This window comes from Perissodus microlepis, chromosome 4 (genome assembly GCF_051167445.1).
Source record: "Perissodus microlepis isolate ML-2025 ecotype Zambia chromosome 4, ASM5116744v1, whole genome shotgun sequence".
Classification (NCBI taxonomy): domain Eukaryota; kingdom Metazoa; phylum Chordata; class Actinopteri; order Cichliformes; family Cichlidae; genus Perissodus; species Perissodus microlepis.
The window spans coordinates 753,946-878,817 of NC_140464.1; the positions used below are offsets into that span (position 1 = coordinate 753,946).

The 124,872-nt window shown below is 44.5% G+C and overlaps 7 protein-coding genes, 1 long non-coding RNA gene and 1 pseudogene across 10 annotated transcripts in view; 7 read left to right on the top strand and 2 right to left on the bottom strand.

The window, feature by feature from the left end:
• Nucleotides 1-259, top strand: part of rapgefl1 (Rap guanine nucleotide exchange factor (GEF)-like 1) — a 33,540-nt gene extending 33,281 nt beyond the window's left edge. Inside the window, exon 16 of the mRNA XM_084924930.1 lies at nt 1-259. This exon is cut by the window's left edge and continues 7,050 nt beyond it. The gene's annotated coding sequence lies outside the window, so the exon portion shown is untranslated.
• Nucleotides 260-4,047: 3,788 nt separating this feature from the next.
• Nucleotides 4,048-9,554, top strand: LOC146387899 (nucleoside diphosphate kinase B-like). Its single transcript, XM_084924931.1, has 5 exons — nt 4,048-4,164; nt 6,158-6,288; nt 7,359-7,460; nt 8,634-8,746; nt 9,332-9,554. The coding sequence occupies exons 2-5, from the start codon at nt 6,172-6,174 to the stop codon at nt 9,447-9,449; spliced, it is 450 nt and encodes a 149-aa protein (XP_084781057.1). The 5' UTR covers nt 4,048-4,164; nt 6,158-6,171; the 3' UTR covers nt 9,450-9,554.
• Nucleotides 9,555-12,878: 3,324 nt separating this feature from the next.
• LOC146387900 (MBT domain-containing protein 1-like) lies at nt 12,879-25,653 on the bottom strand. 3 transcript variants are annotated; one of them, XM_084924934.1, is made up of 18 exons: nt 25,515-25,653; nt 24,280-24,520; nt 24,063-24,196; nt 23,871-23,982; nt 23,288-23,367; nt 22,698-22,815; nt 22,344-22,478; nt 22,104-22,192; nt 21,937-22,029; nt 21,448-21,583; nt 21,282-21,337; nt 20,557-20,661; nt 20,330-20,477; nt 19,741-19,823; nt 18,739-18,976; nt 18,594-18,665; nt 17,967-18,155; nt 12,879-17,324 (listed from the first exon to the last, which is right to left on the bottom strand). In XM_084924934.1, exons 1-18 carry the CDS (start codon nt 25,533-25,535, stop codon nt 17,218-17,220), a joined length of 2,157 nt encoding a protein of 718 aa, XP_084781060.1. In that variant the 5' UTR covers nt 25,536-25,653; the 3' UTR covers nt 12,879-17,217. The 3 variants fall into 3 exon arrangements, with proteins under 3 accessions (XP_084781060.1, XP_084781059.1, XP_084781061.1); XM_084924933.1 differs by having other exon boundaries at nt 21,937-22,035; XM_084924935.1 differs by lacking the exon at nt 17,967-18,155 and having other exon boundaries at nt 21,937-22,035.
• A 3,967-nt stretch (nt 25,654-29,620) lies between these two features.
• On the top strand, nt 29,621-40,769 carry LOC146387901 (uncharacterized). The gene is made up of 9 exons (XM_084924936.1): nt 29,621-29,929; nt 30,311-30,439; nt 31,628-31,710; nt 32,158-32,317; nt 32,462-32,533; nt 32,632-32,763; nt 33,096-33,319; nt 33,418-37,301; nt 37,908-40,769. The coding sequence occupies exons 1-8, from the start codon at nt 29,777-29,779 to the stop codon at nt 37,265-37,267; spliced, it is 4,803 nt and encodes a 1,600-aa protein (XP_084781062.1). The 5' UTR covers nt 29,621-29,776; the 3' UTR covers nt 37,268-37,301; nt 37,908-40,769.
• Nucleotides 40,770-59,623: 18,854 nt separating this feature from the next.
• On the top strand, nt 59,624-63,237 carry LOC146387902 (keratin, type I cytoskeletal 13-like). The gene is made up of 7 exons (XM_084924942.1): nt 59,624-60,128; nt 60,574-60,656; nt 61,727-61,883; nt 61,974-62,135; nt 62,419-62,544; nt 62,627-62,850; nt 62,985-63,237. Exons 1-7 carry the CDS (start codon nt 59,694-59,696, stop codon nt 63,151-63,153), a joined length of 1,356 nt encoding a protein of 451 aa, XP_084781068.1. The 5' UTR covers nt 59,624-59,693; the 3' UTR covers nt 63,154-63,237.
• Nucleotides 63,238-68,889: 5,652 nt separating this feature from the next.
• LOC146387903 (uncharacterized) lies at nt 68,890-70,266 on the bottom strand (annotated as a pseudogene).
• A 13,242-nt stretch (nt 70,267-83,508) lies between these two features.
• Nucleotides 83,509-86,998, top strand: LOC146387904 (keratin, type I cytoskeletal 50 kDa-like). Its single transcript, XM_084924945.1, has 8 exons — nt 83,509-83,616; nt 83,800-84,197; nt 84,726-84,808; nt 85,160-85,316; nt 85,531-85,692; nt 86,169-86,294; nt 86,377-86,597; nt 86,826-86,998. Exons 2-8 carry the CDS (start codon nt 83,820-83,822, stop codon nt 86,923-86,925), a joined length of 1,227 nt encoding a protein of 408 aa, XP_084781071.1. The 5' UTR covers nt 83,509-83,616; nt 83,800-83,819; the 3' UTR covers nt 86,926-86,998.
• A 7,170-nt stretch (nt 86,999-94,168) lies between these two features.
• On the top strand, nt 94,169-95,632 carry LOC146387905 (uncharacterized). Its single transcript, XR_014800006.1, has 3 exons — nt 94,169-95,146; nt 95,410-95,471; nt 95,547-95,632. It is a non-coding gene; the product is annotated as an uncharacterized LOC146387905 (long non-coding RNA).
• A 16,552-nt stretch (nt 95,633-112,184) lies between these two features.
• LOC146387906 (keratin, type I cytoskeletal 13-like) lies at nt 112,185-120,769 on the top strand. Its single transcript, XM_084924944.1, has 8 exons — nt 112,185-112,651; nt 113,813-113,895; nt 114,544-114,700; nt 114,814-114,975; nt 115,055-115,180; nt 120,170-120,244; nt 120,329-120,477; nt 120,562-120,769. The coding sequence occupies exons 1-8, from the start codon at nt 112,238-112,240 to the stop codon at nt 120,680-120,682; spliced, it is 1,287 nt and encodes a 428-aa protein (XP_084781070.1). The 5' UTR covers nt 112,185-112,237; the 3' UTR covers nt 120,683-120,769.
• Nucleotides 120,770-124,872: the final 4,103 nt, after the last annotated feature.

Below are 124,872 nucleotides of genomic sequence, written 5' to 3' on the forward strand. Positions count from 1 at the left end.
AAAACACTCAGATTATTTGTATTACTGCACTTTATCTTGAGATGTTTAATTGTTACACATCAAATGTTAAAGCAGAGAGAAGACGAGCGTAGAGAGGCTGTGGATAATTCCACTGATTGGAGAGCTATTGATTAGGCAGCTCTGAGGGGAGGGTTGAAAGTAAAGCCAACCAGCGAGAGGCCCCGCCTCCCGCAGACCTGCGCTCCCTCTGCTGTCACACTACAGACACTGAAATAAAACCTCTGGACAACAACACAAAGCCTCGTCACTTCCTATTGGTGTTCTTTTATTACTCATCAGTCGTCAGAGACTCATCACATGAACACACCAGCTGTCTTCGGTGGGGTCTCTGTGAGCCTCAACTCAGCTGATTAATAGTAACTAATGTAATGATTGCAGCTAATATAAAGTTATAGAGACAGACGTGTTATCATGTGAGGAACAGTATTCTGTTTGTTTTTGTAACAGGACACTGTTGATCCACAGGGTGGACTATGATGTCGGCCCACCGTGTGCTGCTGTACGTCTCCTGGAAGGATTTCCTCAGGTTCAGGAGTGTTTATGGGGAGTGTTGATCATTCTTCCAGAAGCACATGTGAGAGGTCACACTGATGTTGGAGGAGAAGGCCTGGCTCACAGTCTCCGCTCTGATCGGTCCCAAAGGTGTTGGATCAGGCTGAGGTCGGGACTCTGTGCGGGCCGGTCCGGTCCTCCCACACCAAACCGGCTCGTCCGTGTCCTTATGGACTTTTCTTTGTGCACTGGTGTGCAGTCATGTGGGAACAGGAAGGAGCCATCCCCACACCGGTCCCACATACTGGGAACATGAAGGTGTCCGCAGTGTCTCGGTCTGCTGAAGCACGAAGACTCCTGAAGAACACCCCACACCATAACCCCCCTCTACCAAACTTTACACAGCGCAGTCAGACAAGTACCGTTGTCCCGGCAACCGCCAAACCCAGACTCGTTCGTCCATCGCCAGATGGAGAAGCGTGATTGGTCAGTCCGGCGAACACGCTGACACTGCTCTAGAGTCCAGCGGCGTGTTCTACACCACTGCATCAACACTTGATGATGTAAGGCTTGGATGCAGCTGCTTACCATGGAAACTCAAAACTTGTTGAGCTCATCTGAAGGCCATGTGACGTTTGGAGGTCTGTATCTGTTGGCTCTGCAGAGCCTACGACAGCAGCACGCTGGAACAAGCTGAGCTCCTGAGAAGCAGTCTGCATGCTAGATGCTCGAGTTTATACACCTGTGACCATGCAGGTAAATGATACACCTGAATGCAATGATTTGGATGGGAGAGTGAATTTTTAGACAATATGGTGTCTGTCCAGATGTTCAGAGTAAAAGCTGTGCAAAATAATTATTACAAATTCTGCCATAATCAGTGCCCTCACAGTTAACCTTCACTGAAACAGCGCAGATCACTCCTTAATGTTTACTGTCTGCCTTCCAGTGAAAAAATAAAAAATGGTACAAAGTCATCAGCTTCTTCCTGCAGCATCCTGTACATTGCTGCCATCTTGTGGCTGCAGTTTGTTACTGTCTCTGAGCTGCTGGGAAACCTGAGCCTTGTAGATGATCCTGGTCTGGATGGAAACCAGCATGATAGGCCAGCTCCATCCTGTCACCCACACACGGTCGGAGGAGCTTGGAAAGAAGTGATTGGACGTCTTCAGTATGGTTTCGCCTCTGATGAGAGGTCTGCTCAAAACTTCAAAAAGTTCAGTCACTTTCTTTCCGAGCTGCTTAGACTAGCATGACCACAGCCGACACAGCACCTTTGTTTTTATATGTCGAATCCCTTCATGGTATTGATAGTGACCCATGCTGCACAAGGCTTTTAATTCAGATGATTCTTTTATTTTATAAATATTAAATTGAGGTGTAAGTTTCTGTTTCTGGCCTCACAGCGCAGCCAGCACCAGCACAGGATTTCAGAGAATATGACTTATTACTGTAGAATAACCTTAAATGTCTGCAGTAGTAATACTACAATAATTATTATTGAAATACATATTTCTACTTATTTCTTACTTACTGAAGTATATTCAGTGTTTTTTTGCTGCTTCTTTGTTTTTGTTTTTTAAGTTGCACCACATGCATATGAATACTGTGTCCTGGTTTTCTGATTAGCAATGATCACCTGACATTGAGCAAGGCAGCTTTACTGTAACAGCTGGTTGAACAGCCACACTGATCATTTTACTGCAGCTGAAAGAATCTGGAGCGTCTTTAACTCTCAGGTCAGTCTGCCCTCTGGGGAAGAGTTGAACCTGAAGTTAAGACAGACAGCAGTCCTGAATTAAAGGAGTCCTGTGGGGATAGTGGGACTCTGTGGGTCAGTGAAAGGAAAGAAGAGGTCTCACAGCTGTGGCTCTGCAGGTCCAAGTGCATCACAGTATAAGAGCATTAGCAGGTGGAGTGTGTGCGTGATCAGGGGGTGTGTGTTTTCATTTCAGCTGATAGGATCCTTTTGTCCCCTCCTCAGGACTGTTGACCCGACGGCGTGCCCCTTGGGAGGAGGGTGATTTCCATCCCTGATTAGGATAAGGTTTATATTTAGGGTCAAATTGGGGGAAGGGTGAAGGTTGGAGCTTCAGACTCGTACAGAAGCGAGTGCGATTTCAGTTGTTATATAACAATCGACCTCCCTTATGTAAGAATCGCACCTCTTCAACTTACAGAGCAGCAATGGAAAACAGCGTGGAGGAAAGGATAAAAGGAAACAGTATTATTACGAGTTCACAGATTTCTAATAATCAGCATCCGGGGCTGCAGTTCCTTTAATGACCAGCAGAGGCTCCAGCAGTGAATGAACAGCACGGTTTATTCAATAAGACTTGAAATCTATTATTGTACGATCTACTGCAATATGAAGCGCCTTGAGGCAACTGTTGTTCTGATTTGGAGCTGTATAAATAAAATTGAAAAATTGAAATTGAAATCAGACAAGACAGAGACAGAAAAGTGTTCAAGGAGCTCAGAGATCAGAACTACGATCGAGGTTCAACACAGGCAGAAACAACAAACCCTAGATAACAGATATCACAGCGGGGATTTCAGCAAAGATGACGGTTAATGACGTGCATCGGTGGCGTTCAAGCACCTGGGAAGTGGGGAAAAAAGAGCTCAGTGCATCATGGGAATGCCCCAGCAGCACTGCAGTGTAACTCAGGGAGGATTCAGCCCTAACTGTGGGCTTCAGCAAAAAGGAAAGGCTGATCTTAGCAGCAGATGTCTGTCTGCTGAATCCAGGCTGGGAGCTGGTTCCAGTCTGTCATGTGCTCGTTACATAAAACAAGTATAAATGAATTTAAAATGCTGCAGCTGCTTTAACCCTGACACACACCAAGAAGAGAGAGCACATTACTTTGATTCTCAGCTCCTTCCACTCACGTCCTGCTAAATATAGAGAAAAATGCAATGCCCCACTTTTTGTCTCCAAGTCTCTCGATGGTATGGGCCCAAAATATATCAGGGGTATGAGTGCTGAGCTGGGTAGGTGTCTCAGATCCGCAGGGTCGGGTCAGCTTGTGGTGCGCAGAGTTCAAGCCAAACATGGTGAAATGGCTTTTAGCCATTAAACCGCTGCTGCTTGAATCAGCTCCACAGTCAGCACCGCTAACCTGAACATAACATATTTCTATACTAGCTCGTCACTTTATCTTTCTCTCTGCTTTTGTAACTGAGCCTCTGCTTGATGATGATCTACAATCACTGTTTGATGATTGTAGAGATAAAACTGTTAAATGTGCATGAAGACATTTTGTAGTTACACACAATAAGATATTTTAACCCCCCAAAAAGTGAATAAAGGAGGTCTTTTAAAGTGGAGAGTTTTTATTAAAGTTTGCAGTTTTTAGAAGAATGTTTGCTGTTTGAGGACATTTTGGTCCCCACAAAGACAGGCAAACAAAAACACGTACACACATAAATATCTGTCAACAACTGACACAGATTTGGACCAACTGTACACACACACACACACACACACACACACACACACACACACATATATATATATATATTTCTGGAGCCCCTCCCCCGCAGAGAAGCCTTTAAATAGAGCCGCTCTGTGGCGTTGTGGCCTTGGTGATCGCATCCCCGCTGCCAGCAGATCGTCTCCACAAGTTCTTCTCCCATCCCAGAACCAAGGTAGCTATCAAACACAGACGCACACGTATGCAGCAGATTTTTATTTGATGAGCAACTTTCTCCTAATATTAAAAAGATGTTTTACAAAACATTTTCAAACTCATACATTTGATGAAATATCTTAAGTTTTGGTATAAAATCACTCAAAATATAAAATTTAAGCTTCCAGTTAAAATCTGATCTGCACAGAAACTTTACAGCTGATAAAAAATAATCCACTTTTATATGATATCTGCGCCTTCACAGACTAAATATGATAAAATTATTTAGTGACATCGTGTGTGGGATTCTCGTTTTGCAGGTTTATCGTTTCTAGGATTAAAATGAAAGGTTGGATTTTTCTCAGCAGTTAAGCTGCGTTAAATTTAAAAACATGAAGTTACTTCAACTTTACTTTTACTTTCTCCTTCTTTTTGAAATGACTTCAGTCTTGCAAAACTTTGCAACTTTGCAGCCCGCTGCACTCGTGGTGTCACAGCTCTGCTAATGTGATATGAAGGTGCATTTAAAAACCAAAAGTAATGGAATCAAATCAATGCTACTATAACTCATTTTTTTTAACTGGAACTTTCCAAACATGCCCACCGGGGACAGAACTTACAGAGTGTCTTTGACTTTAAACATAATGCTCTCCTCAGCCTCATATTATTCCCACAGGCAGAGAGACACCACATCAGACAGCTTTATGGTCAACTGTTAGAAACTAGTGAATTTCTAACAGTAAAGTTTGAACTTGTCTTAAAAATGTTCAGTTTAATGAACTCAGTTTAGGGAAAACATGTCAAAGGAATAATGAATGTTTTAAAAATGTTTATTATGTCGCAAGTCTGCAGCAGAAATCTGCAGTTTAAATCTGGTAAAAAATGAAGCGTTAAATTGGTGATGTAGGAGCAGCAAATGTTTTTTCTCTGACCGTCTCTCCAGCTGTTTCCTTGTGCACGAATGAGCTGCGAAATCCGTGTTTCACAAACCAAAAACACGTTTTTTTCATCAGAATTCTTGTTTTTAGTTTGACGGGCCTGTTGGAGGTTTTTGTAAATTTTCAGCAAATAAAATAATTTCTGCATATCGAGGCTGAACTTTTAAAACCTCAGAGCACATTACAATCATGACATCTTTAAAGCTGAAATTTTAGCCTCAGAGGTGTCAGATATCAGGGTCTCACTTAGTTCACTGAAATCTCAGATTATCAGAATCATCTTTACGTGGCCAAGTTTGTGCAGACAAGGACTATTTTTAAATATGCATATATTCACAATGAGAACATTTTCTGGAGGTATAGAAATGCTGAGAGCAGCTGTTCCCTAACAGCAGGCCGTCACACCTGCTCTCAGCTGCTGTCGGCGTCACGCCAGCAGATTCCGGCGGGCAGTAAAATTAGCAGCGGGACCTCCGGCACGCCGACGCTTTGTCCAGAGTTATGAGCAGGCTCAGATTCGAGCGGCGGTTGCTACGCTGGGAGAAGAAGAAAATGTGGTCCAGGAAGCTCAGAGGCAGCTCTGGTTTCACATCAGGGGGAAATTTAATGTCAGCAGCTCTCACTGAGCTGTGACTGAAGGAGACGATGTGATGAGATGTGTCAGGATAAAGCAGACACACCTGAGAGGGAGGAAGAGGAGGAGGAGACACTCACAGAGACAAAGATGAGACAAATGTGGTTTTCGGGGTAGATGGGTCGTTTTCCTCCTTCTGGCCGTGCAGTAACTGGTTTCAGCTCAGCGGTGTCTCCTTCACACATCTCCAGCTTCTTTTTCATCCAAAAACACTTAAGCCTTCGGCCCTGCAGGCTCCTCCTCCTCTGCAGAAATCTAAACATGTTTAGGAAACTATCGATCAAATTTTACATTTGATTGAAAAAAAACCCAAATTATATTATAAAATATTTCTGTATGGTTTAGTTTGAGGACACACTGTGTGCTGTCAAACAAACACTCATCAAAGAACTCATCACGTTTCCTGTGGGCTGACTGATCACTTCCTGTTTCCTGTGCAGCCTCCTAAGCAGACATGGAGCGTACCTTCATTGCCGTGAAGCCCGATGGCGTCCAGAGAGGACTGTGTGGCGAGATCATCAAGCGCTTTGAGCATAGAGGCTTCAGGCTGGTCGCCGCCAAATTCGTGCAGGTAAAAACGACGCCAGGCGCCACAACTCACATACAAACAACTGATCAGCACATACTGACCACCAGCAGGGGGCGTTTCTTCTCTGCTACAGTTCATTTGTTCATAAAAGTGCAGCTGTCAGCTTTAAACTGAGGCTTTGAACCAGCTTCATCAGAACAGAGTTACAAAGCAGCTTTGCATGAATTCCATTCATAATAATCCTTCTTTACCTCACACCAAGCATGTCTGAAAGCTCCTCCCCCTTTAAGGCAGCTTTCTTGATTAGCAAAACTGGATTTGAGCAGCAGGTGGGTGGGGCTTCTATGCTCCCTCTATGACGTCATACAGATCCCAGATTAGAAAAAACAGCATAAAGTGAGTGTTTAGAGCAGCCTGTTTGTGCAAAGCGAGCTCATTATTCGAGACTTCAGTATGTTTAGTATGAAAGTCCACACAGGAACAGGAAATACATGACAGGAAATAAGACGAGGGTCACTACCTTGAGTTTTTTTTCCTGTATCCTACATGTAAATTCTGTAATTTCAGAATTTTGCTCATATGAAGCCACGCTCACGGCTCTCTGATGATCTTCAGAGTCCAAGTGTTCGAGCCGGTACGGTATAAATATTAGAGACGATGTAAAAGGCTGGAGCGAGCCAAGCAACATGGTGTGACAGGAGGTGTGACAGGAGGTGTTCGATTAGAGGCGATGACAGGGGCTGAGTGCTTGGCGTTGTTGAAGTGAAGCCAGTCGTCTCGGTGGATTCATGATGAACATGCAATAAAACACCTGATACCCCCCTCCCCCTCCAGCCCCCTCCTCTTGGCAGTCCAAGTGTGGATAAAACATGGATGTAACCTCAGGTTTAAAAAAACTGAGGCTTGTTTCACCGCTTGTGCTCATAAAGAGCTCGGATTGGATAGAAGCCTCATGCTCAGCTGATGAGTTTATGGTCTCAGTGTTGCTGCTTTCAGGCCTGACTGAATAAAACACAAAGTTCATGTTTAATACTGGTCCCGTCGTTGGGGCGTGGCCACCCAGTGACTGACTCGCCGATGAATGTGTAACTTCCTGTATTTGGTGTCTTCAGGCCTCTGAGGACCACATGAAGAAGCACTACCTGGACCTGAAGGACATGCCTTTCTACGCTGGACTCTGCAAATACATGTCCTCTGGACCCGTCCTCGCCATGGTAACACACATACAAACACACTCAGCTCGCCTCTAGCGCCGCCATCACACACATATCTTTCTCGCTTTATCTCTTTCCATTGCCTCACTCGTCTCTCCATCTATTCACACCCTCTCATGTTCAAGGCATCGTGCTCCGACCTCCACCGGACAAACGAGGCGCACACAGGAGACTTTAATCATTCAAGCTTTATTTAGCCTGACCTCGCACACGTTTGCAACCAAAAGGGGATAAAAACAAAACTGCAAACAGTTTGAGTTTGATAGGAAATATGAGGCACCTAAAACTGCAGTTCCTCTGACATCCACTAGAGGCTGCAGCAGCGAGTCAGTCCCATGTTAAACGTTTACAGCAGAAATAAAGATGTTTACATCCTGATACACAAACAGCTGTTGTTTTTTATAACTCACCTGTTTAAATTGTATTAAGGCTTAAATTTTGCATTATTAGGGGCGTGGCCTTTTTGACTGACAGGTGGATGATGGCGACTTAGGTTTTAGGCTGTAGCTGCTAGCTGTCTGCTAGCTTCACCTCAACTGAACCTCTTGACCTTGTTTGTGCAGCTGGAGCCTTTTAATGATGTGATCTGACCATTAATATGGCTGCTGTGAGGTTAATGGATCTACATTCTACTTTGGGTGCAATCGCCAAGAAGGCGCTATCAGCAGGGGCGCCACTAAGGGGGCGCCACCCCCCTCAAACAGATCATTATAGATTTCAAAATCTTATTTGGTTTTCATATGTATCTATTTTCAATAAAATCTACTGTAATAACCATTCTCTCTTTATTGACATATTTTAATAACCTATGTTTAAAATACAACTTTGTCAGTGGTCTTGAGACTTTTTGTCAAAAACTGGAAGACAGTGTTTACATTTTACTTCTATTCTGGGCGAGTTCAAGAGCGCCCCCTATAGAGCAGCAAGTCCACCGAGGAGGCAGTTCCTGACAATTTAGAATATTTAATTTGACGTGATGGTGACAGAAAACTGAAACTGGTGACATCACAGTGGTCTCGTCCGTCTTTTAGATACAGTCTATGGATTACACTGGTTTCACATTTGTTCTTCCTGTATCACTAAAGTAGAAAAAGAACTAAAAATGTTCACCTTTCAACATAAACATCAAAATTCAGTTCAGCAGTTTGTGAAGTGTGTGTTTGTGCATTCCAGGTGTGGGAGGGTCAGAACATTGTGAAGCTGGCCAGGATGATGCTGGGTGAGACCAACCCCGCTGACTCCAAGCCCGGCAGCATCCGTGGTGATCTGTGCATCAACATCGGCAGGTGAGCAAGCGACCACGACATGACTGCCTCTGTTTTATAACACAACATCACGCAGAGCAGACGGACCCACACAACTCACAACACTGTTGTTTTTGAGCCAGTAATAACTCAGTGTAGTAAAGATTAGGATCTCAGTGGGATAATAGTGTCTCCTCCCAGTCCTCCATCCCGGCTCCCCCCGGCCGTAGCATCATCAGTATCACTGTACCATATTTCACTTAGCCTTACTGGACACACACACCATGATCGGAAGTCAAACCCCCGACCTGAAGTTCCAAAAGCAAGTAGTGTTACCACTGCATTGTCCAGCTGCTGTGTGTGCGTGCGTGTGCGTGTGTGCGCGCGTGTGCGTGCGTGTGTGTGTGTGTGTGTTAAGACATTAAACTAAACTAAAACACAAAATGTTAATGAAATCTCTTAAATTCATAATATTTTAAAGTCTTAACAAAATGTGAAAAATATTAACGCATTTTTGAAATGAGACATTTTCTATTAGCTTTCTGAAAGAACCCCACCCCCTCCCCCCACAAACCCTGAAATCATTGATCAGTTATTGATCCGCACCGATCACCTCCATCTCCACAGGAACATCATCCACGGCAGCGACACCCTGGAGAACGCCAAGATGGAGGTCGACCTGTGGTTCAAGGCCGAGGAGTTTGTCACCTACACCCCATGCGCCCAGTCCTGGCTGTACGAGTAAACCGGCCCCACCCACCATCATCCGTCAGCCCCGCCCTCCCTGCAGTCGATCGTCGATCAATCCACAACATGTAGCACTTATCAATAAAGTGTCATGTTAACAACAGTCTGGATGTTTCTGTGTTTCTCTGGGTGAATGCGGTTACTACTGTTATCACCAGCAGCAGCAACCAAATCCCTCCGCCTCTGAAAATAGTGCCCATCAAATCCACTGTCTCACCGTGTTCATGTGATAAAAGGCAAGATGCTGCATCAGGTCAGCTTAGGTGCTGATTATTGTTCTTAAGATCGACTAAACAGATGTTTTTGTGGTTTCGAGCAGCGATGGCGGCTGATGGGCATCGTTACTGCTGCCAGATCCTCATGAGTGTAAGACGCCAACCTTCAGCAACTCATATGACGAGTAACTATTTGATGCCACTGTCAGCAGCAGCGTGCAGGTATATCTTTCATTTAGTTTATTGATATTTAAAGTTGTGATCTTGAGTCAGGTTGGTACAGGTGCTGTTGGGTTAGTTCTTAGTGGCACCTGTGACAGGAAAGGAGCGGCTCGTGGCCGTAAATACATCCCTCCATCTGTGCTCTTACCTTATTAATTTCACTTCCTGACTCTCTTCTTGAGACGGCGGTCCCTGCAGCACCAACAGTACTGAAGTTCACGCTGCAGCAGCTCGACAGCGAACATATCGTTAATTTGACACGTTTTGCTGCATTTATTTTTAGTTTCTTTCTTTTTCTGTCTGGCTTTTTGCCACTTCTTTACATTAACTGCTCTACAAGCTGAGGAGGCCAGCTTGTAGTTATGCCAGGTGGCATTAAGATATTTGATTGGGCAACAGTGTCAGTAATGAAAATGAACGAATGGGCTGCTGCCAGTGCTTGTAGGGCTGGTGTGCAGCAGCCTTTCAATTGACCCATCGGGGAAATGCCCGGCACACCGGATTGGCAGTCCAGCCCTGCACTCGTCTGTTCATAAGTGGCCAGCTGGCATTGAGTTAGCTGTGCATCTATCAGATACCCTGTCTGTAGCTATGAACCTCAAACTCATTCTGGTGTTTCTCTGGCTTTTATTTAAAGTTCTTCATCATTTTTCAAATGATGGATCTGACTTAGATCCATTAACGCAGGCCTAAAACCAGCTGGGGATTCCCCAACCGACTGGAGAGTGGTTACTGCAGGTTGCTTGGTTTTGTTGGGTTGCAAAGAGGTATGCAGTGGTGCACCAAAAACCTCTGTGACTGTGAAAGCAAAAGGACATAGTATTTCTGTTGGGGACTATTTTCAGCAGCAGTTTGATACTGGTTTGAGTTATTACAAGGGAAAATTAAAAAACAAAAACGGTGGTCTGTGCTGATATGCTGTATAAGTAAAGTGGACTCTGATTAGCTTGAGTCGTCAACACCAAACAGCTGGTAGCCAAAACACCAAGTATGACCTCTACTCGACTTCAGAGGGCGGAGGCATAAATCCACGCGTTCATGGCTGAGCATGAGTAATGCGATGCTGATGATGAATGAGAGAACTCAAACAGACCCATCAGCTGAATCCTACCCTCCTCAGCAGCTGACCCGACATCAGATAAACTGTCGGACCTCCAAACTGCTGAGCACAGTCCAACGGGCCAGACCCAGGAGGGAAACCCATCAGGCTGAAACTCAGATCCAGAGTGTCGGCTGATGAGCTGACACTTGTTCCTTTTTACAGAACTGAGACGCAAAGACAGAAACAGACCTGTAACGCTTCCAGCTCAGTTAATTATGTGGATTTGCTGATGTTGACATCTTCCTCTCCAACTATGCACTCCAGTCCAGAGCTTTTACAGATTTAAGGTGTAAACTGCCAATCAAAGGGTCAACAGTTCACCAAGATCCAATATCAAAGTCCCGATTTGGGCCAAAAAATCTTCAACACACGTGTGAAGGATCCACGACAGACCCGACCACCCGTTCATGCTTTTCTGCAGCCGTGACCGTTATTACGGTTGCTGTAATAACGGTCACGGCTGCAGCTTTTCAGCTCACAGCTCACTCTCAACAACGACAACAATCAGTCAGGACCGAGTTCAGATCATAAGCTGACGAGGCGTGATTGCAGATGCCGCTCAGGTGCGTCCGCCTCCCCTGCAGCAGGACCGCAGACCACGCTCCGCACAACACAACTCGGGTTATTCAGCCTAATGGTAATGGGCTTATGACGTGAAAGTGACTCACAAAATTTGTGCCAAATTTCCCCCCCAAAACCTCACAACCTTTAACCATTACAGTCCAGAGTTGATCCAAACCTAAATTTTAATATTATGAGTTCAAAGACCTCAGAGTTGGAGGTCTCGACTGTCGTTGTGATCACTGTACACTCGGCTGCAAGGTGGGGAATTCTGGAGATCACTGCTGTTCTGAGGTTCCTGCTTCACGTCCATGAATGTCACAAACCGGACTGAAGAGAAAAGGCAAACTCGGTGATGTCCAACAACCATGAAGACATGCTTGACTTTGTGCCATGAACTGGCCTGAAACAATGGTAGTCTGCAGCTGCATGCTGAACTTTCGTAGTGAAAAGTTTCCACCTGCCAGTCCATGTCCATTCTCACCTGCAGTCCGGAGATCTGGGTATTGGCATGAGTAAAATTGCAAATACAAGTGGATGAAATTAGCCTCCTTTGAAGGTTGGCCGAGGTCGGAGAAGAAGGAAGACAGCCGAGTTGGTTCTGGCATCAGGTGAAGATGGTTCCTGTCTGCCTCTCTTTGGAGGTTTCTCAACCCATCTAGAAGGACAAGCAGGAGAAGACCCAGTACCTATTGGAGAGAATACATCTCATGTGGTTTGGGGAGAGCCTCAGGATCCTCCAGGAGAAACTGGAAAATGCTGCTGGGTAAAAGATCTGGATTATCATCGTAACCTGCTGCCACCTCACCGTAACCAGGTACGTGAAGGATAATGGAGGGACAGCTAGATGGATGTTTGTTCTAATGTCATACAAACCTCTGACGCTAGCAGAGCTCAAATTTTGTACCTTTCACAATTCAGTCTTGGAATTTTGTGTCTGATCCAAATTTGGACGTTATTTTGAACAGTGCATGTTAACAAACGTCTGTCCCAGTCTGGTTTTGACCCATAATCTGTCTCGAACTGGACGTTAGCACTTTGATATTTTTGGATCCGTGTTTACCGAAACCTTTCAAACATCAAACTCATGACTTCAGTGAATCTGATCTTAGAATCCAATTAAATTCCTACGTTATATGATCGCAGTCCCAGCACTTCAAGTTCATTTAGTAACCTGACTGATATTTAATAATTTGAGATTTTATTTTTCACAAAAAGTATTTTACCAACACACACACACGCGCGCACACACACGCACGCGCGCACGCACACACGCGCACACACACACACGCGCACACACACACACACACGTTATAAACACTGAATATTTTAGTTTTTCCATAACATTTTATTGCATAAAAATGTAAAGTCAGTCATTTCTTTTACACCTACATGTCATCATTTCTTCACAATCATGCTGTCAAAAATTGCACAATGTTTTAGAAAAAAGCTTCATGAAATATAACATCAGGTTGTAACTACACTTCTGTTCTCAAAGACAGTTAAAGTACATATATATATATATATATATATATTTAGATATTTATATCCATCTAGATATACTTTTAAACATTTGTATGTTTTAATAAGAGCTCAGTAAAAGTCATGTTCACGGCACGAACATGTGGACAACATGGACAGAAGTTTGGGACAAACCTTCTTTTTTAGTTCACATTTAAATAAATCTGTAACAAGAAAAACGAGGCTGATCTCTATAATTTCACATTAGTTTGTACTTCAGGGAAACAAACGTAGATAAGTGCAGGCACTAAACCTGAGCACTGCTGTGGTTGCTGATTACGAGCCTGTAATCTCAGGAAAATGGGACTAAGAATATTCTTGGGAATTACATTTTCAGTTTTTTCTTTTTTTCAGAAATGCTAATAATCCCAACCCTGGATCAGATGATATGCTGTCTAATTACGCCGGCCTGTTAGCACACGGAGTCAGAATGCCAAACACGCCCTGGTCCCACCTTCGTAAACACGTCATCTCAAAGCATAAACTCGTTAACTACAAACAACTTTGATTAAATTCAGTTTTGGACTATGAACTGATATTTTGGTTCAGATTGCACAGTTTTAACTGCAGAACTTTAAATCTTAAATAAATGATGCCCCCCCGAGTTGTAATCTAATCCTCTCTTTTAGAAATCTGCTCAAATTTATATATACTTGGAACACAAATTCATAAAATGCAATCTCACAGCACAAGGACGATTATTTTCCAGGGTTGTGCGCAGATCAAGTCCTGCTGCCTGTCTTACATGTGAAAAACAAATATTGGTCTCCCAATTTGTGTGACTTAAAATTCAAGTCAAAATTGTGCAGCCACAGACATCCACGTGTTCAGGTGTGGGTTCGAGTCTCAGACTTCACAGCCAATCCAATCGTGCAGCTGCTCCGTTTCCCTCTTGGTTTGGAGGACTTCCACTCGTATCCATCCACGGGCGACTGTGGTTAGTGACCAAAGCAGCCACACAGTGTCAACCTTAAGCACTCATCCAACCATCCAGGCGGGACACATCTTTCTCTAGCGACTGAAGGTCAAAGGGGTTACTGACTGGTCTCTAGGCCGGTATGACCGAGACCCCGTCAATCACCTGACACCAGATTATTATCTGAACCGATCTTAGACTGGGTGAAAGATTTTACACCCAACTCCAGAGCAGACACGCTTCTATAAATCGCCACCTCCTCCTAAATTTTCACCCATTGTCTTAAGACAGACGGTAAAATACTCAAGTCAGTCTATTGCAGTCCTGAAGCCGCTTTGACACTGGTTGAAACGTTTGACCCGTCGGCTCATACCCTGAAACAAAATTCTGTAGCCCTGCACCTGACCTTCAGTTTTGGTGCTTATTTCACGCAGACTCTATTGATTCATTTCTGAATTTTTGCAGCCAATCAGGTTTGAGTTGAGCACTAATTTATACCCACAGAAAGACCAAATTAATTCCTATAATAGCCACACACCCAGTCCAGCCTTCGGATTCTGTACCCAGTTCAGATTCCACCTGATCTTCCTGAGATAACAAACATCTTTAAAAAGCAACCACTGTCAGCATCAGCCTCCAAACGCTCAAATCATCTTTAGGTCCCAATTCTCAGTCTAAGAAACGGCTTCAAATCCCAGTTTCCACAATAATAAACCACAATGTCTCCTCCCACTGGGATAATCACACATGACAATATCACAAACTGGCGTGGAAGACCGGCGACCCACTTCACTTTCACCTCTGAATACAAAACCTAGTACAAACACAACTTGTTCACCAGACTCAGTTTGTCAAAATCAATCCATAAAAACATTATCAAAGGTGTCACCTACAGACAGCACCATCATACACGTAGAACTGCAATACTAGAGTCACACATATAAACGAACACGAGCACACGGACAGCAGTGCCAGGTTAGAAACAGGTTCAGTGCGCAGACGCTCACAGCTCAGCGTAAGACTCGAGTCTCAACGATGGATCTGTGAGACGACTGCAACACACATCAAACAGCTCACACAAAACAACACAAATATAAATGTAGACACTTTTTAAAAAAATGTATCAAAGTAAACGGTTTCATTTTTAGTTTTTTTTAAATGCAGTACGTTAAAACTGTGTCTATGAAGTGAAATTATTACATATTAAGGCAAAATTAAGAAACTAAAGTCTGAGTTTATGTTATGAGCTAATAATGAGTAACTGGTTTTGTCTTACTGGGGTAACGCCGGGAGAGTTATACTTTTAATATATCATAATATTATGAAATCCATACACTGAGGAGCTGAAGCATGTCATGACAACTAAACTGAGAAAATATTTTACAAATTATTTTTAAATCAAAATCTTTGAAAGTGAGAAACTTCAAAATGCAAAACTATTCATGCCTCTCTTAAAGAAGCTGATTAAAAATCATCAGTCGGTTCTTCGCTGGTACTGAAGCTCAATTTGACAAAAATTTACTTACAAGAAAAATTAAAACTGACAAGAATCAAGTTTGTGTGATCAGGGTTAAAACAGACAAAAAGCAGGAACAGAGAAATCGAACACGTCGACATATAAAGTCAAAATTATGAGACGGTAAATTTGGTGACGCATTAAAAAAAATAAATTATTAAAAAATATAAAACTTTCTGTGGGAAATCATAAGAGTGTAACATTAAAGAGCAAAAGTTTAACACTGAAAGGTAAAACAAAGTAACTAGTAATGTAGCATACTCGCATACAAGTCAGGATTACATTAATATGAGTTTTTCCCATTATTGTTTTTGCCAGAAATTTGTTTCCAAAGTTTAGAAAATACGTAAAGTTTAGTTCCTGTGTTTGAGCAGACGTTACACACGTTTGTAGCTTCAGCTCTTTAACATCTGTGTGTTTGTGCAGCTCCACAAATATGCTTTCAGCTTATCTCCTTGTCAACGTACACTTTACTGCCTGCAGAGTAAAAAACACAGAGCGTCCCTCCACACTCGATTTGATCAATTCAAGTACTATGATCGTCTTCTATTACATATAGATTTTAAAATAAATCAAATATACTCATTTTACAATTTTAAATATATTTTCTTAACCTAAAAATCTTAATTTTGTTTATACTTTTCTGAGGTATCCATACTGCGTAACGACGATGTACTTTTGTAGTTTTTTAGCTGCTGATGTGATAAAGAAAGTACTTCTGATGAAGACATCAGTGTGTACAACAGCGCCTTTGGCCAAGGCTGTAAACAGTCAGTGTTTTTCTACGTTTGGATCTGTGTGATGTCACAGAGAGGGGCAGCCAATCACAAGAACGTCGTGTCAAAAGGGGGTGGGGCTAAAACAGCTTGTATCAGAGAGAGGAGGAACTGAGATGGTGCATAAGATAAAGAAGAGTTATTATGAACTCTGAATCATGCAAAGCTAATGTAACACCATAAAAACATGGTGATGGAAATAAAGAGAGCAGTAATGAATCCAGGACCGAGCGTTACCGCAGACCGCTACATCTTCCATTAACGCGACGCTGGCTTGTGCTAACTCTGCAGTCTTTACCTGGGTCGTGTGGATTCAGGGAAACGAGGACGCACAGGCTGAAATAAACCCCAACGATCCTGTGAAGCTGTGGCTGTGATTGGACGTTTAGCCGTCTCGATGAAACTCAAACACATTTTAAAATCATCAAAACAAAGAAAGCTTTGAGAAAACGTCACGTTTGGCTGATTTTGATCCTTCCGGCAGCTCGGTGGATTGTCTGATCTGCTTCAGCGTCTATTGTGACCTGTGCTCCGTTTTACCATAAAAATAAATGCTGCAAACCTGTGGGCGGAGCTTCAAGAAGTGATCTTTTTTCCTTCTTCACGTGGCATCCTCGTTAATCCAGCCGCTCACACTGAAACAGTGTTTTTATGACTACATCAACAGTTTTAACGTTAGAACACGAACAACTACAAACAGTGGAGATCTCGGCGTTGGAAAAATTGTCATATAAAAGCTGTTTGTTGTTTTAACTGTCCTGCGGCGTCTTCTTCTCTAGCAGGGTTCAATTTTCAGATGGCAGTACACCAAACACAGTTAAAGAACAGAGTTCTTTAAATGAAAGGTTAGGAGGAGCGGTCCAACGTTGGAGGTCACCAGTAGACGATTTCACATATTTGTGGGAGGGGAAGAGAAGGGAAGCAGGATGGAGGAGGCCTACTGCTGGTCCCGGCTGCTGAGGAAGTCTGCGGAGGATCTGTGTGTTTCTGCTTCAGTCCTGTGAGAAGATAACTCGGGCCCTCTGGCATTCTCCTCTCTGACTCCTGCAGAAACACAGACGATGCAGCACTGAGGCCATCACCACATTAAAGAGCATCACGGAGGCGACACGGCGAACGAGAGAAAACAGCTTTTTGCCTAAAGTGGCAGGGATAGCTCAGTAGGTAGAGCGGCGGCCCCATGATCAGAAGGTCGGGGGTTCGACTCCACTGAACGGCTACCCTGAGGTACCCCTGAGCAAGGTACCGTCCCTACACGCTGCTCCCCGGGCGCTGCATTGGTGGCTGCCCACTGCTTCACTGGGTGAATGGGTTAAATGCAGAGGAACTATTTCCCTATGGGGACTAACACGCACACTTTACTTTTTACTTTACTTACTTAAAGTGGACGTCAGACTGCGAGGATGCACCAAAACAACATCTTCCTCAACACGTGCATGCAAACCTCAATGAACCGAAGCGACGTTGTAAAGACGAGCGTGCTCCGCACCCACGTGGCCGACTGCAGTGACACACGGCTCGTTGCTGCCGCTGGCTGAGGCTTCGGGTTTAGTTTGGGATGTTTGACGACGCGGCGAATGCGTCACACACACCGTGCTGTTCATCTGTGTTTGAATCGCTTCAGTTTTTATGACGCCCGGATTTGTAAAAACCACAGAAATGAAAGAAGGCTGCACGAGTGCATACCTGCCCCCCCCTCAGTGCGGGGGCTGCTCTCCAGGTCGGCAGAGGGCGGCTGGGCCGCGGAGGCCGGAGGAGGGGGTGACGGGTAATCGGGCGGAGTCTCGTTCTCGTCTCCCGATAGGCTCCTGGGGACACCTGTTACCATGGTGCCGGAGAGGCTGACGGGTCGCTTAGCGATGGGCAGCTTCCTCTCTGGGAGACCAAACAGGTTTTGTTAAAGAGACAGTACAACAATCACGTGCTCATGCAGCTCCTCCTGTTCGGCCCTTTCATCGCTTCTCCTCTTTCTGTCGTGACTGAAATGAAAACTGGTTTTTGGTCTGTTTTCATCTTTTTCTTTTTTGTCTCTATTTAAGTCACATCAGCACAAGTTTTGTTTTTGTTGGTCTATGATAGTTTGGGTCTGTGGCTGCAGCTGCTCAGTGTTTTTCCTCTTACTGACATCGTTAGAAGAATGTAACCATGTAAATGTTGGTCTCTGTGGGTGTGACTGAAGAACGCCTCTAATGTAAGAACGCTACAGGGAGGCGGAGCATCGTTTATTACTAAGCAGCAGTTTAACACGCAGCGTCCTGAAGGCTGCGCCGCGGCACGTTTGTTACGCAGCGATTTAAAGAGACGCCGCCTCACTTTTCTTTTGTCCTTTGTACTGCTGAGACTTCTTCCTCTGTTTGGATGCTGCTGACTGCAGGTCTCTGGAGCCTGAAACAAAAAAAACACACCACAGTTTACCCGTCCTTGTCACCACGGAAACTACACATCAGGTGGGACTTACCTGCGTTAACGGCCGGAGGCTGCAGCTGGTACCCGGTCAGCTGACACCAGCCCACCGGGTACAGGTCGGGCGACTCGCAGTCCACCCACTGGTCGTACTCGTCTTCCCAGCCGTCGAAGTGTATCCGTAGCAACCGGTGGACGATGCGCGTGACGGTGGCGACGCAGACGAGCCGTGGCTCCATGAGGTCGACGGCCTCCAGCTTCATACCGGGGCGGAACCCGTGGTTGGGGACGTCCTGATGGAGGACACGGACATGACGCGGGCGTTAACATGTGGGCGTTTCTTTGTTTCTAGTCGCCGTTTCGGTTCATTTGCCAAGAAAAAAAAAACTAAAAAGGCAAAACTGAAAGTTTCACTCGGTTCCCTCCACACAAACAAACCTGCAATCCTAAAATACTCAGAAATATAAATGTTAGATATGCAAAGTCTTCATGCAGAAAATATTAAATTACCAAACTGCTTTTTATTCAAACTGTTTATAATTCTGTGCATCAGCAACATGAAAGCGTCTGTTTGCTGTGAGTTAAAGTTATAAATGACAGTCTGTGTAAGCTTTACATTTATGATGCTTTACAGCCTGAACCTGAGTGGACACAAACGTCCAATAAGCTCATATCAGTGTCAGACCTGCTGCAGACGGTGTTTTTGGGCCACAGATTTGTGGCTTTGTTTTCATTCATATAACAATAAACGCATCAGACACCAACCTGGTGCATGTTCTGTTGCTGGACCTCCAATTCTTTCTTTAATGATATTTTTGGTTAATTTACATTCCATATATTTAACTAGAGTCACCTCTACGATGATGATCGTCTGCTGTAAGTGAGTGTAGGCGATGAAGCTCCGCCTCTAACCACTGAGCCAAAAAACACTTCATGCGCTCTGGACTGAGCCGTGCAGCGGCTCTATGTTTCTACATCTACACTCCAGAGCTGCTCAGACTGCATTAAGTCATCATGTTGATGAATCACTGTTGATTCCAGCCCGTTTGAGCCTCACCCTGTTGAACAGGTTCACCGGTGCAGCCACAGACTTGCTCTCCTTCAGATATTCAAACCATCTGAAGGGCAGACTGGAGTAACCTGGACACACAAAGACAGGATCAGTTTGATCACAGTGCACACTACAGGGCAGTTTCAACAATACGACCACAGGTCCGTGAAAGCTGCGACGCTTTGAGAATGGGGTGAACTCCCCAAAGAGCAAAACACGTTTTCAAATGTTTCCTGAGACATAAATAAAAAACACGGTTCTGCAAATACCTTCAGAATAATGCTCACAGTGAGGAACTTTATTCCTCACTATGCTGCGGCCGCAGCACCAGTCTGCCCGTCGATCTCCGGCTCCCATCACTCGTGAACAAGACCCCGAGACACTTAAACTCCTCCACTCCGGGTCAGGGTCTCGTCCCTGACCCGGAGTGGGCACTCCACCCTTCACAACATCGTATCATTAAAAGGGAGAATCTGGAGGGATCTGTGTGCAGGGACGAGGCTGGAAATGAGGCTGGGGCAGCGTTAACGACAGCTGCAGGTTAAAGCTGTTTCTCCCACAGCCGTGTGCCGCTGCCTTTCAAAGGCGCTCCTACCTCTAGGCGGCGTCAGCTCGATGTTGTTAATCTCACAGAAGCCAGCGGGGAAGATGGAGGGAGACGTGGAGTGATAGCAGAACCAGTCCGAGCCATCGGCCGCCTCCGAGCCGTCTATGCCGATCATCAGGTACCCGTCTGCCAGGACCTGAGGAGGAGGCGACAGGTTAGATGGAGCCGGAGGGCGGAGCAGCCGGTTTCAGAGTGAGCGCTCAGCTCGCTATTACCTTCCTCACTGTGGCCACGCAGATTGCAGACAGATTCAGAGGGTCAATGGCCTCCAGCTTCATCCCATCTTCGAACCAGTGGCCGCTCTGATCCACTTCCTTCACCTTCAGGAAAAACAGGATAAATCTCATTCCTGTTCCTCCAAGCTGCAGGACAATCATTCATCTCTGGTTCTCTTCCACAGCGTCTTTGTCCCGTCGCCCTCCCCTCAACCCAACAGGTCACCGCAGACGGACGACCCCCCGAGCCTGGTTCCTCCTTCCTTTTAAAAGGGAGTTTTTCCTTCCCACTGTCGCCAAAGCGCTCGCTCATGTGACGTTATCTTATTGTGGTTTTTCCTCTTCTCTCTGTGTTATTGAGCAGCTTCAGGCGACTGTTGTTCTTATTTGATGCTAAATAAATAAAACTGAATTGAATACATCATTAGCATCATTATTACTTAGATAACCATGACTGTTAGTGAAACATCACTGTGTCACACCGTTATCATTGTAGGAAATATGCTGAGTGGGCGTGACTCATAGATATTTTGAATGAAATAAAAGACCTTCTGACTTATAATTAGAAACATGTTAAAATTAAAGCCTACACAAATGCAAAATTGATATAAATTGATTTTATGTCCATGAGGAGCCAAACTCTACAGGTGGGACCAGATTACAATCAGGTAACTCAGGTGTCAGCGGATGTAGCAAAGCCAGAGACGACGTCGGGTGAAGCTCACTTTGGCAAACAGCTGTCCAGGTGCGTCCATCTGACCGTCCAATTTCTTCGACACATCTGGGAACAATCACACAGTACATGTTCTTCATCCTCATGTTACACGCTGGCTTAAATTCACTGTTTTCTACATGGAGTCTGGTGGCCTGGGATCGAATCACCTGACCCACCGGATCGTTTGAAGCGGTGTCCAATGGATCGAGACCATCCGATGCTGTGGATCAGAGGACTGTACATGTGACACCAGAAGTCGTCGGTCCCATCGTCGCACTCCTCGTACACGAGCCGGAGACGACCGCCGATCACCTGCGACGACACAAACGTCAGGATAACATTCACGCAAATAATACTAATAAACTGGATAAGCAGAAGAGAACGGATGGATAGATCAACAGCTGTATCAGAGGCGGTGGGTGGAGCACCTCAGGGCTCCGTCACTGGTCTACTGATTTATTCCTTTAGATGTTATTTGTTTTGAGAAACTACACAAATGTACGATTAAAATGCGCTGTCTGAGCCTCTGGTCCTGCAGCTTTGAGTGTTTCCAGGTAATTTGACATAAAAAGTTATTTAAAATACACAAATACTCATAAAAAAACGACTCTGGCAAAGTGACATTTAATCTGCCGCCCAGAGATGCTTAGCTTACTGTGACTCACCTGTTCCACCAGAGCCACTCGAGTCCGGCACAGGTGAGTCTTATCCACCACCTCCACCCTCATCTGTTTCTTGAAGGGGAACTGCATGCTCTCCTGCACCTGAACAGACACCTGAGTTTAAACTCAGTTTCAGGACGAAGGTTATTTACGTGCGTTTTCTACGTCACCTTGGAGGCGAAGTCTGGCGGCAGAGTTTTGGAGCCCGTGAGTCTCTTGATCAGGAACGTTTTCCAGTTGGAGAAGCGGTGCAGGATGGCTGAGAGAACACACACACACACACACACACACAGATATATAAGTTTACAGCCTAAAAAGAAGTCTATTTGTTCCTGTGAACCTGATTACTCAGGACTGTGAAACTGATCTGAGGTCTGAGGACAAATCTGCAGACAGGAAGTGACCCTTACACTGAGGGGGGACCAGAGGTTTCCCTCCAGCAGCACACCAGCCCACCGGGTGGATGTCTGGCACGCACAGATTTAACCAGAAGTCTCGTGTAGAGTCGCAGTCGAAACCCTCGTATCTCAGCAAAGCCTTAAAACCTGCACGTGCACGCACGCACGCACACACACACACACACACACGCACACACACACACGCACAAATTAGTTTCATCACCCAGATGGTTCAAACTCTGCAGGAGCCCAACAATCTCATCTCATCTGAACAAAATGTAGACTCAACATTTACGTTAAATTAAGGTCAATTTAATGTTATGTTAGAATGTGTGTGTGTGTGTGTGTGTGTGTGTGTGTGTGTACCAGCCAGTTTGATGATGGCAGCGATCCAGTAAACCTTCATGGGCAGCCCGCTGTCAGTGTTCGGCACCTCGACCCGGATGCCTTCGCTGATGCCTCCCCACGACTTTCCCATCGGGACCTGACAAACACACAAAAATAAAATTAACGAAACATCCAACCGCACACACGGCGCCAGTTTCTTATTCCCGAGGTCTGAGATCGACCCCGAGCGAGACACACGTCCTGTTTTACAGCTCAAACAAATTCACACAACAAACTCCGAAGTAAGCAGCGGCGAGGTCGTCTGAGCTGGTTTCCTGTCTGTCGATTCAAAGGTAAGACGCACAACATCATCTGCATACGTGACACGCTTCACGAGAGCCCTGGTGATCCAAGCGTGAATCAGTGAAAACTGCGCAGGGTTAAAGCTGCAATGTTTGACCTTTGACCTCATGTTTGAATCTCACAAACGCTGGTGACTCTGTAGTCAGGGGGAGGAGCTTCTTTCTGACGATTAACGCAGTGAACTCGTTTCGTCGTGCTAGTATCGACTGAACACGGTTCACAGGGAGCTTCATCATAACGGTGAGAAGGACTCTGCTTGTACCCACATGTTTGAAACAGCTAACCGGCGCTCCCATTACATCTCCGTCTCCAAGGTAACGACCCCAGTCGAACAACTCCATGGACACTGCGAAGAAAACAGAAGGCGTGATGTGCAAAGAGAAACCTGACACGTTCATCAAGAAGTGCTCAGTGGCACAACGGCAGGAAAGATTCAACTCCTCTGAGAATGAACTGATGCAGAGCAGAGTTCATCCGATGTACGATTTAAAAATCAGCTCGTATTTATTACTCTTTGAGAAGGCCGACCGCTCCGTTCTTATTTCCTGTCGTACGTGTTAAACACGGGCTCGGTGCGTGTGCACTCGTGCCCCGTCAGACACGCCGAACCCTCATGTTGAAACAGTTTTTTCTCATCACAGATCAGTATGATGTCACATGGAGCAGACAGAAGCCCCACCCACCTGCTCTTCAAATACTTTGCAGCCAATCAAAAGAAAGTTATTTTAAAGGGGGAGGGACTAGAAGATGAGCCACACCTACAATCTGACCGTGTTTGTGTTTAACATGTAACCAATGAGAAAGTCGATTTCAGTCCCAGCGTGGACGTGTCGGCGCTGCTGAACTCACCGCTCTTCTTGACCCCGCCCTGCTGGTTGGCCTGCTGCTGAGCGTAGGCGGCGAGCTTGGTCATCAGAGGCTGCTTCTGCAGAACCTTGGCTTTCTTGGTAGGAGGCTTTCCCTGACAAACACAGACAGACGGAGCCCGTCACACCTAACATAAAAAAAGTTCAAGGCAAAGTGTTCCTACACCCCCGTTACCTGCAGCCTGGCGAGGATGCTGGCCTTCTTGGAGTTGGATGAGTAGCTCCTGGAGCACGAGACGCTGCAGAAACGTTTGGTTTTGCTGTAGAAGGCATCTCTGACGCCGACCATGCCGCACATCTCACAGGTCGCTGAGGAGAGCAGAGAGAGAGCAACTGAGGACGCAGATCGACCGACTCAGAAAACCAGGTCCTGATTCTAGACGTGAACTGACCCATGCCGGCCTTCCCGTCGGGGTACGTGTACACCTGACCGTTGGTCTTGATGAGCGTCAGTGAAGAGGAGGGGTTTAGCTGAGTGACCCCTCCTCCTCCTCCTAACTCTTCGTCCTCGCTGTCCTCGGGACTGGAGGCACCGCTCCCCCCGCTGGACTCGGTGCTGCAGCTGCTCCGGTCCTCGTCCAGACCGTCCAGCATTCCGAACGAGTCCCGCCGCTTCCGGGACTGACGCTCCACCTGAGGACGGAAGAGAGTCTAAAGTCACAAAGACCCCCAAAAAGCCATTGACCCCATTAAAACTGTATTTAATCCACAGAAACACAATCGTAACCACAAATATTTTATTAAATGTTCTCAGGTTGTAACAACAAAGATCTGTGAAGGTCATGAATATTGTTCCTTCTCTGTTCCATCCTCTGACCTCTACCCATCATCACGTCGCAGCAGTGGGTTTGGAGCTCCTGCAGCGCTGCAGCACAGAGAGGCTGACTGACAGCACAAAGACAGAGAAGCCACAACACCGGGTCACCTCCAGGATTCCCCTCACTTCCGCTCACTCTGAGCCCCGACAGTGGGGTTGAACCTGTGCACCCCCTCGCCCCCTCTGCCGCTGCCAGCATTAAATTCGGCGGCATTAAATTTGTGCAGCACTGGAGTCTGTTCCTGGAAAAGCCGTTTTTCGCTGCTGATCCACGGTGACGCTCCGCGCTCTGAATGTACGAGTATGTAGCGGGAAAAAGCAAAACGATAAACACGTTTACTTTTTATTTAATTAAAACGTGTTTACCGGAATACATGCATGCCGAATTAAAAAACATGTTGTCAGGTTTATGAAACTTTTTATAGACAACATCCAGTCCAATGTTTGTCTTTGGAAACAAGCAGCAAAACTAATACCGAAGGACTTTCAAAGGAGATCTGACACGAGATTTTGGCCATAACAGGTAAAGTGAATATAAATCTACGTTTTGGCCGGTTACATAACTACTCCAGTCTTTATATAGATACAGAATTAAACTCTGAGTTGACCTTGTTACCAACTGATGAAATTTATCGTGCATTTGAACATGTGTTTCTGTCAATGAACAAAAGTATCTTAAATTTAACGATTTCTCAATGGAGTTTTGCTTTAACACTCAGTCCGCGGTCGCTTGTAAGCAGTCCCTAAAGCAAGCATTAAAAATGAAGGAAGACCCGCTTCCGGGCGGCTCGGGGGAGCCCCGGGACTCACCAGGTCTCTGGGGTTTTCCATCAGGTGGGGTCGTGAAAGGAGGACGCTCTCTGACAGCAGAACCCGCAGGAACAATCATTAAAGACCAGCGGCAGACATGTCAACAAAACACCAACTGCTTCGCTGCGCAGGCGCTCGACAGGCTGACGCTGATTGGCTGAGGCTCCTGCTTCGTGTTATTTAATAAGAAATGATGAGTCCTCCAGGGACCCCTGCTGGTTAGACGGTGAAGCGCCAATAATGAGATAAATACGAACAGGTAAAACAAACAAAGTGTAGAAATAAACGGAACAAACAGCGTTCCGGTCGCCAGTACCGTCTGACCTGATCTTTAATTCATTGCAAAACTAAAATCAGTTCTGTGTGCAACTAATTTTTAATATCTGTGGACTAGAGTAGGGGTGGAGTAGATTGTTGGTGTAACTGTTAGCCTCACCTTTAAAAGCTGTGAGGGTGATATATCTATACTATATGATATATATATATATATATATAATAGTCATTTCATCTTCCTTCATGAGGTATGTGCGTGCTTCTGTCTGCCATGACTCTGCAGTCAGAGCGCTGCTGGTGCCGACAGAGGAAGTGATAAGCTCAGACAGAACCACTCGGACGGAAAATTGGGAGTGGGTTTGTGATTCCCTCTGATCAGAGTCTAACGGACAAATACGTTCGCTTTAAAAAAGAAAGGCTGAACTGCAGCTGTTGCCCTGTAAGCGTGAGGAGGATGGAGGAGTTGTACAGCGATATCCACAGGCAGGCATGACAACCCCAGTCAAACAACTCCATAGATACTGTGAAGAAAACAGAAGGCGTCATGTGCAAGAGAAACCCGACACGTTCATCAAGAACTGGTCAGTGGCTCAAAGGCATTTCCACATTTTCTGTGTCCTGTAATCTCAGTCTTTCACTGAGTGTGATCCTGTGATCGGGCATCATGTAGTGGGTGAGAGATCCAGCATTGTCCTTGGACAGCATCTGTAGTTTCACTGTTTTTGGGGTAGAACAGGTCGCCTACTCATCAGAAGGAAGTCTGCATGCCAAATATCCTCAGGCAAGATATTAACCCCAATTATGACAGAAAGCACGTACCTAAAAAAGCAAAGTGTTTGTGTGCTTTCTACAACAGGTTTGAGACGGACAACATCATCCATAAGGAGTCCAGATCCTCGCTCAAACCTGGCAGCTCTGCACTCACCTTCAGGACTGAGGACGTGGTGAGAGCCCTCAGGAGGACCAGGGAGAGGAGCTCACCCAGCCTTGACAACATCAGCAGTCGAGTTCTGAGCCACTGGCTGCAGGCCTGCAGTGTGAGAGCGAAGTGCTCTAATAGGGTGATATGGTACTACAAGGTCATTAAGATAAGATGGGGCCTGATTATTGAAGACCTTGTATGTGAGGAGCAGGATTTTGAATTCTGGATTTAACAGGAAGCCAAAACAGGAGAAATATGCTCTCTCTTTCTAGTCCCTGTCAGGACTCTTGCTGCAGCATTTTGGATTAGCTGAAGGCTTTTCAGGGAGTTTTTAGGACTTCCTGATAATAATGAATTACAGTCGTCCAGCCTGGAAGTAATAAATGCAGGAACTAGTTTTTCAGCGTCACTCTGAGACAGGATATTTCTAACTTTAGAGATGTTGCACAAATGGAAGAAAGCAGTCTTACATATTTGTTTAATATGTGCGTTGAAGGACATGTCCTGGTCAAAAATGACTCCAAGGTTCCTCACAGTGTTACTGGAGGCCAAGGTAATGCCATCCAGAGGAAGAATCTGCTTAGATACCATATTTCTAAGATTTTCAGGGCCGAGTACAATAACCTCAGTTTGGTCTGAATTAAGAAGCAGAAAGTTAGCGGCCATCCAGGTCTTTATGTCTTTAAGACATTCCTGCAGTTTAACTCATTGGTGTGTGTTATCTGGCTTCATGGACAGATAGAGCTGGGTGTCATCTGCATAGCAGTGTAAATGTATGCTATGTCTTCTAATGATGCTGCCTAAGGGAAGCATGTATAATGTAAACAGAATTGGTCCTAGCACTGAACCCTGTGGAACTCCATAATTAACCTCAGTGTGTGAAGAGGACTCTCCATTTACATGCACAAACTGGAGTCTATTAGATAGATATGATACAAACCACTGCAGCACAGTACCTGTAACACCTACAGCATGTTCTAATCGCTCTAATAGGATATTATGGTCGACAGTATCGAACGCTGCACTGAGGTCTAGCAGGACAAGCACAGAGATGAGTCCACTGTCAGAGGCCATAAGAAGATCATTTGTAACCTTCACTAAAGCTGTTTCTGTGCTGTGATGAGCTCTGAAACCTGACTGAAACTCTTCAAATAAACCATTCCTCTGCAGATGATCTGTTAGCTGTTTGACAACTACTCTTTCAAGGATGTTTGATATGAAAGGAAGGTTGGAGATTGGCCTATAATTAGCTAAGACTGCTGGGTCTAGAGATGCTTTGTGAGTAAAGGTTTAACTACAGCCAGCTTGAAGGCCTGTGGTACATAGCTGATTATTAGAGATAGGTTGATCATATTTAAGATCGAAGAATTAATCAATGGCAGGACTTCTTTGAGCAGTTTTGTAGGAATGGGGTCTAAAAGACACGTTGATAGTTTGGAGGAAGTAATTATTGAAGTTAACTCAGAAAGATCAATTGGAAAAAAAGAGTCCAACTTAACATCAATGGTACTAAGAGTAGCTGTAGATAATATTACATCTGTGGGATGATTATTGGTAATTTTTTCTCTAATGATTAAAATTTTATTTGTGAAGAAGTTCATGAAGTCATTACTAGTTAATGTTAAAGGGATGGTTGGCTCAACAGAGCTCTGACTGTTTGTCACCTGGTGAAATATGCTGACGACACAGTTCTCCTGTCACTGCTGTCAGGCCCTCACAGCACCATGGGCCCGCTCTGCATGAGTTTGTAGAGTGGTGTGACAGCTCCAAACTTGAACTGAACGTGAGCAACACCAAAGAGATGGTGGTGACCTCCAGTAGGCAGAGGGATCTGGCTGCTTCGGTCACCACCATCCACGGGAAGCCAGTGGAGGTAGTTGAGGAGTACAAATACCTGGGAACCATCTTTGACAACCTCCCGAAATTCTGCCAACACTGAGGAGATTCTCAGGAGGTGCCACCAACGGCTACACCTCCTTAGGAGTCAGCACACCCATCATGATGACTTTTTACTACGCCTTCCTGGAAAGCATCATGACCTCCATCACCTGCTGGTTCCTGCTGCGCTCTAAAATTGTTGGCCTGTCAGAACTCTGGCGCAGGTTTTCAGCCAACAGGCCCTCAGACAGGCAGCCAAAATCATCAATGACCCCTCTCACATTCTTCACCTCACATTTCAATGGCTCCCCTCTGGGCGCCGCCTCCGCTGCATTTCCTGCAGGACTGAGAGGAGCAGCGCCACCTTTGTCCCCAAAGCAGCTCTGCTTTTTAACTCCAGCTGATAAGAACATTTCCCACACCAGAAACAGAAACTACACTCTTCATATACTGCCGACACTTTATTCACTTACAGTTATTTATTCAGCTTTCAGTCACTTTAATTTTAAAACGGTGTATATACTGTATATTCTGTATTCTGTATATTCTGTGTATTTATTATGTCACTCTTATTGCCTGTTTGTGCCCTGTCCTTATCTTCAACGTCATGCTGCTCTGTTGTATCTTAATTGCCGCTTGGGGATAAATAAAGTCTTTCTGATTCTGAATCTGAACGCAGGAATGAGGCATGTTGTATAAAGTGCTTTAACTGCTCAGAGCAGAAAATCACTGTATAAGAACCAGTTAGCAGGTAGCATTTTCAGGCTGCTTTTCTTTTGACCTTTAAAGGTTTGTAAGGAGAGTCAGGCTGCTGCGATGTGTCCAGGCTGAGTAAACGCTCTCTAACAGTCTCTCTGTTGCAGGATCTTGTTGAGCTTTGATGGATTTGATTTTCCAGGTTGTAAATGAAGGTTTGGCTCTCAGGTTACAGGAGTGTGTGAGCCACACCATCTGCAGAACAAGTGTAAACCCGACGGCTGCTGGATGCAGCGTGCTGGGCAGGGCTGCCATCCTGCTCAGACCTGTTTCTGAATATCAATATTTAGAGCAGATTAAACCTGAGCTCCATCTGCTCCTGACACACTTGAGACAGAAAACACCTGACCGCTTGCCTCAGACACACAGAACTCCAGAACACGACAGAGTTTGTTGAAGGAAGCTTTGAAGAAGCTGATGAAACTGAATTGAGATGATTTCTTGGCTGGTTCTCTGTGGCAGCAGAGCCGGCGGGTCGGTGTGTCCCAGCACGGCAGCTCCGGGCAGCGGCGGGAGCTCCTGTTTATCCAGAGAGAGAGCCGACCTGCAGCAGCTGAACAGGAGGCTGGCTTCATACCTGCAGCAGGTAGGATGGAGGCAGCATGCTTCATTGTTCCAACTGAGATTAATGAGCAACAGTTAAAAGGATCTGAAAGACTTGGAGGACAAAAAAACATCCGATTTCTTTATGGACGTTTGCACTGCTTAAAGATTGATCTATAAAGTTCTGTGGCAGGAGGACAAACTGTCCTCTCACGGCTGATTAATTATTGATTTGAAATTTTAAGACCACAATAAATCAAAATCAAATGGAAGAAATCATGAACCAAAGATTGTGTTTCATGATGTCACGTTTAAAACTAAGATCTGAAACATAATGTTTCCCAGAGCTGTTTGAATGTACACAGAGAACACGGTGATTCACTCGTACAACAGAATGACAGAGAATGTTTGTTTGTTTGTGCAGGTCAAGCATCTCGAGGCAGCCAATCAGAGGCTGGAGCATCAGATCGAGGAGGAGCTGGACAGAAAGTGTCCCCGAGAGTTGAGGTGGCTGGACGGACACCTGAGGACCGCCTCCCTGCTGCAGGGCCAGGTAGACTGTAAATAAAGGATGGGCATGGTCTTGTGTTGTCACAGTTCAGTGTCTTTGTTGTCCATTTCTTTCCGTCCGTCACTTTTTCTTTCTTACATGCTCTGTCCTTCCTTTCTTATCAACTTGGATTTCCTGTGATTAAAACCAGAGATAAATCTGAAGGACTCTGAGGTGTTATGCTGTTAACAGATGTGATATGTCAGAGGAGTCATAAAGTAAAGGAAAGAACATGTGCAGACAGCGAAGCTGGAAACAAACCTGATGTCAAATTTATTCTTGTTGCAGCTTGTCGCAGCTTTAGAGTCTCTGCAGTTCTGTGATCATTTAATGATGAAGTCCTCAGTCGAGCCCAGAGATTAAAACATTTACCAGTTCTGTTCCAAGTCAAAGCCAAACAATCTGATCCAGGCATCAACCTGCAGGCTGGAAAATTAAGCCAAACACTGGAACTACCAAAGCCTGCAGTTCCTCTAACGTCCACTAGAGGCTCCAGAAGTGAGTCAGTGCCAGAGGGCTCCCAGTTAAGGATGATCTGATATCGTCGTGTTGGTGTTGTTCCCAGATCATCATGAAAATGTTGTTCCAGGTTCAGCATCGCAAGTGACCAATCACACTGTTGTGACGTTATTCTGCCATTCGTGCATTTATGAAATTCCAATGTTGCAAGGACAATATAAATTCTGCTTACCATTTATTAAACGGTTAGGGTTAGGGTCAGGGTTAGGGTCAGGGTCCGTTGATCGGCGGACAGAGGCGGTTTCTCGCAGCTTAAGTACAGTTTTTGGTTTTACGCCGGTTTTTCCCGAAGTCGCAAAAGTATGACGTCACAACATTCTGATTGGTCACTTGCAATGTTGATCCTGCAACAACATTTAGTATGATGATCTGGGAACAACACCAACATGACGATATCAGATCGTGCCCCAGTTAATCAGTTTTAACCTTACAATCAAAGGTTAAACGAGTTTCTCAGGTGGTGTCAGGATGCTGCACCTGTGTTTAATGGTCAGACGGGTTTGGACGAGTCCAAAATGTGACAGATTAAAAACCTGAACTTTGGCGTGTCCTGTAAAAACCAGAGAAATCATTAAGGAAATCAACCATTTATTTGTGATTCTCCGCCCAGACGTTTGCACCACCTCCCACCACAGAATAAAGCTTCTCTCTCTCTCTCTCTGTCTCTCACAGATCAGTGAATGTCTCTCGGCCCAGGCTAAGGCAAAGCTGCAGTTACTCGAAGCAGAACTCACCGTCTTCGACCTTAAAGAAAGGTAGAGCCACAGCAGCGATGTAATCATACTTGCCTCATGGGTCTCTAATGCACGTCAGTGTATGAGTGCAGAGGTCTGTACGGGATAAAAACCATCACAGAGTCTGCAGCCGGTTTCAAACAGGAGAATGAGCTCAGTTTAAAATGCAGGTTTTCATCCCAACACGTTTATGTAACTGTCACACTTCTGTAATTTAGCGTGACAACTACAAAATCCCGCGACTCCTCCATCATTCAAACCAGTCAAAGCTTCGCTTCATCACCGTGCTGTAGCTGCTAGCTGCTAGCTGTCTGCTAGCTTAATCTGTAGTTCTGATAACTTAACACTCCACCCTGTCGTCCAAGGATGATCACACCTAAACGCAACAACATGGCTGTGGCCAAATATAGCTGAACATCTAAACAGATAAATGAAGACATGTCCCATGATCCTTTGCTGTGTGTGCAGGTGCCAAAAGGTGCGTGAGCAGCGTACTCATCTGGAGGCGGAGCTTAGTGACCTCGGGCTGCTGGGGGAGGTCCTGAAAGTTCACAGTCTGCCTGAGCTTCAGAATCTGCTGAATGAGCAAAAGCAAGAGAAAGCGGATCTGCAGACTCAACACCAGCAGGTAAAACAATCTCACCTGGATGCTTAAAAAAAACCCTACACCCCTTTTCCTGCCTACCTGTGTAGGATATGCAGGTTCTCCTGGCTCAGATATCAGTGATGTGCTGAGATGCACATCACTGAGTCTTCAGACCTGATCCAACAGGTGGACCACCTGAGACAGACGAGTGTTGGACACCTGGACAAGAACAAGAGCAAACCCAGGTGCAAGACTCAGGTAGGCACACTCACACCTGCACACCTGTATTTTAACATAAAGGAAACATTAATAAGGATAATAATGCAAAAGCATTTTAACAGGTGTTTTCTGTTCAGCTGTCCATGCAGAGCATTTCACAGGTGACCTTTGACCCTTCATTGGGGTCAGACACTGACAGAGCCGAGCTAGAAGCAATGAGGAGAGAAGTGTGCTGTCTGACAGCAGAACTGACGCGACTTCAGGCTGCGGTAAGATCAAACCACACACCAGCACTCCGATGTTCTGACCAGGAACCTGTAGGCCCACCTATGAGTTCCTCTGGTTCCTTCAGCCACATGTCATTTAGTTTTTTCCAGTCTTCTAGATTGGGTTGATGCTTTAGTTTAGCAAGGTAATCTTCACAATAACACGTGTTTTATGAACTCCTCCCCCCAAAGAGCCAATCAACAGCTGAAGCCAAAAGCCGGTCAGACTAGAAACAACTCCAGAGTTTTCTCAAAGTCAGGACTAAAAGACAAAACCAAAACCATCAGAGTCAAGATAAAAAACAGGATTAGAATGAGTCTTCCTGTCTGTCCAGGTCTTGGTGTTGGAGTCCTCTGGTCGGGAGCAGAAGGAGTCATTACTCCAGCAGCTGGTGGTCCTACAGGAGTCAGCAGATGGTTTGTGCAGAGACCTGGACTCGGTGCTCCAGGCTGCAGCACAGCAGGCTGCAGACCATCAGTCACTGCTGGACGTCAAGAACCAACTGGGGGCCGAGATACAGGACTACAAGCAGCTGCTGGACAGCGTGGACCATCAGGGGTATGAGATGATGATAGAGGAATAGATTAATACGTCCCCTTTCAGTTATTAATCTTTAGTTTTTTTGCTCTTGCCTTTGTCTTGTTTTATCTTTTTAGAGTTTCACATGTCGACTTTAACTCCAAGCCAGATGTCAGATCTTCCTGTCTTGAGACCAGAAAACCCACATTCAGGAGCAACAAGAGGATGAACAGAACCGTCAGTGTTCAGGGCGGCCGTGTTCACACTCTTGAACAAACACCAACAGTTTCACCGAAAACAGCGACTGCAGCCCAGTCAGATTTTGTCCACAACAAACATCCAAATAACTCACCTAGAACACTGAGCAAGCCTCTGATGGAGACCATCCAAAATTCTGAAAACCAGAGAACCGTAGTAAAAGTGTGCAAGTCCATCATTTCTACAGAGACAGGCAGCAGACAGAGGAGCCCTGTGGAAGTTCTTACTAAAGATCATGATGTTGGGGCTCAAACTAGCCGAGACGTGCGGGCTTTGGTCAAGACTTCCAAAACGGGAGTAATCACAGGTCTGGTTCCTGACAGCATCGATGCCTTTCAGACCAAACAAGAGACCTTTATTTCCAAACAAGCTGGTTCACTCTCTACTGACAGAGGGACAGACACGGAAACTAACAAAAACACTCCTTCTGCAGGACCAGACGTAATTCAAAAAACACATTTTGTAATGTATGAGACCTCGTTTCATCTCTGCAAACCAGTTGCTGTTGAGGTAAAAGTGAGAGAAGCTTTGATCTTTACTCAGATGGATCCAATTGAAGCCTCCTTCCAAGCAAAGGAAAAAGATCCAACAAAGATCATCATCAGGGAGGCTGAGACTCCACCAGAAGCTGTCAGGGACATGGAGGAAAATGTCAGTACAGTGCACAAGCCAGGATCTCCTCCAGTGTTTAGATCAAGTAAGGTTCAGGTAGCCCTTATGAAAGAAACAGATAAAGGAACAAATGGAAGGTCTGGAAAACAAACAGTAGACACAGAAGATGTTCTAATCCTTGATCAGAGTTTGGGATTGTCCAAAACTGAACTGAAGAAACTCATAGAAGACAAACCTGCAGTGCATGACAATGAACATTTTTTGTCTAGTATCTCAGAAATGAATAACAAGCTTCACAGTAAAACTACAAGTGCTGAGAACGTAAAGGAAGAAGTAGACAAAGTAGAAGAACTCCATGACTGCAAGGAAGTGAAGATGAACCATCTTAAATCAGAAAATGAGCTGATAAATCTGCAAAGTCAGGAGATATATTTCAGTGCTACAAACTCAGAAATGCCTATAAGTCTAACTGATTCTGGTGTGGCTTTAAGTTCCTCCAGCCCTGAAGAGCATCAGAGTCCAAGAGAAGAGGAATCAATGAGTCCAACAAAGCCAGATGCATGCTTGAATCCAGAAAAGTGTTCAATGAAGAGTTCCACTGAGCCAGAACCGGATCTCACACCAAACGATCCACACATATGTTTAAACCCGACTGAGGATATGACTGAGGTGGATGATGGGCTTGTAGACAGAAAGGAAGAAGCAGAAGATACTTTGATTGTCCTGAGTTTAGATAAAAGTTCAACAAATATGTCCAACAACAAACTTGTGAAGGATGCAGATTCATGGACCAGTGTCGCCATTTCTTCTCCAGAAAGCAAGGAAAACCAAAAGTGTTATATTCAACATACAGATAGTTTAAAGGCAGAAGTGGATGAAATGAAAACAGTCAACAATGCCAGCGAGGTAAAGCTGGATCCAGTCGAGTCTAAGAAGGAGACAGGTGATCTTTCAGGTGAAGAGGCGTCAAATATATCTACAAGTTTAACAGATTCTGGTGTCGGTTTGAGCTGTTCCTCTTATGAAGAGTTACAAAGTCCAAAAGAAGTCCATTTGTCAGTTGGTGAAACAAATTCACCCAGCTGCTTGAGCCCAAAAATATGTGTGAGTCCGGATGAGACCGAGGTCATGCTAAACCTTACAGATCAAGTGTTTTGCCCAGTAGATGTGGAAGACCACATTGCAAGTCCTGATCTACTTCCGAGTCCAAATGACCCAGAAAATTACCCCAGCCCAAATGACTCAGACGTATGTCTCAGTCCAGATAGTGATGTAAAAGAAGAGGCTGGAAGTCTGAATCTAACTGAGGCAAATGCACGTGTTCACCCAGGAGAGAAATTCATTCTGTCAACAAAAGAGGACGGACAGTCGGTATCATTTAGTGGAGATGGATCATTGCCAGAAGACAGAGATACGAAAGTCATAATGTCAGGGGGAAACCGGGGTGTGCTTTTTAGGCCATTTAAAGGTTATGAAGGAAGGGGAATTAAGCTGAATGGCACAAAGATAAATTCTAGACCAACCAGTCAGAGAAGCAGCCTTCAGGTGAGCAGCAGTCATGGAGGCTCGGTGTTTGGAGATAGACGAAGTATCATAGCAGACAGAGAGGAACAGCTTGGTTTTGGAGGCCTTTATCGCAGAAGAGATGCAAGAAGGTCCAGAGGCAAAGATGTAAGTGGTCCTGCAGATGAAGATAAGATAGGAGGTGTGACTATGAATAGAGGTATGAGGGGGCAGAGAAACAGTGACTGGCAAGTGAAGAACCAAACAGGTAATGCCGAAGAAGCAAGCTTTGGAAATACCCTTTCCAACAGAGGAATGGCCTCTAGCAAGCCAGGAGGTTTTAGCAACAGTGGAGATGCACAAGTGGGTACAGCAGCGGTAAAGGGAAGATTCAGTGGAGACTTGATGGCTTATGGTGGCTGCTTGGGACATATGAGTGTCAGCTTACCTAACTCAGGGAGCAAGGAACATCTTCCAGAAGACGGGAGATTTGGAAGTAGGGGGTGGATGGTTTATGGTGACAGTCTTATACGTAAGAACAGCTTAGACGCTGGGACTAGCTTACCCAATGAAAGGGGTGGAGAAAACTCATCCATGAATGGAAATCTTGCGACAAGTCCACCAGAAGCAGGGAGATTTGGGAGGAGAGGGAGTGCAGAGTGGATATTTTACGAAGGCAGTCTTGGACGTAAGAACAGCTGGGCTGGCAGCGATAGCTCGCTGAGTGCTGAGAGCAAAGAACGCCTTTCACCTGCCACAAACTTGGCCACAACCCCACCAGGAGCTGGGATATTTAGCTGTGGGGAGTGGAAGGTTTACGGTTGGCCTGCTGGATGCATGAGCAGCGATAGCAAAGACTGCCGCTCAGCAGCCACACATATAGCAACAAGCCCACCAGGAACACCAGGAGCAGGGAGGTTCAGCAGTGGGGCGTGGACAGTGTATTGTGGGAGTCCTGGTCGTGTGAGCAGAGCTGATAGTGCTGACAGGGTCAGTGTCAGCAGCAGCCAGATGGTCAGTCCTCCCAGCAGCTACGTCAGCAGTGGGCGTAGACTCAACAGTGCTGGAAGTGGTGGCAGGCTGAGCTCGGCCAGTGTCGTGAGGCGCAGCAGCAGCGTGGGGAGATTCACCGGCACGGGCAGCGGCGGATGGAAACCTGTTTACAGCTCAGCGAGTGGGCACAGCGTGGGGAGTGCAGGGTGGGGCGGGGGAGAGAGGACAACCAACAGGCAAAGAGCTCCGAGCCCCGGGAGGAGGATCGGGGGCAGTGGGGGGTGGCTAAGCAGTTCAAAGGCTGCTGGGAACCGGATTAGCGGCGCAGGAAGCGGATCCAAAGTCGCTGGTAGCAGTGATAGACTCAGCAGTCATGCTGGAGCGAGGATCAGCAGTTCAGGGAGGACCAATAACACCGGGGGTAGGGTCATCAGCAGCAGCGATCGGCCAATCAGGAGCACGGGAAGCCAAGCCGGAAGCAGCAAGGAGAAGATCAGCGTCTGCAAGATGGCGGCACTAACGATCTCAGCTGCAGGGAGGGAGAGAAGTCAGGAGAGACAAAGACAAGCTCAGAGAGCCCGACAACCACGACAACAACAAGAACAACAACAGCAACCATGACAACAACAACAAGAACAACAACAAAAGGCTGCAGGTGAGATCAAAGTCACAAAGACAACAATACAAACACATCTGAGGAGTTCATGTCCAGCATGAAGAGAAAGTAATGCAGGCTACACGAGCAATGACCTGATCTGAAATAACATCGTTGTGGGGTCTTTACTTTTCAGTATTAAGCAGCGTCAGGTGACTGCTGTTGTGCTTTGGTGGCTTATAAATAAAGCTGAATTGAACTGACGCATGCACACGTTAACTTTCTCGGATTACTGAGGCTGTTTTCAAACATGCTGAAAAAAGAAATCCAGGTGCTCGAACTCGGAGTAAATTTTATTCCCAACAGGCTTAAAATACACAAAGCCTGAGCTCATGGAAATCTGTGCTTTTGAGTCTAAATGCCTGGATCGACGCTTCTGACGTCTGCATTAATTTATGTGAAACTAAAGAACATTTGATTAGGTACAGCAGGGAGAAAACACGGAACATCTAACCTGTGTCATATGAAGAGGCAAAGCTGTTTGTTCCTTTGTTTTGTTTACATACAGACTGTTTATTTATACGTTCAGATGTTTTCAAACGTACGCGCTGTGATGAAGCGTCACTCTATTTAACAACAGTAAGAATGGTCTCTCTTGCCTTGCAGCTCCCTCGCCTCTCGTCCAGCGCTCGCTGACCACAGGTGTCAGGGTCATGACCTCTGACCCTGAGGGCGTTGATGACATCATGCAAGTCTGAGTAGGGTGATATTTTCCCCCTCAAAATCAGCTGATTCTTTTTCTACATTAAATAGTGATTTTTTTTCTCATAAGGACATTAAAGACTGACAGGAAGGACATGCAGCAAAGGGCCGCAGGTCGGATTCAAACCCGGGCCGGCCGCACTCAACCGTGCAGCATATGGTTGTCTGATCATCCCACTGAGCTGAACCAGTGCCCATAGATATTGAATTTAATGGAGCCATGACCACACAGCAGTTTTTATCTCTATATGTTGAATATTTTCAGCCTGACAGGTACATAGGCAGCAGACATCCTCGCCAAATCTTTTGGCTGAAAAACACTTTTAAGCTCTGAAGCTGTTTCATTCACACTGAAAGTGTCACAGTCTAAAGACGAAATCAGTGTTTTGTTTCCAAATCTCAGAGTGTTAAAATATGATGATGCTGGAAGAATGACGTGTAGAACATGACGCTGTTATACATCAGTGTTGGGGAGTAACGGAGTACATGTACAGTTACGTATTTAAAATACAAAATATGAGTAACTGTATTCTGTTACAGTTACAGTTGAAAAAGGTGGTATTCAGAATACAGTTACTTTGTTGAAATAAGTGGATTACACGGCGGTCTTTTTCTGTTTCATATGTTCGGCTATGTCCTCTCTATTTTTGGTAATTCCACGCCGGTGGAAACCCAAACAAACACACATTAAGAGGCTCTGATGTCTGTGTCTCAGTCTCACGGCCCAGGTCACCTGTACTTGCAGCCTGGTGTTGGTATGGAGAGTAACCTTCAGCAATAGTAATAAATCACACAGCAATAGTACATTCATGTAGTTGTAAAAAGCATGATAATATATTAAGTAATCCAAAGTATTCAGAATACGTTACTCTCACTGAGTAACGTAACAGAATACGTTACAAAATACATTTTGGGGCATGTAATCTGTAATCTGTAGTGGGATACATTTTAAAAGTAACCTTCCCAACACTGTTAACAAATACATGTTAAAAAGAAGACATTTGTTTCACATTTAGAGGACAAACCACAGGTTTGGGCTTTAAATGGTTAAGAGTCTCATCAGCTGGTTTCATTTCCTTAGTTAATAATAACTTAGATTTGTATGACATCGTACAAGAAAACCACCTTTTAACGTTTGTCTTCTTTATGCGGTGAAACAAAGCAGATTCTTCAGGTGTTGCAGTGACATCAGGAGGCAAAGGTGCTTCATCAGCTTCTCCTAAAAGTTCATGTTGAGCAACATACGACAGTAAGCACCAGGACTTGTTTTTATTGAACTTCATAATCAGCAGATTAACGTTGCAGTCTTATCCTCGCTGGGGATTGTTTTTAAATGTCGAGTCCAATAACAGCTTGTTCAGGTTCTGTTTTCCATCTTTATCAGCATCCTTCTGTGTTAACCAGAGAAATCTAGTTTGTACACTTTGACCTGGGAAATAAAGCTGAATATTAATCTGTGCCCCGTTTCCTCTTTAAGAACATGAAAGCGATAAAGTCATGAACCATCCAAAGTGTCTGATGAGAACCTTTTAACTCAGGTTGTGAAACAGACTCAAACAGACTCACTGCTGCTGGCTTTGCAAAGTAGTTTAGTTTTGTAGCTCTTAGTGAAACACAGGAAGAGCACAGTGGGCTTTCCTTCATCAGCAGCCTGAACGCAGGAAAAACCTCTGAAATCTGAGGCAACTGTCAATGAATACACGGCCTCCACCTATGACTGCTGCACATTCAGTCTAACCACCAGAGGGCAGCAGATACAAAGTGACCTTCCTCCATACTCTCTCCTCATCTTCTTACTCAGTGGTGCATCAGTAGTCTTTCTCCGTGAATCATATTGAAATGATAAGTATGTTTGTAAAAATCAGGCATCATTTCAAAACTGGAGCATATTCAGTATATTCATACATTGTTAGTGTCGAGATGAAATCTTATTTTACATTCATGATCTATGTTACTATTCATAATCCTTATTATTACTGTTGCATCATTTATGATTTATCATTGTTGTCATTTCATTGACACATTTATTGAAACTGGTGATGTTATATTAAAGTCTGTATTTCAGGTGTTAGCATAAGCACATAATAATCTTCCATTGCAGGTGCAACTGTAATCATGTTATACACATATTGCATAATTAAAGGGTTGAAGCTCGGTCGAGTTAATTAATGGTTTGAAGCTACGGGCAGCGCGATGTCTGGCCGATCAATGGAGCAAAGTTCAAGCTGAAAGGATTGCTTATATATATACAATTTAACACATATTATACATGATTGTTTAAGAAAGGAAATAAAGGCTGTGTGCCCTGTGCTATGGAGTTTGCCTGGTAACAGATGACGTAGAGGGGGGTCATGTACTGAGGTTAACAACACAGACACATAGTCTGTCTGGGTAAACTGATTGCAAATGTTGTGTAAGTCTAGAAAAGTGTAATAACAGGATGCATCTGGGAGGCGGTGGAGGAACTGAGAAAGGAACTGTTCTGTTTTAGTGACGCGAGTTACCGGTCATCATAAGTATAAATATTACACCCACTTATTGTCAGGCGGGAGATGGAGCCTGATGTTTTGCAGAGCCCATCTTCACCACATATATGTGCTTTAATAAAATCATTTGTGTTGACCCACTATGGACTTTCAGTCGTATGTCTCTTCCTCAAAAATTCGAACCGTGACATTAGATACACATGTTCAGCTGCTCATTAAGGCAAATTTCAGCTGGACGCGGTGAAGATGACCTGCTGACACAGGTAAATACGGAGCTCACTGCACACCTGTGTCTGTAATTATTTTTATACTTTCCCAAAGCTGAAGTTCTACAAACAAGACGGGACTGAATTATAGGTCTCCTGCTTAAATTATATTCAAGCTCACAGTTTGCATCATTAGGGCGTGACTGTGACTGACAGGTGGATCTGCTAGCTGTCTGATAGGTATCAATACACCCCAAAACCACAGGCTGTCACATCCCTGAGCAAAGACTGAAACATCACCATATTACCAGCCGTCTAAACACAACGGATTATCACACAAATTGACTACACTCCTCAGAGACAACAATACCTATGAAGCCTGAAGACAAGACCCCACAGGCAAATACAAAAAGAAAGTTATCAGTTTACTACAGCAACTTGAAAAGGAATAGAGTTGAGGCCAAAGGTTTTGAGAAAGACACAAATATTGGTTTTCACAAAGTTTGCTGCTTCAGTTTTTAGAATAGCATATTGCATATACTCGAGAATGTTATGAAGAGTGATCAGATGAATTGCAAAAGGACCTGCTGGCATCATTTCAATAATCTTCTCATTAACTCAGGTGAGAATGTTGATGAAGAAGATGAAAGATGATTCAGCTGTGGGATCGCCATTCCTGCGGTTTGCACAGGAATGGCAGCAAAGACTTTTGGAAGATGGCCTGGTGTCAAGAAAGTCAGCAATGAAGCCACTTCTCTCCAAACCCCCCCACCCCCAAACAGACTGATTTTCTGTAAAAAGTACAGCGAGTGGGCTGCTGAGGACTGGGGTAAAGTCATCTTCTCTGATGAAGCCCTTTCCAGTTGTTTGAAGCATCTGGAAAAAGCACTGTCCGGAGAAAAAAAGGCGAGCACTACCATCAGTCCTGTCTCAAGCCAACAGTAAAGAGTCCTGAGACCATTCATCTGTGGGGCTGCTTCTCATCCAAGGGAATGGGCTCACTCACAATTTTGGCAAAAATTACAGATGTGAATGAAAAATGGTACCAAAAATTCATCCAACTTCTTCCAATGATCCAAGAACAGTTTGGTAAAGAACAACGCCTTTTCCAGGATGATGGAGCACCGTGCCATAAGGCCAACATAATAATGAAGTGACTCAGGGAAGAAAACATTGAAATTTTGGGTCTATGACCAGGAAACTCCCGAGGCCTTAATCCAAATAAGAACTTGTGGTCAACCCTCAAAAGGCAGGTGGACAACCCCCCCACTAATTCTGACAAACTCCAAGCATCGATTATGAAAGAATGGGTTACCATCAGTCAATTTGGCCCAGAAGTTGATTGACAGCATGCCAGGGCCAATTGCAGGGGCCTTGAAAAAGAAGGGCCAACACTGCTAATACTGACTGTGATGTAATTGTCAATAAAAGCCTTTGAAACTTATGAAGCGCTTGTAATTACCATATTTTTTGGACGATAAGGCGCACCGGATTATAAGGCGCATTAAGCGAAACAAAACAGTCAGATAAGTCAAACTTTACTCGTTCTTCTTGTTTCCTCCACTTCTGTACCATTGATTCATTAATGCTGTATTCTATCACAGCTGCTCTGTTCCCATGTAGTTGCAGTATATTAATGACTAACCTCGTATTGTGGATGGATTATCTCAGTTTTTCTTCTGACTGAAGTTTGGTCCGTTTACAGCATCCTGCCATGCGATTGCATTTGTCTCTAACCATCAGGAACCTTCACGTTAACTTTTATCGAGTGGAAAAAAGTTAGCGTTCATCCTCCAGCTTCACTGTTTATATTATGCTAACATAGCTGTGTCGCAAGCGATCATGTAGCACATCATTATCTACCAGCTAGCCCAACTTCAGTAACCCTACAAACGTCACTGCTGTTTAGTTTCCTGTCTTCATTTATGTTGGAAGTGACAGCAGAGCTGTACGTTTGAATGCTTCACAAATCTCTCAGTCAGAACATGCTATATCATGTTTGGGTGGAAGCTAGCGAGCTAACTTCCTGCTAACTTCTAACAACATTAAATGTAATAAATTCTGTTTTCATGGATGCCTGCATGTTAAACTTAATTTCTAACACCTGGTAAAGCAGCAACACTGATCATTTTATTAAAGCTGAAAGAATTTAGACAGTTTTTAACTATCAGTGATGCCGCAGTGTTCGTTTGACTTTGGGACCTGAAGAGACGGAGTTTAGGACCCAGATTACTCTGCGAGGCTCCAGACTACGGTAGTCATAACGCTCCGACAATCCATCAAGCGGTGCGGCTTCGTAGCTTAGCAAAGTCGAACTAAAACATTTTTTGACAGATTTTTGAGCGCCGTGTATGACATAAAATCGGTTCGAGGTCAGTAAGCACAACCAGAATTTATACATAAGTTGCACTGTAGATTTTTGAGAAAATTAAAGGGTTTTAAGATAAGATAACCTTTATTAGTCCCACATATGTATAAGTGCGCCTTATAATGTGGAAAATACAGTATACTTCAATATATCACAGAAACAACTGACAAAAAGATCTAGAAACACTGAAGCAGAAAAAAAATATTTGTGTCATTCTCAAAACTTTGGGGTACAACTATAGTCTGTCAAGTCCAGAGGGATTCCTATGAGGGAGCCTGAGACCTTTTTCAAAGGCTGCATATTTCCTTTTTACATTATGTCATATCAGGACACAAGCGCATTAATCCAGTGTCTCACTGTTGGTGAATTTTCAGGTTTCCAATAAATCAGAATACATGTTTTCACTGCTGTGCTCTCAAGTATAATAAAAGATTTCTTTTAGTAGTTCATGTTAAGACAGCCTGTGTCCCCCAGAGTCCACAGTTTGGGGTCCTGTTCAATTTAGATTCCTATTACCCTTTAGATTATTTAAATGGCACATCTCCACCATCCCTCTATCCTGGGCCACTCCACAACATGTGTAAAAGATATTTTAGGTTTTTCCTACTTATTATCTAAGCCCAGGAAGTTCTGCAGACCCACAAAAATATCACCCTGACTTTAACTAGTTATGATGTGTAAGCATGTTTGCAAATCCCTCTGCAGGTCAACATGTCAGTCTCAATATTCAATTCAATCATAGCGCTGAACTGATACTTTTGACCCTTATTACACGGAGTGCCAACTCTTAACGAACACAATTGCAAAATGTATATAAAGTAAAATTAAAAAGTAAGTAAATTTTTATTTATATAGCACATTTCAAGATAAAATCACAAAGTGCTTCACAGGAGCTAAAACATAAAAACAAAAATCAACCAAAAGCAAGTTCAAAAGATGAGTTTTTAGCTGTTTTTTAAAAGAGACCACTGAGTCCACAGATCTCAAGCTCAATGGAAGAGACTTCCACAGTCTGGGGGCCACAGTTACAAAAGCTCTGCCACCTTTTGTTTTCAGCCTCGTGTTATGGACAGCAAGCAAGCCCTGATCACATGACCTCAGGGACCTGCTGGGGATGTAAGGATGTATAAGATCACTGATGTATGTTGGCGCTTGTCCATGCAGAGCCCTAAATGTCAAAATCATAATCTTAAACTGCACTCTGAATTATATGCGGAGCCAGTGCAGCTGGATCAGCAGAGGTGTGGCATGGGAGGACTTGGAAGACTTGGTCAAAAAAAAAAAACCCTCACAAAAACAGATTTACTTAATCATTTTATTCCTAACCCTTCAACTCTCTAGCTGCCCCAGAACCACTTATCAAGGTCATTGAATTCCTTGTATTCTTTGTGCTTATCCAAATCCATTTTTAATTGGCCCGCAAGTAATTTTATAAATAGAATAGAATATAGCTGCACTTCAACTTTTGCTTGAGTGTATTGCACTTCTTAGTTTTAACACCAGGGGGCGCTACTGTTGATCAAGGCAGTTGCTTCACCAAAAAGGACAATCACAGAAGAAATTTACCCCCAAGTTACTAAACATGGCAGAACCAAAGAAGTGAAAGGTAGAAAGTGAATGCAGAAAATTTCAGACACGGTGGGAGAGTGAATATTTCTTCAAAGAACTCAAGGGTCTGTTTGATCTGCACTGAAACTGTGGCAGTTATGAAAGAGTATAATGTACGATGTCATTATGAAACCAAACATCAGGCCTATGCATCCGACACTGGTGCTGAGCGAGAGCAGAAATTAAAGCAAAGGGTAGCTCTCCTGCAGGGTCAGCAACAGTATTTTTTTCGTGCTCAAATTATCCAGGAAAAGGCTCCAATAGCCAGCTATGAGGTCGCCCAACTCATCGCAAGACATGGCAAGCCTTTTTCAGATGGAGACCTCATAAAACACGGCCTCGTTAAAGTCACCGAAATAATGTGCCCGGAAAAAGTGCAGGACTTCAACAACGTCAGCGTGTCCAGAAATCCAGTCGTGCGACGCATCGAAGACTCGTCAGCCAACATTAAACTGCAACTGTCTGATAAAGCTGTGCTTTTGATTTTTAATCCATCGCATGCGATGAGAGCACTGACGCCACAGACGCCGCACAGCTGCTAATTTTTTTGCGGGGAGCGGACGAGAGCACGAGCGCTTTAAAAATATATTCCACAGTACCCGTGTGTTAATAAGCATGCATGTGCAGGTACACATGCTTCAAATATCAATAATGCGCATCGATTCTGTCACTACCCTGCTTTTGCGCACCACTTTCTTATCTGCGTTTTTCTTGTTAACACACAGAGTACATTGAGGAATGTTGTGAAATGTTTTTGTTGCCGGAGCTGTAAAGCTGCCAGAGCTGCAGGTTTGTTTGACAGATCTCCATCAGATATTTCAACCCCTCCCTCCTCTGAGCACAACTTAATTACAGCTGTGGAGTTTTGGTGGGCGTCGAACGTACGTGTCGCAGCAGCTCGGCGGTGATGACAGGTGGGTGTGTAGTGACGGGAACAGTTCCCCAGTAAAAGGTCTGCAGGAAACTGGTCGGTCCTGTCAGCAGCCTGCAGGTACGGCAGCAGCACAAGGCCTCGTCTTAATCCTGTCACAGCAACACACATAATCATGAATAACACAGAAATACTTACATTTCATAAAAACCTTTACATCCCCTCATGAGCAGCAGGATTACATGGATTTTTATAAATTTTTCACCTTTAAAATAAAAGATTTTAAAGTAGAACCATTGCAACCAGTCGCAGTGACCAAATGTGAGTATTTGAACTGTGGTGTCCACTTACTGTTACCCATATGGCATGCATGTTTACCCCTGTGTGAGTGAGTTATGTCTACATTTCAGTGCTCAGGGTAAAAAAAAGCTTTAGGTAAAATATTTGTTTTGATAAATTATCTTTCATAACCCTGGAAGGACGGATGCCTGACAAGTTAAACAGCATCGAATGAGGTTTAAGCTCAACTTCACAAAACCTGGAGCAGCTCACAGGTTGCTGAAATGTGTGAGGAGGACTTTCCTTCTCTTTGTTTCTCTGTGGCACAAACAGGGACAGCAGGGTGGATGATGCTGGGAGATCCTCTGTGCTTTAGCTGGACGAGCTGAAAATGACAGATACAGCTCCTGTGTGTGTGTGTCTGTTTTGTATTGTTTTGTATTTTTTATATTTTCTGTCAGAATAAAAACTGATGTCAGGATGAAGACAAACAAAGTGACCTTAAATCTTTGTTTAAGGTCACTTTGTTTGTCCAGCACACAAAGTGACATGAGAACTGAGAATCCAGCACAGTTCTCATGGAGTGCAGGTCACTGTAACACAACACCTGGTGCTGGGAGAGGGCGTGTGCTGCTGCAGGTACAGACCTGCAGGTGGAGTTATGGCAGGTATTTCCCAGAGGCCTGTTGGAACAGAGCCTTTTTACCGCACTGATACTCGCGCCTGCCTCTAATCTCAGCCTCCATCTCCTCCGACTCCTGTTGGCGTCTTTTGTTTCTTTTGATCTTCACTTTTCTTTCCCAGGCAGTCGGTTAGTTCTTCTGTTAACAAGCTTGTTGCCATGTCAACGACACACCTGACTACCTGAATCAAGCCAAATGTTAAACTGAGATCTTACATGAGCAGAGTAGGATCAGTAAAGAAAAGAGAAGCTTAGCAGGTTATTAAGATGACAAGCGTTCACTTTAACGCGACAACAGAAGCTGACTAAGTGATTTAAATCTCTCACCTACAAATTGCCATCGCACGCTGCAGCTTTAACGTTTCCTTTTACTGCAAACACAGCGTGACCTGATTTTATACCTTCAGCTCTCTGCTGTAAACCTGCTTCACTCCAGCAGACACTCAATTCTGACAGAAACTGAATGGAGTTTGGTTAAAAGTTGGAAGTCTTCTTTGTTTGACTAATAGGAAACTAGTTAGTTGGAGTTTTAGCTGAAAGTGTCCTGTTACTGTTTGTACGGCAGATATTTGCCCTCCATCGGTTCCACAGGGATAAAGGAATGAAGTGTTTGAACAGGTCAGACGGTTTGTCACATCTGGTCACATCTGATGGACTTTGGTGCAGCTTTTTTACAACAAATGGAACAGACTCAAAATAATGAAAACAGTCACGTCTCACTCGGATGAGGTGAAATGTGAATGAAGTGTGGTGCATCATGTTTAAGCATATTTACATTTTATGCAGATACCTCCATCGTCAATCAGCTGACCTGTGAGCACTGACGTGCGCTCTTTTTCATTGGTTTGAAGTCAAATTTGGCCCAAACTGAATGCAGTTTGTTGTTCAATGTTCTTGTTCTTGTCCAACAAACTGTTGGACCTCACATCGGCCTTTGGTATGGTTGACCACCACATTCTGCTTTAAAGACTGAAATACTGGGTCGGTGTATCTAGATCTGCCTTGCAGTGGTTCTCCGTATAACTCCTCATATAACGATGCTTTTCTGTGGGACTTTCTAAGTGCAGTCATCTTCCACGTCTCTTACCTATGGTGTACCACAAGGTTCTGTATTGGGGTCCTTATTTTTTCTAAGACATCTGATTCCTCTTTGGCATATTTTGATCACCTTTGAGGACCTTTGAGGACATTTGCTATCACTGCTATGCAGATGACATCCAGTCATATATTTAAACCCCAAGATGTTTCTAACCTGCAGATTCTGAATGAGTGCTTAGAATCCATTAAAGGTTGATGGCTGATGACTTTCTCCAACTTAATGAAGGAAAGACTGAAGTCCTTGTATGTGCTCCTGATAGACACGTACCTAAGATAATGAATGCTCTTGGTCCCCTTGCAACATTTGTGAAATCATCAGTCAGGAACTTAGGGGTAACCTTTGACCCTGCTCTCACTTTGTTCACGTCAAATCTCTGGTTTGGTCGTGCTTTTATCACATAAGAAACATTCCTCAATTAAGTCCTATTGTATCACGCACTGAACGGGAGATTGCTATACATGCATTCATTTCATCACGTTTGGACTACTGTAATTCACTGTTTATATGTCTAAGCAAAAACTCCCTGGAGCGTCTGCAGGTTGTTCCAAACGCTGCAGCAAGGCATCACGCTGTAGCTAATACAGCTGCATTGGCTCCCTATTGAATTCAGAGTCCATTTAAAGATTCTGGTTGACTTTTTTGAGCTCTTTGTGGACCAGTACCAGCTGGCATCATTGAACTTCTACAGCCCTATGTCCCTAGCAGGTCCCTGAGGTCATGTGATCAGGGCCTAATTGTTATACAGCATACAAGACTGAGAACTGTGGGACACAGAGCTTTTGCCACTGTGGCCCACAGACTGTGGAACTCCTTTCTTCTGAGCTTAAGATCTGTGGACTCAGTCATCTCTTTTAAAAAAAAACCCCATAAAACTCATATTTTTTGAATGACATTTGGTTAAATTTTTGCCTGTTTTGTTTTAAATGCCTTGGTATTTCACTGTGAAGCACTTTATGATGTTTGTCTTGAAAGGTGCTATATAAATAAAATTTTACTTTTACTAATAAGTTAAAGAAACACTGAGCTGATCCTGTAGCAGCGAGGAGGCCCCAAATATTTGTCAGGTTTTGCCAAAACCAGATGGATTTTAAAACTTCAAACACGCTGAGGACACGCTTTCTCATCAAATAACATTTAAAACATGCTGATGTTTCAGGACACGGATGAAACAGAGTATGAACAAACTGCATCTTCGTCAGTCTTTATTGTGCAACACCATTTAGAAACCATTATTCGTTATTCTGAGGTCAGGTTTTAGCATCTGTTGCCTCTGGGCTGGATTTTACTCATCATATAAAGCTTGAAAAATGATAAGATTTTAATCTTTCTACCGCACCATCAATGTGAAGGTGAGCGAATAAACCCACCAGGTGGACGAATGTGACAAGTTCTCCCTCAGATTGTTCTCATCATGCAGCATCACAGTTTACTGACAGTGAGAGGAGAAACAGAGTGGCTCGCAGGTCCTCCACTAATCTGTTTCATACAGAGGCTGCTGAGAATCACCGGTGTTATAGTATCTGTACTTCATGGACAGGCGTGCAGAGCTGGCTGCCTTTCATGGCTGACAGCGTGTGATCAGGTTCATGCAATCAGGACCATGTGATCAGTACCATGTGATCATGTCCATGTGATCATGTCCATGTGATCAGATCCATTTAATCAGGTCCATTTAATCAGGTCAAAGCGATCAGATTCATGTGGTCAGGTCCATGTGATCAGGTCCATGCGATCAGGTCTATGTGATCAGTACCATGCGATCAGGTCCATGTGATCAGTACCATGCGGTCAGGTCCATGTGATCAGGTTGATGCGATCAGGTCCATGTGATCAGTACCATGCGATCAGGTCCATGTGATCAGTACCATGCGATCAGGTCGATGTGATCAGGTCGATGCGATCAGGTCCATGTGATCAGGTCCATTTAATCAGGTCAAAGCGATCAGGTTCATGTGGTCAGGTCCATGTGATCAGGTCGATGCGATCAGGTCCATGTGATCAGTACCATGCGATCAGGTCCATGCGGTCAGGTCCATGTGATCAGGTCCATGCGATCAGGTCCATGTGATCAGGTCGATGCGATCAGGTCCATGTGATCAGTACCATGCGATCAGGTCCATGTGATCAGGTCCATGCGATCAGGTCCATGCGATCAGGTCCATGTAATCAGGTTCATTTAATCAGGTCAAAGCGATCAGGTTCATGTGGTCAGGTCCATGTGATCAGGTCCATGTGGTCAGGTTCATGTGGTCAGGTCAAGGTAAACCTGGCTTAGAGCACACCTGACACACTCTCAGCTGCTCTCATCACTTCATTACTCTCTATTCTCTTGCACAGTGTTCAGCAGATTCTCCTCCATTTCCTCACAAATGCTGATTTGCTGTTCAGATGTGATCGGTACATTAAATGGTCGTTATCAGATGTAAACAGATACGGGAACTACACATCCCCTGGCAGCTGCTACCAAGCCATGTGGAGTCTTATCGTCACTTATCTTTCAAAAACAGAAAGGAGCCAGCGTCTCAAATATCAGCGTGTTAAATCTCTGCTGCTGGCGTCCAAACAGCGACAGGAATCATTCAGGCAGGACGCTGACTCAGCATTATGAGTCACCATCCTGAACATACATTCTCCTAAAACAAACCATGAGCTGCTGCTTTTTATATGTTTTCTACATTTAATTGTGAATAAAATGTGTGTTTATGAGATTTAATGGGTGAGATTTGCTAACTGATATAGAGTTGGGACCATCCATCAGATTAGTTGGTTTAATCCGCTGCTTGTTACAACCGCACATGAACATGCAGCTTTCTGAAGGCTTGTTTTAACTGTGTACCATCTAAAACCTGCATTCGTTCTAATGTCCAGCAGGGGGCAGACATTAGAAACATGTCTATGAGAAAATGAGCCTCCTGCTCAGACGACCTCTGACCTCAGTGATCTCTGTCACTATGGGTTTCAGGTCTGATCCTATAAACCAGAAAGTTTATTTTGGAGATTTTGGTCCCTGCAGAGTCAGACAGGAACAGGAAGCAGCGAGGGATTCGGGGTGGGGCTACACGCTGATTGATAAGTTCCTCCTTGTTCAAAACATCTAATGAAACAGCAGTGATGAAGACGCTCTGTAACTGTCATCAACAGCAAGGTGAGGTCAGGGTGGCTGTGGCCATCTTTTGTATACAGAGGTTGACTAAGACCAGCCGGTGCAAGCAGGAATATTCTCAAAGCAGTAATTCTAAATGAGGTGAGAACATCAGTGAGACTGACATCACTTAATGTAATGATGAGATCTGAAGTGGCTGGACATGGGATTTACTGCCTGCTAGGCCTGAACCTCCTGAGGATGGAGGTGATGTCAGTAAAAACAGACTTCCTGAAAACGTGAACCAACCAGCTCGATCGAGGCCAAAGAGATGCAGTTACAGGCAGGGAGCAGCGTGACGTGTCCTTATATGGAAAAAAACTCAGAGCAGCAGGAGGGGAAACAGGAGAGGATGGACAGGAAGCGAGCAGGAGGAAGACCCTCTCATTTACCGCCTCTAATGACAGAAACAAATCTGCACACTGTTCTGGTGAAAGCAGCTGAACGTCTGCAGCTTCTGCACAACCTCAGTCATAAAAACTTTGACCTCGTAACCTCCGGGTCTCAGCGAGCAGCAGGCTGCAGGTACGGTTCGCCTCCTCACAGAGCATTTAACAGAAGAGCTGTGAGAATATCTGACCTCAGAGAGCTCAGGGCCGAGCGTCTGAACCAGAACAAATCTGGATTCTGAGATCAACCTTTTATCCTGTCTTCCTTCTCTCACCCCAACCAATCACAGCAGATGGCCCCGCCCCTCCCTGAGCCTGGTTCTGCAGGAGGTTTCTTCCTGTTAAAAGGGAGTTTTTTCCTTCCCACTGTCGCCAAAGTGCTTGCTCATAGGGGGTCATGTGATTGTTGGGTTTTTCTCTGTATGTATTACTGTAGGGTCTAGCTTACAATATAAAGCACCTTAAGGAGACTGTTGTTGTGATTTGGCGCTGTATAAATAAAACTGAATTGAACTGGCAGCAACTTTTAAGCATTTTCTTTGAGCTCTTTAATCTATAATGTTGTTGTTCTATAATGAGGATTTTGTCTCCTGGTTGATCCCAGTCTGTTTTATGTGGCTGTGGTTATGATAATGATGGCTGTTTGAACTAATAAACCAGTAATCCTGTTCTCATTGTTGGAGGTTGAGTTCTCTCTGAACAATAACCGGTTGTTGCTTTAGTGACTGTTTAACTTCAAGTACACAAAGTACACGTTACTCACATACTTTGACTGCAGTAACCTTTGCAGTGCAGTATTTCCCCTGTGACAGTGTGTACACGGCATGTACAGGCTCTCCTTTTAGCAGATGAAGGTCACTCTCGTTTCTTCAGAGGATGTTTGAGGATGGGTCGTTCCAGCGTTCAGACGGGATTTCTGTCAGTGTGCCAAAAAATGAGTGAGTGAAAAGGAGAGCGTGAGATCAGCGCTGACAGCCGAGTGAATGGGTGACGATAAGAGCAGAAAGATTTATGAAGAGGAGTGAAGCCCAGAGGCAATCAGAGAAAAACTTCCAAAGAATCCAGGCGTTGTTGCAGCCTGAGGAGGAGGAGGATGATGAAGAGGAGCTGCTGAAGACCAGGCTGCATGAAGCCTGCTGACTCGACCTGCACAGACATGTTTCAGGCTGTTTAACGCTCCCTCTGTTCATTGCTGCAGTGCAGGTCTGGAAGCATTTCAGCCGTTTGTCTGCTTTCACTCCTTTTCAGTCTTAGAGTAACAAGCCTTTAATTCCAGAAACACAGCTCAGTGTTAAAACAAATCCATGAAAGAATTAAATGTGAGAGCAGGTCTGTTTAAAAGCAGCTGCAGGACGGACTTAATGCCATAACTGTGGCGGTTTCTCCAGGAAACCACAGAGCTGACTCACTAATCCTCGTTAATGCTCTGACGGTCTGTGAGGTCCTCATAACTTCACTTTTTATAGTTTGCACTGAATGAAAGGCTCACTGAGAGAAAGTCCATTGTTGGCCAACAAAGGCTGAATCTGATCCTGGAAACTGTTATTTAATGTTCTTGGGAGGCAAACAGAGGCTCGGAGGCCAAATTTGGCCATCCAACATGGAGTTCTCTGTCCCAGTGCCTCCCCTCTGGTCCCAATTGGCCACACTGGGAGGAAAAATAATGTCAGCTTAAAGAAAACCAGCTTTATCAAATGAAACCAACAGAGGATTTAACCTGCTGCAGAGGCTCTCCGTTTAAACGTCTCATACCCACATAGCAAATTTGGTATAGCCCTGATCTGGCCCTCACAATGTGCTTACACATGGCCCACATACCCATACCCAAGAATGATGGCCCTTTGGTGGCCCAGATCAGGTTTGCCAGAGGTGGCCCACACATGGGCCAGCACAAGGCCAGTTGCAGACACACTGCTGGCCCTGTGCTGGCCCAGATGTCAGCCTAAACTGTATTTCAGTGTTTGCTATTATCCACACACACACAACAGCAGCCCCTCTTGCTCAGTTTTTGCATTTGCGCTCGCTCGCAATGTGTCGCTCGCGCTCTCAACATTTCTGCCCATGCGCGCTCAACTCTTTCTGTACACCGTTATATTTGTGCCACAAAACCAGCCAATCACAGACTTGGATGCAAAAACATCTGATTGGCTGTTCTGGTCTCCAATCAGCTTGAAATGACAAAATGCAATATCCCAGAATCCATTTCAACCAAAACTCAAACGAGGCAGTGGCGGAGGAACACAGAGTGGCGGAGTTTGAAATATTACTCTTTCTGTGTCACAAAATAAACTTTTAACCTCCTAGGACCTGGCGTCCACATATGTGGACATCACATTTTGGGTTATTTAGACCAAAATACTCAATTTTGCCTGATATCCACTTAAGAGGACATTATACTGCTACTGTTCTATCAAAATTTTAAACGAATATCCTCATATGTGGCTCTCATTTTTCTTAGAAACAAAAATCAGGTAAAAAAAAATCTGGTAATTCTTTGTTTTTACATTCATCAGGTCGCAATCAGCCCAAATATCAAAGAGAATTCAAAAATGTATGCCGTGGAAGAGTTCGGGTCTTAGGAGGTTAAAATATTTTCATGCGAGAATGTTTCTGTGTAAACTTCAAATATCTGCTCGATTCATCAAAACATCACATATTTGCATAAGTGCGCCAACGTTTTCGGAGATGCCTGTTACCCACCAGCTGACCGCACAGCTGGACTGGCCATTGGGCAACCCGGACATTTGCCCGGTGGGCCGATGGTGATTTTACATTTTTATGTTTGTTTGTTTTTGTAACGGTATAAACAATGAAAGGTGGTGGATTAGCCATGATCAACTCTGGGCTGGACCAATTACGACACATCCGTATTGAAGGGAAAAGGAACGCGATTTGTCCCGGACTTCAGCTACAATGAAAAAGACACAAAGCTGGAGTTATTCTGTTGTTACGCTGTCAGCTGCCTCTTCTTCTCTCATTCTCTCCCCTCTCTCTCCTGTTGCTACTTCAATCATGAAACTGATCAATGATCAGCTGATCGTCTCTCTTGTTTGTTTATTGCCCACTTTGCGCCAGAACGGGAAAACCAGCGGTTGTCGCGCTAAACAACAGCAGCACGTTTAAGCTTGATCAGCTGTTGTTAGCATTTATTTAATATTAATTTCTAGTATCAGCTGATGTTTGCTGGAGCCACAGCTGTAAAGCTGCTGCTCATGATGTCGGTTTGGAAACATGAAGGTGATACAAATCATACATATATACCAACAAGACAGTGTACATCACTGTCACAACAGCGTTTGTTTTATTCAAAGGATTTATGGTTTTTCCGATAATACCTGGTGGTGTAGTCGGTGATTTTTTGTCAGTTCAGCCTTTTATGTTATGTTTAACCCGAGTGACCCGGTCAGCTGGTGGTTAACTGGCATCTCCGAAAACGTTAGAGCACTTATGCAAATAAAGTCGCTGTGTAAATAAGTTTACTCAGCACCATTCTCACATGAAAATATCTTAAAAGTTTATTTTGTGACCCAGACAGAGTAATATTTCAAACTCCGCCACTCTGTGTTCCTCCGCCACTCTGTGTTCCTCCGCCACTGCCTCGTTTGAGTTTTGGATGAAATGCATTCTGGGATATTGCATTTCGTCATTTCGAGCTGATTGGAGACCAGAACAGCCAATCAGATTTTTTTGCATCCAAGTCTGTGATTGGCTGGTTTTGTGGCACAAATATAACGGTGTAGAGAAAGAGTTGAGCGCGCACGGGCAGAAATGTTGAGAGCGCGAGCAACACATTGCGAGCGAGCGCAAATGCACAAACTGAGCGAGAGGGGCTGCTGTTGTGTGTGTGTGTGTGTGTGTGTGTGTGTGGATAACAGCAAACACTGAAATACATTTTTTGCACGCAGGAATGGATTTTGTTCACTCAAATTTAGCTTTTCTTCACTCAAAATAAATTTCTCCTCAAAATGCAACACTTGCACCTGCAATTTTTTTTTCCGTGCGCTCAGAATAATGGCACAAAAATAACGCCATAGCTTCCTAACTACATTCATACTCTTGCAGACTGGAGGAACCAGGGGTCAAACCACCAAACTTCTGATCAGTAGGTGACCCGCTCTACCTCCTGAGTTACAGCCACCTACTGGCAAAGATAAGTAAACCCTCACTAGGTTTTGGATAAAGTGTACACTCACAAACCTGTCAAACCTGCATTTGAAACGTTGGCTACCATAGCAGTATAGTATTGCAACACAGCATTTGGGTCTTCTAACTAAAATAGGAAAATAGGAACATAAATAGCACCATCGCCTCTGTCAGTGCGCCCCTGGGCAGCTGTGGCTACAATGTAGCTGCCATCACCAGTGTGCGAATGTGTGGATGAATGTGTGGATGACTGAATGTAGGGTAAAGCGCTATACAAATACAGGCCATTTACCATTTTTTACCATCATTGCCAGACCTGGCCCACATCTGGTTGACATACACTCTGCCATGACACCAGTCAGTCAGAAGTGCCAGCTTGATGCCGGATCCGGGCCAGACCTGTTTTCTATGGGCCTGGGCCACATACACCAAACCACAATCGAGCCAGATGTTACATGCCATCACATAGACAGTACCACCTATGCCAGGCCTGGCCCATATCTGGATGACATACCACTTATCATGCCAGAAGTCAGCCAGCAGTCCTGGCTTGACACCAGATCCGGGCCAGACCTGTCTGCTATGTGGGATACCTGATAACAGACACAATCACCGGTAGAGTCTGCATGCGTGCGCTCCTGAGCAGGACTCACATTTTGGTCTTTGATTGTTTTTGTCATTCAGCGGGGATCAGGCCAAAGTTTAAACAGCTGATGTCCTACTGACACACGAGGAGGAGGAAAGACTTTAAATCCCAGGAACGGCATCTTTTTTACAGTTTGCATTCAGTGAAATAACGAGAAAGTTCCTGTTTTATCTTCATCAGACCCACAGGAGACATGCCTGCGTGTTTTGGGGATTTTACAGATTTTTTTCCCGTCATTGAGTTTAAAGCTCGAGGAGCTGAGCTGATCTGGAAATCCGGGAACGTACTGTTGAAAGGATTTCTCATTATCAGGAAGGTCTGCCTCCTAAAACTGCTCCAGACTCTGGAGTCTGTCTGTTTGAGTTATTGTGCATTATGTTTGATGCTTATGATCAAGTGGAGCCGAGCACACAGACAATCTGCAGTCCAGAGTTTTTATTAGCAAAGAGCTCCTCCTTTGGGATTAATACCAATATAAAAAATCACGTGAAATCAAAATCAGCCCAGTGAAGTCTGAATATTAAGTAATGATCAGTTCAACATGGCAATAAAAAAAACAGCCCTGATTTTGTTTCTCGCATCAGTGAGCGATGAACAGAGACCACGGTTTTTACATGACTGAAACTGCAGAAGGAAAAAATAAAACTCGGACTGAAACTAAAATAACAAATGTAAACTATAACAAGTATGATGGCGGTGGGACGGTCGTTAAAGCAGATGGATGATGTCATCCTGCTAACAGTGGTCTAGCATTGAACAGCCAAGCACAGTTTAGCGGTTACACGCAATTAGCTGCTGTGAAATTTGTTTATCTTCGGCACGAGCGCGTGCTGCAAGCAGAGGCCACAGTTTATCTGCTCCTTCAAAGCTCCTTATGATGACCTGGATGACTGAGCGCCTTCACAGACCTTATCTAACAGTTTTCCAGGTTTCATGCTGAGCTCCTCAGAAAAAAAAGATGCTAAATAATCATTAAATCCTTAAAATCATCACTTCACGCGTGCGGACGGCGTCCTAGTCCACATCCACAAACACCATCTGCACACCCAGACTGCACTATGAAGCGCTCTGCTTTTGCTTCGATACACAGAAGTTTTATTCATTTATTTGTCATTATCACCTCAATCAGACTTTAGCGAGCCTGGGAGCAGCGGCTGGCACCTGCAGCATGAATGCACCCAGCTACACCCACACCACAAAAACACTTTACAAATCATTAAAGCTGTGATTACTCCCATTATACGCGGACGTGTCAGGACTCGTGTGCGCTCAGAGTCTTGCAGGAATGCTTTTCCCCTACAAGACGGAGCGCAGACTCGCACCATCAGGTCACATCAGGCCATCGGGGCAGCTCATCTGTCCTTTTCTGTCCTCGTAAAATGTCCACAATCAGAACAAGAAATGTTTTTATTTTATTTATATAAGTGAGTGGAATGAGTCTTCAGTTGAATGTTTTTTAATAGGCAAAAAATACTTAAATAAGTAAACGAGTCGAATTTTTGTCTTTTTTTTCTATTTTTACTGATCGGAAAATTGATCCGATCCGTGACTTAAAACCGTGATCTGTGAGATTTTTGATCGTTGCACCACTACTTTTGACCAAAACCACCCCGTTCCTGTTGGTGGAAAAATGCACCATGTCGACCAATGAAAAAATGATATGGCAACATGACATTTGGTTGTTTAGGAAGAGGCGGAAGATTTAGGAGTGACAGAGAGAGAGAGAGAGAGCGAGTTTTGAGATGTGAGAGTTTTGTGAGGTTTAGCGTGTTTGCAGTGTGTAGTTAATGTGCTGTCTTGTGTAGTTAGTGTGTAGTGTTGTGGATAGTTTTGTGTTGTGTGTCAGAACAATGAGGCGACTGCTGTCTCCAGGTAGAAACAGGAGTGACACACCTGCTGCTGTCAGACCTGCAGGTATCAGGCTGTGATGTTCTCCTTTATAGTGGACAGAAATTATGTTTTGGAGTGGCACAAATAATTTGTGGCATCTTATTGAAGAACAGCTGATTGTTCTGTAAATAGTTTGAAATGGTTATTTAAAAAATCAAGGTAAAAGGTAAATGGATGCAAATAACTTTGTTGTTTGCAAACCTTGTGTATATGATTTTAAAATTGACAATTTATATTTGTATTTAAAGTTATGAAATATGATTCAATAAACATGTTTGTGGTTGTTACAGTAAAAATATCACTTTTTCTACTCGGATTTTATGTTTTTTGTCTGATTTTAGATCAACTGTGTTAATACAGTCTGTCAAAATGAAAACATGACTGTAAATTCAGACACGTGAGGTTGTGCTGAAAGGATGAGACCAAACAAGGCAAGTAAATAGTTTTTAAATGTGAAATTAGGAGGGAAAATCAAAAGTAGTTAAAAATGGCCGATTATACCCTGGACCCCAGAGGGTTAAACGTTTTTTTTTAAAGTAACGCAATAGTTACTTTTCAAGTAATTAAGTACTTTTAGAATATTGTAACTCAGTTACTAACTCGGTTACTTTTTTGAAGAAGTAACTAGTAACTGTTATTAATTACGCTTTCAAAATAACTTACACTGCTTAACTTAACTAACTTAACTTACCCAACACTGGTTAGGACCAGAATCAGCAGCATTTGCCCAGTTAATGAAATTCTGGAGCCTTCTTGAGACTCCAGACTACATTGGCTCAGGTCAGTGCTTCTGTGTGGAGCATGGAAAAGCTGCACAAGTCCAGTAACTGCATCAAGTCGTCTCAGTCTGAAGGCCAACAGAGCAGTGGCCCGACCTGGAGCCTGCAAGGAAAAGGAGAACAGGGAGGACGGAGAAAGGGCCAGGACAGAGAGGGAGGAGCACTGGGCATATTATTTACTGGAGGTGAGATCATTTCAATTTAAACAACAGCAAAATTGTTTTTATTTGCATCACAAATTTCATGCAGATTTAATTTAATTCGTTTGCATCTTTAACAAGGTTCTCATCACGTCTGGCGTGCAGTCAGAAAACCTCGCCTTTGGCTTTGTGTTTGTTTAAAATGACACTATAACTATGTCAACAACTAGGACGCTCTAACACTCAAAATATGAGTAAAGTGAGCAACACTTTACTCATTTTAAACCTAAGATTGAAATTTCACTTTAAAGTATGACAGTGAAATATCCCTGATGACTCGAATGGACGTGTTTTATGCTTTATGGCTCTGGACAGGCATGGATGAAAAATGCATGTAAAGCTGCAGGGCTGTGATTCTCTCCGGCCCAGAATCAATGGGTTAATGCTTATGCAGGATAATCTCTTGAGCTCTGCGGCTTTTCAGAAGTGTTTGGTTGAACTTTGGACCTCGAGTTTCAGCCGCTCCTCAGTTTACTGAAGATTAAACTGCTAAACGAGCATGAAAGCAACACAACACATCAGGAGAGTCACTCCAGTGAGACAGGATTTGTCTTGATCGGAGGCTCTAACTAAATATCATCTGTGTCTGAACTGGTTTCCTCGAACCTGTCAGCCCCTATGATGTGAAATGAAACTTGGCGTGATGTCTGTTATTCACTGTGTTGACTGTGAGTGGATTCCACATTCTTAGGCACACCCTAAACCATTAAGCTTTCTGCTGTTCGTGACTGAAACAGTCACAGGTGTCTCCTCCCAGGCTCGGCGCCAGCTCACCATCATCCCTCCTCCTCCTCACTCGCTCATCTGAGAGTATAAAAAATCCTGCGCTGTCTGAGCGCTCCACTTTCTCCTCTTCAGCTGAAGCAGAAAGACAGCATCCTTCATCCTCATCATCACACGAGATGAGTTCCTTCAGGTCTGCTAGTGTGGGAATGTTCCAGGGCAGCAGCAGGTCCCTTTCTGGCACCTTGGGAAGAGCCAGAATGTCTACTGCTTCATCCGCAATGTCTCTGTTTGGTGGTGGCGGTGGTGGAGGTGGAGGTCAATCTGCCTACAGCTTTGGCTTCAGCGGTGGAGCAGGTGGCGGTGGAGCAGGTGGCGGTGGTTTTGGGTTTGGAGATGGTGCTGGTGACATCATTGGGCTCTCTGCCAATGAGAAAGCCACCATGCAGAACCTGAACGACCGTCTGGCCTCCTACCTGGGAAAGGTGCGCAAGCTGGAGGTGGCCAATGCCGAGGTGGAGAAGAAGATCAGAGAGTTCCTGGAGAAGAAGACCTCCCCCTCCTCCAAAGACTACAGCCAGTACTACAAAACCATCGCAGAGCTGCATGGAAAGGTAGGCTCACCTTTGTTTAGTCACATGACCAAGGTGCACGCACAGCATCGCTCAGCCGTGCATCAGCTTCATCTTCGGCTCCAGGGTCTGTTTCCCGAAGCAGAAAAAAGCAGTGCACTGCAGTCAGAGAGTAAAGCACCACAAAGCATTTAAAAACACAAAGGAGGATGTGAAGGTGAATAAGAGTCAGAACAGAAGGAAACACCCGAGAAAGACGAAGGTGTGACATCACAGCCTCACACTTTTAGCACTTTTCACAGAAACTAAGAAAATCTGTTTGTGCAGCGTGAAGATAAAAGAAACGAGCAGATTAAAAACCTCACTGCAGAAATGTATCATTTATATTTAAGATGACATCATCACATAAAGCTGAACTCGGTGCTCTGTAAGTTTGTCTTCACCTGTAAAATCTGATATTCTTAAACTGCCCTGTTTTCACCTTCAGATCCAGGATGCTACCAAAATCAACGGTGGCATCTACCTCTCCATCGACAACGCCAAGCTGGCCGCTGAAGACTTCAGGCTCAAGTGAGTGAACGAGTTTGTTAATGAAGCCAGCAGTTCATTTATGACACGTTGAGTATGAATGAAAAACATATTTCATGGTTTGTTTTTCCAGTCAAATATGAATGAGGGGGACTTGTAGTGGCTCGTGTTTAGGGGAAGCACACATTAATCTTAAGACCTCAGTCTGAGTTTTTAAAAGAGTTTTTTTGTTTCCTGTTCTCATGCTGTCCTCATAGCCCAGCATGAGTAGAGGTCTCTTTTTTTCCTCTTGTACTTTCCCATTGTAGTGTACATTTCAGTGTTTTTCTGTAATGCAACCGTTCTCTGACTTGTACCCCATGTGACGTCTGTGTCGTGTGTGTACGGTCGGGGGCGGGTTCATTCCACTGCATGTGGCGAATAAAATTTGAACTTGAACTTGAAAAGATTTTAATAAGCAACAGAAAATAAAGAAAAAATGTAACAGTAACTCCACAGCTGTGTGCAGCTAGCTTTTTAATTTATGACTTTGTCACGCCTGCAAACCACAGCATGACATCATAATTAAATAACGCTCTTTCAGATCCTAAACCACACCCACTTTTCACTCACTGTCACTCTTATTTCCTTAAGGTAGCTCTTGCTGTATATTAGCACTATTCAGGCTTTGCAGTCACATGACCACTAACCATGTGATGTTAACTTGTCTAATGCTGGCAAACAAAAAAAGCCTAACCAGCACAGAAGTGTGCATCCCCCTGTCGCTGGGCGAGAGAGAACCACCGCTGTGGTTACTAGTCCAGCACTAAAGTCAAGTTTACATGGAGGAGAGCAGCTCGTGTGCAAACAATCCTAACTTCTCGCAGAGCGGCAGTAAAACAGGAAGCAACGAACGCTGGCCTTCAAAGTAAAAGCAACTTCTTCCTGCTGAAGCCAAAACATTTCAAACAGCAGAGCTTTTACTTTAAACATTCTTCATTTCCAGTTTCAGTTTCACTGCTGCTCAGAGAGTCGTTGGTTTGCAGATAGTTCAACGGCTTAGATGCAACCAAATGAGGTTTTTCTGTTTCTGATTGTTTGGGAAATTTCTGAATGCTTGTGTTCTTCTGCAGGTACGAGAACGAGCTGGCCATGCGTCAGTCCGTGGAGGCCGACATCGCCGGGCTCAGGAGACTCCTGGATGAGCTGACTCTGACCAGGACTGATCTGGAGATGCAGATCGAGGGCCTGAAGGAGGAGCTGGTCTTCCTCAAGAAGAACCACGAGGAGGTCAGTGAGTTCTTGCTCTGTGTTTGGAGATAAATAATATCCCAGCTATTAATAGATGTCCATTAATGTGTCTCCTGGTTGTATTTGTAGGAGCTGCTGGCCATGCGGACTCAGATGAGCGGTCAGGTAAATGTGGAAGTGGAAACTGCTCCTCAGGAGGACCTCAGCAAGGTCATGGAGGAGATCAGAGAGCACTACGAGAGTCTCATTGCCAAGCAACGCAAAGAACTGGACGCCTGGTTCCAAGCGAAGGTGAGGCAGGATTTTTAACTCAGGAGATAAACAATCCCAGAAGATGAGCCTCTGACTTCTTCTCTAGCATCACCAGGATGTTTCTGGGTTTTCCATTCAGTTTTATTCATACAGAAGAAACCACAACCACAGCTGTTGTAAAGACTCCACAATAATACTAATGGCTTGTTTTGTAGACACCGAGCATGATGGGTGCATCATACCTGGTGCCTGGATGGACGAGGGGTGAATGACTTAATATTGATCTAAATAAACATCACAACATTGTTTTTGGTCCTTTCAGTCAGAAGCGCTGAACAAAGAAGTCGTCATCAGCACACAAACCATGCAGACGTCCAAATCAGAGCTCACAGATCTCAAACGGTTGCTGCAGAGCCTGGGGATCGAGCTGCAGTCACAGCTCAGCATGGTCAGTATCACAGCACAGCACACAAAGGTTTTCATAGCTTTCCAGAAAACGCACTGAGCCTCCTCCTCTGTGCCTCCTGCAGAAAGCCGGGTTGGAGGGCACGCTGGTTGAGACTCAGAGCCGGTACGCCATGCAGCTGTCTGGTTACCAGAACCAGGTACTCATGCTGGAGGAGCAGCTGGTGCAGCTGAGGGCAGACCTGGAGCGGCAGTCCCACGAGTTCCAGATGCTGCTGGACATCAAGACCAGGCTGGAGATGGAGATCGCCGAGTACAGGAGGCTGCTCGAAGGAGATGGCACCAGCAGGTCAGAGTCTTTACCTGTAAAAACGTTTAGGACAGACTAATATGAAAAATGCTTTAGTGACAGCAAACAAATGTTTCTAAAATATTTATATTCAGTGATTAAATCCAGACTGTCCTGTTTGTCTCCTACTGCAGCAAAACCACCACCTCCAAAACCTCCAAAACCTCCTCCTCCACCTCCTCCACCTCCTCCACCGCCTCCTCTGGGACCACCAGCGTCACCACCAAAAAACAAATCGTCATCGTAGAGGAGGTCGTGGACGGGAAGGTGGTGAGCTCCCACAAAGAAGAGGTCACCCTGTGAGTTCCAGCAGAGGGCGCTCTCACAGAAATGAACATGCAAATAAAAATCCGCTGAGGAGTTTCAGAATAAAAATGTGTTTTGTGTCTTTTGTTTAGGGCTGAAATTCAAATTAAGTTCAGTTAAATTAATCAGGTCCAGGAAGTGAACAAATATACTGTGTTAGCTGTTGAGTCACAGTAATTTCAGGTTCCTCATCTTCAGAAACTGTCATGTAATTGGACAATTCAGTCAAAAGCTGGTTAAAGGTGTGAAGTTGGTGACGGTGTTTCTGTGAAGCTGCAAGATGCAGTCAAAGGACAAATGTCTATCAGAGATAGAGCAGGAAGATTGCACTCATGCATTTATTACTTCCAGGCTGGACGTTTTTTTCTTCATAATATTGTAACGTGAGGGTTCACTAGATGGTTTGGAATCTCTCTGAATAATTAGGAACAGCAAGATGGAGACGGATAACTTTTTAGCAGCCTCTTTACTCTCAGCACACAGCAACAACAACCCACACTTCCCGTGTGCATGAATACTTCACTGGCCTCGCAGAAGCCAGGAAATCTCATACTCAGATCAAAACAGGGAAAACAACTAGGTAGATATAACACATACTTATTACTGGTTTGAACATGCATGTCTAAACATTCAAACGTGTAAACATGTAAATATCAAAACACGTAACCACCAAATAGCTACATAACTAGCTTTATAACCTTTGTAAACACCTCTTTGTATATCAAATTAGATTTAATTTACTTCTACACTTTACAATATCATAATTACACAAAGCTACAGACCCACTCTTACCCAATTAGCTAGCAGCTAATGACCCTCACACCTGTGCAGTTAATAAAAGTAATGTTTGTCATGCTGTTGCACACGTGTAACAGGGTCATAAATCACATCTTGTTATAATTACACAAAATGTGTTCTAAACCCCCAAACCGTTCCTGTTATACCTGACTGTTAGGACCTCCAAGCCTGTAGTTATGTTCGTTATCAGTTAGAGCCCCCCCTCATTGTTGTTCTTCTTTGGTGCAACCCTATAAATACAGTGCACCCCTCTGGCCCCTCCCCTTTTCTACAATTCCCCTGTGGGAGCGGTTGGTGTCATTTCTTTCCAACACTGTAAAACACACATATAATGCATATTTAGCCACCCTGATGTTTCTGATTGCAATTTTAGTTCAATTATTGTCATCATTATGCCTGTTTTTTGTTAGATGCTATAAATGTGTAGTACGTGTGTGCGATATGTGTGTTCTAGGGAACGTGAACGCTAGCATGAATAGATCATTCTTGCTAGCTTGGAAGTTGTGGTGGGCTGAGCTAACCCTCTTCCCCACTGTTTGTATTTGGTCGTAGGAGCTGGAGAGGGCAAACTATTTATTTGGAGGTTTTTCTTTCACCTTTTATCGTCAGGATCAGACACAACGCAGAACCACACCGCTTACACACACAGCACGCTCATTTGTTTCAGTTTGTCGGTTGCTACAAGACAACTGAACAACATGTACATAGTAACACTGCTGTGTGGTGTAGTCTACCGTGTACGCTCTACTCCTACTTACTGGTTTTTGTGGCACCAGTCTGCGGCTCCCAATTAATTTGTGTGTTTCTCCTACAGCTCCGCACCGCTCAGGCGCAAAAGAATGTGCGTGTTCTTTGCAAGCTCTTCCCAGCTCATAACCGACGTGCTCTGCTGTCGAGGGCGAGCATTGGTTAAAAGTCATCATGCTTTTATTTAGCAAAATTATGATTTATAATTAAATGTTTTTGTTGAGGGGCACAGGCAGGACTCCACACACACACACATTAAAAAAAGAGAGAAAGAAAAGGGCACCTGGGGCACCCAAGAGGAAAGGGGCAGGTGCTCAAGCCCCCTCCGCCCCCCCTCGCTGCACGTGCCTGGGCCTACTCCATGGTTCTCTCCAACAGAAGTCTGCTCAGGTCTATTTTAATATTAAGTGATTCTACATTACTCTGCTTTGGGGATAAATATTATCACCAGAATTTCTTGCACAATATTTATACTCAGCATGTTTCTGACGACTGCAACAAGTTCTCAAGACCCAAGTGTGGAGGAGACACAACAGGCCAAAAATTCCCAAAACTGAAACCTTTATTGAACACAGTGAGCTGAGGGAGGCCCTACCCTGACAAACAAGACTCTTCTGGGATACTTATCATTATCTAAGTGTAAAATAAAGGTAAAATTCAGAGGTTGCAAATCGTGTGTGCACTGCTTGACTTTTTCTTATTTTTACGTTTTTACAATGTCACATCAGCGCATCTGTGTTTATTAATACATGTTTCATATAAATAATATAACTATACTACAGACCAATTACATGCTGTAATGTTCCTTACTCAGGTGATTGTGCTGATTACATGGAAACATTTGCCTGCAGTGTTGAAGCTGATCCCCAGCAGACCGGCTTTACTGCTACATGAAAAGCATCCAAGGAAGTCCCTCAAATATGAGCCAGCATACTGCATGTGTGTGGATGGGTGGATGAGTTTTAACTCGGCTGTCAGACACCATCAAAGGAAAGCTGCTCATAAACAAACAAATCATATAAACCTGAAAATATTTAATCTTCATAAAGATTTGAGCCTCCTGCATGATTTATTTTTGATCAACCTATCTCTAATAATCGGCTATGTACCACAGGCCTTCAAGCTGGCTGTAGTTAAACCTTTACTCAAAAAGCATCTCTAGACCCAGCAGTCTTAGCTAATTATAGGCCAATCTCCAACCTTCCTTTATATCAAACATCCTTGAAAGAGTAGTTGTCAAACAGCTAACAGATCATCTGCAGAGGAATGGCTTATTGAAGAGTTTCAGTCAGGTTTCAGAGCTCATCACAGCACAGAAACAGCTTTAGTGAAGGTTACAAATGATCTTCTTATGGCCTCTGACAGTGGACTCATCTCTGTGCTTGTCCTGCTAGACCTCAGTGCAGCGTTCGATACTGTCGACCATAATATCCTATTAGAGCGATTAGAACATGCTGTAGGTGTTACAGGTACTGTGCTGCAGTGGTTTGTATCATATCTATCTAATAGACTCCAATTTGTGCATGTAAATGGAGAGTCCTCTTCACACACTGAGGTTAATTATGGAGTTCCACAGGGTTCAGTGCTAGGACCAATTCTGTTTACATTATACATGCTTCCCTTAGGCAGCATCATTAGAAGACATAGCATACATTTACACTGCTATGCTGATGACACCCAGCTCTATCTGTCCATGAAGCCAGATAACACACACCAATGAGTTAAACTGTAGGAATGTCTTAAAGACATAAAGACCTGGATGGCCGCTAACTTTCTGCTTCTTAATTCAGATCAAACTGAGGTTATTGTACTCGGCCCTGAAAATCTTAGAAATATGGTATCTAAGCAGATTCTTCCTCTGGATGGCATTACCTTGGCCTCCAGTAACGCTGTGAGGAACCTTGGAGTCATTTTTGACCAGGACATGTCCTTCAACGCACATATTAAACAAATATGTAAGACTGCTTTCTTCCATTTGTGCAACATCTCTAAAATTAGAAATATCCTGTCTCAGAGTGACGCTGAAAAACTGGTTCATGCATTTATTACTTCCAGGCTGGACGACTGTGATTCATTATTATCAGGAAGTCCTAAAAACTCCCTGAAAAGCCTTCAGCTAATCCAAAATGCTGCAGCAAGAGTCCTGACAGGGACTAGAAAGAGAGAGCAGATTTCTCCTGTTTTGGCTTCCCTTCATTGGCTTCCTGTTAAATCCAGAATTCAAAATCCTGCTCCTCACATACAAGGTCTTAAATAATCAGGCCCCATCTTATCTTAATGACCTTGTAGTACCATATCACCCTATTAGAGCACTTCGCTCTCGCTCTGCAGGCCTACTTGTTGTTCCTAGAGTATTTAAAAGTAGAATGGGAGGCAGAGCCTTCAGTTTTCAGGCCCCTCTTCTGTGGAACCAGCTTCCAGTTTGGATTCAGGAGACAGACACTATCTCTACTTTCAAGATTAGGCTTCAAACTTTCCTTTTTGCTAAAGCATATAGTTAGGGCTGGACCAGGTGACCCTGAATCCTCCCTTAGTTATGCTGCAATAGACGCAGGCTGCCGGAGGATTCCCATGATGCATTGAGTTTTTCCTTTCCAGTCACCTTTCTCACTCACTATGTGTTAACAGACCTCTCTGCACTGAATCATATCTGTTATTAACCTCTGTCTCTCTTCCACAGCATGTCTTTATCCCAGCAGATGGCCCCGCCCCTCCCTGAGCCTGGTTCTGCCGGAAGTTTCTTCCTGTTAAAAGGGAGTTTTTCCTTCCCACTGTCGCCAAAGTGCTGCTCATAGGGGGTCATATGATTGTTGGGTTTTTCTCTGTATCTATGAAGCGCCTTGAGGCAACTTTTTTTGTGATTTGGTGCTATATAAATAAAATTGAATTGAATTGAATTGAATTGAATTGAATTGCATGCTCCTCAGCACCAAATCACAACAACAGTCGCCTCAAGGCGATTTATGCTGTAAGGTAGACCCTACAATAATAAAATGTCTTCATGAAATACCATTTGGGCCTCTTGGAGGTGGGAAGCTTGGTCTCTTAGAAGATCAGTTGATAACTCGTACAAAGCGTTGTGTGTTTGTCTTTGTGTTGTGACTTCAACATTTTGAACACTTGGCCTGTTTACTGCAGCAAACAAAGGCAGAATGAAAATGCAAGCAAAAGTTAAAACACTGACTCATCTCAGAGACATTCTCAGGTATCCACACACAGGAATGACAGGAGTTAAACTTCCTGCTCTGACCTGTGTTTGTCATCTTCCTGGAGGTGGAGGTGGGACCAGCTCCAACCAGCCTATGGTATTGCTGAGCATTAATCAGACTTTAATCTGAGCAGTCAGAGAATAAATCTTTAAAATCTGTAACAAGTCACATCAGAAAAACATGAAGGAGGAAGTAAAGGTTGATACAAATCAGAACGACATGAGAAGTAAAGTGTGACAATTACATTTACATTTCTCACAGAAACACGTGCGCAACGACTAATTTACATTTATAATAGCAATAATTTAATGATGACTGATAGGTTTGTAGCATAAACCTATTCGCTGGAACGTTAAGGACAACTTGCTACACAGCAAAAAGCAAGACACAAGGCACCAAAGTTCTTCGTGTTACTCATGCATGAGGGAGACCTGCCTGGAGCCAAGTGTCGTTCCACCACTTGACCTCCGTCAGACTCTCAGCCAGGTTCCCCATAGCACTCCTTTTATTGTGGTTACATGAATATGCATAGGGTCATTAACATATAACATCTTACATAGATATACATGTGAACAAAGAATACTGTGTGTGTGTGTGTGTGGGGTCAGAGTGTGACCCCATAAAGACTTCCCTAAACCTGCTGGTCTGGAAGTCCAGCAGTTCATCTAAACAAAAGGCACTTAGACTAAAACAGATATAGCTACGTTTATCCTACCATAAAACAATAAAACAAGGTACGACCTCTTCCCATGCTCCCAGGACCAAGCCTTTGCAGCCTGCTAAAGATCACACATCCTATCACTACACAATTGATTATACACCTCTAAGCATATATGGTTAAATATTTCCTAATACAAATGACAATAATAAAATCTAAACCCATCATCACCACCCTGTATTGTCATTTTTTAAGGCTATACGGCGTATATATATCTTCAGCTCTACACCACTTGTCAACATTTTCAGTGCAGGCTTCATTTCATACACACATATTAGCCTTAGCATCCATGTCACTCTGCTGCAACAGTATGTAATTGGTAAAGGTGTTAGCAATAATTTTATTCACCATCGATCTTACACATGGCAAAATGCAACCTGTAAACAAGCAAAGCAACGCCAATAATGTAAGAATGGGAGTCAAAAACTTTAAGAACATATTCCACCATGGTCCAGATGTCAACCAGGCTATCCAGCCTTGTGACGGGTCTCCTCCTGATGTGTGGTCCGCCACATATTTCTGCAGAGCAGTTAAGTTCTGCAGTGCCTCATAGATGTCTCCTCCAGTCATATATCCATCCGGGATAAACGTACAACACGTCTCTCCAATCAGCTTACACACTCCTCCTTGTGATGCTGTTATCAAGTCCAGGGTCAGCCTGTTCTGCAGTACCATCGTTCTGATGGCCTTTTGCTCCTCCGCTAAGACTGTTCCCAGAGTCTTAGTGCGATTAATGTGTCACAGTAGGGCATACCGGTTGATCTCCACATGATCCCGCACCTCTGCAACTCCGATGTTTGGGATCAGACTTTGGAAGAATTTAGCTCCTCCACTCCAAATGCGAAATTCTCGCGGCACTCCAGTGTCTGCTGTCACTCCAAAAGAGTTTGGTGAGGCTATATCCACCTCACGCTTCTGTCGGTTGCTAGGGTGATGTTCAACTCTGTCCATGAAGAAGACATGATCCGATAACTTCACCAAGGCACACAATCCTCCCCATCCCTCAGGGACTGATAGATAGGCTTTATGTCCACACAGGAAATACCAATCAGCCAAAACTCTTGTTCCTTTACTGCTCGGCACCGTCCTTGCACATCCTGTCCACTTCTGACTTTTTGCTGTTACTGGTATTCTGTAAACCAGGTTGAACTTGCATTCAGTCCTCCTTAATGTCAAGTTCTCAGCGCACTTCGCACTGGTCAAGCATTTCATACACCTGCTCTCATTCTCTGGAGGGCAGTAGGTGTATATGTATCCACATAAGCGAAGCGGCAGCTCCCCCACTGACAGTGATCCATTGTTCATCACACACAACGGCAATTGAGCTGTGTTCAGCTTGTTCAGCAATATTATGTCTGGCAGTGGGTCTGACACTTGAGGCCAGGCCAATAAGTCAGTTTGCCCAGAACAATTCACGTTTAGAAGTGGCGACTTACTCCAGGTGATGTTCAGAGGTGCACTATAGTTGGCCTTGGACCAGAGGACTCTGTTGCCAGGATGAGTTGCTAAGCCCAACAGACACCAACTCCTGTCCTCTGGTATGCTGTACAGCCACAGTCCAGATGTATATGCGGATAACGGCATATGAGCACACACATAGAAGTCCGTCCTATTGTTCAAGTGAGCAGTTGTATTCATAAACTGCCACCAAAAGTTTGTAGAATAGCCATGAGGGTATTGGGTGTGGTTTCCTTGGACATACAGGGTCTCCACAGCTGACCATGATGACATCAAAGCCATTACACCCAGCAGGGTAGACAACACTTTACCAGCCATTCTGATGAGTACCTGTGGCTCAGTTGGTTTCTTCACCGGATTGAGACGAGGGGCCCTGGAGGCTTTCCCCCCCTTTGTACCCGGTCTTCCTGCCACTTACTCCGAGCTGGCCTGGATGTGTGTCACCTTTTTGCAGTGGCTTTGGTGTATCCAGGTGGGTCGTTCTGCGATCTTCACAGCTGTTGGTGTTGTCAGCAGAGCCTGGTACGGTCCGTCCCACCGTGGCTTCGACCAGCACTTCCTCTTTATGACCTTTATCAGCACCCAGTCCCCTGGCTTCAGACGTTCTTCCTGTACAGAAACAGAATCATCTGGCAGATTATTTGCACTCATGACTTCTTTGCTTTTCAGCATTTTAATCATCCAGTCTGCTAGTGTGTTTTCTTCTTCTGCTTTATCATTATCATTACAGAACACTGGAACTCTAAATGGCCTGCCATATATTATTTCAAAAGGCGTTAGGCCATTATCAGTTGGCGTGATTCTCATATACATTTTCACTAGCTCAATGCAGTCTACCCATGTTCTGCCTGTTTCCTCCATTGTTTTCCTGAGTCTCAGCTTTACTGTGCCATTAGTCCTTTCAACCAGCCCTGCACTTTGTGGGTGGTATGAGCAGTGGTTTTTCAGCGTTATCCCCAGATGTTGTGACATTTTCTCAATTACTTCATTCACAAAATGAGGACCATTGTCACTGTAAATAGTTTGGGGAATCCCATGCTCTGGGATCACATTTTTGCATATTGCTTTAGCCACTGAAATAGCATCTGCTTTCTTAGTGGGGACAACTTCTACCCACTTTGAGAACGGGCACACAATTACCAGGCAGTACCTGTAGGTGTTACAGTTAGACAACTCGATGAAATCCATATGGATTACTTCAAATGGGTAGCTGGGTCTGGGAAACCTTCCTCTTCTAAGTCTGAGGTTTCCCTGAGCATTATGTTGACAACATATTAAACATGCTTTACAAAAATGTTTTGAATAAGCATTGAATCCCAGTGTGAAAAACTGCCGTTCGACTGCTGCTAACATCCCGGCTGTTGAGACATGGCAGAGCCCATGGCTCAAAATTGCAGCAGTCCTATATAAGTTTTTAGGCAATATAGGTTTATCACAAAGATAGTAGACATCACCTCGCAGGCTTGCTCCTTTAGTGAGCCACAGCTGCTTCTCAGCTGGAGGTGAGTGTGACAGCATGTCTGCTAACACATCATGTGTGATGGGCATAGTTTGCTCCTGAGACGCCAGAATATGAACCCCATGTGTTCCAAGGGCCGCTTCCTTTGCAATTTTATCTGCAAAGGCGTTGCCTAGTACAATGGGGTCAGTGCCACGTGTGTGTGCTGCACATTTACAAACTGCAACTTTACTAGGCAGTAAGACTGCTTTCAACAGGTCCTGTAAAAGTGTTGCATGCTCCACAGGTTTCCCTGTTGATGTTGTCATGCCTCGTCTTGACCACTGAGCGGCAAAGAAATGAAGTGTAGCATATGCATACTGACTGTCTGTATATATAGTCACTGCCTGCCCTTCAGCTGCTTTGCAGGCTTCCGTCAAAGCCACTATCTCAGCTGCTTGGGCAGACATGGAATGTGATAACTGCCCAGCACGGATGACCTGCACATCATCCACAACAGCAAAGCCCGTTTTAGTCTTTCCCTCTGCTGTTTTAAAACTGGAACCATCAACAAACCAAACCTTGCCCTCAGTGAGTGGTATGTCCATTAAATCACTTCTAGGTTTACACTGTGTTTCTACATGCTCACTACACACATGTGGTGCACCCTCCTCCTCTGTGGGCAACAATGTAGAGGGATTCAAAGTTGTACACCGCTTAATAGTTATGTGTGGCTGGGAGAGCAACAGTGACATTAAAGATAAGTGTCTTGCAGGTGACAAGAATGTCATTTTAGTCTGCAGCAATAAAACATCCACCTCATGTGGAACTAGCAGGGTCAAAGGGTGAAACAAAACAATCTCACCAGAACACTTTACGGCTTCAGCGGCTGCACACACAGATCGCACACAGTGAGGTAAGGCACAAGCCACTGGATCCAGCCTCTTAGAATAATAAGCTACTGGCTTCATTCCACCTCCACATTTTTGTGCTAACATGGATGTCATAAAATGCCCTTTACAGTCAACAGTTTGAACAAAAGGCTTGTTATAATCTGGAATTCCTAGAACCGATGCTCCTGTCAGCATCTGTTTCAGCATGCACAGAGCTTGCTCCCCCTCAGGGGTCCAACTTAAACTTTCTGACATAGCTAAAGGTTTACTGTACATCATATCTAATAATGGCTGCGCAATTTCAGAGTAATGGGGCATCCACGATCGACAGAAATTTAGCAACCCTAGGAATTGCATCATGTGTTTCTTTGTCACTGGCCTAGGTGCTGTCAAGATAGCTGTTTTCCTCTCTGGATGTATGCTCTTCCCTGCTGCACTAAGCAGATGTCCTAAAAATTTCACTTCTGTCTTTACCCACTGTAGCTTTGAAAGTGAGGCCTTGTTACCTGCCTCAGCTAAGTGAGTCAGCAATGCCAATGATATGTCTTTACAGTTCTTCTCTGAATTGGATGCAATCAAAATATCATCGACATATACCAACATCTGTGAATGTGATGGAATCACAAAATCAGACAGACAATTTGTAATATTCTGTGTGAAAATTGTAGGACTGTCACAAAAACCTTGCGGCAATCTGGTGTATGTGTATTTTTTGCCTTGATACGTGAAACCAAACCAGCCTTGTGAATTCTCATGTACTGGTATGGAAAAGAAAGCATTACTTAAATCTACCACAGTGAAGTGTGTCATGTCTGGCTTAAGCTGATTTAACAAGGTGTGGGGGTCGGGGACGCATGGAGCTATACTCTCCACTGCCTGGTTTACAGCTCTTAAATCTTGAATCATGCGCCACGACTGTGAATCAGCCTTTCTAACTGGGAAGATGGGTGTGTTACATACTGCTTGTGGAGCTTCAACTAGTATCCCTGCTTTAATCATATCCTCTATTACTGGTTTAATGCCTTCCACTGCATCAGGCTTCAAGGGATATTGTTTTACTCTTGGCCTAAAAGACGTTTTGGGCTTTATTACTACTGGACTCGCTGTTGTTATTAACCCCACATCAGTCTTCCCAGTAGACCAGAGCTTCTGTGGGACCTGTTTAAGCTCCGGGTGATCTTTGACATCTACAACATATCATTCTGCTGTGTCATTCTCACTCCCCTTTAAATGTGTTTGTGGTGTAGTATGTGTCACCCATCCCAGCTTTTTACGAAAGATGCTGTGCTGCACGTCTGTCTCCCAACCCCCTCCAGCTTGCTGCCACATTCCAACACTCTCCCCCTGTCTCACCAAAGATGTTAAGTCTGTCCACTCAGCTGTGCCACTCTTTGTCAGTGAAATATGTGGTGTCTGCCCTGTAAAAAGTTGTTGTGCAGCTTCAGAAAGGATCACACTACATCCAGCCATAGTTTCACCATCAGTATATATTGCCTTTATGGTGATTCTCTGTGGCCCTAATTTCAGCACTTTATCTGTGTAGGCCTCATCAGGCCCTCAGTCTTAAATCTCAGTGTGACATGCAAGTCTTCTGGTGGCTGTATGTCATGGTTAGTTGTCAACATTTCCTCAGCTGCAGCTAACAGTTTACAGTTTATTTGATCAGGTCTGGAGGCCGACAGGTCAAGTGTCCAGTAATAATGCAAATCCCCACTGTCCTGATGAACCATTGTCTCAGCAGTTTCACCTTTTCCTGCAGCTATCATCCCAATGGATGTTGGAATTATTGAAATTCCAAGTTTCATCATCATATCTCTTCCCAAGAGGTTCACCGGACAAGTTGGGCACATTACAACTGAACCCTGAGCTGCCTCTCCTGTGGTAGGATCTCTAATCCACACTGGTTTAGAGATTCTATGCTGATTTAACTGACCATTTGCAGACTTCACATAAATTGTGCCATTTGAAGGGTCAACTCCTGACACATGATCTTTTAAAACTGTTTTATCTGCACCTGAATCACACAGAAATTGAACGGTTTTGCCTTGCACAGTTAACGTGCGAACTGGTTTTACTTCTTTCCCTGACAGATTTAACAATACTTCAGTTAAATCTAGAGTCTGAAACACAGGCTGTTGTAAATTCTGGCAAAGTAAGGGATCATTTGTACATGTATGTGTGTTAGCAGTGTCAACAGGTGCTAGTCATTTATTATAATAAGGGTTTCTTGGATCAGGGCGTTTATACTCTTCAGGCATACGATCAGGACACTCCCTTGCGTGATGGCCCATTTCCCCACATGCATAGCACTTATCATCTCTTTTACCACGGTTATCCTGGGGTCGCCATGGGCCTCTACCTCTCCTACTCCTGCCTCTGTTTTGCCCTCTTCCAGCCTGTCCCTGAAACAAAATTTCATCTACTAAAAAGGCAGCAGCCTCGGAGCTTTGTGGCTTCTTTTTTTTATTTTTAATAACTTCCTGTGCATGGCGGGCCCAGTTCATGCATTCAACGGACCCGTCAGTGTTCTGATTAACATTTTGTTTTCTGATGAGAGCAGCAATGCGTGGATGGAAGCCATTCATCAGAGCATGTTTTAACTGCTGCTGATATGGGCTGGCCTTCTCTGCACTCTCTTCAAGGCCGCTATGTTCTTTGAAAACTTCCTCTAATCTTGCCCTGAACTCATGAACATCCTCTCCTGCTTTCTGCATGCATTGGGCGATTTTGTTGTAATCTACAGAAGCTTTAAAAGTATTTCTAAGACGCTCATAAACCCCATCAACTTGGCCTCTTAAATTTGCATGTCCATAGGCAGTGTTGGGAAGGTTACTTTTAAAATGTATTCCATTACAGATTACAGATTACAGATTACAGATTACATGCCCAAAAATGTATTCTGTAACGTATTCCGTTACTCTCATCGAGTAACGTATTCTGAATACTTTGGATTACTTAATATATGCTGTTTACAACTACGTGAATGTACTATTGCTGTGATTTATTACTGTTACTGAAGGTCCGCGGCTCCGAACCGTAGCAAAGGGACCTCTGGCTAATATGGTGGGTTCCTTGTTGGGCTCGTAGCTGAAAACTAGCTTTACTTTGTTGTGTGGGTCAACTTTGCAGCGAGAGACAGAGAGAGGCGTTGAAAGGCTGCTGCAACGAAACTTATTCTTTCAGAGGAAAACACGAACACAGCGTACAGTCGAGTCTTAATAGTTTACTTACAACTGGGCTCGTCAGGCTCTCTTCTTGGCTGCAGTGGTTATTATTATATTTACATGCTTCCAGCTCCCGTTTCTGCTCGGTGACAGCTCGTACTTTTCCCTTTTCTCCCTCCCGCGCTCACAGACCCATAACGTGTATGGCAGTCCATTCTCCCAGCAGCACGGACTACACTGCCCATGATGCTACATTCTTTAGAGCTATACCTGTAGCATTCTACCTATTAGCTTAGCACAACAAAAACAACAACAAAAAGGCGCTCTCTCACCCAGGAAACACGCAGAGAGAGCGTCACCCTGTAACCATGGCAACCATAACGCTGCCGCCTGGAACAACAGAGCATAGCTGTCAAACAAAACCCAAACAGTCCTGACCCGCCATAATATGAAACAGGAAAGTACCGCCGTGTAATCCATTTATTTCAACAAAGTAACTGTATTCTGAATACCACCTTTTTAAACGGTAACTGTAACGGAATACAGTTACTCATATTTTGTATTTTAAATACGTAACGGCGGTACATGTATTCCGTTACTCCCCAACACTGTCCATAGGGTAGGACGGTATTACCATCCCTCCCTGTGTAGGTGCCTCGCACCCGAGCCCAGTTATATGTGAGACACTTCCTAAAAGTGGCTTCTGTTTCCTGACCGTTTAAGCGGTACGAGGAGCAGAGTTGCTTGTGTCGGGCGATAAATTCATCAACATTAGTCAACGGGTTTCCTAAACCTTTACATGCCTCTGCACATTCAGATTCAGTCCATGGCCTGTAAACACAAATAACACGGCTTCGGTCACTTTCAACACCAAAATGGGGATTCGCGACCTCCACCATGGGAAAGGTATCATGGAAAGGGTAGACAGGCATACCAGCTGCACTCGCCTCATCCCTTTTAGTTTTGGATCTAGTTCCATAAGGGCTTAAATATTGTGCTGCGGCATCCCCAAACTCCTGCCGTACTCTATCCTCCTCCTCTCTCTCTCTCTTCTCCTGCTCCTGCTTTTCTTCCTCCTCTCTGGCCTCTCTCTCTCTCTCTAATACTGCTCTACGCTGTTGGTCCCTTAACGTCAGCACCACTGAAGTAGACCGCACCGTCTCATCTTCAGGTTTCACAGCTAATGCCTGCAAAGCTGCTGTCTTCGCGTTCACTGCCTCCTGTCTTTTCTGCGCCTGCTCTAACCACAGTTTAGCGGACGCCAGTTGTAACTCTCTCTCCTGTTTCAATTTCCCTTTCGCACAAGCTGCCTTTACTGTCAACTGGTCTACTAACATTTGACATTGTCCTACAACCAATTTACCTTCAAAATCATATTTCTTGTGCCAATGTCCTAAATACTTTGCGCTACCGGGAGCGAATTTCATCATAAACTTCTCGTCACCCTCTGACACACTCTTGGTTGCTTGGGAACCCATAATAACAACAACAGCTGGCGTCACAGACCACGTGTTCTGCTCCGCACCCACTCACACAAACACACTCACACAACAACAACAACAACAACGACACAAAATAGGCCTATTGTCCAGCACAGATGGACTCCGCGGAACTTCTCAACACCCCACTGAGCGGTGGAGAACTCACTACAGTACCCCACAAAGCGGTCTGTATTTCACCCCACTAAGACGGTGAACCAAAATAAAGTTCGAACTGCGCAACTCTGCGACTTAATGCTTCTGTACTAAAACCCCACTGAGCGGCTTTGTACATCGCCCCACTAAGACGGCGAATTTTAGCCCCACTAAGCGGCCACGGACAACGCCCCACTGAGCGGCGAAGACGTACGATTATAGAAGTAGACTTTTTTTTTTTTTTTAACTTACTTGGAGTTGCTTATTGCGTGTAGCATCAGTCCCGAATCCCGTCAATCGTCATCCATCGAGGAGAAAAAAACAGACGGCTAATCCACCGGCCCGATGACGAATTCTCACGCCTCGGGACTTTGATGCAGGACCTCTATAAGTCCTGGCTGACGTCAGTCTGTCGGCGTGTCTCTTTTCCCCTCGGTGAATGTCGACTCCAGGGATCCGGCTCTCGAAGGACCAATTAATGATAGGTTTGTAGCATAAACCTATTTGCTGGAACGTTAAGGACAACTTGCTACACAGCAAAAAGCAAGACACAAGGCACCAAAGTTCTTCGTGTTACTCATGCATGAGGGAGACCTGCCTGGAGCCAAGTGTCGTTCCACCACTTGACCTCCGTCAGACTCTCAGCCAGGTTCCCCATAGCACTCCTTTTATTGTGGTTACATGAATATGCATAGGGTCATTAACATATAACATCTTACATAGGTATACATGTGAACAAAGAATACTGTGTGTGTGTGTGTGTGTGTGTGTGTGTGTGTGTGTGTGTGTGTGTGTGTGTGTGTGTGTGTGTGTGTGTGTGTGCGTGTGTGTGTGTGGGGTCAGAGTGTGACCCCAGAAAGACTTCCCTAAACCTGCTGGTCTGGAAGTCCAGCAGTTCATCTAAACAAAAGGCACTTAGACTAAAACAGATACAGCTACGTTTATCCTACCATAAAACAATAAAACAAGGTACGACCTCTTCCCATGCTCCCAGGATGTAGGTGTGCATTCCAGAGTGGAATACACACCAAGCCTTTGCAGCCTGCTAAAGATCACACATCCTATCACTACACAATTGATTATACACCTCTAAGCATATATGGTTAAATATTTCCTAATACAAATGACAATAATAACATCTAAACCCATCAATGACATCATCCATAAAGCTGAACTCGGTGCTCTGTAAGTTTGTCTTCACCTGTAAAATCTGATATTCTTAAACTGCCCTGTTTTCACCTTCAGATCCAGGATGCTGCCAAAATCAACGGTGGCATCTACCTCTCCATCGACAACGCCAAGCTGGCCGCCAAGCAGGACTGCCTGTCTGAGGCCTGTTGGCTGAAAACCTGAGCCAGACTTCTGACAGGCCAATGATTTTAGAGCGCAGCAGGAACCAGCAGGTGATGGAGGTCATGATGCTTTCCAGGAAGGCGTAGTAAAAAGTCATCATGATGGGTGTGCTGACTGCTAAGGAGGTGTAGCTGTTGGTGGCACCTCCTGAGAATCTCCTCAGTGTTGGCAGAATTTCAGGAGGTTGTCAAAGATGGTTCCCAGGTATTTGTACTCCTCAGCTACCTCCACTGGCTTCCCGTGGATGGTGGTGACCGAAGCAGCCAGATCCCTCTGCCTACTGGAGAAGGTCACCACCATCTCTTTGGTTTTGCTCACGTTCAGTTCAAGTTTGGAGCTGTCACACCACTCTACAAACTCATGCAGAGCGGGCCCGTGGTGCTGTGAGGGCCTGACAGCAGTGACAGGAGAACTGTGTCGTCAGCATATTTCACCAGGTGACAGCTGGGCTGTGTGGATCTGCAGTCATCAGTGTAGAGGATGAAGAGCAGGGGGGAGAGCACACAGGCCTGGGAGAAGCCATGGGAGGTCCTGTTGGTCAAAAAGTCCAATATCCACAGAATTAGCTGATCATCCAGGTGAAATCGTTTAGTGGGCAGGATGTGAGGCTGCAGAGTGTTGAACGCTGATGAGAAACCAGCAAACAGAAGTCTGGTGGAGGAGTCAGGGAGCTCCAGATGTTTGTGGATGGAGTCCAAGATGAAGATTTTTGCATCATCGACGCCTCTGCGTGCACGGTAAGCATAGCGACTTGATAGCGACTCCAACATCTAACTGGACTGAAATTTGACAGTTATTCGTACGTTCTGATTGGTTGCCGTCGTTTAAGTCAAATGTGCTTAAAAGAACTTAGTTGTCCAGGAGCAACGCTGTGCTGTAGGGGTTGTCTTTAAAATACAACATCACCATTATTTACTCCAACTTACATTAATATATTATTAATATCAATTTTGAAAATCTGATTTCATGTAGACCCCGAGATACTTATACTCTTCCACTTGGGGCAGGAACTCGTCCCTGACCTGGCGTGGGCACTGCACACTTCTCCGGCTGAGGACCATGGCCTCAGATTTAGAGGTGCTGAGTTTCAGTATCTCGGGATCTTGTTCACAAGTGACAGGAGCGGGAGATCGACAGCTACGGTGATGCGGACGCTGTACCGGTCTGTCGTGACGACAGAGCTGAATGTAAAGTCAAGTCAAAGTCAAATAAACTTTATTTATCCCGAAGGGGTAATTAAGATAGATGACACCGTGCCGACCGCACATACAATACACAAACATCACGTTGGGGAGACAGGTCAGGCTACACTGGCCGGTCGACCACACGAGCAGGGACCGGTAAAGTGAAGCTCTCAATTTACTGGTCGTCCCTATAGGCTCGGTGATATGTCGGGACTAAAGGCCTCCAGTGTGCTGACGCCCAGGAAACATTTTCCTGCAGACGGGTTTTACTGCAAGGTGATGAGCAGCTGAGATATGACAGCGTGTTACACAACGACTTATTTATAACTGAGATCTTATCCAACAGCCAGAAACAACAGATTATAGGTGTGTACAGAGTATAGTGTGTGTGTGTGTGTGTGTGTGTGTGTGTGTGTGTGTGTGTGTGTGTGTGTGTGTGTGTGTGTGTGTTAAGAATTAATGTTTAAATAATAATAATTTGCTGACAGATGAGAATCTTTTCATTTATGTGTTGATGTTTTATAACCGCACCGAAGTGAACGTCAGAGAGGAGTCCAGGTTATTTCTCTGCCACCACAAACTCACAGAACACACACACTCACACAAACACCACCACAACAACAACAACAACAACAACAAAAACTTATATCTGATTTAGTTCATGCACAAAGAAATGCTCGCTGTTCTCTGTAGCGCTCCATTAAGTATCCGGATGCTCCGTCCTTCATGTGTGGATGTGCTGGTGTTCTTCAAGATTGGCAACCAAAGACCCCGTCAGGTGAACCGCACGGATGTTCAAACTTAATTAAAGTTAAAACATTTTTAATGGTCATTGTAGAATAACTGAATCTACTTGTGATGGCTGCAGTTACAGTCACACAGTGGTAATATCTACCGAGCATCAGTGTTACAACAGAGGTTTAACCAACACGCACATTTTTCTGTCTTTCTTTCACCTCCAGAGACCCGAGCTCTTCCACAGCAGCATTTTTAATGTCTCTTTGATATTTGGGCTGATTGGGACCCGATGAATGTAAAAACAAAGAATCACCAGATTGTTTTTACCTGATTTTTGTTTTTACGAAAAATGAGAGCCACACATGAGGACATTCATTTAACATTTCAGTTAATGATGGTCATTTTGACCCAGTGTTTTGTGTTTCCTTTTGGCATCACCTCGTGTTTTGTGTTAATCCTGATGTTGGTATTAGTTCTTAGGGTTTGGTTCTTGTGTTTAGTGCTTGAGTGTTGTATCAGCCCTACCTGTGTCTGTCCTCTGAGCTCCGTTTGTGTCCCCGAGTTTGTGTTGTAAAACAGTCTGTGAGTTTCCTGTTTTACTTTGTAGGTTTGTGTCTCGATGTGTCCGTTAGTTCCAGCTGTGTCGCCTCCTGTGTGCCATTTCCTGATTACCTGGTGTGTGTGTTTATATTGTGTGTCTGCCTGTGCTCCTCGTCGCGTTGTCTGTGTTTCTCTGCATTAGCTGGTATTTCTCCGTGTCTCGTGTTCCTCTCCCTGTTGTGTGATCCAGGTTTTCCCAGTTTAGGTTTGTGTCTTCGTGCAGTCCTCGCCACCCTCGTTTCTGTGTATATTTCAGCCTTTGTGAATAAACGCTCACCTGCATCTCGCCGTTTCTTGCATTCTGTATTCTAAAATGAGTGCACATTTTAGTTTACACTGTTATGTATGATTTAATATTTCTTTGTTTCCTGAGTTCAGTTGCAGCTGCTCCCAGTCCATTGGTTGATGAGCGAAAAGGTGGAAAAGGGGCGGAGCAAGCCTATGTGGAGGTCTGCAAATTGGGTCATACCACTACTCTGGATAATGGGGGGAAATGGAATTTGTTATGTGTTCTACGCCTTTCTGTGTTTGAGTTTGCCCTTCGTCTCGTTCAGGTAGGTTAGTCAGTTTGAGTGAGTAGTACTGTTTGTTGCCAGAGTTCTGTTACTTTGACTTTTATAAGCCCGAGATTTAAATTCTCTGTTTGATTTAACCAAGTGTGATTTAGGGTCAAATAAAAAAAACGTATTTTGCAGTCTAACCTGTGCCTGACGCTCCTTCACTGCTCGGTCCATCACAATACTCAAATGTTATCAAGAATAACGTTTCTTATTTTCATTCAAGTGAATGTACATAGATATAAGTTTAAAAAATATAAGCAAGCGTGATCACACAGCTTGTGTACTCGGGACCGATCATTCGGACAACTAAGTCGGTGACTTTCGTCTGTGAAGTAATGACAGGCTGCTTTCACCCAGTGTCACCGAGTAGCAAGAGCAGATCAGCTGAGCAGGGTCTGAGTGCAGCCGACACTCTGAGCCCAGACAGGTTAACCCAGGGGTGGGCAATCTCAGTCCACGAGGGCCGGTGTCCTGCAGGTTTTAGATGTGTCCTCGAACCAACACAGCTGATTTAAATGGCTAAATTAGCTCCTCAACATGTCCTGAAGTTCTCCAGAGGCCTGGTAACGAACTATTCATTTGATTCAGGTGTGTTGACCCAAGGTGAGCTCTAAACCTGCAGGACACCGGCCCTCGGGGCCTGAGATTGCCCACCCCTGGGTTAACCCTTTAACAACAGCCTGTGTGTTGACAACCAAAAGGCTGAATACAAACGTCTGTGAAGGTCATCAGTCATCCAGGTCATCGTAGGCTTTTTCTGTTTTTTACCTTTTTCCCACAAATGCACCCAATCTCAAACTGTCTTCGTTCTGTATGATCTGAGCAACCTCAGCCTCATTTCAAAGAATAACTTTAAAGTAGAAACTTTTTAAGTAGAAATAACTTTCTTCATCACGAGCCAGCCGGTGTTATCTGTTAAAAGACGTTTAATGAGTTGGTGAAGTTCTAGATTAAACCAATAAATGATCAACCCTGTGATTTTCAAACTGTTAGATTTCACTTTTTCTTACCATGTTTTATTTCATAGTAGAGGAGAAGTCCAGTGACATCTGATCAGGTCACAGTTTGGTTGAAAAAGGCAGTTTGTGAAGAAAGATGTGGCTTCTTCTCAGGCTTCTTCAACCCAACACTTGGGTGAAATTTTGACCCAATATTTGATCAAAGCTACCCGACCTGTGACCCAACAGAAGTAGTCAAGCTGTGGAGTGAATTGAAGAACCCGGCACATCACCGACTCCTGAGTCATGATTTCTGAACCAATATTTGGTGACAATAACCCGACGTACGAACCTGCGGCTTTTACCCAGCAGCTGAAAATAACGCAGCATTTCTTGGAGTGTGGTTTATCACCTTATTTTTTGTTTTTTGCTTTTTATTTAATGACACAAGAAGGTCACTGTTGAGTAAAATGAACAGTACAGGAAGGTTTGACCTTTGACCTTGAGGTGAATCAAACCCTTCAGGGACCATATTTGCACTCTAGGCTAATATAAACCTCATTAAACATTTAAAGTGAAACAACTACATTAAGAAGTGTGAGCATGTACAGACGTATACTTCACTGTCTGAAGATTTTGATTTCATTTATTTACTCAAACAGCAGTTCCTGATTCGTAGCGTGACAAACACACCAATCACAGCCTCGTCACACGAATATCTTACAGAAGATATTCGTGTTTCCGTGTTTTTCCGTGTTGTTCTTGTCCTGATGTTGGTGTGGAGCACTGTCCCTCCGTGTTTGCTGACAGCAGGTGGAGGCAGAATGCAGGCCGGGAACAAAGTGTTTCATTGTTTGGTTGCACAATAAGCAGGAGGAGGAGCAGCTGCAGGCCTGCAGGGCACGAAAACAACACACAGAAACAACAGACAGGCTGCGACACGATGGCAGGAATCCGTTGGACACTTCGGTTTGAAACGATGAATCAGATCTGAAGAGGGGGGAAACCCACTCACCTCAGAGACTCAGGTATGGACGTAGATTTCGAAAGGCACATATGAAATTCCTTTCAGCCTGCCCCGAGGCATGGTGGGGGTGGGGGTATGGGTGGAGTGCTGCGCTGGGGCGGGGGCCGTATCTGAATCCCTCCCTCACTTGCATAAAAGCAGCTTGAGCTGGTCTCCGGTTCATTCTCTCCTCGTCTCTGTCCAGAGCAGAAAAAAGTCTCCAGCATGTCCAGCCTGTCCTACCGTCTCTCAGGATCTCGCTCCGGCTCCATGAGGGCCGGCAGCGTGTACGGCGGCGCCGGGGGACACGGCGTCCGCATCTCCAGCACAAGCGCTTCCAGGAACTTCTCCTCCTCTGCTGCCGCAGGTCTCGGGTCTGGTGGCTTCGACCTGGCCGACGCCGTTGATATCTCAGACAACAAGAAGATGGCCATGCAGAACCTGAACGACCGCCTGGCCTCCTACCTGGAGAAGGTGCGCAAGCTGGAGACGGCCAATGCCAACCTGGAGCTGAAGATCAAGGAGTTCCTTGAGAAGAAGACCAAAGTAGAGGGGAACGACTACTCTGCCTACTACGCCACCATAAGTGACCTGCAGGACAAGGTGAGAGCAGCTTCTTTCTCATCTGTAAACATGGTGAAAATACCAAAGTGTATCATGAGGAGGATCTGGGGAGGGCGTGCGGCGGCTTGTCCTGCCGGAGCTCGGCTGCTGCTTGATGGTTTTTCATGTCAGACATGTTGCACTTTTATATGTGGTCGAGTTTGTTCTCAGTGAAACGTCTTGGTGAGATGTCACTAAGACGAGACACAAAAGAGAGAATAGAGCTGTGAGGTCATGTGAAACACGGGAGGTGCGTGAAACCGACCCCCCTCTCGGACGCGCCCTGCAGCAGGATCTGTGACTTCCTGCAGGTGCGGCCACACCCGAGGTCACCTCTCTGGTTGCACATGAAACCACGAGGGGGAATTTGTTTGCACTTTGCATATTCTTATTGTTTGTTAATCATTTCTGCAGCAGGTGGTGAACTGGCGGTGAGGCGGGGGCAGGGAGCCACGCCTGTCACATGATATCCTCATCCCAACGACACTCCACAGTTAAGGCCTGAATATTTCCTCCTTCTGTTTTCAGGTCCTCCACGCCACCAACACAAATGGATCCCTTTACCTGACGATTGATAACGCCAAGCTGGCTGCTGACGACTTCAAAATGAAGTGAGTCACTTTCAATTTTCTGGTTTTTAGTTTAAATAGCATATCAGACACAAATCCATCGCAGGGTTAGTGCACGTCGAATGCACTGCTCCAGTATTTAAGCTGCATCCACCACTAAGCAAAGAAACTCTAAAGGATGGATTCTGAATTCCAAGATCAGAGTTCTGATGTTTGGGACTGAGCATCTCCAGAAATATTTGCAAGTAACCCCAAAACTCTCTCATGTGACCACATGCAAAAAAAAAACACGCACCATCCACACCAGGCTTCCCACTGAGATGTAAAGTAGGTCCAGCTCCCACAGCTCCCACGGTTTGGATGACTCATTCGATGCTGCTCGCTGCTGTACAGGTACGAGAACGAGCTGAGCATGCGTCAGAGTGTGGAGGCTGACATCGCTGGGCTGAGGAAGGTCCTCGACGAGCTGACGATGACGAGATCCGACCTGGAGATGCAGATCGAGTCTCTGAAGGAGGAACTCATCCACCTCAAGAAGAACCACGAGGAGGTGGGAGTAAAACCAGAGACCAACTATGAAGAAAATAATAATTAAAAGGATGAAATAACTATGATTACACATTTATAAACTATTAGACTTAGAACAGGTTGATGTTTTTAGAGAGAAGACTGAAATTCAAGACCCAAAGTAAAACTTATTGCATGAATTATTAGTTATTAAAGCTCCACCTCTGCATTACGGGCGATACTTTCTTCTCCTGCAGGACTTGCTCGCGCAGCGCTCCCAGATGAGCGGTCAGGTGAACGTGGAGGTGGATGCTGCTCCTCAGGAGGATCTGACTGCAGTTATGGCCCAAATCAGAGATCACTACGAGAACGTTGCTACCAAGAACCGCAGAGAACTGGAGGCCTGGTTCCAGACCAAGGTGAGACTTAACCGTAAAACAGCCATGAATTCGTCTGAGATACGATCTGTTTAGACAAACACAGCTGAAACAGAAGCTGTTTGTGACAGCAAAGGCTAAAAGATGAGTTTTTCCCAGTAAAATTTAGAGTTTATTAACGCAGTCTAGTGGCAACAGGAGGAACTGCACTCAATCGCTGATTTTGTAAAAACATCTATTAGTAAAAATTTTACTCTTAAACATTGATTTTGCTCCTACGTGCTCGTAGAGTAAAAGTGTCCTGGCATAAGGAACATCAACATCATATTAGATCAATTTAGCAAAGTGTCGTCTGCATAGGTGCTGATGTGAGTCCTGCAACCATTTCAGATGTTTTCTGACTTTTGTGCGTGTCTGTGTGCGTGTCTGTGTGTGCGTGTCTGTGTGCGTGCGTGTCTGTGCGCGTGTCTGTGTGCGTGTGTGTCTGTGTGTGTCTGTGCGTGTCTGTGTGTTTCCAGTCTGATGAGCTGAATAAGACGGTCTCTGAGAGTACAGAGGTTCTTCAGTTGTCTCGCTCTGAGATCACAGAGCTCAAACGAAGCCTGCAAAGTCTGGAGATCGACCTCCAAGCACAGCTCAGTATGGTGAGTTTTAACCTTTGACTGCTGACTTTTCCTCAGTGTTCGATTCTGCAAATCTTCTGAGACTCTTTCTTCTCATCCCCAGAAAAAGTCTCTGGAGCACACTCTAGCCGAAACCCAGAGCAGGTACGCCAGCATGCTGGCAGGTTACCAGCAGCAGGTGACGTCTCTTGAAGAACAGTTGATGCAGCTGAGGGCCGACCTGGAGCGTCAGCGACAAGATTACCAGATGCTGCTTGACATCAAAACCAGGCTGGAGATGGAGATTGCAGAGTACAGAAGGCTGCTGGATGGAGAACTGGACAGGTGAGCTGGCACACTTCCATCATCAGGAACCAGCTACTGCTACACTTTCCCCACTGATTTGGTTTCAAACACTTTGCTGATGATCTCTGATTAAAAATCCTAATATGAAAGTTAGCAGATGCACCTCTGCACTGATCTCAATCAACTGTTATGTTGAATAACAGCACAGGTAGCTTTTGCTTAAAGGATGATACATTAACTGGATTTGTGTCTCTGTGTTTCCCACAGCTCGTCTTCCTCCAAAACCACCACTCGCAAAGTGGTGATTGTCACCAGAGAGACCACTGAGGACGGAGAGGTGACCATTGAAACTCAGGAGACGAAATGAGACGACAAACATCCGTCAACACGTTCCTAAACGTTCTCAGAAGTGCACAAATAAAACTCTCCTGATGAACTGATTAATGTGTGTGTTTCAGTTCTCTCTCCCTCTGAGCAGCGATATTACATTTTTTAAACGTCTAAATACATTTAAATGAATGAACATCAACATTCAGAGCTGCAGTTCCTCTAACGTCCAGCAGAGGCTCCAGCATTGAATCCGTCCCCATAACTGCAGCAAAAATTACAGATTACACACATTTGCAGACAAATTATAGACACTTACCCTTCATCATAACTGCTGTACAAAGTGAGGAGGTTTTAAAATTCTCTTAATGCTTGCCTGTCTGAGGGAGCGAAGCAGGCGACTCCATCTCTAAAAGCAGCACTTCATGTGTCACAAATTCAAATTTTATTTGTCACGTATGCAATTATTCATAGTACAACACGCAGTGAAATGTTGCTGTGCAATGCCGACCATAAACAACTAAACGTAGACATAAAAGTAAACATAAAACTAAATTACCAAGAAATGTACATAATATACAAACTAAAATGTAAAAATTTACAGTAAAATTTAAGGTAAAAAAAACATAAATTCAAAGTGCAGATGAACAAATTTAGGAAATTATAAAGTGCAAATAAATGTATGAGAGAGAGAGAGTCCAGCCTGTTCTGGTCCATTGTTGGGATGGGAGGGGTCCATCATGAGCTTCCTGGCTCTGGTCTTGCACCACGTAGTGTAGACAGACAGCAGGTCAGGAGGCTCAGAGCTCACAGCTGAGAAACAAAGTCACTGAGGTCCGTCAGTCTGAAAGGCTTACAGAGACATTTCTAAGGCTTTCCATTGGAGAGCTGCAAGGGGATGATCCCCGAAACGTCTGGGGAAATATTCAGTGGACTGATGAGACAGAAGCTGAATTATGTTCGAGTCCCGCTACATCAGCGTCAGACTAACGGCGTTTCATAACGGGACCATCAGAGCAGCAGGCGGACGCGGTGCTGCGATGGTCTGCGATGGATGACTCGCTGCAACTGATGGAACGTGAATTCTACTTTGAATTTCCGTGTTTAATAATAATAATAATAATGGATTGCATTTATATAGCGCTTTACAATTCCACTATTCATTCACTCACTGGTGGAGGCAGCTACGGTTGTAGCCACAGCTGCCCTGGGGCAGACTGCCATATCGCACCATCGGCCCCTCTGGCCAACAGCGGTAGGTGAAGTGTCTTGCCCAAGGACACAACGACCAGGACAGAGAGCCCGGGGATCGAATCGGCGACCTTCCGGTTACAGATGCACTTCCCAACCCCCTGAGCCACGGTCACTCCAGCTGTGAACTGAATTGTGGGATGCAGATCCTGACACGGAGCGGCTCTCGTGTGATCTGATTGGTTGATTTGCAGCATCAGTATTTGCAGACAGTCTGAGTGTGTGTGCTGGGGGAGGTTAGCAGCAGTCGTCCTCAGCTTTATGACAGTCATGCATGCAGGACTGTCATAAAGTCCGCCGAGCTCGTTTGCTCAGGTGTGTTTTCTTACCTGCATGTCGACGTGATGAGTGTAGAGGTCTTTGTTCAGCAGCTCAGTGAGTCACTGATGTGTGACAGCAGGGAGTCGCCGCTCTGCGATGCACTTCAACATTAACAGTGTGACTAACAGACCAGCACAGGACCGATAACACCGATAAGATCCACCAAACACATCCAGACATGTTTGTTCAGAGCTGCAGCTCTTTATGTATCTGTACTCATTACACATGAAGGGAAATATCTGAAACCTTTAGAAACAATCGTTATTGATTATGGCTTCTAGGTCATGAAAAACTATTACAAGATTTTCCTCATTTGGATCAAAAATGTTTCTGGAAAGTACATTAATGCTCTCGGTGTTTGGTTGGGGCTCCTTTAATATGAAGTATAGCATGGAGGCGATCAGCTCACCTGGATGTTACCTGAGTGCCTCACAGACTCTGTGGGGTTCAGGAGAGTTGCTGGAAAATCAAACACAGTAAGAACATCTGACCTCAGGTCTGACGCTGTGAGCAGCTCATAGGTGCTGCTGGACAAGGAAATCAGCAACTCCAGAAAGCTCGTCAGTGGATGAACGCACGAAGCCCTCGAAGATCTCCTGACAGATGTTTCATTGACTTTGGATCCAAACCACCAGCACATGACCCCAAATCCTTCTGTGCCTCTCTCGACTTCCTCTGGTGTCTCAAGTCATTTTGTCCTCGCCCAGGTAAGCTTCTCCTGACGCTGTCTCTGGTTCAGGTGTGGCTTGATGTCATCAGTATGACAGTCAGAGCTCCTTTCCTTAAGATGTGTGTGAACTGTGATGCTCTGACCCAAGCGCTCAGCGTTTGGTGATCTTATATGTGCAGCATTAAACTTGCTTTAATTTATGGACCAGACAGCTCAGATTCCCACAAAGCATCAAATACAGAGAGTTCTGTCATTTATACTGATGATCAACAAAGTGCCAAGAGAAGTACGCGATGATGAGTCAGGAACGATGCCGGCGTAGTCCGGAAACGGCACGACGGGTGTGACTGAAGAGAACGACGGTGTTTATATAACAGAAACAGTTTTCATTCAAAAATAAACAGACTGTGTGGTTGAGCTAATAGTTTCTGGGTAAATCTGACCCTCGGGCAGCGCTGGGCTGCTTTAATATGCTTTAATTTAATTCTTCTGCTCTGTGACGATGAAGATATTTAATAAAGTCAAAGGAAAGCAGCTCACTCGTCTGTCGGCAACAAGCAAAGTCTTCGGTCATGATGCTTCGTCAACATCTCTGACAACACGAGGCTCACCAATGACGGCCTGAACAACCACCTGGACTCTTACCTGGAGAAGATCCTTGAGCTCCAGGAGGCCCTCGCTGAGCAGAAGATCAGGAAGCTTTTGGATAGCCTTCACCAGAGAGCTGCAGAGCCAGGCGAGTCCACGTCAGCCTCCCTGGCAGCCCTGAACGTGCTCAGCTCAGTTTGGGTCGGGTTCACGGTTAGCTGAAGAACCTACAATATTCGCTTTGGTGTTGGTTCCACCAATCACACATCAGCCATTTCAACAAAAGTCATTTTAAGCCCAAACAGCATGTTCAGAAAAAAGGAATCGATTCTGCGGGAAAAACAGAAATCGTTAATGTGACTCAGTCAAAATGTTTTTTTATTCTTTCGGTTTTAAGAGTCCCACCCCTGGCTGCTCCCAGACCCATGGTATGAATGGGTATCAATCTTTAAATGATAGTTGTTGTATTAGAAAGCTCAGGTGCCAACAACACCCACCCAGCAGTGTGACCCCCCCCCAACCATCTGTTTGTGGGTTAACTCCTGTGAAAACTAGCTGCTGATGTGACGATCGCTTTGACTCCACGATGTGCTCCGAACCTGTTTGCAGGAAATGTTTGAAATGCAAACAGGATGACGAGTGTTTGCAAAGCAAACAGCAAACCGGTCTGCTGAGGCGTGCTGGGAAAGGTGTCAGGTGTTCCTGATGATGTAAACAAACACCTGGCTCTGAATGCATCTCTGTGTGGACATCGCCATGAGCTCCGTCACTGTGGAAGCAGAAATGAAGTGTTTTAAACCAAATCGAATCACTGTCACATCACATGTGCAGCTACACTGGTACAGCACATGTGAGTGAAATTCTTGTGTACGAGCTTCACAAAAAACAGAGGCGTGAAAAATACAAGAACCATCAGAACAAAGCTAAATATAAGAATGGCAATCTGGGAATTATCAGAATAAATATATGTATATATACGTGTGTGTGTATATATATACATAAAATAAAATATACTGAGGTCAGCAGTTGGATATTGTGCAAAACAAATGGCATATATGTACAGTATGGAACGCATCATGTTGAAGTTCCGGTAAGTTCCGGCGACGTGTCCATGAAGTGTTCAGCAGGCTGATGGCCTGATGGATGCTGCAGAACCTCCTGCTTTATCTTGTCCTTTAAACCAAATGACTGAGCGAGTGATCGAGTTTAACACATTAACTTTTCCTCCAACTGCTAAAAGCATCAATTTGTTTATTTAAAGTTAAACACAGAGAATGTGTACATATATGACATATTACATATCATATACTCCAATCATAAATCTAACATCTTAAATTAATGACATCATGTTCACATATGATGTCTTGATGCTCATTCATCCAGATAAGCAAATCTCCAAAAGTTGATTCTGTTCATCTGGAACAAGGAGGCAGAAGAACATGAAGACGGCCCTGAGTAAATGTGGTTACCCCAGCTGGACTTTTGTCAAAGCTGGGAAGGCTCCTAAAGAAAGCTCCAGCCGATCCAGGAGAAGGACAACCGCTGCCTAAGAGAAAACCTGTAGTGATCCCGTACGTGTCAGGAGTATCGGAGCAGCTGAGGCGCATTTTTTCTAAACACCGCGTCTCTGTGGCTTTTAAACCCCAAAACACGCTGCGCCAAAACATTAGACCACCCCAAGGATCGGGTCCCCCGACACAAGCAGAGTAACATAGTGTACGCTGTTAAGTGCCAGGATTTATACATCGGGGAAACCAAACAACCTCTGGCTACAACACAGCAGAGCCACCTCGTCAGGCCAGGACTCTGCAGTCTGTTCACACCTACAGGCCAGTGGACACTCTTTCAATGATGAGGATGTAACATCCTGGACAGGGAGGAACGCTGGTTTGAGGGCGGAGTCAAGGAGGCCATTTACGGGAAAAGGGAAAGACCATCTCTGAATCGAGGAGGGGCCTAAGGGTCCATCTGTCACCATCTTACAATGCTGTGATTGCAGCCATTCCCCAACTCTCTGTGAATGGGACTCATGGACATTGATCAATGGTCATGAGAATTTGCATAATTAAGACTAAGGAACTGACCTCCCAGCCCATTGTTCCTTCAGTGGGCTGGTTTCAGTCATTATGCAAATGTACTGTTTATAAGATTGAAACCTGCAGTCAGCTGAGACTGAAGACGTCACCTGATGATGACGAAACGTTTCTCCCTCTGAAGACGCTACGTCCAGATGAACAGATTCAACTTTTGGAGATTCACATATGATGTTTTTTGTTTCAAGTCAAGTCAAGTCAACTTTATTTGTCAATTCTGCCACATGTACAGGACATACAGAGAATAGAAATTTCGTTACTCTCAAACCCTAGATTAAAAAATGCAAATAAAATAATTAAAAATAAAAATTTAAATAAATACAATACAATTTTACATATAACAAGAAAGCTATGCAATATACAATATACAATATTCAAGTAAGGATAAATGACCATGAGTGTAAACCAGGCAGAGTAGTGCAAATAAGCAAATAGTGCAAATGGAGATTAGTAATATACGGTAAGAGATGGTATGACAACAAAGTCTTATGAGGTACTGGCAGTCCAACGCTCCACAAAGTGACTGGTAACTGGTGCAGGCCAGTGAGTGAAGTCAGAGAGTGTGTGTGTGTGTGTGAGTGTGTGTGACAGAGTTCAGTGAGACCATGAAGGAGAAGAGGGGAGAGGGGGCAGAATCGGAAGGGAGTTAAGCTTCCTGACAGCCTGATGGATGAAGCTGTCCTTCAGTCTGCTGGTCCTGGCCTGGAGACTCCGCAGTCTCCTCCCTGACGGCAGCAGCTTGAAGAAGCTTTGCATTGGGTGCGTGGGATCAGCCGCTATGCAAAGGGCTTTTTTAGTGAGACGGGTGCTGTAAATGTCCTGGAGGGAAGGGAGAGAGACACCAATGATCCTCTCTGCAGCCCTCACTATGCGTTGGAGGGTTCTATGACAGGACGCATTGCAGGCTCCAAACCACACAGTGATGCAGCTCGACAGGATGCTCTCGATGGTGCCTCTGTAGAAAGTGTACATGATGGGGGCTGGTGCTCCTGCTCTTCTTAGTTTGCGGAGAAAGAAGAGACGCTGCTGTGATTTCTTGGCCAGTGCTGTGGTGTTGTGCGTCCAGGAGAGATCCTCTGTGATATGCACACCCAAGAACTTGGTGCTGCTCACTCTCTCCACAGACGCTCCGTCGATGGACAGAGGAGCATGTTGGGTGTGCATTCTCCTGAAGTCCACGACAATCCCAATTAATCCCAGATATGAAAAATTTGCGACAGCAGGTAAAAAATATATGATTTTAAATGTATTAATTTAAAAATTATCGATAAATGTATTTACTGAGGTCTGAAAGCAGGACCTGCAACCTCTGCACCACCAGACCTCAGCCTGCATGTGGTAAAACACTGACCCCTAGTGGGGAGTCTGCTGTTATTACAGTTAGTTTTTCTATGATTTGGGGTTTGTTTGTTTGTTTTTACAAAAACAACAACAAACAAAACAAACAAAATGTCCCCCAAAAATAAATAAATGACAACAAATAATTTAATAAAATGGAAGGATAACAAACTCTCATTATCTGAGTGAAAAGGCTCGATTTACATACTTTTATGTCCGGCAACACTTTCATAATCAGATTTCACTAAAACAAAGATACAATAAATTATAGATAAATAAATAATGATAATCTCTTCCGTTTCACATTTTTCTGATTTTCAAACATTTTTTAAAATGTCTGCAGAGCGCAGCACGTCCTTCATGAGTTTTATTTTTAAATTTATTTATTTATTTTCAGATTTTTTTTTTTAAATATTTGATTCTTTTAAAATATTTCCTCCAAGTTAAGTTTTCATCTCCCTGATTTCAAACAATGGAAATTCTTTTGAAAATCATCAGAGCAGAACAGCTAGATCATAAAAATCTGCATATAAAACAGATTATTAGCATTAGTTTAGATGAAGTCCGCCAGCAGAATTTATCACAAACAAAAATCCATCTTCATTCCCTTAATTTAAACATTACTCATCAGTATTTTAACTTTGTTTTCTTTTGTTATAATTTATTAATAATTTGTGTCAAATGATTTGACAAAGCTCCCACTAGAGGGCGCTGTCAGGTAACTTTAGCCTTCTGCAGAGCTTCTTAGCTTTAGTTTCACTTCAGATCAAATCAGCGTGTTTTAATTGCATCCATTTCACTTGCATAAGGAGCAGTGTTGGGACTAACGCGTTATTAAGTAACGCGTTACAGTAACAACGTTATTATGCCAAAATCAGGAACGCGTTACTCGTTACTGGGATTTAGATAGGGTCGTTACTCGTTACTTCGTGTGGTGGCTATCGCGGAGCGTCCACAGATTCAGTAACATTAGCAAGTGGTGGAGGCCAGCAGGTGGATGAAGGAAAAGGGAGGCAGGAGGAGCAGAGACCCGAGGCAGCCGCCCGTCCGTGAGTGTCAGGCGAACTGAACTTCAGGTAAGAAGTTATGTCCAGGGCCCTATTTCAGGAAGCCGGTTTAGAAAACTCAGAGTCAAAAATGATACTCAGGGTTGAGTAACCCCGAACTGTCCAACTCGGAATATTCGGTTTCAGAAAGGCTGATAACAATTAGTTCAATCAACGCGGAGTTGCGTCAACCCCAAGTTAAGCGCGCGCACGAGGATACATAAAGCCCTGATCAGTGGAGCACAGATCAAGCGAGTCATCATGGAGACGGAGGGAAAGAAGGTGCGGTCGACGTATTTCACAACGCTTGAGGCCGAAACCCTGATGGCAGCATATGCCGACAACATGCACATCTTGCAGAAAAAAAGTAACACAGCCACAGCTGCAAAAGAAAGGGAGCATGCATGGCAAAACATAGCCGACAGAGTCAATGCGTGAGTGCAAATGTAAACATTGATCTAGGGATCTCCACCCATTTAACACGGTAATGTACTATATCCTATCTATTATCATTGTATACATTTAATGTTGTGATGTGATGTGAGCGCAGGTGCAACCCAACAGGCCCCAAACGTTCCTGGCAGCAAGTAAAAATGAAATATAAAAATATAGTCCAAACAGGTGAGGTGTAATTGTATTACGAGCCATGGTGCTTGGTCTGTTTGTCCTATGTAAATCAATTGCAGTTAGAGGCTACATTCATTGTCCTTCTGTAAGCACTCATTGAAATTATCTGAGCACATTACAAGTACATATTTGCTTACTCTGTATGCTCAAATGTGACCCGTTATAGCCAACAGAAAAAAACAGGTGGGGGTCCTCCACCACCACCACTCACAGAGGCTGAGCAGTTGGCCCTCAGCCAAAACAGTGGGCGCCCTGTGGCTGAAGGCATCTCTGCGGGGACATCCTCTGAGGCAATAACCCCGCAAGACACAAGTGCCTACATAAGAGGTAAATTCAAAATAATACATGATGTGCATACATCCTTTCTTCACAGTCACCTTTGCAGTGCTACTCATTCATTTGATGAACTCTTTACCATAATGAATTATTTTGTAGTGAAGTTATTTTCCTACTGATTTTGCCTTCCCTCAGTCTTGGTTGTCTTTGAGAGCATAATGACAATGAGGTGTACGGTGATTGGTATGTCTGTTAATTGCCAGTTGGGCCCTTGTAAGTTATGAGTGACCTGTATGAACCCCATATTCTTTCAGTTGATGGTGATGGTGTACTGCATCTGGTGCAGCCTCCTGTTGAGCCAGACCAACATGCAGTTGTGAGTACTCGTAATACTCCACAGACTACATGTGTCAACAGTAGAACAACAATGTTGTTAATGTCTCCACTACAGGCAAATGATGACGAAACAGTGACAGCTGTTACAGAGGAGGAAGCAACAGAGACACTTTATGAGGTTTACATCTTACAGTGGAAAATATAACAACTGAATACAATGTGGTACTATGATAACACCATGGACGTACTATGTCCCTGACAGAGTGATGATGGAAATGAAGAGGAAGAGGGTCCAGCCACTCCTCCAACAAACCTTTCCACGGTAGGATGTTCAGCACTGAGTCACAACCAACCTAAGTAGGCATGTACTATGGATGTCAATGCTATGTCCTGTGTCGCAATAGCTCCCTGTAAAGCAGCTGTACAAGACCTATTTGGTCAAGAAAATACAGAAGTGCGACATGGAAATGGTACACCTCGAGCAGCAGATCCAAAAGTCCAAGTTGGAGATTTTACTGCTGGAACAACAGTTAAGGGTGGGTGAAGTGGTCAGAGATGGACGAATTATTTCAGTGTTTGTACAACATACTAATATACCTTTTTATACCTTGTGTACAGGACATACAGGGCGACCAATAAAGCCAGTTGACCAAAACATCTGTGTATTCGTCTTGTAACATGTTGAGGTGACGGGTCACAGGAAATGGTTGTGACATATGGTGTCTCTGACTACTCTTCCATCTTGTATGTCCGTGGGAGGGTCAGGATGTACATCGTGTGGATCACTGCTGATGTCTGGTTCAGAAGGACAGTGTTCTCCTCTAATTGTGGCAATGTTGTGAAGAATCACACATGCCACAATAATGTCACATGCCCTTTCTGGGGTGACCCTGAGTCTTTGAAGGCACTGGAACCGGGCCTTCAGCATTCCGATGGTCATTTCAACTCTGGCCCGTGTCCTGCAATGGGCCAGATTATATCGCTGCTGTGGGCCCGGTTCAGGGTCAGGGTAAGGGGTAAGCAAATAGGGTAAACATGGATACCCCCTATCACCAAGCAAGTAACCAGTGAACTCTCCTAAGACAGAAGGATACACTTCAGTTCAAATGTCCCTGTAGCAATTGGTCTTTATATATTTCAAAGTATTTTCAACTCACCATGTCCAAATTTGGTGCTCAGTGTACATTCACGAAAAATTTGTGAGTCATGAACAGAGCCTGGCCACTTGGCTTCCACATTTGTGATAATGTCGGCAGCATCACATATGATCTTCACAGTGCAGAGAACACAAATTAGCATCCATTACTATAATGAAATAATTTGTTAGTTTGAAATGCTACAGGGAACTATGTACCTGTACATTAATGCTGTGGAAAGACTTCCTGTTCACATAGTCCCCTTCATTTACTGAAGGAGCAATGATTGGAATGTGGGTGCCATCTATACAGCCAATCACGCCTGGGAACCCTGAAAATAGCTGCAACATGTAATTAGGTTTTGTTCATCCTGATACCTGCAATTTTGTGGAATCCCTCTTTGATGAATCTTGTGGGTCTGTGACCGGGGAACACCACAAACGAGTGCAGGAGACGTTTCAGTGCAACTGTAACATTCCTGACTGCCTGACAGACGGTAGCCTTGGAAACGTGCTCAGCGTCACCAATATTGTACAGAAAGCTCCCGTTTGCAAAAAAACGGAGTGCAGTACAAATAATATGTAATGAACTGAGAGCATGTCCGCGATGTGTCACATGAGCAATATATGGCCTGAGGATGTTATCCAAATAAATTATGGATTGTGCTGAGAAACGGTAACGTTCACACAGGAAATCATCAGGGAATGATAAAATGTCCAAACGCGCTCTAATCACTCTCTCCCGGCGGAGAGCTCTGCGGAGAATTTGGGGTCCAACATCTACTGGCTCTTCAAGGAAGGGGCACGCCATGTCTGACACTTCCTACAGTCAGGTTTCCGACAAAGAGGCGGGGACAGTCAGGGTTAGTTGCAGTAAACCTGCTAGGGGGCAGGTTAGCTTCACGGAGTGTGTCGTCATGGTGACTCACTCAGGCTTCATCTGAACTCGCTTTGTGAAACCGAAGACCCAGAGTTTTCGTTTAGGTGGAGTTTATTTTCGTTATGCTGACTTTTTCGTACTGCGTGCTAGCTAGCATGACGGAGTTTCTATACAGCTGGGTGGTGCTATGTTACTGATGTTGAACTTTATTTTGTTCATAAGGTTAATTATTAGAGTTGCCAGTCTTGATTGGGGAGGGTGGTGGTGGTCGTTAGGTCCGTCTCACCCTCTTGCCTCAAAACCTGTGCTGAACAGCTGGCTCCCATCTTTACTCGCATCTTCAACAGATCCCTGGAGCTGTGTGAAGTTCCCTCCTGCTTCAAACGCTCCACCATCATCCCTGTTCCCAAGAAACCCACCATCACAGGACTGAATGACTACAGACCTGTCGCCTTGACATCTGTGGTCATGAAATCCTTCGAACGACTGGTGTTAGCCCATCTGAAGGACATTACAGGCCACCAGCTGGACCCTCTGCAGTTTGCCTACTGGGCAAACAGGTCGGTGGATGATGCAGTGAACATGGGGCTGCATTACATCCTGCAACACCTCGACCGCCCGGGAACTTATGCCAGGGTCCTGTTTGTGGACTTTAGTTCGGCTTTTAACACCATTGTGCCTGAACTTCTTTCCTCCAAACTCTCCCAGCTCAGCGTGTCACCAGCTACCTGTCAGTGGATCACCAGCTTCCTGACAGACAGAAAGCAGCAAGTGAGGCTGGGGGAGATCACCTCTGGAACCTGGTCCCTCAGTATTGGTGCCCCTCAAGGATGTGTCCTCTCACCACTACTGTTCTCCCTCTACACTAACGACTGCACCTCCAAGAACTCGGCTGTCAAACTCCTAAAGTTTGCAGATGACACCACTGTCATTGGCCTCATTCAAGATGGTGATGAGTCTGCATACCGGCAGGAAGTTGAGCGGCTGGTACTCTGGTGCAGTCAGCACAATCTGGAGCTGAACACTCTTAAGACTGTAGAGATGACAGTGGACTTCAGGAGACATCCCTCAACTCTGCTCCCCCTCACCATATCAGACAGCCCTGTGACGACTGTGAAGACCTTCAAGTTCCTGGGTACCACCATCTCCCAGGACCTGAAGTGGGAGACCAACATCAACTCCATCCTCACAAAGACCCAGCAGAGGATGTACTTCCTGAGACAACTGGGGAAGTACAGTCTTCCACAGGAGCTGCTGATCCAGTTCTACACTGCGGTCATTGAGTCTGTCCTGTGCTCCTCCATCACAGTCTGGTATGGAGCAGCCACTAAACAGGACAGGAGCAGACTGCAGCGGACTGTACGGGCAGCAGAAAGGATCATCAGCACCCCCCTGCCCTCTATCCAGGATCTGTACCTCTCAAGAACCAGGAATCGGGCAGGGAAAATCATCACAGACCCCTCACACCCTGGACACAGACTTTTTGATCTGCTGCCCTCTGGCAGACGGTACAGAAGCCTGCAGACCAGGACCACCCGACACAGGAACAGTTTCTTTCCCCTCGCCATCTCCCTTCTTAACAGTTGACCTGTCACACTGCTCCCACTGCCAGACTGCAGCTGCACCTTATGTACATTTTGTAGTATTCATTCCACCTCATTCATTTCTGTATTTTATGTATGTAAGTTTAGATTCGTTATTTATAGTTGGTTACACAGCTTTGTGTATGTATGTGTATGTATGTGTAAGGTGTATATATAGACACGTGTGTGTGTGTGTGTGTGTGTGTGTTTTACATTGCTATGCTTGAGAGCCACCATCTACCGGAACCAAATTCCCTGTATGTGTCTGCACATATACTTGGCCAATAAACACGATTCTGATTCTGATTCTGATTCCCTAAGAGAAACTATTACGCGTTTCGTATTGAGGTGAAAAGGAACATTTTGTCCCGGACTTCAGCTACAATGAAAAAGACACAAAGCTGGAGTTATTCTGTCTTTGCTGCAGAGCTGCCTCTTCTTCTCTCATTCTCTCCCCCTCCCTCTCCTGTTTCTACTTCAATCGTGAAACTGATCAATGATCAGCTGATCGGCTTTTCTCTCTTGTTAGTTTATCGCCCACTTTGCGCCAGAAAGAGGAAACCAGCGGATGTCGCGGTAAACAACAGCAACACTTTTAAGCTTGATCAGCTGTTGTTAGAATTTATTTAATATTAATTTCTAGTATCAGCTGATGTTTGCTGGAGCCACAGCTGTAAAGCTGCTGGTCATGATGTCGGTTTGGATATGTGGTGAGAGGGAAACATGCAGATGAAACCAGGAGATGTCCTTACTGAATCATCAGAGCTGAACAGGTGATGGAGGAACAGGTTTACCTTTTAGGTGACATGGATGAGTTGAAGTTATGAACTGTTTCTGAGAGACAAACAACACCAGGATCCTTTTCTAAGTAGCTGACAGCTGGTAACTGTGCAGGGGCGGGTCTAGCAAAGTTTTGCCAGGGGGGGCAGGTAGGGCATTAACAGGGAGAGGGGGGCACAAAGAAATACTTTTCTTTCTTATTCTCATTTAAAATATCTAGCTTTAAAAAAATAATTATCTGAGTCTTACAACAAACGATTGATAGATTGATGCATATATACCATCAAAACAGTGAACATCACTGTCACAACAGCGTTTGTTTTCATTCAAAGGCTTTATGATTTTTCCTATAATGGCGGCCGGTCTCTAGTCAAAATGCCCGGGCTGATTTTTTGTCCCAGTCCAGCCCTGTATGCAGGTCATCTTCAGTCTGGTGTTACCTACATCTTACTATTCAGAAGGCAGAATTTCTGAGTTCTGAGTACAATCAAAGCACCACGACTGCAGTTTTTGTGTTGGATGTAAAAGGCGCACATGACGCTGTGACGTAGGCTAGAATCATGCGGCGGTCAACGACGGTCCAGGCGTGGGATTTCTCTCGTGGAAGTGTGCACATTATTTTTTTCCTTTCTATTGGTAGGTGGCACAGTGCACTGTGGCAAGTAAGCAAGCTAGAAGACTGGCAGTCTTGCTGGGTATCCAGCTACGGAAGCAACACATTAACAAGAGAATTCAGAGTAAAACCAAAGTTACTTTCCCTAGTAACAAGTTACTTTGAAAGTAACGAGTAACTTGAAGTAACTGAGTTACTTTTGATAGAAGTAACTAGTAATGTAACTCAGTTACTAATAATTTAAAGTAACTTACCCAACACTGATAAGGAGTAAAACTGTAACAGAGCGGAACAGGCATCGCGGCAGAAAAAGACCTGATGAAGAAGAAGAGAAAACGCACAAATGTTGGGCCCTGATGAGCTCGCCACCCTCTGATGTGGTCGCCGGCCTCAGGGACCAAACTGTGACTCACAAAGTGAAGCAGGAGCTCCATTCAGCATGAAGACAGTAAAACATCCCAGCAGAAACAAACTGAACATGTTTCTACTCACAGCAGAGTCTCAGAGGTGAAGCTGTGAAGCCGGGCTGTTCAGTGAAACGCTGCCCTCTGCTGCTCACAGGAGGAAACACAGCCTCCAGCTTCAGCCTCTCAGAGCCGCAACAGAGCACTGACACAGGAATCTATCCATATGGGAAGTAACTAAGTACAAATACTTCAAGTATTTGTAGAATTTTCAGGTATCTGTACTTTAGCTGGGTAGTTTTTCTCTGACAACTTTTTATTTTTACTTCCTGCATTTTTTTGTAATGCAAAGTTTATTTGTTTTTAGAACAAATGGAAACGGTCTTATACAGCACACCGCAAACATACAACATATTGAGTTTCCCGAGAACATTACCCCAAACCCTAACCCTGCAAGCCCCTTTCCTCCCCCTCCCCACCCCTACTCCCTACATTTTTAAACAAATATCTGTATTTTCTACTCCTCACACTTTAAAACAGACCTGTTACTTTTGCTTTAACACATTTGAATTGAGTTATTATTTCGTCACTGCGAGCCTTCAATCATCAAAGCGACTTCGGCATCTGGCTACTGCTGCAGGAGAGGAGCGAGCACAAAGGGAGTAACGTTTTCAAGTGTCAGGTCATATGAAGTGCAGCATTTCTATGAGCTCAACAAACACCAGCAAACACACAAACTGTGTGCGTGCAGTTTGTCCCATAGTGTGCTGCAGCCTAAGTCCAGCTGCTTATTTGACAGGGACAGCAAAGACAGAGCGCTACGTTCACTCAGAGATGGAGACAGATAAGAAAGAAGGACAGGAGAGGAAGCAGAGAGCTTAGAGTCAAAGGACGGATGCTCATTTAAAGCTCACATGGAAGTGTTGTTAAATCTGTACGTGTCACATGATGTTTGTTCATAAAGCTGCTGCTAAACAGACTGACTGTTATTTAAAGGCTGCAGGTTAGTGCAGGATGAACAGGTGTATGGGCTCAAAATGTGGTCATAAATATTTTGTACTTGTAAAAAAGATTTGTATGTGTAAAAAAGATTTGTATGTGTAAAAAAGATTTGTATGTGTAAAAAAGATTTGTGTGTGTGTAAAAAAGATTTGTGCGTGGACTTAGCCAAAAAAAACCCTGCAAGTTACAAGTACGAATTTTGACCCTATTGTTCTTCCTTTCATCTGATTGGTGAATGTCATGTCAATCACAAATGTAACAATCCAATCAGAGAACAGATAGGTTTGGCTGTCGGAGGGGCGCTTTTTTTGAACTGCAGGTCTTTGAAGGGAATAAATGCCCTTTTACATGCCAACCCAGCGTTTTCCTTCATCGCCACGAAGGAAAACAGTCTGTGGTCGTCCGAGTTTGATGATTTTTGTGTCACAGGTCTACGTGTTTAATACAGGGACTTCCACAGCCTTTTCAACAGCGCTGCGGACCGCGGGGTGGGGGCGGGCAGTGTTTTGGAAATGACAGTCTTCATTACAAAGCTTTCTTCGTTATGAATTAGCATACATGTTTTTATTGAACATTTGAAGAACCAGCAAAAAAAACAGAAACTCTTGTAGAGGACATAAAGTCAGAGATAGAAAAGACAAGGAGCAGGTGCATCTAGTACAGGTAGAGCTGCTGCAAAAACCCACAGAGCTCAGCAGCCAGCGCAACAAATTCTGGATCCTTTGCTTTTAGTTAGCCGTTAGCATTAGCAGCACATCCTGCGTCCGATGTGAAAGGACCTTTATGCTGCGCACTGTGACTCACAGCAATGGTCCCGGGTCAGCCCTGACTTTGTGTTAAACTAATCCTAAAGTAATAATGGTATTTCTAACCACTGATATAGCACAACTTTATCCTTTCAACAGCTGCTGAAAGTTAGGGAACCTAGCTGCTATCGGATATTTATATAGAGATCCTCCAGCTTCAAACTGTATCACCCTTCAAGGACCTGCAGTTCAAAAAAGCGCCCCTCCGACAGCAAAACCCATCTGTTCTCTGATTGGATTGTTACATTTGTGATTGACATGACATTGACCAATCAGATGAAAGGAAGAAAAATAGGGTCAAAATTCGTACTTGTAACTTGCAGGGGTTTTTTTCTAAGTCCACACACAAATCTTTTTTACACATACAAATCTTTTTTACGCACACACAAATCTTTTTTACACACACACAAATCTTTTTTACACACACAAATCTTTTTTACACACACACAAATCTTTTTTACACACACAAATCTTTTTTACACACACACAAATCTTTTTTACACATACAAATCTTTTTTACAAGTACAAAATATTTATGACCACATTTTGAGCCCATACAGGTGAGTCTGCTGCACAGTGATGGTTTAAAGTAAAGACCAGTGTGTGACTGTCTAATATAAAGACAGCATACACAGCGTGCTGTCAGTGTGGAGGATGAAACCAGCCAGGACAACTCATGAAACATCTGCTCACATCTGGTTGAATTCAGGTGCGAGCACACCTGTGTGTACAGCCTGCACTAAGAAAACTTAGCTCCACTGCAGCTCTCAGTAGATGATTGTGAGCTATGATTATTTTCCCACACTGAGACATTCAGCTGATTTCAGGTTCCCCCACCTACTGAATCCACTTTAACCTCTGACTTTTCACATTTTCCTGCTTAGAGTCAAAGTCACAGGCAACAGGAAAAGCTCATGTTCTACGTAACTGACTCAAGCTGAGCACATTTATTAGAATGAAAACAAACTGAAATAAAGTTTCTGTTTCCATCTACTGATATTATTTTGTTGCTACATTAGGCTCAGGCTTCAGTTAGCTTTGCACAAAAATGGAAACATTCTCCAAAGAGCTACTTTTACTTTCTTACTTTGAGTACATGTCAGAGCCGCCAACAGACCTCCCCTCGGTGTGTGGAGGTCCTGTTCATGGTTCAGGTCAAAGAGGCGTTTGCAGAATAAATATTGATAAATATTAATATTATTATTGGTTATTAGCTCTATAGTTGATTCAGTTTTCCGTGTTTTTAAGGGAACAGGTGAACGTGAGCGCTGTGGTGCATACAGGGTGTCCCTCACGTCCACATCAGGCTCTGAGGCAGTTTCAGCGTCAGGTGTTTGTTAAAGTATTCATCACTGTGAGATTCACGGTTTGGTGAATTTATCACTCACATATCTCGATTCCCTGCGTGGTTGTTGTATTGTGACACACACAGCTCTGAAATTCATATCTAATGAGGTCGTCCGCAGTAATAACTGAGTTCACAGGTTCACCAACACTGCACAGACAGGGTGTGCTGTGACTGAACTCTGACTCAGTCCTCACCCTGCACGTTCACAGCCCTCGATAATAAACCACGGCGTACGGCCCACACCACCTGAGCACGCCCGAGCTCGCCTGATCTAAGCCGGCCCGGTTACTACTTGGATGGGAAAACCTGGATTTTACTGAAACTGAGTTTCAGGTTTTCAGTCTCATTTCTGCGCAGATGCAGAGACGTTTGATCCTGAACTGATCTTCTCTGTGAACACACCTTTACAGGTCGTTTATTTGAACGTGTGCCGAGCTGCAGCTTTAATGTGCCTGTATCAGTGTGTCGGGCTTTAATAAGCAGGGAAACAGGAGCGACGCACACGCGTGCGCAGTAACGGTGCCTTCATTAACGTCTGGACAGCTCTGAGGGATTTTTAGTCACAGACGCAAACTCTGCTTCTCGTTCACTCGGTTTTACACTTTCTGCATCTTCACCGGTTCAGAAGCTTCTTTCTGAAACTCCAACAAAGATGTTTCTGTTTCAGTGCTCTGAAAGCTGCCGTGGTTGCTTCTGCATCTGTGGCTGAATTGTGCGTCCTTTGTGTTGCTGAATCAGTTGAGTGAGCACACTTGTGTGACAGCCTGCACAGTCAAAGCAGGACTCATGTAAAGAGTTGTGATGTCTGCATTTGCTCCTTAAACTGAACTAATGGAAAAGACTGAAATCCTTCTGATAAACAGCAGCAGTGCTGTTCACACCTGAGGCCGAGGTCAGTAAATAACTCGTCTGTCTGCCTATTTTCAGCCTCGTTTCTGTCGCACATGTGTTTGTGTAACGGCTGGTTGTGCTATTTGATGCTGGAGTGAGTCCAACAGCCCTGAGGCTTAGAAACTGCTGGAAGGCTTTGCGTCGGTTCTTATCAGTGAGGTATTTGAGGCTTTTTGATACCAGTGAGACTCGACGAGTTCTAGGAAGAGTGAACTCAGAGGTCACGATAGTAAAAATATTCAGCAGAGTGATTTCAGCTGGTAAATACTCGTCTGCTGCTCTGCAGGGACAAACCACATCATGCCTGGCAGGAAATAAGGAACAGCAGCTGATATCCGTTTCTATCACGAACCCATGTTGTTGCCGCTCAATGGGAGCCATATTTGTAGTTCCCCGTTACAAATGCATCCAAAGTGCTTGTTGATTCTGTCTTCAGCTCTGCGTCCTCCATAGTTCTTACTCCAAACTTCCTCTGAAATAAGCTAAGCTGGTGCTACAACCACGGCTTCATTGATGTCTGCAGCATGAACATGAACACGAGTGAAAACGGAATAGAAACAAATTCATATTTTAAAGAATAAAGAAAAGTGGGCTGGACTGGAGCATCTTTCAAACACTTTCAGTCAACGATGAGTTCAATCTGAAGGCAGTTTGCTGCCTCAAAATATAAATCAAGTTACCTTTGTAGGTGCAGACGGAGGTACTGCTCAACAAATCAGAGCATAATCTCGTCCCAGGATTGCTTACACCCCTACACATCGTCTTCACCTCCTCATCACCACCGTTCGTTCATGCTGCAGACATCAGTCAGGTTGTGGAAGTTCATAACCTGTATCTGAGAGGCATTTAGTCCCAGCTCAGCAAACAAACAGTTCTGTGAACTTTGGACAAACAGAGGCGGGAGTTCGCCGGACATGTGGCGCCTCCACCCAGACAGCTGGAGAAACAACAAGAGGAAGATGATTGTTTTCAGACGTTCAGACGCTCAATCATCCATCAAGACACGAACTGCTCAGTAAATTCAATCTTAAATATGATGTTCTAACTCGAGTTGGATGTTTTAATATTTTAACAGTATTTTTATTCAGATGGTTCAGTTTACGGTGAACCATCACGGGAGGCTGAGGAATGAACAAATCGTCTTCACCTCCACGGGGCCTCACACGGGATACTTTACTCTATGTTGGATATTTTTGAGTTTTTGTAGTGGGTGACTGATGGTTCATGTGTTCCCGTTTCAAGTGTGTATCAGCTGGGTGGCTGTGCTGCCCTTCCATCGAAGTATGTGCATTTATTATGTATGATTATAGGTCTACCTTACAATATAAAGCACCTTGAGGCGACTGTTGTTGTGATTTGTTGCTGTATAAATTAAATTGTTTGGTTATCTTGGGTGGGGTACACTGAGGAGTTTGGTAGCTCGCTCCCGAGTTTGCGTTTAGTTTCCTCGAGCCCCGTGCGCCTCTGAACACTCAGCAGGTAAAGTGAGGTGACTGTTGTTGGTATTGTGTATCAGATTATTGGGAGTTGCTCAAAGTAAACCAGTGGCTCTGACCTCTGCAGGGAACTGGGAGCAGGTTGAGATCATTCATTAGTGATGGTCCTGAAGCAGGTGGGCCTTTGGTTGAGTTGGTGTAGAGTGTGTAGTTGTAGCCGTGCGCTGATGGTGTAGGACCACATGGTACACGACTGTCTGTGGGGTGGAGACAAAGATCACTGGGTGTTGCTACTTTTGGTTTTTGTAATTGTCTTGTTGTGCTTCTGTGTGCAGGTCACATGTGGCTTTGGTGTGTTCGCTGTAGCACATTGGGATCCTCGTGTAGAGGCGTCATGTGACAGCATTTAGCTTTGCTGTAAGACGTCTGCTGGGTATATGTATTTGCTTTGCTCAACGGCATTTACAGAGTTGCCTTTTACTTTAACTGGTGATTTGGTCTGTTGGAGTAATGTCGTTTGAGACTGGAAGAAAGCAGTTTCCACATCGTTCAGGTCTGGAATATCAAAGAGCCGAGACTTCAGAGCGGCTCGTTCATCTGTTCAGGGCTCCTGGAGGAAGCCTGTCGAGGGGAACACTGCAACAGCTGTTATTTATATTCTCAGCAGTTGTTGTTTTTGTTGTTGAGAATTTTTATTGTAATTTTTGTATTATAGTTTCTCAACAGTACTTGTTTGTTTTAATTTGTTTTAATTTCTTTACTGGTTTGTGAGCATTTTTAATTTAAGATCCCCCCCCCCCCCCCCCACAAAAAAAATGATAATATTCATTTTCTATTTAATTATGAACTTTATCCTAATTATGTCCTGGGGTTTAACTATTTAAAATAAAATGGAAACATCACAAAAAACACTCCAGGTCATGGAAATTAATTGAGATTTGCAATTCAATGACGCATCCACCTTATTTATTGAAAAGTATCTGCGATGCTGGCCCGTATTTATTTGGTATCAGATCGATACCAAAAAATGCAGCATCGCACACCACTAGTATCCAGTTGTTAAATGGCCTATATTTGTATAGCGCTTTTACTAGCCCCGCCTAAGGACCCCAAAGCGCTTTACACAACCAGTCATCCACACTGGTGGAGGCAGCTACAGTTGTAGCCACAGCTGCCCTGGGGCAGACTGACAGAAGCGAGGCTGCCATATCGCGCCATCGGCCCTTCTGGCCATCACCAGTAGGCGGTAGGTGAAGTGTCTTGCCCAAGGACACAACGACCGAGACTGTCCGAGCAGGGGCTCGAACCGGCAACCTTCCGATTACAAGGCGAACTCCCAACTCTTGAGCCACGATCGCCCCAGTTGTTAAACTGTTTGCTCACATGGAAATGAAACACTCTCAGTACCACAGCTGCATGTTTGTGGAAACCTTCAGTGAGGCCACACTGTGGTTTAAGCTACGAGCTCTGGTAGAACAGAATAATCCTTTAATTGTCCCACAAGGGGAAATTTGGTTGGAACAGCAGCAGAATAAAAGCACATTTACACACAGAACAGAAACACAAACAATTTCCACAGAAAAAAATATTTACATCATGGACAATAGTTACAAAAACAGAGTACTGTACAGTTATTAAGATTAAAGTAAAGGTTTTTTCATATACTCTGAGAAAAATAATATGCAAGTTACAACAGTAGTAGTTGTTTCATTGATTATTGCAGTTACAGCGCAGATGTAAACATCTATGTTTGTTGGGAGCAGTTCTGATTGTGCAGTCCGACAGCTGCAGGGAGGAAGGAGCTGCAGAAACGCTCCTTCATGCATCGAGGATGCAGCTGTCACTGAAGCAGCTCTGCAGCAACATCTACATGCATGGGCTGGGAGACTCTGTCCATCAGAGATGTTATTTTGGCCAGAGTCCTTCTGTCTCCCACCACCTGCACTGGGTCCAGGGTGCATCCCAGAACAGAGCTGGCCTTCCTGATGAGTTTATCCAGCCTCTTCCTCTCAGCTGCCGATAAACTGCTGCTCCAACATACCACACTGTAAAAAATGACAGATGCCACCACAGAGTCATAGAAGGTCTTTAAAAGCGCTCCCTGGACTCCAAATGACCTCAGCCGCCTCAGCAGGTGGAGTCTGCTCTGACCCTTCCTGTAAACAGCATCAGTGTTGTGGCTCCAGTCCAGTCTATTATTCAGGTGAACACCCAGGTACCTATAAGAGTCCACTATCTCAATGTCCACTCCCTGGATGTTCACCGGTGTCAGTGTGGTGGGTCTGCGTCTCCGGAAGTCCACCACCAACTCCTTGGTTTTCCCGGTGTTGATCAGCAGGTGGTTCTTGCTGACATCAGTCCACAAAGTCCAGAGTCCACTGTCTGTACTCTGAGTCGTCCTCACCTGTGATGAGGCCGACTGTGGCAGAGTCGTCAGAGAACTTCTGTAGGTGGCAGCGTGGGGAGTTGATGGAGAAGTCTGCAGTGTAGAGGGTGAAGAGGAACGGTGCCAGCACAGTTCCCTGTGGGGCCCCCGTACTGCAGACCAGCGTGTCAGCGACACAGCCCTGTGTCCTCACATACTGTGGGCGTCCCGTGAGGTAGTCCAGTATCCACTGGGACATGTGGTGGTGCACTCCCGATAGCTCCAGCTTGTCTCTCAGAAGTCGTGGCTGGATGGTGTTGAAAGCACTGGAGAAATCAAAGAACATGATCCTCACAGTGCTTCCAGGCTTCTCCAGGTGAGTCAGAGCTCGGTGCAGGAGGCAGATGATGGCGTCCTCCACCCCGATGCCAGGCTGGTAAGCAAACTGCAGCGGATCCAATGAAGACCTCACCAGGGGGCGCAGATGGTTTAGAACCAGCCTCTCGAGGGTCTTCATCAGATGTGATGTCAGGGCGACCGGCCTGCAGCTGCTGAGGTCCTTGGGATGGGAGGTCTTTGGTACCGGTACCACACAGGAGGGCTTCCACAGCTGTGGTACTTTCCCCAGTGACAGGCTGGGGATGGTATGTGCATTCCTTCTCAGGAAACACTGCCACCTGGTTACTAAAAGTGTAACGCCCTGCACACCTGTCGCTCCTGACAAATCGCTGTTTTTTTTTTTCAGGTAAGCTTAGCTGGAAATGAGTTCTTCAGTTAAATACAAACACAGCAGCTGTTCTGGTCGGATGGAGGATTCCAGCTGTGCAGCAGTCCTGGCTCTGCTTCACCCTGTTGTTGCATTCATGGACACTCAACAGCGCTGTTTCTCCATCGTGGCGACGTGTGGCTTCGTCTCTGCCTGATGGAGCTGTAACCTGCACGTGTGGGCGGCTCGCCGAGCTGCTCGTAGATGCCGGTTTCTGGAAGCGGAGTTTGAAGGTCACGGTTATCGGCCTCGTCCCTGCGCACAGAGGTTCTGCTGATGATGTCGTGTAGATGATGAGATGTTCACAGTGAGGAACATGATTCAGTTTGTTGCCGGTTGTTGATGCTCTGCCTCTCTGATACACTCTTTTGATACCCGATCATGTGACCGACCTGCTGACAGGTCACATGATCGGGCGTTAAACAGCAGTAGGAAGCTGTTTAACAGAAACAGTTTCCTCCAGCTGTTTCTCTTTAGCACTGCTGACTTTTCCAGACTTTTTGCTTCCATCTCAACCTTTTAGAGACATTTTGATGTAATCAAACTGAAAAGTTCTTAAAATGTTTCTTAGTTTAAACGTTTGACATGTTTGCTGTTCTTTTGTTAATAAAACACGTCTTCTGTTTTTATTGTGTCGTGTGTTTGTTAAGAAACATAAATTAAGAACATTTTGATAATTTAACTTAACTTTCCTTCCATGTCGAGTTTTGGAACCTCAGCTCAGAGCGATCAGCAGAGACCGGCTCGGCTTCTCCTGCGGGGCGGGTCAGAGACGTCTCGGTGAGTGACGGCTGTCATCGTGTCATACAGTGAAAGTCAAGCATCACGCTGAGAGAAAGCCAGGAAGTGTCAGAGGTCAGCTTAGGGTGTAGAAGCAGGTTAGGCGACATTCACTGATGGCAGTGAACCGAGAGAGCAGTTTCACTGTGATTTTAATCCCCTCCCCTCGCTGTGTGAAACGGGCAGGTTTACAATCCTGAGGAGGGCGTGATCGGCTCCGAGCCCTGGCGATGAAAGATGGGACGCTGCGAGCTGGGCGTGGGGTTTCACAAAGGAATGGGGAGGGGTGGTCATAAACACAGTGACAGTCAGAGTAATGAGCACGTTCAAAGGGCTGCGCATTAAAGTATTCCAGCTCAGGAGGTTTCCAAAGAAAAGTGATGACATTCAGCTGGCAAACATAGGCGATTGTTTGAGAGCAGAGAAAGTCTCTGAGGAAGAGAGACGCTTTTTTTTTTCTTGCCCCGTTTGGTTCTTTAGCACACAGGTGTCACCCAGGTGTCGAGGGGTCACCCAGGTGTCGAGGGGTCACCCAGGTGTCGAGGGTCACCCAGCACCCACGGAGCAGAAGCCAGCGTGAGCCAAGCCGCAGGCCCATACCTTCCTCCTCCCGCTCATGTAGTGTTGCTGCGTGTTGTTCTAAAGTGCAAGAGACAATCTTCTTACGTAACGGCCTGAAAACAGAGGGTTACATGAACGATACTCACAGAGCAGCTTTAAATAAATTAAAACATGTTGTTTTGGCTTTAATTAGAAATTATTGATGTGTTTCTCTGAGTGAACGGCGTTCCTGAACGCCCACGTGTGTGTTTGCCCTCCTTTTACTCCGACGGCAGCGACCCTCGACCTGCTCGGACTCCACAGGTGTGTTCGCACCTGATAACCTCAGATCGTTTCTCACAGAGCTCATCGACATGTCGGCCGTGTTTGGATTTCTCAATCCTCAACTGCCTCATAAAACAGTCAGCGATCAGCTCACTGCAAACCGTACCTGTGTTCATATCCCCGAGTTCTCAGTACACAGCTCTCTGTGAGAGTACTCTGATTACTGCTGCTGATATAAAATAAAAAATATGATAACACATACAGAGGTGATGTCAGAGTCTGCAGGAGCGACTTGGAGAAGGTCCCAGGTGGATTTGGACTAACCTTTCCTAAATCCCTGCATAGATTTGATGTGACTGAATAAAGGATGTTAGGGTGTGTTCAGATTAAGAGCTTTAACCTTTAAAGGTTAAACTCGTGTTTGTTCTGACACCTTCAGAGGCTCGCATGATGAAAGTGGGACAATCTGTCCTGCAGGTAGCTCCTGAAGTATCCTGGAGAGGATACAGCTGGTTCAGTGTTTTGGTTCCTGAACACGAGGTTGGGCTCACAGGCGGAGCTGCTTTCAGGTCCAGAGACGCTCTCCCCGACCTCCAGCTCGAGGATCTGGAGATTTTTCGCTGCCTCTGTGCCCTCAGGCCACCGAGCCATGTCCTGCACTTTAGAGCAAACTGTCACATTTTACAGCTTTCATTAAAAACATCAGAGCTCTGAACAGTTCCCTGGTTATCTGATGAATATTTGATGATTTGCACTGATTGTAACTTTGTAGATTCATGTTTTTGTTTGTGTTAAGCTGCTTCACTGTCATCGCTCCTCTGCAGGGTGCCTCCTTATTCTAGCTTTGGCCCGTGTGTGCAGCAGAGAGCCTGATCGCAGCCTGCTGTTGCTGTCGGGCTGTTCCTCGAGGCTTTGGCTGAAGCGTCGTCTGCTCATTAATCTCCCTCCTTTCAGGATGCAAAGGTCGTGCCGAGCCTGCAGGTGAAGCAGGGTTGATAAAAGCATCAGTGTGTTACAGGTTACATTTTTCCGTGACCCCCCCCCCCCCCCCCCCCCCCATGCCTCGCCCAGCTTCACCTTCTGTTTGAGTGACAGCTCTTAGGCTGCAGGAGTTATAAAAAGGAGGAGAGCTCTGCAGCTCCTCACTCTGATCTCTGTCGTCTTCAGCTACAGCAGGAACGCAGCATCGACCATGGCCTCCTTCACCCGCTCATACTCCCGCTCCGTCAGGTCCTCCGTGGGCAGCAGCGGCTCCATGAGGGCCTGCAGCATGTACGGTGGAGCTGGGGGCTCCCAAGTCCGCATCTCCTCCTCCTCTGTGGGTGGAGGGCTCAATAGCAGCCTCAGCGGAGGACTCGGCGGAGGCTACTTGTCCTCCGTCAGCTACAACGGTTCTGGCATGGACGACAGCCTGATCGGCAACGAGAAGTTCACCATGCAGAACCTGAACGACCGTCTGGCCTCCTACCTGGAGAAGGTGCGCAAGCTGGAGAAGGCCAACGCCGAGCTGGAGCTGAAGATCAGGCAGTTTTTGGAGAACAAGGTCGGCCCCTCCACCCGGGACTACACCACCTTCTTCGTCACCATCAGCAACATCACTGCAAAGGTAAAGCTTCCTCATCCTCCCTCTGACAGCTGGTCCCACAGGTGCTCTCACCTGCGCTCCGTTTTTAACCCTCTGTATATTTCATGTTTAATGATGATGTCACTGCGAGCTTCGTCCTGTTCCTTTGAACGTCGTTCATCATCTTCAGGATCTGTTCCTCTGCAGAACTTTAGTTTTCTACACTCTCTCCAAGCTGTGACACAGAGCGCCCTCTACAGGCCATATCCAGGCTTTACTTCTCACTCATCTTCAGTTTGTTTCTCACAGAAACACTTTGTTAATGATTTTCCTCCGGACTCACTGAGCGGTCCTTGGTTGTTTTGAATGAAGCCTTCTTTCCAGCTTAGATCTTTAACTTTCTGCTAACCTGTCCTTCAATGAAGTCATCAGCCCCCACGGTCACATCTTTTTAAATCTGAGGATTACGCTCGCAGGACGCTGCTTTTAGTTCATGAAGGGACAACAAAAGGCTTCATTCAGCAGCACTGCACCTCACCCCACATCCGAACAAAACCCAGAAAGAGCTGCAGACAAAGGTAGCAAATCTCCCGTTTAACCGGAGAGGTGCCTTCAGAAATCAGAGGACTGAAGGATGTCTGATCTAAAATTAGAAAAGAGAACATAAACCTACACGCTGTAGCTCAGTTAATACAAACTAAAAGTAAAATAATGCATTTATACAACTGTCAAATCTAATCACGCAGGAAGTCTCCAACTGGGTGAACCAGCACACAGTCTGAGGAGGTTTTACTTTTCTGAACTGAACCTCAGTCATCTCTGACAATCTGGGTTTTCCTCACAAAGATGAATAAAGTCTGTTTTAATTAGAATTAATTTTTGGTTAATTAAAAGTTCTGAAATATCTGGAAAATTAAAAGTGAATAAAAATGGAAAATGGGAAAGTATCACTGCTCTGTCTGATTGGTTAGAACTGGCAGGGGGCGGGGCAGTAATCAGTAATCCTGTGGCCCCGCCCCCTGCTGATTTTCACTGGCAGCCAAGTATTTATCTTGATTAAGAAACATGACCTTGTGATTCCTGTAGTACAAACACTCTTCAAAGTAAAAGACCTGCACTGCATCGGTAATTACAAAATAAAAGCACCTTAATGTGGATCAATAAAGTTTGATCTTCATCCATTACGATGTTTTTTGTCTCCAGATTCAGGAAGCCACCAAGAAAAACGGAGCCATTCACCTGAGCATCGACAATGCCCGGCTGGCTGCTGACGACTTCAGGACAAAGTGAGTCTGCAGGAACCCGCAGAGCGGGTTGCAGTTCCTCTGACGCCCAGCAGAGGCTGCTGCAGCCATCAGTCCACATGTCTGATACAAGTCTGAGATCATGTGCTACTTAATGTTAGCACATAACTTAGCATTATGTTATGAAACAGCAGTCCTGGGTTAAAAAGGGACTTCTTCCTCCCCACTGTCGCCACGTGGTGCTAATATGAGATGTTTTGGGTTCTCGAGACAAAATGAGGCTTCAGGTGGAGACATCGACGGAGCATCGGTGACGTTCTGATAGAGTTGCCAACTGGGAAATTCCGTATAATGAGCAAATCTGGTTCATTCTATCTGCGATGTCACACACAGTGCATATTTACACTCTGTTGTGTCCCTTATTTGATGGTTAAAAAATTGGCAGCCCTAGCTTCAGATGATGCTTCGAGTCTCCATCAGCAGCAGCAGATCAGAGAGGCGTCATGGTGAACATTTGAAATAAAGCATGCACAGGAGCAGGATCTCCTCTGATATGAGTGTCATTGTTAATACTCCTGTTACTGCAGGGGAAAAGGTCCAATGATATTAGGGAGTTTGAACAGCAGGTGGCGCCACAGCAGCTCAGATTGAATCACTGAGCCTCACCTGTGATCCATCCTCCTCATGCAGGTATGAGAATGAGCTGGCCATGCATCAGTCGGTGGAGGCTGACATCAGCGGGCTCAAGAAAGTCCTGGATGACCTGACGCTGGCTAAGAGCGACCTGGAGATGCAGATCGAGGGCCTGAAGGAGGAGCTAATCTTCCTGAAGAAGAACCACGAGGAGGTGAGTGTGAGAGTCAAATCAGTGTTGTTGCAGATGCTCAAACACAGATTTTGTTCTTTTACTGTAAGAAAACTTGTTTTTAGCTGAACTTGAGTGTGTGTGTGTGTGTGTAGGAGCTGCTCGGCATGCGGAATCAGATGAGCGGTCAGGTGCATGTGGAGGTGGACGTCGGTCCACAGCAGGACCTCACAAAGGTCATGGCTGAGATCAGAGAGCACTACGAGGCCGTCACCGCCAAAAACCAGAGAGAGCTCGAGTCCTGGTTCCAGACCAAGGTACCTACCACCATGACATCACTTCCTGTGACCGCAGACGTCTCCTGTGTATTAACCTGTGTGCGTGTTTCCTGCACAGACTGAGACTCTGAAGAAAGAGGTCATCACTCAAACCACCTCGCTGCAGACGTCCAGGTCAGAGGTCACGGAGGTGAAGCGCACACTGCAGTCTCTGCAGATCGAGCTGCAGTCCATGTTGGGCATGGTGAGTGTCACATGACCTCCATTCTGCAGCTGGAGGAGCTTCAGTTTGTTCACTGTAAAAGAGAGAGGGGCGAGCTGTGAACAGAGGCGGGCGAAAAACGTCCGATGAACTTCAGGCTGTTTCTAATCTTCTGTCTGAACACTGACGGGTCACATGAGCCGAGGTTTGACTTAGACTGAAACCGAAAGCAGAGAGGAAGATCAATAAAAACTAGAAAAATTTGCATTTCCTGCGAAAATGCAGTGTGGATGCTTTAAAGCTGAAGCTGTATGCAAAAAGTAGCTGAAAAAGCTGAAAAGTTGCAGAAATTGTAAAAACTTTGCAGAAGCAAAGGAACTTTGCTAAAATGGAATAACTTAGCAGAACTGCAATATCTTAGAGGAAACATAATACTTGGCAGAAATACAATAGCATAGCAAAACTTAGCAGAAATAATGTAACTTACCAGAAACATGATAACTTCTCAAAAATACAAGAATTTAGGAGAAATAGTATAAGATAACAGAAAGAATATATTTAGCCAAAAATACTTAAGCATTACAAAAACACTATGATTTAGAAAAATAGTACAACAGAGCAGAAATACTGTGATTTACCAGAGACACTGTGATGAACTATGAATATTGTCATTTTGAATTAATACTATGTCTTAGCACAAATACTATAATTTGACAGAAATACTATCATTTGGCAGAAATACTATGTTTCAGCACAAATACTCTGGTTTACCACAAATATTATAACATAGCAGAAATATAATTATATAGCAGAAATGCTATATTTAGAAAGAAAAATATAATATAGTAGTAATACTATGATTTAGCAGAAATACTGTAATCAGCACATATACTGTAAAATGACAGATATTCCTCCACTTAGTAGTAATACTATAACATAAGACAAATGTTATGATTTGGCACAAAAACCATGATTTGGCAAAAATACTATGATTTAGCAAAAATACTATGATTGAGCAGAAGTACTAAGATGTAGTAAAAGTACTTTGATTTAACAGAAATACAATTATGGAGGAGTAATACTTTAAAATGGGAGAAATATTGATACACACACACATACACAGAGCCTAAAGGGAAGAGTATTTGTGCCATGGAGTGTTAACAAGAATGTGAGGTCCATATTAGAAAAGCTGGTAAAATGCTAAAAGTTTGCAGAATTGTAATAAATGATGAATATGAATTACTGGTCTGTGATAGTGTATTAATTTGTAGGGAAAAAAACATGTTGACTAAGGTGGAATCGAACCCACGACGTCTGGGTTGCAGACCCGTGTCATTACCAACTGCGCCACTGGGAAAGAGAGCGGGCGCTTTGAAAAACAGGGTGATGAGCAGTCAGAATTAGATCGCGGTGAGAGGCAAAAGCGCCGTTTTTTTGGAGTTACAAAACGTTGTGTAACTCAAAAACTAGGTGGACTAGAAGCATAATTCTTGTACTGGGTGAATCAGCGGACTTTGGTGTACTTTGACCGCGATTTTCATTGCTCTCTGTACATCCGTCGCTGAGATATGACGAGAGAAGAAACGGCAGACCTCAGATATGATTGGCTGGCTGGGAAGCCGTGCAGGCCCTGATATGTGCATTTGAATGTCTCAGTCCTCACAGAGGATTGGCTGCCTGGCAGAAATATATAGAAATAGTATGATTAAGCATAAATACTACATTTAGCAGAAATACTATATTAAGCACAAATCCTATAAAAAGCAGACATATTATATTAAGCACAAATACTATAAAAAGCAGACATACTATATTAAGCACAAATACTATAAAAAGCAGACATACTATATTAAGAACAAATCCTATAAAAAGCAGACATACTATATTAAGCACAAATACTATAAAAAGCAGGAATACTGTGCTATGATTTGGGAGAAAAACTATAATTATTAGAAATACTATATTTGGTAGAAATACTATATTTGGCAGAAATACTATATTTACCTCAAATCCTATAAAATAGCAGAAATAGTATGATTTAGCAGAAATACTGTATTTAGCACAAGTACCAAAAAGTAGCAGAAATACTATGATTTAGCAGAAATACTATGATTGAGCAGAAGTACCAAGATGTAGTAAAAGTACTTTGATTTAACAGAAATACAATTATGGAGGAGTAATACTTTAACATGGGAGAAATATTGATACACATACACAGAGCCTAAAGGGAAGAGTATTTGTGCCATGGAGTGTTAACAAGAATGTGAGGTCCATATTAGAAAAGCTGGTAAAATGCTAAATGTTTGCAGAATTGTAATAAATGATGAATATGAATTACTGGTCTGTGATAGTGTATTAATTTGTAGGGAAAAAAACATGTTGACTAAGGTGGAATCGAACCCACGACGTCTGGGTTGCAGACCCGTGTCATTACCAACTGCGCCACTGGGAGAGAGAGCGGGCGCCTTGAAAAACAGGGTGATGAGCAGTCAGAATCAGATCGCGGTGAGAGGCAAAAAGTGCCGTTTTTTGGACTTACAAAACGTTGTGTAACTCAAAAACTAGGTGGACTAGAAACATGATTCTTGTACTGGGTGAATCAGCGGACTTTGGTGTACTTTGACCGCGATTTTCATTGCTCTCTGTACATCCGTCGCTGAGATATGACGAGAGAAGAAACGGCAGACCTCAGATATGATTGGCTGGCTGGGAAGCCGTGCAGGCCCTGATATGTGCATTTGAATGTCTCAGTCCTCACAGAGGATTGGCTGCCTGGCAGAAATATATAGAAATAGTATGATTAAGCATAAATACTACATTTAGCAGAAATACTATATTAAGCACAAATACTATAAAAAGCAAAAATGCTGTACTATGATTTGGTAGACAAACTATAATTAATAAGAAATACTATATTTGGCAGAAATACTAAATTAACACAAATCTTATAAAATAGGAGAAATAGTATGATTTAGCACAATAGTGATAACTTAAACAGAAAAATTGGAAAAGCAAAATGGACAGCTGAAAAAATGCTGAACATGCTGAGGGTCCCTAAAATATACTTGTTAAATGAAAAAAATCGGCAAAAAAAATATAACAGCCACAGAATCACAAATATGGACACACATGCAAACACACATGCACAGAGAGACACACACACAAGATCCAATTCAGTCAAGCAGTCTAAATATATTGAATTTGAATCTTACAATGAGATCATCCCATAAAAAGGCGCTCTCTCTCTCTCTCTCTCTCTCTCACACACACACACACACACACACACACACACAAGATCCAATTCAGTCAAGCAGTCTAAATATATTGAATTTAAATCTTGCAATGAGATCATCCCATAAAAAGGCTCTCTCTCTCTCTCTCTCTCTCTGTCTCACACACACACACACACACACACACACACTCACACTCACACACATACACACACTCACACACACACACACTCACACTCACACACACACAGGGAGAGAGGAGTATGTTTCTAGGTCAAAGACTGGGAGCTGCTGAATTTGAATCCACCAATCAGAGAGCCTGTGCACTTTTTCCCGCCAAAACAGGTGCATGCAGCACAGAGAGACACAGGACTTTTGCAGTCTATTTCTCATAGTGACGACTCCCCTCAAACAAATGACCATAATTTCCTAACCGTAGGGGCTAGAACGGTCATTCTTACACCGTTTTGTTCAGAAGAGATGGGGGAATCTTCCAGTGTTGACAATTTATCATTAAAATATGAATTATTAAAGATATTTGACTTCTAATGCACCATAACTGAGTAGAGCGAAGCAAAAACTGCCTTGACCTGCCCTCAAACAACGCTTTGTAACTCTAAATCTATTTGGAGTATCGATATCATTCTTTCACCGTAAGAGACAGCAGGCTTTGGTGAACAGTCATGGAAATTTTCAAGTCTCTGTGGAAATCCATCAAAAAGATATGACGAGAGAAAAAAGTGGTTCATTTCCAGAGTTTGAAATCTGAAGAAATCTGAGCGAAGGACGAATTTCCTACCCTCAAACAAGTCCAACTCATTTCAGAACGGTAATAGGTGAGAAAAACATTCTTGAATTGTGAGCGTCAGGAGTGTCTGAAGATATACTGGGACAAGCCTCATGTTTGAACTTCGCTTCGTTAAGGAGATATGACGATTCGAATATGCCTCTCATTACAGAAATCCAGCGGTGATTTTGAACAAACTCTCCATTGACTTTCTATGGAGAGTTTTGAGACTTTGTGTTGGTCTGAGGAGATTTGCCAAAATTCTATAAATCTCACAACAATGATGGTGACATTTTCTGAAAGCCAGCAAAAATACCTACGTTTTGATGTATAATTTGTGGAAGTTGAGTGAAAATTGAGCAAGTAGCAAACAGTTGTTCGGACATGAAGAGAAGACTGCGAAACCTTCAGTGGCACACTGGAAGCCAAGTGCATAGCAACCATAACAACGCATGTATTTTGTGAAAAATCACAATTTTGCAACTGAAAACTTTAAGAGGCATAAAAGTAAAACGGTAAAAGATTTGAAAAAGCTGATTTATACCTGAATAGCCCAATAATTTGTGAACATTTTAAAGTTTGAATGGTTGTTCTACGTGAAAATATGAGGAAGTAGTTAAGTTGCAAAAACAAGAAAGTTTTAGCAGAATTCCCATTCATTTCAATGGGACAAATTAAAGGAAAAAAGTGGAATATTTTAAAAAGTATAATAGTGAAAAATACCAAAAGATATAGCCGGAAAGAGCAAAAATAGCAGAATAGTTTAAAAGTTGAACGGTGAAAATCGGCTGAAAATTGTGGAAGTAGTTAAGTGCCAAAAAGTGTACGGAAGCAACTAGAATAAAGTATAAAGAATAAAGAGAAACAGGAAAACAATAGTGTGGATGCCTTAAAGCATCCACACAACTAGGTTTTAGGATAGGAACGGCTGAGATGAGTCAAATCTGAATAAGGGTCTGACTGCAGGTGTAGCTTTTGATCAGCTGACCTCACAAACGCTGCGTTTCTCTGCAGAAAGCGTCGCTGGAGGCCTCTCTGGCTGAGACGCAGAACCGCTACTCCATGCAGCTCTCCAGGTACCAGATGCAGGTGAGTCGCTGTTCATCCTGAGCTTGCGGGTTGTACCTGAGCACGCTGCTCTTCGGTCTCACCTGTGACTCTGTTGTCCTGCAGGTGATGTCACTGGAGGAGCAGCTGACGCAGCTGAGGTCCGACCTGGAGCGGCAGGGGCAGGAGTACCGCATGCTGCTGGACATCAAGACCCGGCTGGAGATGGAGATCGCTGAGTACAGGAGGCTGCTGGACGGAGAAGCCACCAGCAGGTGAGACTCGCGCTTCGATGAGTGAAGCTGAAGCTAATGGGCGATGCAGACGCTAACCTGTGCTCTGTTCTGATTGGTCCGCAGTGTCACCACCAAGTCCTCGAGCAGCACGACCAAGCGGGTGGTGACGGTGGTCCAGGAGGTGGTTGACGGGAAGGTGGTGTCCTCCTCTTCCTCCACGTCCTCCTCTGTCCTAACCAGCTGAGCTGCTGCAGACAGCCAATCGGCGTCTCCTCTCAGAGTGCTGACAATAAACCGAGAGTTCACATAAAAACTCAGAGTGTGTCTTTATTTCAGCGCCAGCACAGCTGACCGCCACGTCTTTAAGCTCAGAGAAGAAGAGCGCTCAGTTTTCCTCCAATCAGGGAGTCAGAAGCATCAGAGTAACCTGCAGCGTCCCTGCAGTGCATTCTGGGTAAAGTGTGGGACAACTGATTATGTTTTTCCTTCTGGGTCAAATACATTTTTTAATAAGGTCATTTTTTATATGTAAAGCATTCGGGGTACAAAGTGGCTGAAAAACCTGAACTGAGAGTCAGGTGAGCCCAGCAGGTGTCAGTCTGAAGGATGGTGCTGCCCCCTGCTGGGCCTACACAGTCATGTTGGCGTCACTGTTCTCGCCCTTCATTCGAACTTTATTTAAACCCCTCGCAGGGTTTTGGCAGCAGCTGCAGCGACTCTGCAGGCTGCTTCATGCCCCGCACCGCTGCAGCCTCAGTTTCCTCCCATCATGCCTCAGGGCGTCATTGCTCAGGTTGAGTTTAGTGGCTCTTATATAAATCAGAGCGTCAGGCAGCAAAAATATGATCGCATAAAAAAATGCACAAATCAAACATCATTAGTTTGACCTGTTTTTTATGCTTTTTTAATAAGTTTTTGTATTTGTTAGTGAAGTCCCAGCACAGCTGTCACCGTCACGAGGATTACTGAAGCCAACGCTGGCTCGATGTCCACACTTTGTTAAGCAAAGCACTTTATGGCTGTAGCTCAGCCGGTAGTGCAGGTCATTACTGATCGGAAGGCTGGTGGTTCAATTCCTGGCTTCCACTAGACTGCATGCCACATATCCTTAGGCAAGATGCTAACCCCAAATTACTCTCCATACTCTGATGCATCCATCGGAGTATGAGTGTGTGTTAGTTAGAAAGCGCTCAGAAAATGTGCTGGAGTGAATGGGTGAATGCACAAAGTGCTTTGAGTGCTCAGAAGAGTAGAAAAGCGCTACATCAGTGCATTTACCATAGCAAGTCATCATTTTTAAACATTGAATCAGACACTCGATTTAAAACCCGTGAGAGGTGAAGGATGAGCAGGTTTGCACTGTGTCGTCATGTTTTTGTGTTTCAACACAAGTTTTTCGTAAATAAGTAAAAGTAGAAACACAAAATCTCCTGAACACAGTCGTCACGTTGTGACTGCAGCAGTCAGTGTCGATCACACACACTCACACTCGTTTACAGTACTTATGAGGACCCGGCCTGTCCTGATAACCAGGACTTAAAACCCCAAACCAACTTCAACCTAAGACTAGTTCTAAACATAAGCCTGAATCCAAATATTCGCCCTCACACGGCTCTGGAAAAACGACGGGTCTTTATTTTGGAGAAGTTCATTTCCCGGTTCTTCCCCTCCACAGTCCCGTTGTGTGTGTCACTATTTAGAAGACGCTACACAAACAAAGGTGTTCTCACCCAATTTCCATGAAACTCGCATTTTATCAAAACGTGTCCTGACAACAACAGCGTGAGGAATCAGAAACCACCTCAGTATCCAGGAAGTCTTATCCTGAAAATATGATAGAAATAGAAAAGTAATTTCAAAGACGACCTCTACATTTATTCATCAGCGTCACAAAGTGTCCAACACATCGAGACTTTCTTAAAGTCTTTCCCAACCGTGTTCCTGCTTTGGCACGCTGGTTTCTCTCACATAAAAGCTCGACTTTAACATAAATACGGTGACTTGAACACTGGTTTCAGTCACCCTCTGGCTCTGTGTGTGATTTTACTGCTTTTGCCGTTCTCACTGCATTTTAAAATGTTCCTCAAAGTCTTGGCTGCGAACTCGGTTCCCATAAAGGAGGATGTGAAAGAGCACAACACAGAATGACGCTGAGGTTTAATGGGCAGGTTCAAACATCTATCCAAGTCAACACACGTCAATAAAACTGCTCTAAAAATAGCGATAAACTGAGCGCCTGCTGTAGCTGCTGCTTGGCACTGAACACGTTTACATCTCTAATCTGATGCTTGTGAACTCATAATGACAGTTTATGGGAGTCGGCCTGCAGCAGTGTGCTGACCTGTGCAGCACTAACACGACTTCAACACAGCGTGACAGTTACAGTGTCATTAACACTCCCACGCCGCAGGCCTGAATTTAAATGACTGTGTGCTCAATATAAACCTGACTCCTGCCTCGGAGCAGCCGAGCGTGTTGCTAATTAGATCCAAATTAGCTGTGAGATGTTTCACAACTGTTCTTTCCTGTTGACTCGGTCAAAACTTGGCATCATATTCAAATCTCATCAGGACAAAAACATCTTTAATGACATTTCTATTTCCAAATCAACACTTTCATTGTTTTGCAAACATTTAAATCAGAGGGAGCATTTTTGATTGGTTGGCCATTTTTATTTTATGAAAGAAGTCAAAATTTTCAACGATGCCAACGTCAGGTTTTTGTTTCAAAGAAACTGTTGGACTAAATTTGATCTTTGTCACGTTTTCAGTGGGAGAAACGTTTCATCATCACCAGGTGACGTCTTCAGTCTCAGCTGACTGCAGGTTTCCAACCTTATAAACAGGACATTTGCATAATGACTGAAACCAGCCCACTGAAGGAACAATGGGCTGGGAGGTCACCTTCATCATAATTATGCAAATTCTCATGATCATTGATCAACAACCACTGATCAATATCCATGAGTGCCATTCACAGAGAGTTGGGGAATGGCTGCAATCACAGCATTGTAAGATGGTGACAGATGATTGAGCATGCATCAGGAAGTTTTAGTTTTAGTTTTGGCTCATGTGATTAGGTAGAGGATCAATAGGGGGTCCACGGCCCTCTTGGGGACACTCCCATAGGGCTTAAACTTTCCAGGGAAAGTTCAGTTTCATGTTCTCTACACCTGTTCCTCTCACTGTGGTTAATCTCATTGTTGGAGCTGATTATACAGAATCACTGGAGAATAACCTGAAGGCAGCAACGATAAACACCGATAGGTGGGAGAGCTAGGGTTGCCTACTACCACAAAGTGCCCTTGAGCAAGGACCTGAACTCAAAGTGGCAAACGTGGCTGACGGCCAGACTGAAGCAGTGCTGAGCCGAGCCCACGTGAAGCTGCACCATCAGTTTGGTTTCGCTGGTTTCCATATTTTTATCTGCTCCTCTCGTTCACACCAGCCTGAGATCAGTTCTGCTGATGCTTCAGTTACTCGTCCAGCTCATCGATGCTTCACATGCAGCAAGTCCACCTCTTCAGCCCACTTATGCTCAGCTTTAGGCTCATGTCTGCTTTTGTTGTTGGAGAGATCATCTAAAAGGTAACAGTTTCTCACATTGTGTTTGATCAGCACGTCCCAACTTCTGCACACCAGTGACACCTCCTTGGTACTTCCCAATGGACCGACCTTTAACAGACGAACTCTAAGGCCAAACGGTGGTTTTGCCACTCTAAAGGTCGTCTACCTTTTTTAATGCACACGTCGAGCCTGCAGCTGAACATGATCTTGAAATGGCAGCTGGTCATCTGGTAATATGTTAAAACCTTAAAATAAGGCGAGCCAGTTAAGCTACATGAGACATTTCAATTTAAAATCACCTGAACTGATGGGAGTCGACTTGGACACTGATGCTCTTGTTCTGAAACAGCATCGTGTTGTCACAGAGCTGTGGACATGACCCGGGACCCGTCTCTGACCTGAACTCATTGTTGGAGCTGTTGGTTTGGTTCATCCTGAGACAGTCTGTCTGTAAAGTACATCTTTGTACTGTGTTTTACCAGGAAAGGTTGTGAGTCTGTAGGCTTCATTCCCCCAGCAGACTGAACATGCTGCCGTGTTCAAAGAAGCGTGTGACAATTTTTTTTAATTAAATTAAAATTAAACCTGAGTCGACATTTTGAAGTGGAAGATTACAAAAAGAGACCTGGAGATGTGACTTTCAGCAGTAATAGTTCAGTGGCAGCACGGTGGCGCGGTGGTTAGCACTGATGCCGCACAGCAAGAAGGTCCTGAGTTCAATTCCACCATCAGGCCGGGGTCTTTCTGTGTGGAGTTTGCATGTTCTCCCCGTGTTTGCGTGGGTTCCCTCCGGGTACTCCGGCTTCCTCCCACCGTCCAAAGACATGCAGCTTGTGGGGATAGGTTGATTGGATAATCCAAATTGCCA

What these genes read in the sequence shown, in the direction of transcription:
- LOC146387899 (XM_084924931.1), top strand. Translation starts at nt 6,172, where the DNA reads ATGGAGCGTACCTTCATTGCCGTGAAGCCCGATGGCGTCCAGAGAGGA. An exon ending in TCGCCGCCAAATTCGTGCAG is followed by an intron (nt 6,289 to 7,358) that starts GTAAAAACGACG and finishes TGGTGTCTTCAG; the next exon opens with GCCTCTGAGGACCACATGAA. An exon ending in CTGTGCATCAACATCGGCAG is followed by an intron (nt 8,747 to 9,331) that starts GTGAGCAAGCGA and finishes CCATCTCCACAG; the next exon opens with GAACATCATCCACGGCAGCG.
- LOC146387900 (XM_084924933.1), bottom strand. Translation starts at nt 25,535, where the DNA reads ATGGAAAACCCCAGAGACCTG. An exon ending in CGGTGAACCTGTTCAACAGG is followed by an intron (nt 18,977 to 19,740) that starts GTGAGGCTCAAA and finishes GTCCTCCATCAG; the next exon opens with GACGTCCCCAACCACGGGTT. An exon ending in GCCTCCGGCCGTTAACGCAG is followed by an intron (nt 18,666 to 18,738) that starts GTAAGTCCCACC and finishes TTTTTGTTTCAG; the next exon opens with GCTCCAGAGACCTGCAGTCA.
- LOC146387901 (XM_084924936.1), top strand. Translation starts at nt 29,777, where the DNA reads ATGATTTCTTGGCTGGTTCTCTGTGGCAGCAGAGCCGGCGGGTCGGTG. An exon ending in TGGCTTCATACCTGCAGCAG is followed by an intron (nt 29,930 to 30,310) that starts GTAGGATGGAGG and finishes TTGTTTGTGCAG; the next exon opens with GTCAAGCATCTCGAGGCAGC. An exon ending in AACCCAGGTGCAAGACTCAG is followed by an intron (nt 32,534 to 32,631) that starts GTAGGCACACTC and finishes TTTTCTGTTCAG; the next exon opens with CTGTCCATGCAGAGCATTTC.
- LOC146387902 (XM_084924942.1), top strand. Translation starts at nt 59,694, where the DNA reads ATGAGTTCCTTCAGGTCTGCTAGTGTGGGAATGTTCCAGGGCAGCAGC. An exon ending in TCGCAGAGCTGCATGGAAAG is followed by an intron (nt 60,129 to 60,573) that starts GTAGGCTCACCT and finishes TTTCACCTTCAG; the next exon opens with ATCCAGGATGCTACCAAAAT. An exon ending in TGCAGTCACAGCTCAGCATG is followed by an intron (nt 62,545 to 62,626) that starts GTCAGTATCACA and finishes TGCCTCCTGCAG; the next exon opens with AAAGCCGGGTTGGAGGGCAC.
- LOC146387904 (XM_084924945.1), top strand. Translation starts at nt 83,820, where the DNA reads ATGTCCAGCCTGTCCTACCGTCTCTCAGGATCTCGCTCCGGCTCCATG. An exon ending in GCTGACGACTTCAAAATGAA is followed by an intron (nt 84,809 to 85,159) that starts GTGAGTCACTTT and finishes GCTGCTGTACAG; the next exon opens with GTACGAGAACGAGCTGAGCA. An exon ending in CTGGATGGAGAACTGGACAG is followed by an intron (nt 86,598 to 86,825) that starts GTGAGCTGGCAC and finishes TGTTTCCCACAG; the next exon opens with CTCGTCTTCCTCCAAAACCA.
- LOC146387906 (XM_084924944.1), top strand. Translation starts at nt 112,238, where the DNA reads ATGGCCTCCTTCACCCGCTCATACTCCCGCTCCGTCAGGTCCTCCGTG. An exon ending in GCTGACGACTTCAGGACAAA is followed by an intron (nt 113,896 to 114,543) that starts GTGAGTCTGCAG and finishes CTCCTCATGCAG; the next exon opens with GTATGAGAATGAGCTGGCCA. An exon ending in GACGGAGAAGCCACCAGCAG is followed by an intron (nt 120,478 to 120,561) that starts GTGAGACTCGCG and finishes ATTGGTCCGCAG; the next exon opens with TGTCACCACCAAGTCCTCGA.